Below are 144,179 nucleotides of genomic sequence, written 5' to 3' on the forward strand. Positions count from 1 at the left end.
ATTTTCCTAAAGCCCTGCAATTTTCTCCTTTTAGATATTTAACTAATTCCCTTTTGAAAGTTAATATTAATTCTTTTCCCCACTCTTTCACGTAGTATATTCCTGATCATAACTGCATCAATAAATTCGGCCCTTTTCACCTCAGGCTCCTTTTCCAATTTGCTTAAATCAGAAATCAAACATCAGGAAATATGTTTGTCCCTGGTACTAACTTCAACTGAGTTGCGTACCTGGATTCCGTGGATGACGCCATAATCCCTCGCATACATCAGAGCACAGTGATTGGCTGTTTCTTCGAAGGTGACTGCCGTATCCGTAGGAGTTGTTCACTGATTTCACGTTGATAGTATCAGAAGGAATGGCGCAGAGCAGGAAGACAGAATCCTCAGGGTGATGTTCAGTGAGTTCAGCGAGATGGTATCAAAGGGAATGAAGCAGAGCAGGGAGGCAGGATCCCTAGGAAGATGTTCAGTGAGTTCAGGGAGATGGTATCAGAAGGAATGGAGCAGAGCAGTGAGAACAAATCTGTGGGTGATGTTCAGTGAGTTAAGCGAGATGGTATCAGAGGGAATAGTGCAGAGCAGACAGAAAGGCAGTCCGGGGAAGAGGTGACAGCGGGTCGTGTTTAACGTGAGATCATGCACTTTGGCAGAAAAAAATCAAAGAGACAGTTATTATTTAAATGGAAAAAGATTGCAAAGTGCCGCAGTTCAGCGAGACCTGAGGGTACTTGTGCATGAAGCACAAAAGGATGATATGCAGGTACAGCGAATGATCAGGAAGGCCATTGGCATCTTGGCCATTATTGTGAAGAGAATGGAGTATAAAAGCAGGGAAGTCTTGCTACAGTTATACAGGATATTGGGGAGGCCACACCTGGAACTGTGTGCGGTTTTGGTTTACATATTTATGAAAGGATATACTTGCTTTGGAGGCAGTTCAGAGAAGGTTCACTCGGATGATTCCGGAGATGAGGGGGTTGACTTATGAGGAAAGGTTGAGTAGTTTGGGCCTCGACTCATTGGAATTCAGAAAAATGAGAAGTGATCTTATCGAAATGTATCAGATTATGAGGGGGCTTGACAAGGTGGATGCAGAGAGGATGTTTGCACTGATGGGGGAGATTAGAACTGGAGGGCATGATCTTAAAATATGGGGCCGCCCAATTAAAACAGAGATGAGGAGAAATTTCCTCTCTAAGAGCGTTGTAAATGTCTGGACTTCGCTGCCTCAGAGAGCCGTGGAAGCTGGGACATTGAATAACCTTAAGATAGAAATAGACAGTGTTTTAAACGATAAGGGGCTATGGGGAGCAGGCAGGAAAGTGGAGCTCAGTCCATTATCATAACCGCCATGAATGGCAGAGCAGGCTCGAGGTGCAGTATGGCCTACTCCTGTTCCAATTTCTTATATTCTTATGTTTTTATGTATGTTCCTCATAATGGAGAACGGTTGGCAGTGATAACCCTACGCATTTCTGTCCGTATGGACCATATGCATTCAGGTGACCTTTAAAGAGTTGAATCGTAAACGAAACTTACATTCTACGAATGCCCTCCCTGAGAGGAGGATGTCAATCATATATTTGGGTAGAACAAAACGACAATGATTTTACATCAGAAATTGATATTGCCCGTGCATCACACATTTTGTATGTAGGTGCCCAACGGGCACAAAGCTCCAAATGTACCTGCAGATGCCGCGTGAACCCTCATCTCCTCTCTGTCAAAGATAATCTCTCCACCTGTCGTCTCTTTCTTGGCTTTCTCTATGTGTATAACAGAAACATTGGAGCGCGTGTCTGTGTGTCAGTTAGGCCCCAGTTTTTGGGAATCATTCCAAGAGTTTGTGCTCTCTAGTGTGTCTGGAAGTGTTTGATGGGACAGTATAGAGTGAGCTTTAATCTGTATTTAACCCGTGCTGCTCCTGACCTGGTTGTGTTTGATGGGACGGTGTAGAGGGAGATTTATTCTATATTTAACCCGTGCTGTACCTGCCCTGGGAGGGTGTGGTGTGCAAGTGTAGATGGAGCTGTTCTCTGTATCTAACCCGTACTGCACCTGCCCTGGGAGTTTTTGATGGGACAGTGCAGAGGGAGCTTTACTCTTTATCTAACCTGTGTTGTACCTGCCCTGAGAGTGTTTGTTAGGACAGTGTAGAGGGAGATTTGCTCTGACACATACTATACTGTATCGGACTATGGTGCATCAGAGGCCTGCTCTTTAATATAACCTGGCACGTGAAAGGCCATAATATTAGAGGAGACCGCCTGGTCACTGTGCAGTCATTCCGCCTCTGGTGCATGATGCAACAAGGCAGGGGAAAATGTGCCGTCACTCTGATGGGACACTAGGTGGCGCAGTGGCTCCTTAACCGAAGGGACTTGGATTCAAACACATCAGGATAGGACGCGGGAAGAATAAATTTCATGGAAATAAAACAACGTGTGATAGGGAAATAGAACAGTGTGAAGGAGCCTTGGAGTAAAGAGTTTAGCAAAGTCCAAATTATTCCATTTGCCATTGCAGTTTTATTAACAATTTCACAGAGAGCAATTCACAGAGAAGGTTTTCAAAAGTTCACACAAATTGAATACAACAAATGAGCGTCACATTAATACCAGAACACAGTCGGTCTGAGCTGCCAGCTATTTGTACAACTCTAACAGACATCAGGGAGAGAAACAGATGTTCAACACCAAGGGAAGTGAATAATTGTGAATCATGAATGATAAAAGTGACTTATGTACACATGAGATATTCAAACAATTGTTTGACTCCGAGATACATTTACATTATAGCCACGGTTATCTCACACATTTCAAACAGAGAAATGAAAAAATTGAAGGCAATTTACTCCGGGAATCACCAAGAGGACATAATTTATTTTCAAGACACAGTTAACAACCAGAGGAGAAAAATCCACGGCGGCCGAAATTCAGTCAATCACTTGACCTGTAAAAGAGGGATAAAAGTTTGAAGCAGCGTTTTAGTGGTTTGGGGCATTAATTTCAGGGTTGTTATCAATGAAACATTTAGAGATTTGTCAAACCTCTTCAATCAACTCGAACTGAGTGCATTGAATCTTCTCACCTTCACCGGAGTGATGGCAGCGCTGTAGGAAATGTTCAGGAAGATCAAGATGATGAATGTGGAAGCGGTTGTCCAGAAGTTGCTGCTCTCGTCCTCATATTCTTCACTCCAGATGTGGTCTGAGGAATCTACGGGATGTAGGGGAGGAAATATATTCAGATCGTTTGTTAACCCAAGATCTCATCTTATTATTACGTATTCTATTTTCTTTTTTTAAGGTGTTAGATTATTCTCTATTTTAATGTTCAATGTATGTCCTGTGTTAAGTTAATCACGCTCAGTAATCTATCTGTGTTTCTAATTCCACAGTCGTTCTTTCTTTATGATCCTTCTATAGTCGGGTTTGGAAAATATGACAGTTTTCCTTCAATGTCACAGGCTAATTGATTTTGCATCAATTTCATAGGATTTACGATTCGGGAATAGTATGATGTAATATCGGGGGAACTATACTGAATATATCGATTAATTTAACAATAGCTTCAGATAGCTAATTATTCGGAGACTGTCAAAGGGACAGGGTAAGACATCAGATGTGAGTTATAATCTGGATTAATTTGTGGTAGTCAAGGTTCTGAACATAATTAATTTGCATGAGTTTCCAACTAAGAACTTTGATTCAGTTTGCGTTCAGGACCAGAATATAGGAATGTTAGATATTATGGTATCAGAAATGATTTATTTAATACAATCGTTGCAGACTGTCTGTTCAAAGAATTAATTTTAATTCTATATTCGTCTGTTACCTGACGTATTTTTTGCACTTTAGTGTTTGTGTTTGTGTGTATGACGATTTCTTCTTTTGGTGTTGTCTGTGTTTGTGTGTTGATGTATGTTGATATGTAAGTTTGAATGTTTTAATGTGTCATTCCATATATTTATAATTATGTGTAAGTGTTTGTGTATTTTTGTAAGTTTGTGTATGTTTACATGTAAGCCTTTATGTGTATATATGCAATTGTTTGTGGTTATGTTTAAATATGTCTATTCTTTGTAAGTACGTTCATGTGCGTGTTTTAATGTGTTTGTGTATGGTTATGTGTACGTGTTGTTTATGTTTATGGGTAACAATGTGTGCATTTATGTGTAACTGTGTGTGTTCGCATGTAAATGTGTGTGTGTGTTATGCGTTAGTTAATTTGTGTTGAATATGTGTTTATGCAAGTGAAAGTGTGTGTGTTTGTGTGTGTGTGTGTGTGTTAGTGCTTCTGTTTTATTTAAGGGTGTGTTTATTTTTGCTGTCATATTAATGGTGCTGTGGTTCTGACAATGACGGTGTGTATTATATTCTGGATATGCGTAATATCTTGTGTCAGTGTGTCAATGTGTGTGTTTATGTGTAAGTCGCTGTGTGTTTATGTGTAAATCCGTGTTGTGTTTATGTGTAAGTGTGAACTTCCACAAAAACATACACTACTAACGTTTCCACGCATTCTTCCTCGCTCTGTGTAAATGTGTTCAGTGTGAGACACAATGTGACATCAGCTGACGGAATGCAACAAATGAATCGATGGGCATCTCTCTCTGGTGACATTGAGGGGTACAATGATTTAACAATTGCCCTTTGCCCTCTCGCTTGTGCGGAAGTCGGATACATTGGGTTAACAATTGCAGATTCCCCTCACTATGCTGGGGTAGTGGGCGGGTCAGTTAGTTAACAATTGTCCTTTCCCCTCTCTCTGGTGGGGGAGAGGGTTTACATCATCAAAGGCAGTCCCTCGCAATCAAGGAAGACTTGCTTCCACTCTTAGCCTGATTTCTTACGTGGCTGTACAGTCCAATAGGGAACCACAGTCTCTGTCACAGGTGGGAAAGACCGTGGTTGCGGGAAGGGGAAGATTTTACACGTTTGCCGCACGTTCCTTCCACTGCCTGCGCTTGATGTCTGAATGCTCTCGGCGACGAGACACGAGGGGCTCAGCGCCCTCACGGATGTACTTCCTCCATTTAGGGCGGTCTTTGGCCAGGGACTCTCAAGTGTCAGTGGGGATGTCGCACTTTATCAGGGAGGCTTTGTGGTCCCTTATAACGTTTCCCCTGCCCACCTTTGGCTCATTTGCCATGGGCGAGTTCCGAGTCGAGCGCTTGCTTTGGGAGTCTCGTGTCTGGCATGCAGACACTGTGGCCTGCCCAGAGCAGCTGATCAAGTGTGGTCAGTGCTTCGATGCTGGGATGTTGGCCTGCACGAGGACGCTAATTTTGGCGCGTCTGTCCTGCCAGGGAACTTGTAGAATCTTGCAGAGACGGAGTGAAGTTACAGTGCATTAACAATTGCCGTTTCCCCTCACTCTGGTGGGGCAGTGGGAAGTACAGTGGGTTCAGAATTGCCATTTCACCACTCTTTGGTATGGCAATGGGCTTACAGTGGGTGAATAATTGCCCTTTCATCTCTCTCTGGTGGTGCAGTGGGAGGTACAGTAGGTTCAGAATTGCGCTTTCACCTCTCTGGTGGTGTAGTGGGAGGTACAGGGGGATAACAATTTCCATTTCACCTCTCTCTGGTGGGGCGATGGGAGATTCAGTTCGTGTTCGTGTGTGGACCTCATTTCAGATCCCAGAGTGTGCGATGCTGCCAAATAAATTGTCCCCAAATCTGAAGGGATGGACAACACGAGAAACAAGGGCACCGAAATATAAATGTACAGCATTTGTTTATCGGGAAATAGAACTATGCAGATTCTCCCAGTGGGACGAAAGTTGCTGAAATGACTTTGAGGTATCCTGTCATTAAAGAGCTTCTCTTTCTCTCCAACCTGTGGTGTATATGAGCTGAGAGCGCTGAATGTACCAGCTTTGACCACAAGTCCGACAAATATTCTGCTTCAGATTAACAGCCCGCCCCTTGGCTAAAATAGGAAACAAAATTAATTGAGCGGCTGTGTGTGTAACTCACGATTGGAAGAAAAGGCCTTTATTGTTTTTTACTTAAGAACTGAAAGGCAATCGAGAGATTCTCATTGATAAGAATTGATGTTGTCCATCAGAGCAAGGGAAATGTTCACAAAACAGGGTTTACCTCTGAATTTATTGATGGTTCTGTTGGTGATTTTCAAGGAAATCGCTTCATGTCCCACCACACAGGAGTAAGAGGCGCCGCGGGCCCACTCCTCGGCTGCAATGGATAGCAGGCTGTACATGAAGAAGGAGCTGCTGCCATTCTCCGCCATCACCTCGGTGTTCTGGTAGTTGTCGGAACCACCGGCTTGTCCTTGACGGTCCATTTGACGAAGATCTCTCGGGTGGAGAAACCTCTCACTAAGCAGGTGAGGCTGACCAACCTCTGAGTAGAGACTTCTTCTGCCGAGGGCAGGAGGACAGACAAGGCTGGTTCCCATGGATCTTTCGCTGTAGAACAGTTACAATAAAGGCCAATGAACTGGACAGTTCCAGAGACAATGGTGGGAGTTTTAATCTAATAAAGCAGGCGTATTGAGGGTGTGGGGGTGATTAAATTGGTAAAAATCGGCATCCCGACATCAACCCGACCACTCCTGGTTGTAATATTGTATGTGAATAATATATTTATAGGAGGCTGGAATCCTCTATTTTAACCTCCATTCGGTTTTTAACTGTAGCTGGTCCGGCTTGACACACTGTGTAAATCGCAGCAGTTACAGCGATGCGGGGACGGCTGCACCCAGGTGGTTATTGCCCTTACACCTCCCTCCTGGATCCTGGGTCCCTGCTTAACCCACCCCCCGCGATCCGAGAGCTCCTCACTCGGATTCCAATCCTCCTATTCTCCCGGGTGGCCTTTGAGACCACCATCAACTCGCCTTCTCTGTTTACATTCGCCAATGTCCCGTGGTTGTACGTCGAGAAATATGCTCTTCGTTGACATTTAACGCTTTATTATTTCCCCTCTGGGGCCTCTCTGGTTTACCATCCCGCAGCAGAGTGAACATAATCTTTCTCTCTGAAATCTTGAAGGGTTGGACTTGAATTTACTGCACAGATCAAGGAGATTTGGCCAACTGGTCTATGCTGGTGTGTATGTTCCACACATGCCTCCTCCTAGCTCACTTAATCTCATCCTAATAACATACCCTTCTATTCCTTTCTCGCTCATGGACTTATCCAGTTTCCCCTAAAATACATAACATCAGGTCCCAGAGTGCTGAGTTCGTGGAATTACCAAACTGAATGATCAGAGTAGCCAATTAAACACTTTAAATAATGAATTGGCCCTTGCACATGCAGCAGAAATAGTCACAGTATCTGACTTATTGCAACAATCTCCGCGCTATCCCTTTTCCTTGTGGATGGAATCTCTGATAGGAGTCGGTATATCCTGATGGCTCACCATCCAGTAGAACTTATCCCCACTCAGCCAGTCTTGTGTCGAGATGTTTAAGTTGCTGATTACGCTGCTGGGATCCTCTCCGTGTTAGACGGCAATCTCTGATTTCAAAGCCTCCTTTTCTCAGGTCCAGGACTCGGTGAGCCCATAAGGAGCATCAGACACGACGCAGTTTAAGGTCACCGTCGCTCCAGTAAGTCCTGTGCCAGTGACTGTGGGCGAAGAGTGATTTTTGAATCGCTGCATGGGACATCCACTGCAAAACAGGAATGAAAGTCAGGAAAAGCTGCATCTTCAGAATCCGGACACCAATTTTTAGCCTTAACTCGTTCAAGGGGGATAAATCACTTTTGAGATATCAACCTCACGCTGTTGCTTTAACACCGGCGTTATTGGAAGGACAATGTATTGGCAACGATTCCGGGAGATCTGTAACATTTCCTGTGTATTTGAAGCCAGAGCCACCTGTAATGGGCTGTGAAGCAAATAACCGGCGTAAAACGGGAATACATTGTGGTGCTATTGTGTTAGGCACTGAATAGCGCTCATCCTGAAACCCCTTGCTGCTTCAACATTCAGGAAGGATAGAATAAAAGGAAAAGGAGGTGGGGTAGCATTGCTGGTTAAGGAGGAGATTAAGGCAATAGTTAGGAAGGACATTAGCTTGGATGATGTGGAATCTATATGGGTAGAGCTGCAGAACAACAAAGGGCAAAAAACGTTAGTGGGAGTTGTGTACAGACCTCCAAACAGTAGTAGTGATGTTGGGGAGGGCATCAAACAGGAAATTAGGGGTGCGTGCAATAAAGGTGCAGCAGTTATAATGGGTGACTTTAATATGCACATAGATTGGGCTAACCAAACTGGAAGCAATACGGTGGAGGAGGATTTTCTGGAGTGCATAAGAGATGTTTTTTTTGACCAATAAGTCGAGGAACCAACTAGGGGGGAGGCCATCTTCGACTGGGTGTTATGTAATGAGAGAGGATTAATTAGCAATCTCGTTGTGCGAGGCCCCTTGGGGAAGAGTGACCATAATATGGTGGAATTCTGCATTGGGATGGAGAATGAAACAGTTAATTCAGAGACCATGGTCCAGAAGTTAAAGAAGGCTAACTTTGAAGGTATGAGGCGTGAATTGGCTGGGATGGATTGGCGAATGATACTTAAGGGGTTGACTGTGGATGGGCAATGGCAGACATTTAGAGATCGCATGGATGAACTACAACAATTGTACATTCCTGTCTGGCATAAAAGTAAAAAAGGGAAGCTGGCTCAACCGTGGCTATCAAGGGAAATCAGGGATAGTATTAAAGCCAAGGAAGTGGCATACAAATTGGCCAGAAATAGCAGCGAACCTGGGGACTGGGAGAAATTTAGAACTCAGCAGAGGAGGGCAAAGGGTTTGATTGGGGCAGGGAAAATGGAGTATGAGAAGAAGCTTGCAGGGAACATTAAGACGGATTGCAAAAGTTTCTATAGATATGTAAAGAGAAAAAGGTTAGTAAAGACAAACGTAGGTCCCCTGCAGTCAGAATCAGGGGAAGTCATAACGGGTAACAAAGAAATGGCGGACCAATTGAACAAGTACTTTGGTTCGGTATTCACGAAGGAGGACACGAACAACCTTCCGGTTATAAAAGTGGTCGGGGGGTCTAGTAAGGAGGAGGAACTGAGGGAAATCCTTATTAGCCGCGAAATTGTGTTGGGGAAATTGATGGGATTGAAGGCCGATAAATCCCCAGGACCTGATGGACAGCATCCAGAGTACTTAAGGAGGTGGCCTTGGAAATAGTGGATGCGTTGACAGTCATTTTCCAACATTCCATTGACTCTGGATCAGTTCCGATGGAGTGGAGGGTAGCCAATGTAACACCACTTTTTAAAAAAGGAGGGAGAGAGAAAACAGGGAATTATAGACCGGTCAGCCTGACATCGGTAGTGGGTAAAATGATGGAATCAATTATTAAGGATATCATAGCAGTGCATTTGGAAAGAGGTGACATGATAGGTCCAAGTCAGCATGGATTTGTGAAAGGGAAATCATGCTTGACAAATCTTTTGGAATTTTTTGAGGATGTTTCCAGTAGAGTGGATAAGGGAGAACCAGTTGATGTGGTATATTTGGACTTTCAGAAGACGTTCGAAAAGGTCCCACACAAGAGATTGATGTGCAAAGTTAGAGCACATGGGATTGGGGGTAGTGTACTGACATGGATTGAGAACTGGTTGTCAGACAGGAAGCAAAGAGTAGGAGTAAATGGGTACTTTTCAGAATGGCAGGCAGTGACTAGTGGGGTACCTCAAGGTTCTGTGCTGGGGCCCCAGCTGTTTACACTGTACATTAATGATTTAGATGAGGGGATTAAATGTAGTATCTCCAAATTTGCGGATGACACTAAGTTGGGTGCCAGTGTGAGCTGCGAGGAGGATGCTGTGAGGCTGCAGAGCGACTTGGATAGGTTAGGTGAGTGGGCAAATGCATGGCAGATGAAGTATAATGTGGATAAATGTGATGTTATCCACTTTTGTGGTAAAAACAGAGAGACAGACTATTATCTGAATGGTGACAGATTAGGAAAATGGGAGGTGCAAAGAGACCTGGGTGTCATGATACATCAGTCATTGAAGGTTGGCATGCAGGTTCAGCAGGCGGTTAAGAAAGCAAATGGAATGTTGGCCTTCATAGCAAGGGGATTTGTGTACAGGGGCAGGGAGGTGTTGCTACAGTTGTACAGGGCATTGGTGAGGCCACACCTGGAGTATTGTGTACAGTTTTGGTCTCCTAACCTGAGGAAGGGCATTCTTGCTATTGAGGGAGTGCAGCGAAGGTTCACCAGACTGATTCCCGGGAAGGCGGGACTGACCTATCAAGAAAGACTGGATCAACTGGGCTTGTATTCACTGGAGTTCAGAAGAATGAGAGGGGACCTCATAGAAACATTTTAAATTCTGACGGGGTTAGACAGTTTAGATGCAGGAAGAATGTTCCCAATGTTGGGGAAGTCCAGAACCAGAGGTCACAGTCTAAGGATAAGGGGTAAGCCATTTAGGACCGAGATGCGGACGAACCTCTTCACCCAGAGAGTGGTGAACCTGTGGAATTCTCTACCACAGAAATTAGTTGAGGCCAATTCACTAAATATATTCAAAAAGGAGTTAGATGAGGTCCTTACTACTAGGGGGATCAAGGGGTATGGCGAGAAAGCAGAAATGGGGTACTGAGGTTGAATGTTCAGCCATGAACTCATTGAATGGCGGTGCAGGCTAGAAGGGCTGAATGGCCTACTCCTGCACCTATTTTCTATGTTTCTATGTTTCTATGTTTACACCCATCTGTAGGTCCTTGCATCCAAACGCATCTCCGCTGGTTATAATAGTGTAACCCAAATAGCCCGAAGGTCTAGAGGTCTACACCAGCATTACTCTGGTTCAAAACAAGTGTCAAATTAATTTCAGGATTTATGGGACAGCAGGAAACAAAGTTCTGTTTCTGGTCACTTGCTGTGATCTTTATTGCGTTGAAAATGTGCAGGAACCAGTCACAGCCCCCGTCAGAGGAGAAGTTCAAGGTCGGGAGAATGTAGTTCCAAAGGGTCTTTTGTGGTGGGGCATCATTTGTAATGATGTGATGTAGTTTGTTAATTTCTGTCATTACTGAACATTTATCATGTCTGGTGAGAGAGAGTCAGAGTTAAATATGATCTCAGGGCATTAATAGCAACATAGGAACAGGAGGAGGCCATTCAGCCCTTCCATCCTGTCCCGCAATCCAGTTAGATCAGGGCTGATCTACAGTCAACACCATATTCACGCCTTAGTTCTGTAACACTTGATAATCTTGCCTAACAAAAATCTATCAATCGCAGTTTTCAATTGAAACCAAGCTTCAGCAGCTTTTGGGGAGGGAAATCCAGACTTCCTGTGAAGAAATCCTTCCTGACATCACTTCCGCACGATCTCGCTCTAATTTTAAGATTCTGCTATTTGTTCTGGACTTTTCCATCAAAGGAAATAATTGTTCTATATCTACTTGATCAATTGTATTTATCTACTTGAACACCTCAATTGTATCACCTCTTAATATTCTCTACTCGTCTCCTCATCATTTTATTTTATTAGCTCCGGTATCATTCGGATAAACCTGCACTTTACCGCCTCCATGACCAGTATATCCTTCCTGAGGTGCGGAGCCCAGAATTGGGCTCAGTGCTCTGAATAGGGTAGATGCCCATTCCAACAGTGGGTTCCTGGACAGTTAGCAGTGAAGGGTTCCAGACCCTGACTGCCGCTCCGTATATGATCAGCCAACTCAGGATAAACCTGAGAATAAGGGCACGTCACTCACTGCCTGAAATCAGAGCAGGGGGAAAGCTTCGTTGGCGAGTTTATTAAATCCTGAACAATGAGGAATCCTGAACCAGAAGATCGTGGGTTGAAGTCTCACTCCAGATACTTGATCACAAAATGTAAGCTGAGTTTCCCAGTACAGTACTGGGGGCGTGGTGCACTATCGGAGGTGCCGTCTTTCGGATCACGTGTTAAACCGAGGATCCATTTGGCCTCTTCGGTGGATGTAAATGATTCCCTGGAACTATTTCAATGAAAAGCCGAGGACTTTTCCTTAGTGGCCTGGGAATATTTATAGCTCAAAAAACACCACTAAGCAAAATATAATCTGGTCATTAACACACTGCTGTTTGTGGGAGATTGCTGTGCACTAAATGATTGCTGCACGTTGTACATTACAACTGTGACCACATTTCACAACTTAATTCATTGGCTGGCAAGCGATTTGATTCAGACTAAGGTAGCTGAAGGCGCTGTTTCAAGGCAAGTTTGTAATCACAAGAATATACAAACTGCATGATTGGAAATTAGGAATAGTTCGGTGCTTTTTACTAATTTCAATAAAAGTCCTGACTGAGATCAGCGCTCAGAATGGTCTGTAACCTCTCGGGATTGTGCTTCTTACCCTGAGATCTGGTGAAGTTACGGCTTTGCGTGACCACTTCATGAGTGACCTAGCAGGTGTAGACCGAGCCGGTGAACCATTCCTCGGCGGGGACTGTCAGCCGACTGACCGCCGAGAAGTTCTCGTTCACCTCAAATACGGGAGAGGTGACGGAGCCCGAATCCAGGAGTTGTCCACTCTCCAGCCAATTCACGGTCAGTGACTTTGGCCGGAAATCGATGATTGAACACACGGCGCTTGCATATCTGCTGCTGGTGATTTGTTCAGTAGAACTCAGCGTGAGGAGAACAGTTGGAGGAATGATGTCGCGTTCAGAATCTTCAAGAGAAGACAAATTATTGACATTGCTTGCAAAATCAATCATTAAGAAATGCAAAGTGTCCTTATATTTTAACAGGTTCCTCGCTGTCAGACTAACACTAACCTGGCATTTACAGAGAGCAGAACTGTGCACAGTCTTCTCAGTGTAATCTGCAGACCGGAACTGTGCATAATATTCTTAGTATGATCTGGAGACCAGAACGTTAAACAGTATTCCAAGAGTGATTAGGAGACCAGAACTGTAAACAATATTCTTGGTATGATATGGAGACCTGAACTGTGGACAGTATTCTAAATGTGATATGGAAACCAGAACTGTGCATAATATTCTAAGTATGATAGAGAGACCAGAATTATACACAGTATTTTAATTGTGATATAGGAGACCAGAACGGTGCACAGTATTTTAAGTGCGATAGGGAGACCAGAACTATACACAGTACACTAAATGTGATCTGGAGAACAGAACTGTACACAGCATTCTAAGTGTAATATGGAGACCAGAACTGTACACTGCACTCTAAGTGTCGTCTAACCAAATTCCTGTACAAGTTGAACATACCTTCTCATCTTATCACAGTTTGCCCTGTATCCCACATCACTAACCTGGCATTGTGATGGCCCAGACCGACACACCACGTCAAACCTCGCAGTAGATGGTGCTGCTGCACACCTCTGACTCGCTGATGGTTAACCGGCTCTTTATCTTTCTTCCAGGAAAGGCTGGTGATTTTATCTTTCTTCCAGGAAAAGCTGGTGATTTTGGGGGAGTAGTCCATCGCCAAACAGCGGAAGCAGTTTCCCCCTACTCAGCGCACTATGATCTGGGCTCTATTCCATGCTATTGAATGGACGTCTCTTGAGTTTCCTCCTTCCTCCCACTCAATAAATAATCCGAATTAAATACCATTCCAAAATCCGGTTAATTGGAAGTTTCTCCTTAAAACGGTCCATTTCAATTCCCATTGTTGTTCTTGTTATATAACAATGACCTGGACTTGGTTATAGGGATTCCATCTCGAAGTTCGAAGATGAAGCAAAACCTGGCAACGTAGCCAATAGTGAGCATGATAGTAACAGACTTGAAGAGGAATCAGAGAGACGAGTGAAATGGGCCGGGACATGGCAGTGCAATTTAATGCGGATAATTGAGAAGCGGTATACTTTGGGTCGAACATGGAGAGGCAGTATCATCTAAATAGTATTGTTTTGAGGGGATACAAAAACAAAAATATCTGGATATTGCCCCCGTGTCAATATTACTAAAAATGTTCGTAAATGCTCACTGAAAGCCGATGTGTATGTGTTTGTATGTGGGGTTGGGGTTGAAGCCCAGATTCTCACAGAGACAGAATCCAGGTTCTCACAGGACCAGGATAGCCGAGTGGTTGAGGCGTTGGCCTTAAAATTCAATGGTTTTCCCCGCGTGGGTTCGTATCCCACTCATGGTATCTCTTTAATTTAACACGGATTTGCTCCCATTCTGATCAACGAGTCCGGATTTTCATCGGTTGAATCAGCAATTTTCTGTAACAATGTGACACTCTGAACCGATAATGAAATGAAATTGTGAAATGTATCTGTGTCGTTCGGTCTCTGCCTCTCTCTCTCTCTTCAGAGAGTTTTGTATGTTTGTGTCTTTGTCTCTCTCAGTCTGACTCATTCTGTCTGTCCCTGTTTCCCTGTTTGTCTCTGTCTCTCAATCTGTCTCTTTCTCACGGTGCCACATCTGTTCCAATGGGATTCTCTCAGATTCTTTGTCTGACTGGCTCTCTCTTTCCCATCATTTCGGTCTGTCCATGTCTTTGCCTGTCTCTGTGAGTCCCTGCCTGTAAGCTGAGAAGTATTTCCTTCATTTTCTGTTTTAGTCTCTATCGCTCTCTCTCTATCTGTCTCTCTCCTTGTCACTGTGTTTATCACTGTCTTTCTCTCACTCTTTCCCTCTCTCTCTTAATAGATCACACACACACATCTCTGTATATGTATATGTTTGAGTCTTTTTCTCACTCAGTCTGCCTCTCCTTCTCAGTCTCACACTTTCTGTCTCTCGTTGTCTCTTTCTCGCTGTCTGTCACTCCATGTTGTCGGTTTGTCTCTGCCTCTCAATGTGTCTGTCGACTTATTTTCACAGCTCGACAACTGCTTCACCGCAACCCGTATTCTCATCCGCATAGTGGTGACTATCCCTGCCTGTTACGTGGGAGAACCGGGTTCAATTCCCCAATAAACAAGCAGCTTTTCCAAAATGTCGAATTTTACTTCTGTTTCATGGTATAGATTCATATTAAAAAGTTTCAGAGCAATATAGAACAGTAAAGATACAGCAAGAGGAGATTGACTCTTCCAGATTTTTTGCAAACGGAGACTTTTTCAGGATTCTGTGGCCGTCTGCTGCACAGATATGGATGACTGAGTTTTTTCTGAGCAACATTTAAAGTGCCAGAGACGCAGTAGTTGTTGCCGAGTGGTTTACGCGATGTTCTAGAAATCCTTTGGGTTTACCCCGCGCAGGGACGAATTCTGCCGGCTCTGATTCTCAGCATTTTTCATTCCATTTTACAATTTAACCAGGTTTTTGCAAAACTGATCCTGAGATCGGCGGAAGAACGTCCCACACATTTCAACACTGAAATCTATTTCTCATTTTTTGCAATATCTCAATATCTGCAATATTCACGATGCATACAGATAGAAAAACGCAAAAATCAGCCTAAGTAGCGAAAGTGATTCAGCCTGTCTATCCCTCTATATGTATAAGGCATCTGTGCATGTCCGTTGGTGCATGTATATTTTTGGTTATTGATGTGTGTGTGTCGCTGTGTCTGTCTATCTGTATCTATGTCCCTGTGTATGTGCAACTGTCTGTGAAAATCATCACCATGAATTTGGTATGTTCTGGAACTTTAAAAAAAGACTTGGGGAAAATAATACGGTTGTGAACTTTGGTATCGGCTTTGGTTCAGTGGCAGCATCCTCGACTGAAAAACGCAAAAGCCAGCCAAAGTAGCGACAGTGACCCTGCCTGCCTATCCATCTATTTATCTAAGGCAAACTATGTATATCTTGATCTGGGTGTCATGGTACATCAGTCATTGATTGTTGGTATGCAGGTGCAGAAGGCGGTAAAGAAGGCAAATGGCATGTTCGCCTTATTAGCGAGGGGATTTGAGTATAGGAGCAGGGAGGTTTTACTACAATTGTACAACTTGGTGAGGCCACACCTTAAATATTGTGTTCAGTTTTGGTCTCCAAATCTGAGGAAGGACGTTCTTGCTATTGAGGGAACACAGCGAAGGTTCACCAGCATGATTCCCGGAATGGCAGGACTGACATATGACGAGAGACTGGATCAACTGGGCTGGTATCCACTGGAGTTTAGAAGAATGAGAGGGGATCTCATAGAAACATATAAAATTCTGACGAGAGTGGACAGCTTCGAGGCTGGAAGAATGTTCTCGTTGCTGGGGTGTTCGAGACCAAGGATCACAGTCTAAGAATAAGGTGTAAGCAATTTAGGACCGAGATGAGGAGTAACTTCTTCATTCAGAGAGTGGTTAACCTGTGAAATTTGCTACCGCAGAATGACGTTGAGGCCAGTTCGTTAGATATTTTCAAACGGCCCTTATGGCTAAAGGGATCAAGGGGTATGGAGAGAAAGCAGGAATGGGGTGCTGAGGTTGAACGATGAGCCATGATCTTATTGAATGATGGTGCAGGCTCGAAGGGCCAAATGGCATATACCTGCACCTAATTTCTATATTTCTATGTTGATGCGTGCACATCTTTGGTTATTGTGTGTACATGCCTATCTGTATGTATGTCTCTGTGTACGTGCAACTCTTTGTGGAAATCATCACGATGAATTTGGTACGTCCTGGAACTTTTTAAAAAACTTGCGGAAAATAATATGGTTGTGATCTCTGATATCGGTTTTGGTTCAGTGGCTCCATTCTCGACTGAATCAGGAGGTTGTGTGTGTAAGTCCCACTTCTGAGACTTGAACACATCATCTTGGCTGACACTCAAATGCAGTACTTGGGGAATGTTGCATTGTTGACGCTGTTGACCATCGGCTGAAATTTTAAATTGAAGCTCCATCTGCCCCCTCGGGTGGATGTGAAAGTTCCCAGAGCCTTAGTCGAAAAAGAATAGGAGAGTTGCGCCCGTGTCAATATAACGAAAAATGTTCGTAAATGCTCCCTGAAATCCTATGTGTCTGTGTGTCGCTGTGGGCGTGGAGCTGAAGCTCAGATTCTCACAGGCAGAGTCCATGTTCTGACAGGATCAGGACCAGGATGGCCGAGTGCTAAATGCGTTGGACTTAAGATCTAATGGGTTTATACCCGCGTGGGTTTGAACCCCAGTCCTGGTAATTCCTTAATTAAAAGTAGATTTTTCCCATCCTGCTCAGTGATACACGATTCTCAAATGCTGCATCTCCAATTTTCTGCAACGATATGACACTCTGAGTCTATAATGAAATGAAATTGTGAAATGTATCTGTGTCGCTCGGTCTCTGCCGCTCTCTCTCTTTAGAGAGCTGTGTTTGTATTTGTGTGTTTGAGTCTTTGTCTCTCTCAGTCTGCCTCTCTCTGACACACTCTGTCTGTCCCTGTTTCTCTGTTTGTCTCTGTCTCTCAATCTGTCTCTTTCTCACGGTGTCTAGTTCTGTTGCAAAGGGATTCTCTCAGACTCTCTGTCTGACTGTCTCTCTCTGTCCCATTATCTCTGTCTGTCCATGTCTTTGCCTGTCTCTTTTAGCCCCTGACTCTAACCTGATAAGTATTTCCATTATTTTCTGTTTTTGTCTCTGATTATCTCTCTCTCTATCTGTCTTTCTCTCTATTTGTCTCCCTCTTTGTCTCTCTCTTTGTCCCTGTCCTTTTCTCTGTCATTCCATCGTTATTTGCCTCCCTCTCTTTAAGGAGCACGCAAATGCATCTCTGTGTATGTATGTGTTTGAGTCTTTTTTCATTCAGTCTGGTCCTCCCTTTCAGACTCAATGTTTATGTCTCTCTTTGTCTCTATCTCACTGTCTGTCTCTCCCTGTTTCCCTGTTTGTCTCTGGTTCTCAATGTGTCTGTCTCTTTCTCACCGTGTCCAGTTCTGTTCGAATGGGATTCTCTCAATCTCTCTGTCTGACTGTCTCACTCTTTCCCATCATCTCTGTCTCTCGATGTTTCTGCCTGTCTGTCTCTCTTTGCCTGTCGCTGATAGTTCCTGTCTCTAACCTGCTGAGTATTTCCATCATTTTCTGTTTATATCTTTGTCTCTCTCTCTATCTGTCGCTCTCTCTCTATCTGTCTCTCACCTTGTCACTGTCTTTATCACTGTCTTTCTCTCACTCTTTCCCTCTCTCTTTTTATAGATCACACACACGCATCTCTGTATATTTAGGTGTTTGAGTCTTTTTCTCGCTGACTCTGACTGACTTTTCAGTCTCACGCTTTCTGTCTCTCGTTGTCTCTCTCTCGCTGTCTGCCTATCCCTGTTTATCGGTTTGTCTCTATCGATCAATGTTTCTGTCGACTTCGGTTCACAGCGAGATTACTGCTCGGATGCAACCCGTTCCCTCGTCCGTGTCGTGCCGATTATGCCCCCCTTTTCCGCGGGAGAACCAGGTTCAATTCCCCGACGGAAAAGCAGCTTTTTCTAAATGTCGAATTTTACTTCTGTTTCTTGGTATAGATTTTATTAAAAAGTTCCACAGCAATATAGAACAGTAAAAATACAGCAAGAGGAGATTGCCTCTTACAGATCTTTTGCAAACGGAGACTTTTTCAGGATTCTGTGGCTGTCTGTTGCAGAGATGGATGACTGAGTTTTTTCTGAGTAACATTTAAAGGGCCAGAGAAGCAGTAGTTGTTGCCGAGTGGTTAAAGCGATGGTCCAGAAATCCTTTCGGTTTTCTGCGTGTAGTTTCGAATCCTGCCGACTACAATTCACAGCATTTTTCATTCCATTTTACAATTTAACCAGGTTTTTGCAAAACGGATCCTGAGATCGGCAGAATAACGTCCCACACATTTCAACACTGACATCTATTTCTCATTTTTATTCATCTGCAATATTCATGATTCATACGGATAGAAAAACGCAAAAATTAGCCAAAGTAGCGACAGTGATTTAGTCTGTCTATCCGTCTATATGTCAAAATCATGTCTGTTGGTGCATGTATATTTTTGGTTATGTGTGTGGGTGTGTGTGTCTCTGAGTCTTTCTATCTGTATATATGTCTCTGTGTATGTGCAACTGTCTGTGGAAATCATCACCATGAATTTGATATGTGCTGGAACATTTTTAAAAAGACTTGGGGAAAATAATACGGTTGTGAACTTTGGTATCGGCTTTGGTTCAGTGGCAGAATCCTCGACTGAAAAACGCAAAAGACAGCCAAATTTGCGACAGTGACCCTGCCTGTCTATCCATCTACTTGTCTATGGCAATCTTTGTATATCTTGATCTGGGTGCCATGGTACATCAGTCATTGATTGTTGGTATGCAGGTGCAGCAGATGGTGAAGAAGGCAAATGGCATGTTCCCCTTCATAGCTAGGGGATTTGAGTATAGGAGCAGGGAGATCTTACTGCATTTGTACAGGGCCTCCGTGAGGCCACAACTGGAATACTGTGTTCAGTTTTGGTCTCCGAATCTGAGGAAGGACGTTCTTGTTATTGAGGGAGTACAGCGTAAGTTCACCAGCATGATTCCCGGGATGGCAGGACTGACATATGAGGAGAGACTGGATGAACTGGGCTGGTATCCACTGGAGTTTAGCAGAATGAGAGGAGATCAGAAGAAACATGAAAAATTATGACGAGATTGGACAGCTTAGAGGCTGGAAGAATGTTCTCGCTGCTGGGGAGTTCGAGACCAAGGATCACAGTCTAAGAGTAAGGAGTAAGCCATTTAGAAACCGAGATGAAGAGAAACGTCTTCAGTGAGAGAGTGGATAACCTCTGAAATTTTCCACTGCAGAAAGTCGTTGAGGCCAGTTCATTAGATATATTCAAAAGGGAGTTAGGTATTGCCCTTACGGCTAAAGGGATGAAGGGGTATAGAGAGGAAGCAGGAAAGGGGTTCTGAGGTTGAATGATCAGCCATGATGTTATTGAATGGTAGTGCAGGCTCGAAGGGCCGAATGGCATATTCCTGCACCTAATTTCTATGTTTCTATGTTGAAGCGTGTATATTTTTGGTTATTGTGTGTGCGTGTGTCTGTGTATGTCTATCTGTATGTATGTCTCTGTGTATATGCAACTGTCTGTGGAAATAATCACCATGAATTTTGTACGATCTGGAACTTTTTAAAAAACTTGGGGAAAATAATACAGTTGTGAACGTTGGTATCGGTTTTGGTTCAGTGGTTCCACTCTCGACTGAATCAGGAGGTTGTGTGTGTAAGTCCCACTCCTGAGACTTGAACCCATAATCTTGGCTGACACTCAAATGCAATACTTGGGGAATGTTGCATTGTTGAAGCTGTTGACCATCGGCTGAAATTTTAAATTGAAGCTCCATCTGCACCCTCGGGTAGATGTGCAAGTTCCCAGAGCCTTAGTCGAAAAATAATAGGAGAGTTGCGCCCGTGTCAATGTAACTAAAAATGTTTGTAAATGCTCCCTGAAATCCGATATGTCTGGAGCTGAATCCCAGATTCTCACAGAGGCTGAGTCCAACCTCTGACAGAATCAGGACCAGTATGGCCGAGTGGTAAAGGCGTTAGACTTAAGATCTAATGGGTTTATACCCGCGTGGGTTCGAACCCCACTCCTGGTAATTCCTTAATTAAACAGATATTTTTCCCATCCTGCTCAGTGATACCCAATTTTCATCTGCTGAATCTCTCGTTTTCTGTAACTATGTGACACTCTGAGCAGATAATGAAATGAAATTGTGAAATGTCTCTGCCGCTCTCTCTCTTTCGAGAGCTGTGCATGTGTTTGTGTGTTTGAGTCTTTGTCTCTCTCTGACCCACTCTGTCTGTCGCTGTCTCTCAATCTGTCTCTTTCTCACGGTGTCTAGTACTGTTGCAATGGGATTCTCTCAGACTCTCTGTCTGACTGTCTCTCTGTGTCTCATTATCTCTGTCTGTCCATGTCTTTGCCTTTCTCTGTTAGTCCCTGTCTCTAACCTGATAAGTATTTCCATTATTTTCTGTGTTTGTCTCTATGTCTCTCTCTCTCTATCTGTCTTTCTCTCTATCTGTCGCCCTCTTTTTCACTCTCATTGTCCCTGTCATTTTCTCTGTCATTCCATCACTATTTGCCCTCCCTCTCTTTTTGGAGCACGCAAATACATCTCTGTGTATGTATGTGTTTGAGTCTTTTTCTCATTCAGTCTGATCCTCCCTTTCAGTCTCAAAATTTCTGTCTCTCTTTGTCTCTATCTCGCTGTCTGTCTCTCCCTGTTTCCCTGTTTGTCTCTGGTTCTGAATCTGTCTGTCTCTTTCTCACGGTGTCCAGTTCTGTTCGAAAGGGATTCACTCAGTCTCTCTGTCTGACTGTCTCACTCTTTCCCATCATCTCTGTCTGTCTATGTTTCTGCCTATCTGTCTCTCTTTGCCTGTCGCTGGTCGTTGCTACCTCTAACCTGCTGAGTATTTCCATCATTTTCTGTTTATATCTGTCTCTCTCTCTATCTGTCGCACTCTCTCTATCTGTCTCTCTCCTTGTCACTGTCTTTCTCTCACTCTTTCCCTCTCTCTCTTTATAGATCACACACACATCTCTGTATATGTAGGTGTTTGAGTCTTTTTCTCACTGAGTCTGCCTCACTTTTCAGTCTCACCCTTTCTGTCTCGCGTTGTCTCTCTCTCTCGCTGTCTGTCGATCTCTGTTTGCCGGTTTGTCTCTGTCGATCAATGTGTCTGTCGACTTCTGTTGACAGCTCGATTACTGCTCTAACGCAACCCATATCCTCGTCCGTATAGTGGTGATTTTCCCCACATGTTATGCGGGAGAACCGGGTTCCATTTCCCGACGGCGCAGCAGTTTTTTCAAAATGTCGAATTTTACTTCTGTTTCTTGGTATAGATTTTATTAAAAAGATCCAGAGCAATATAGAACAGTAAAAATACAGCAAGAGGAGATTGCCTCTTCAGATTTTTTGCAAACGGAGACTTTTTCAGGATTCTGTGGCCGTCTGCTGCACAGAGATGGACGACTGAGTTTTTTCTGAGTAACATTTAAAGTGCCAGAGACGCAGTAATTGTGGCCGAATGGTTAAAGCGATGGACTAGAAATACTTTGGGTTTTCTGCGCGTAGGTTAGAATCCTGCCGACTACGATTCTCAGCATTTTTCATTCCATTTTACAATTTAACCAGGTTTTGGCAAAAATGATCCGGAGATAGATGGAATAACGTCCCACACCTTTCAACACTGACATTTTTTTCACATTTCTATTAGTCTGCAATATTCACGATACATACGGATAGAAAAATGCAAATATCACCCAATGTAGTGACTCAGCCTGTCTATCCTTCGATATGTCTAAGGCATCTGTGCATGTCAGTTGGTGCATGTATATTTTTGGTTATGTGTGTGTGTGTTTGTGTCTGTGTCTGTCTATCTGTATATATGTCTCTGTGTATGTGCAACTGTCTGTGGGAATCATCACCATGAATTTGGTATGTCCTGAAACTTGTTCAAAAGACTTGGAGAAAATAATACGTTGTGAACTTTTGTATCGGCTCTGGTTCAGTGGCAGCATTCTCGACGGAAAAACGCAAAGGCCAGCCAAAGTAGCGACAGTGACCCTGCCTGTCTATCTGTCTACTTGTCTAAGGCACTCTGTGTATATCTTGATCTGGGTGTCATGCTACATCTGTCATTGAAAGTGGGCATGCAAGTGCAACAGGCGGTGAAGAAGGCAAATGGCATGTTCGCCTTCATAGCTAGGGGATTTGAATATAGGAGCAGGGAAGTCTTCCTGCAGTTGTACACGTTAAATATTTTGTTAGTTTTGGTCTCCAAATCTGAGGAAGGACGTCCTTGCTATTAATGGAGCGCAGCGAATGTTCACCAGCTTGATTCCAGGGATGGCAGGACTGACATATTAGGATAGACTGGATCAACTCTGCTGGTATCCACTGGAGTTTAGAAGAATGAGAGGGGATCTCATAGAAACATATAAAATTCTGACGAGATTGGACAAGTGAGAGGCAGGAAGAATGTTTCTGTTGCTGGGGAGTTCGAGAACCAGGGGTCACAGTCTAAGAATAAGCGGTAAGCCATTTAGAACCAAGGTGAGGAGAAACAGCTTCATTCAGAGAGTGGTTAACCTGTGGAATTCTCTACCACAGAAAGTTGTTGAATCCAGTTCGTTAGATATATTGAAGAGTGAGTCAGATATGGCCCTTACGGCTCAAGGGATCAAGGGATATGGAGAGAAAGGAGGATATAGGTACTGAGGTTGAAAGATCAGCCATGATCTTATTGAATGGTGGTGCAGGCTCGAAGGGCCAACGGCTTACTCCTGCAACTAATTTATATGTTTCTATGATTCTATGTTAATGCGTGTATATTTTTGGTTATTTTATGTGTGTGTGTGTCTGTGTATGTCTATCTGTATCTATGTCTCTGTGTATGTGCAACTCTCTATGGAAATCATCACCAAGAATTTGGTATGTCCTGGAACATTTTAAAAAACTTGGGGAAAATAATACGGTTGTGATCTTTGGTATCGGCTTTGTTTCAGTGGCTCCATTCAAAAGGTCGTGTGTATAAGTCCCTCTCCTGAGACTTGAGCGCATCATCTTGGCTGACACTCAAATGCAGTACTTAGGGAATTTTGCATTGTTGAGGCTGTTTACCATCGGATGAAATGTAAAATTGAAGCTCCGCCTGCACCCTCGGATGGCTGTGAAAGGTCCCAGAGCATTACTCGAAAAAGAATAGGAGAGTTGCCCCCGTGTCAATATCACGAAAAATGTTCGGAAATGCTCCCTTACACCCTCTGTGTATGTGTGTTTCTGTGGGGGTGGAGTTGAAGCCCAAATTCTGACAGAGACAAAGCCCGTTTCTGCCAGGACCAGGATGGCCGAGTGGTTAAGGTGTTGGACTTAAAATCCAATGGATTTCTAATTGCGCCGGTTCGAACCCCACAACTGGTAATTGTTTAATTAAACAGAGATTATTTCCCATGCTGCTCAGTGTTACCCGATTTACCTCTGTTGCATGTGCATGTTTCGGTGACACTCTGAGCAGATAATGAAATGTATCTGCGTCGCTCAGTCTCCACCTCTCTCTTTCGAAAGCTGTGTCTGTGTTTGAGTCTTCGTCGCTCGAAGTCTGCCTCTGTCTCGTTCTCACTGTGTCCAATTCTGTTCCAAAGGGATTCTCTCAGACTCGCTGTCTGACCGTCTCTCTCTTTACCTGTCTGTGTTGGTCCCTGTCTCTCACCTGATGAGTCATTCCATCATTTTCTGTTTTTATTTCTATGTCTCTCTCTCTCGCTCTCTCTCTCTCTCTCTCTATCTGTCTTTCTCTATATCTGTCTCCCTCTTTGTCTCTGTCTTTTTCTTGTGATTCCATCACTATTTGCCTCCCTCTCTTTATGGAGCACGCAAACACATCTCTGTGTATGTAAGTATTTGAGTCTTTGTCTCACTCAGTCTGACCCTCCCTCTCAGTCTAAAACTTTCTGTCTATCTCTGTCTCTATCTCGCTGTCTGTCTCTCCCTGTTTCCCTGTTTGTCTCTGTCTCTCAATATGTCTGTCTCTTTCTCACGGTGTCCAGTTCTGTTCGAATGGGATTCTCTCAATCTCTCTGTCTGACTGTCTCTCTCTTTCCCATCATCTCTGTCTGTCTATGCCTCTGCCTGTCTGTATCTCTTTGCCTGAGGCTGTTAGTTCCTGTCTCTAACCTGCTGAGTATTTCCATCATTGTCTGTTTATATCTTTGTCTCTCTCTCTACCTGTCGCTCTCTCTCTATCTGTCTCTGTCCTTGTCACTGTCATTAACACTGTCTTTGTCTCACTCTTTCCCTCTCTCTCTTTATAGAGCACACACATATCTCTGTATATGTATGTGTTTGAGATTTTTTCTCACTGCGTCTGCCTCTCCTTCTGAGTCTCACACTTTCTGTCTCTCGTTCTCTCTATCTGTCTCTCCCTGTTTGTCGGTTTGTCTCTGTCTCTCAATGTGTCTCGCTACTTCTCATGGAGTCCAGTTCTCTTCACAGTTCGATTCCTGCTTTGACTAAACCCACATTCGTTGGTACAGTGCTTAGTATCCCGGCCTATTATGCAGAAGACAGGGTTTCAATTCTCCAACGGACAGGAAGCTTTTTCAAAATGTAGGATTTTACTTCTGTTTCTTGGTATAGATTCATGTTAAAAAGTTCCAGTGCAATGCAGAATAGTAAAAATATAGGAAGAGGAGATTTTTTCAGAATTCTGTGTCATCTGCTGCAGAGAGGTGGATGATTGAGTTTTATCTGAGTAACATTTAAAGAACTAATGAGTCAGTAGTCGTGGCCAAGAGGTTACAGCGATAAACTAGAAAATCCATCGTATTTTTCCGCTGAAGGTCGAAACCTGCCGACTACGATTCTCAGCATTTTTCATTCCATTTCACAATTTAACCAGGTCTCTGCAAAACTCATCCTAAGATAGATGGAATAACGTCCCACACCTTTCAAAACTGTCATTTTTTAAATAATTTTATTAAACTGCAATATTCACGATACTTTCGTGTAGAAAAACGCAAAAATCAGCCAAAGTTGCGACAGTGATTCAGCCTGGCTATCCCTCTCGATGTCTAAGACATCTGTCCTTGTCCGTTGTTGCGAGTATATTTTTGCTTATGTGTGTGTTTGTCTGTGTCTGTCTATCTGTATATATATATATATCTGTGTATGTGCAACTGTCTGTATAAATCATCACCATTAATTTGGTATGTCATGGAACTTCTTAAAAAGATTTGATGAAAATAATAGGGTTGTGAACTTTGGTATCGGCTTTGGTTCAGTGGCGGTATTCTCGACTGAATCAGGAGTTTGTGTGTTTCAGTCCCACTCCTGAGACTTGAGCAGATAATCTTGGCAGACACTTAAGTGCAGTACTTGGGGAATTTTGCATTGTTGAAGCTGTTGACTTTCGGAAGATATTTTAAATTAAAGCTCCGTCTGCACCCTCGGGTGGATCACAGCATTACTCGAAAAAGAATAGGAGAGTTGCCCCCGTGTCAATATTACTAAAAATATTCCAAAATGCTCAATGAAACCCGGTGTGTTTGTGTGTCTGTGAGGTGGAGTTGAAGCCCAGATTCTCACAGAGACAGAATCGAAACACTGGAAGGACCAGGCTGGCCGAGTGGTTAAGGCGTTGGCCTTAAAATTCAATGGGATTTTCCCACGAGAGTTCGGTCCCCACTCCTCGAATCTCTTTAATGTATCACTGATTTTGCCCCATGCTGATCAGTGATACCTGAGTTTCATCTGCAGAATCAACAATTTTCTGTTGCTCTGTGACATTCTGAGCCGATCATGAAATGAAATTGTGAAATGTATCTGTGTATCTCAGTCTCTGCCTTTCTGTCTTTAGAGAACTGTGCATGTGTTTGTGTGCTTGAGTCTGAGTCTGCCTCTCCCTGACTCACTCTGTTTGTGCCTGTTTTTCTGTTTGTCTCTGTCTCTCAATCTGTCTCTTTCTCACGGTGCCCACGTCTGTTCCAATAGGATTCTCTCAGATTCTATGTCTGACTGTCTCTCTCTTTCCCATCATCTCTGCCCATGTCTTTGCCTGTCTCACTTTGTCCCTGTCTCTAACCTGATGAGTATTTTCATCATTTTCATTTTTAGAAACATAGAAACATAGAAAATAGCTGCAGGATTAGGCCATTAGGCCCCTCGAGCCTGCGCCGCCATTCAATATGTTCATGGCTGACCATTCCTTCAGGTCCGCTTTCCTGCTTTCTCACCATACCCCTTCACCCCCTTATCCGTAAGGGCCATATCTAACTCCCTCTTGAATATATCCAATGAACTGGCATCAACAACTCTCTGCGGCAGGGAATTCCACAGGTCAACAACTCTCTGAGTGAAGAAGTTTCTCCTCATCTCAGTGCTAAATGGCCTACCCCTTATCCTAAGACTATGTCCCCTAGTTCTGGACTTCCCGAACATCGAGAACTTTCTTCCCGCATCTAACCTGTACAGGCCCGTCAAAATCTTATATATTTCTATGAGATCCCCTCTCATCATTCTAAACGCCCAGTGAATAAAGGCACAGTTGATCGAATCTCTCCTCATATGACAGTCCTGCCATCCCTGGAATCAGTCTGTTGACAATATCGGACCGAGTCAGCATGAATTTATGAAAGGGAAATCATGCTTGATGAATCTTCTGGAATTTTTTGAGGATGTAACGAGTAGAGTGGACAAGGGAGAACCAGTGGATGTGGTGTATTTGGACTTTCAATAGGCTTTTGACAAGGTCCCGCACAAGATATTGGTGCACAAAGTCCAAGTGCATGGTATTGGGATTATTGTACTGACGTGAATAGAGAACTGTTTGGCAACTGGTTTGCTGCACTCCCTCAATAGCAAGAACGTCCTTCCTCAGACTATGAGACCAAAACTGAATACAATATACCAGGTCTGGCCTCACTAAGGCCTTGTACAACTGCAGTAAGGTCTCCCTGCTCCTTTATTCAAATCCCCTAGCTATGAAGGCCAGCTTTCCATTTGCATTCTTTACCGCCTTCTGTACCTGCGTGCCCACTTTCAGTGACTGATGAACCATGACACCCAGGTCTCGTTGCACCTCCCCTTTTTCTAGTCTGCCGCCATTCAGATAATATTCTGCCTTGATGTTTTTGCCCCCAAAATGGATAATCTCACATTTATCCACATTATACTGCATCTGCCATATATTTGCCCACTCACCTAACGTGTCCAAGTCACCCTGCAGCCTCTTACCATCCTCCTCACAGCTCGGACCACCACCCAGTTTAGTGTCATCCACAAACTTGGAGATATTACACTCTATTCCTTCAACCAAATCGTTAATGTATATTGTAAAGAGTTGGGGTCCCAGCACTGAGCCCTGCGGCACCTCACTAGTAACTGCCAGCATTTCTGAAAATGACCTGTTTATCCAGATTCTCTGCTTCCTGTCTGCCAACCAGTTCTCTGTCCAGGTCAGTACATTAATCCCAATATCATGCGCTTGGATTTTGTGCACCAATCTCTTGTGCGGGACCTTGTCAAAAGCCTATTGAAATCCCAATACACCACATCGACTGGTTCTCTCTTGTCCACTCTACTAGTTACGTCCTCAAAAAATTCCAGAAGATTCCTCAAGCATGATTTCCCTTTCATAAATCTATGCTGACTCGGTCCGATCCTGTCAGTGCTTTCCAAATGGGCTGCTATATCATCCTTAATGATTGATTCCAACATTTTCCCCACTACTGATGTCAGGCTAACTGGTCTATAATTACCCGCTTTCTCTCTCCCTCCTTTTAAAAAAAAAGTGCCATCACATTAGCTACCCTCCAGTCAATAGGAATTGATACAGAGTCGATAGATTGTTGGAAAATGATCAGCAATGCATCCACTATTTCTAGGGCCACTTCCTTAAGTACTCTGGGATGCAGACTATCAGGACCCAGGGATTTATCGGCCTTTATTCCCATCAATTTCCCGAACACAATTTCCCGCCAATAAGGATATCATTCAGTTCCTCATTCTCACTAGACTCACAGGCCCCTAGTACATTTTGAAGGTTTTTTGTATCTTCCTTTGTAAAGACAGAACCGAATTATTGTCTCTATCTCTCTCTATATCTGTCTTTCTCTCTATCTGTCTCCCCCTTTGAACATAAGAACATAAGAACATAAGAGTTAGGAACAGGAGTAGGCCATCTAGCCCCTCGAGCCTGCCCCGCCATTCAATAAGATCATGGCTGATCTGGTCGTGAACTCAGCTCCACTTACCCGCCCTCTCCCCGTAATCCTTAATTCCCTTATTGATTAAAAATCTATCTATCTTTGACTTGAAAACATTCAATGAGCTAGCCTCAACTGCTTCCTTGGCAGAGAATTTCACAGATACACAAACCTCTGGGAGTAGAAAATTTTTCTCAACTCGGTTTTAAATTGACTCCTCCGTATTTTGAGGCTGTGCCCCCTAGTTCTAGTCACCCCGACCAGTGGAAACAATCTCTCTGCCTCTATATTGTCTATCCCTTTCATGATTTTAAATGTTTCTATAAGATCACCCCTCATCCGTCTGTACTCCAAGGAGTAAGGACCCAGTCTACTCAATCTATCATCATAAGGTCACCCCCTCATTTCTGGAATCAGCCTAGTGAATCGTCTCTGTACCCCTTCCAAAGCTAGTATATCCTTCCTTAAGTAAGGTGACCAAAACTGCACGCAGTACTCAGGTGCGGCCTTACCAATACCTTATACAGTTGCAGCAAGACCTCCCTGCTTTTGTACTCCATCCCTTTCGCAATGAAGGCCAATATTCCATTCGCTTTTGGAATGCATGCACAAGGACCCCCAGGTCCCTTTGCACCACAGCATGTTGTAATTTCTCCCCATTCAAATAATATTCCCTTTTATTGTTTTTTTTTCCCAAAGTGGATGACCTCACACTTTCCGACATTGTATTCCATCTGCCAAACCTTAGCGCAATCGCTTAACCTATCCAAATCTCCTTGCAGTCTCTCTGAGTCCTCTACACACCCCGCTTTCCCACTAACCTTAGTGTCATCTGCAAATTTTGTTGCACTACACTCTGTCCCCTCCTCTAGGTCATCTATGTATATTGTAAACAGTTATGGTCCAGCACTGATCCCTGTGGCACAGCACTAACCACTGATTTCCAACCAGAAAAGGACCCATTTAGCCCGACACTCTGCTTTCTGTTCGCCAGCCAATTCTCTATCCATGCTAATATATTTCCTCTGACTCTGCGTACCTTTATCTTCTGTAGTAACCTTTTGTGAAGCACCTTATCGAATGCCATTTGGAAATCTAAATACACCACATCCATCGGTACACCTCTATCCACCATGCTCCTTATATCCTCAAAGAATTCCAGTAATTTAGTTAAACATGATTTCCCCTTCATGAATCCATGCTGCGTCTGCTTGATTGCACTATTCCTATCTAGATGTCCCGCTATTTCTTCCTTAATGATAGTTTCAAGCATTTTCCCCACTACAGATGTTAAACTAACCGGCCTTTATTTACCTGCCGTTTGCCTGTCCCATTTTTTAAACAGAGGCGTTGCATTAGCTGCTTTTCAATCCGCTGGTACCTCCCCAGAGTCCAGAGAATCTTGGTAGATTATAATGAATGCATCTGCTATAACTTCAGCCATCTCTTTTAATACACTGGGATGTATTTCATCAGTACCAGGGGACTTGTCTACCGTCAGTCCCATTAGCCTGTCCAGCACTACTCCCCTAGTGATAGTGATTGTCTCTAGATCCTCCCTTCCCACATTCCTGTGGCCTGCAAATTTTGGCTTTGTTTTTGTGTCTTCCACTGTGAAGGCGGAAACAAAATAATTGTTTAATGTCTCAGCCATTTCCACATTTCCCATTATTAAATCTCCCTTCTCATCTTCTGAGCGACCAACATTTACTTTAGTCACTCTCTTCCGTTTTATATATCGGTAAAAGCTTTTACTATCTGTTTTTATATTTTGCGCCAGTTACTTTCGTAATCTATCTTTCCTTTCTTTATTGCTTTCTTAGTCATTCTTTGCTGTCGTTTAAAATTTTCCCAATCTTGTAGTTTCCCACTAACCTTGGCCACCTTATACGCATTGGTTTTTAATTTGATACTCTCCTTTATTTCCTTGGTTATCCATGGCTGGTTATCACTTCTCTTGCCTCCCCTCTTTTTCACTGGAATATATTTTTTTTGCGCACTATGAAAGAGCTACTTAAATGTCCTCCACTGTTCCTCAATTGTGCCACTGTTTAGTCCTTGTTTCCAGTCTACTTTAGCCAACTCTGCCCTCATCCCACTGTGGTCCCCTTTGTTTAAGCATCGTACCCTCGTTTCTGATACAACTTCCTCATCCTTAATCTGTATTACAAATTCAACCATATCGTGATCACTCATTCCGAGAGGATCTTTTACGAGGAGATCGTTTATTTTTCCTGTCTCATTACACAGGACCAGATTCAAGATGGCTTGCTCCCTTTTAGGCTCTGTTACATACTGTTCTAAGAAACAGTCCCGTATGCATTCTATGAATTGTCTCTCTCTTTGTTCCTGTCTTTGTGCCTGCCATTCCATCACTATTTGCCTCCCTCTCTTTATGGAGCACACAAACACATCTCTGTACATGTATGTGTTTGAGTCTTTCTGTTATTCAGTCTGACCTTCCATCTCAGTCTCAAAGTCTCTGTTTCTCTTTGTCTCTTTCTCGCTGTCTGTCTCTCCCTGTTTCCCTGTCTCTCAACGTATCTGTCTCTTTCTCACGATGTCCAGTTCTCTTCCAATGGGATTCACTCAGTCTCTCTGTCTGACTGTCGCTCTCATTCCCATCATCTCTGTCTGTCCATGTCTCTACCTGTCTCTCTCTTTGCCTGTCTCTGTTAGTTACTGCCTCTAACCTGCTGAGTATTTCCATCATTTTCTGTTTCTATCTCTGTCTATCTCTCTATCTGTCGCTCACTCTTTCTCTGTCTCTCTCTTTGTCACTGTCTTTGTCACTGTCTTTCTCTCACTCTTTCCCTCTCTCTCTTTAAAGAGCACATACACACACATCTCTGTATATGTGTGTGTTTGAGCCTTTTTCTCACTTAGTCTGCCTCTCCTTCTCAGTCTCATACTTTCTGTCTCGCGTTGTCTCTATCTCGCTGTCTGTCTCTCCCTGTTTGTCGGAAGTCTCTGTCTCCCAAAGTGCCTGTCGACTTCTCATGGTGTCCAGTTCTGTTCACAGCTCGATTCCTGCTCTGACAAAACAAATGCCCGTCAGTTCCTCGTTAGTGTAGTAGTTAGTATCCCTTCCTGTCACGCGTGAGGTCGGGGTTCAATACCTTGACGAGGGTGGAACTTTTTCAAAATGTTGAATATTGCTTCAAAATGTCCTGGAACTTTAGAAAAAGACTTGTGGAAAGTAATACGGATGTGAGCTTTGGTTCAGTGGCAGCATTCTCGGCTGAATCAGGAGGTTGTGTGTGTCAGTCCTGCTCTTGAGACTTGAGCATATAATCTTGGCTGACGCTCAAATGCAGTACTTGGGCAATTTTGCATTGTTGAAGCTGTTGACTTTCGGATGAAATGTTAAATTGAAGCTCCGTCTGCACCCTCGGGTAGATGTGAAAGTTCCCAGAGCATTACTCGAAAAAGAATAGGAGAGTTGCCCCTGTGTCAATATTATTATAATTTTTGAAAATGCTCATTGAAAACCGATGTCTGTGAGAGTGGAGCTGCAGCCCAGATTCTCACAGAGACAAAATCCGAATACTGACAAAACCAGGATGGCCGAGTGGTTTAGGCGTGGGACGTAAAATCCAATGGGTGTATAGCTGCGTGGGTTCGAACCCCACTCCTGGTAAATCTTTAAATTAAATCCGATTTCCTCCCATCCTGCTCAGTAATACGCAAATGTATTCTGTTGAATCTGTTCATGTCGATAACTTTATAACATTCTCAACTGACAAAGAAATGGGATTATGCAATGTTTCTGTGCCTCTCACTCTCTGTGTTAAGAGAGCTCTTTATGTGTTTGTGTTTGAGTCTGACTCACTCTGTCTGAGGAATTACGAGCTGAATTTAGGGATCCTGGAGCTAAGTTAACAAATAGAACATCAAAGGTAGCAATTTCAGGATAGCTACCACTGACACCTGCTAGTCAGAGGAGGAATCGCAGGATAGCTCAGATGAATGTGTGGTGCAGAATGGAGGGATTCAATTTCCTGGGACATTGGAACCGGTTCAGGGGGAGCTGGGACCAGTGCAAACCAGACGCTCTGCACCTGGACAGAACCAATGTCCACGGGGGAGAGTTTGCTCGTGTTGTTAGGGAGGGGTTAAACTAATATGGCAGTGGGATGGGGACCTATGCAGGGAGACAGAGGGAAGTAAAATGGGGGCTGAAAAGTAAAGGTGGAGGGCAGAGAAACCCAAGGCAAAAATCAAAAAGGGCCACATTGCATCCAAATTATAAAGGGACAAGGTGTGCTAAGATAACAAGCCTGAAGGCACTGTGCCTCAATGCGAGGAGTATTCGTAATAAGGTGGACAAATTAACTGCACAGGCAGCAATTAATGAATATGATGTAATTGGCATCACAGAGAAATGGCTCCAGGGTGACGAAGGCTGGGAACGCAACATCCAGGGATATTCACCAATCAGGAAGGATAGACAGAAAGGAAAAGGAGGTGGGGTGGCATAGCTGGTTGAAGAGGAAATTAACCCAATAGTAAGGAAGGACATTCGCGTGGATTCTGTGTGGGTGGAGCTGCGGAATATCAAAGGGAAGAAAACGCTAGTGGGAGTTGTGTATCACCAAACAATAGTAGTGAGTTTGGGGACAGCATCAAACAAGAAAGCAGGGATGTGTGCAATATAGCTGCAGAAGTTATCATGGGCGACTTTAATCCAATATAGATTGGACTAACCAAACTGGTAGCAATACGGTGGAGGATTTGCTGGAGTGTATTCGGGATGGTTTACTTGACCATAATGTCGAGGAACCATCTAGAGGGCTGGCCATCCTCGACTGGTTGATGTGTAATGAGAAAGGACTAATTCGCAATCTTGTTGTGTGAGGCCCCTTGGGGAAGAGTAACCATAATAAGGTAGAAATATTTGTTAAGGTGGAGAGTGAAACAATTAATTCTGAGACTGGGGTCCTGAACTTAAGGAAAGGTAACTTCGATGGTATGAGACATGAATTGGCTAGAATAGACTGGGAAATGATACTTAAAGGGTTGATGGCAGATAGGCAATGGAAAACATTTAAAATCACATGGATGAACTTCAACAATTGGACATCCCTGTCTGGAGTAAAAAAATAAAACGGGAAAGGTTGCTCAACCGTCGTTAACAAGGGAAATTAAGGATAGTGTTAAATCCAAGGAAGAGGCATATAAATTGGTCAGAAAAAGCATCAACCTGAGGACGGGGAGAAATTTAGATTTCAGCAGAGGAGGACAAAGGGTTTAATTCGGAGGAGGAAAATAGAGTATGAGAGGAAGCTTGCTGGGAACATAAAAACTTCTATAGATATGTGAAGAGAAAAAGATTAGTGAAGGCAAACGTAGGTCCCTTGCAGTCAGATTCAGGTGAATTTATAATGGGGAACAAAGAAATGGTAGACCAGTTGAACAAATACATTGGCTCTGCATTCACGAAGGAAGACACGCATAACCATCTGGAAATAGTACATGACCGAGGGGCTAGTGAGAAGCAGGAACTGAAGGAAATCCTTATTTGTGGGAAATTTTGTTCGGAAAATTGATGGGACTAAAGGCCGATACATCCCCGGGGCCTGATGGTCTGCATCCCAGAATACTTAAGGAATTGGCCCTAGAAATAATGGATGCATTGGTGATCATTTTCTAACAGTCCATCAACTCTAGATCAGTTCGTATGGACTGGAGGGTAGCGAATGTAACACCACATTTTGAAAAGTGAGGGAGAGAGAAAACAGGTAATTACAGACCAGTTAGCCTGACATCAGTGGTGGGGAAAATGTTGTAATCAATTATTAAAGATGAAATAGCAGCACATTTGGAAAGCACTATCAGGATTGGTCCAAATCAGCATGAATTTATGAAAGGGAAATCATGCTTGACAAATCTTTTAGAATTTTGTGAGGATGTAACGAGTAGAGCGGACAAGGGAGAACCAGTGGATGTGGTGTAGTGGGACTTACAAAAGACTTTTGACAAGGTCCCACACAAGAGGTTGGTGTGCAAAATTAAAGCACATGGCATTGGAGGTAATGTATTGATGTGGATAGAGAACTGGCTGACAGAGTCGGGATAAACGGGTTCTTTTCGCAATGGCGGGCATTGATTAGTTGGGTGCCGCATGGCTTAGTGCTGGGTCCCCAGCAATTTACAATGTACATCAATGACTTAGATGAAGGAATTGTGTCTAATATCTCCAATTTTGCAGATGACATGATGTTGGATGGCGTTGTGATATGTGAGGAGGATGCTAAGAGGCTGCAGGGTGACTTGGACAGGTTAGGTGAGTGGGCAATTGCGTGGCAGATGTCGTGTAATAAAGATAAATGTGAGGTTATGCATTTTCGTGGCAAAAACACGAAGGCAGAATGTTATCTGTATGGCGGATGATTAGGCAAAGGGGAAGTGCAACGAGATCCGGGTGTCATGGTACATCAATCATTGAAGGTTGGCATGCAGGTGCAGCAGACAGAAAGAAGGCAAATAGCATGTTGGCCCCATATCTTGGGGATTTGAATATAGCAGCAGAGCGGTGTTGTTGCAGCTGTACAGGGCCTAGGTGAGGCCTCACCTGGAATAATGTATTCAGTTTTGTTCTAATCTGAGGAAGGACGTTCTTACTATTGAGGGAGTGCAGCGAAGGTTCACCAGACTGATTTCCGGGATGGCAGGACTGACATCAGAGGAGAGATAGGATCGACTGGGTCTGCATTCACTGGAGTTTAGACGATTGAGAGGGGACCTCAGAAACATATAAAATTCTGATGGGACTGGACAAGTTCGGTGCAGGAAGAATGTTCCCGATTTTGGGGGAGTTCAGATCCAGTGGTCACAGTCTAAGGACAAGAAATAAGCCATTTAGGACCGAGATGAGGAGAAACTTCTTCACTCAGAGAGTTGTTAACCTGTGGAATTCTCTTCTGCAGAACGTTGTTGATGCCAGTTCATCAGATATATTCAAGAGGGAGTTGGATATGGCCCTTAAGGTAAAGGGATCAAGGGATATGGAGCGAAAGCAGGAAAGGGGTACTGAGGTGAATGATCAGCCATGATCATATTGAATGTTGGTGCAGGCTCGAAGGGGCGAATGGTCTATTCATGCAACCGTTTTCTATGTTTCTATGTTTCAATGTTTCAGGGTGCATGCATCTAATGGCCCAGTGTGCTGTGCCATTTCTTTCAACTGGGTGCTATTTATTGTACCTGTAACTCGCCCGGTTTGTATCTGATCCATATCGTGTCTCACCTGACCAATCATCCATCTCCCATCAGCATGACATGTGTCTCTTTTCCTGTCCTCGGCATCATCCTCTCAATTCCTGCTTATTTTGCTCGTTAATTTTTCGTGCATGGCCTTCCAATACGGCTACACCCTCTAGCATTTTTTTTGGGATGTTTTAGATCCTAACTCTGAAGATTCTATCCCAATCCTGGCCTGTTTCCTGATTAGTAACTCCGTTGTTCCCCTCAAACTTTCTACACCTGCCTGGATCGCCTGTATATCTGGTGCAACTACTAGAGATGTCCCTTTAAAGTTAATACGTCATTCGCTCTATATCTCCTCTGTCTTCCTTCTTTGTGCCTCAGCTTCTTGCGTTACTCCCTTGCTCCTGATGTGTCGCTAGATATTCTCAGGATTGTGTCTAGCAATCGTATTTACAACGCTTTAGTCTTGTGGTTATTTTTTTCTGGCTGATTAATTTATGCTCACAGGTAACATTTCATGCTACACATTGTCAAATAACAACATTACTTCTGTTCCAGGTTTAACTACCACGCAATTTCCCAAGGTTAATTCCCCTGGTTTACAATATTCAGCTAACATTTTTTACTCACTTATCTTATGGCTTCAAGACAAACGCTCCCGACACTTAGATGCCGCACCCTAGATGCTGCTTTATGTAGTTGTTGTACCCTCCGCTGTGGTTAAATGCTTCTGGGCCCCCTCGGGGCGGCCTTGTAGCTTGTCCTTGTAGAATCGGAAGGACGGTGATGATCACGTTTATATTCTGTTGATAAAGCACATCCTGGATATTCCAGGTTTTAGTGAGAGTCTTACCATTTCCATTTTAACCGGATTTTCCTTTCACTCGCCACTGTATTGGTTCTGCAATTGCTGTGGTTATGCACAAAATTCCTACAATAGCTAAAGAACCCCAGTACCTTACAAACCCCTCAGACTGGTTTTGGTCGGGGCATAATCCTAATGCCCTCCTTCCCGTCATTGGACATGGTCCGATTTCCTTGGGATATTTCGTGTCCCAGGTACTGTACCACAAATTGTCCGATTTGTGCCTTTTTGGGATTTAGTTTACATCCTGCTTTCCATTATCTCAAATGTATTTTTCATTACTAGAACAGAGTCTAGCACGGAGGCTTTGATAACTGCTTTCTGTTGTCTCAAATGTTCCAGTTTCAAAGCCTTTACGTCTCAGTTTCTATGGTTCTTCAACCACCGTATCTGAAGTCACAAGTTCAACTTATATTTTCCTTTGTTCTAAACTGCTAAAGCCTGCCATTTTAATATTTAATTTTTTTCAAAATTCCTTTTGCAATTTCGCAGATAGCTCCCCACTTGCCCAGGAGTTTGGCCTGATCCCTGAAGGTATTTCTACATTGTTTCCAAACATTATAGTTTTATTTCTTTTTTTTAAGAGATCAGATTTAACTTTTTAATTTAAATGTATCTAATTTTGTTGCGTATTTTCTTAAATAGTTGTACTTGAAATCTTCACAACAAAATTAACTCTTCACTGCTTCCATCCTAATTTCTGCTCCCTTTTTGTAGTATTTGTATTTATTGTTGGATTATGAAATGTCAAATATGATAATACTGTTTTTTAATCGGACTTATCATTTATGCGTATAGTGATTCACAGATCACAGAATGCAAATTACTTTTTTTATAATTATGTGCCTCACTTCTGCTTTAGAAGCTGAACATCAAAAACTCGAATCTTTTGCGCTGTAACTGCAATTTTGTGATACAGTATCTCATAAATGTAATCATTTAAAGCTTCAGCTTCTGACGCAGTATGTTTACTTTTATTAAAAGTCTTCCAAACCCAAGATTTTCCAATACAACCAAAATGTTTATCAAGGAGAATCACCACAAATATCTCAAAATCCCAATTCAATTATGCCAATCTTTGATTTAAAAATATTTTTACTGAGCTCGAAGCTTTCGCATCAAGATTTTACACAAAGAAATATGGGGGCGTACTTCCCAAGCCCGCAGCCTTGAGACACCCACGCAGGATTCTTTTTTTAAGGCATTACAATTTCCCTTCTCCGTTCTTTATCTCATTCCTAGACTAAATGTATTGTCTTTCAAACAAATGTAATCAATGATTACATGTTTTCTTTTGACAAGTGAGCGTGTCGAAATGTTTTTTTTAAACCATCGGGACCACACATTGTTTTATCTTTTGCTCAACAAACCTATCCTTTGTGCATTTCCTAGCTCCATAACATATCACCTGAATAAATCGACACCTGGGTTTCTAAATTAAAATGTAATTCAAATCTAGGTTCACACTTTCTTAAAACTTCCTTCATACAGGACAACACTGCAAAGGGTTAAAACAAATTCACTCTGTCTGAAAAAGTGGGTGGAGCCATAACAACAGACAGCTCTACCACTTTCTGAAGCAGGCTTACAGACACATGAAAAATTCATTAATTCCCACCTCAAATATTTCGCAGCCAAAAATCACACAAGCACTTTCATTCAAAGACAGACATTCACAAAAGTCTCTCTTCATTCAACAAAGCTTATTGTTTGGCCGGCTCTATTTTTGGATCCATACTTCACTTAAGATAGTCACTAACATCTTGTGTTATGGACTTACGAAAAATATCTACTAAGCGAGCCTTCTGGCCCCCAATCAATCCTTTATTTTCCTCAGTCCTAATCATAACCCTGTTAGTGTGGGATACAAATTTGGGCCAAATTCCTCTGTCCATTCCCTTCTGTCATCTATATCTATTTTTATACTTACATCCTGTTGTCTTTTGTCACTTTCTCTGTCCATCTCACCTTCGGGTATCTTTCTATTCATCTTTCCGGCTGTTAAAATTATCTTTTTCCCTTCATCATATCCTGCCTTAACCATCTCCATGACCTTTTCAGATGTATCTCTCAGAAACTCTTCTGGTAGTTTATACCGAAGCCCTCCAAGGGCCTTGGCAGATTCCTTTGCCATTTCAGACATTGGGGCTTTTTCACCAGTTCCTGTTTTACCATCTTTACTTAAGCAGTACTTTTTACACCAATGCTTTTTAACTAGTGCTGTTTTTCCACCTTTAATTATGCGGAAATATTTACACTGAGGCGTTTTCCCCGATATCCCGTATGCGTACTTATTGCCCCAACACTTACAGTACTTATTTACATTGTCCTGACGCGCCCCTCAACTGGATTTACTGGCTGCATGGACTCTACCTCAGATTCGTTGGATATCTGGTTACTTTGCGAGGAGAATTTCTCAAGGTAATTCTCTACTCACTCGTTATTCGGTTGGTTTGGCTTTTTGAGTCTAATCTGCCCGTCGAGTCGATCCTATTGACTGCGCCACGTTGTTAGATTTAACTTCAAACCACCACTCGGAGATACAAGCTGGCAGGTGAGCTACCCTTGAAGGAATGCTCAGAGAAACTGCCAGAGACATCTTATTTTATAAAGTTTCAGATTATAGTCTTACTTAATTACGCAAGTTACAATTAATACGTGCTGATTGATTAATACATGATTATCTGGTAGGTTGCTTCCTCCAATCTGGCCTCTATATACTTTAATTAGTAATTCAGGATACGTGTTGCTATGATTCTTTTTATTTAACTTGTATCGTATTACAGAATTCAAATTCGATGTTTTCTGTGTCTGTGCCCAGCTCCCAAGGCCTTTGGTCTACGCATTGGAACATCTGACCCTCTGCGGAAGGCATCCCACACATGCTTCCCATTGATTGAAAAACAGGCTGTGGGATCCATTTTAAAAATCTGCTAACTCTCCAAACATCTCAATTATTATTATTAATTGTAATTACAATTTTTGTTCTGCCCTTTCAATCTATTATGGGGTATCTTATCGAAGGCTTTTGGAAATCTAGATAAATTACATCTACTACATTACGTTAGTTTACGCTATCTGTTACTTCTTCGAAAAATTCAAAGAATTTGGTCAATTCAAGACTTTCCCTTTTATAATCCATGCTGACTATTCATTTTTGGTTTCTAGTTGTTCTTCCACCTTCTCCTTTAGTAGGAAATCCATTATTTTTACTCCCAACGACGTTAAGTTGACTGTACTCTAGTTCCTCAGACACGTTCTACCTCACTACTTATAAATAGGTATTACATTCGTTATCTGCCAATCCTCCGGCACTGCACTTTATTCGAACGAAATATTGAATATGTTTATTAATGCCTCTGCTATCTCTTCCCTCGATGCAATTTGTCCGAAGCCGGCATTTTATCCAATTTCGGTTTGATTAGTTTATATAATATTTTCCCTCTTGTTATTTTAAATGCATTTATTTCATTTCTAATATCATCCAATGTCATGTCCACCTGTGTTGACTCCCTGATAAATACTGATGCAATGTAATTGTTTAATATTTCTTCCTATCTCTGCCTGTGGACAACCTTATGAGCGACGTACCTTGGTATGTATTGTGGATGTCCTCCACGCAATCTTTATCCTTATCGTTGGGCAGGAGCAGTATCTCATTCTCAGCCTCTCCTCAGTTATCGCTACACGGCACCCAATACACCACGGACTTTCCTGAACCTGCGTTTTTCTGTGGGATGTGACTGTTTTCTGGATTATATCACTTATCCTGTGTGTTTCAGAGTGTGTCGAACTCGCACCCCAGCCCAATTGCGCTGAGCCAGAGTGAATAAAGCAGAGACATTTCCTGCAGATGTGGGAAAGTGGGACAGATTTGATGTCCACAAACTCATACACACTACAGTCTCGACTCATTGCCTACCGTGCCATCTTTAGTTATTTTTTTATAAATTTATTTGCTTATTTACACACTGAATTAATTTAATTACTTAGTTTTTATTCAATGGTTATTTATAATGATATTAATTAATTAGTAATTATAGTTAAATTATTAATTTAATAAAGTATTGTTATTGCTCCCAGGTCTTAGTGTAGACCAAGCTTCGAGAAAAAAGGTAATACTCACCAAACGTTCATCGACCGGCTGTAATTTGGAGGCCAAAGCAGCACCTCCTTCAACCACTGTTCCCATTCAAACTCTCACCAAATTCCGTTTAATATCACTGTGCATAACACACTGAGAAGCACAAGTCAGTGTTTAGTTTTATATCTTTGGAGCCACACACAAATTACAAGTGCTGTCTCAGCTCCATGCCCATTGCTGGCAGTAATTAGCACATATTTCAGACTAACACTTACAGCTGACTGGTGGTTAACTACCACTAACAGGCAGTTTCTGCTAATTTCTGTATTTAAAGTTCTAAGTTCAATTCAAAACGTTAATCTAAATTTCCCTTCTTACAGCTAATATTCAGCTAGACTCACCACGGACTTACCACCGAATCTCACTTTCCCTCCGTTCCCATGTTGACTACTCTCTTTGTGCACTCCGTTTAAGATCAGGACGTGATGATGGAGTAAACTCTGGCATGGTCTGCTGGGCCGAAAGGGTCGGGGTGAGGAAGGTCGCTCTGTAAATTTGCAGTCCACAGGCAGACGGGCTGCTAACTTTTGTTTTGTTTGAGTATCTATCTCTCCTCTGTAGCAGGCAAGTATTATTGCATCGCCTTTCTTCATTTTATTTTTATTCTGACTATCCCACCATGTCCTCTGTCTGTCGGGTGAGTCTTCTTTCTTTTATTAAGAAATCCAAACTGATAAGGTCCAGTATAAATAAAACAGCTGTCAATGGAATGGGTTAATTCCACTACAGGTTTGTAAGAAGGTCTGACGTAATTACGTGACTTCGGGTATTCATCTGAAAATATTTCCCCAAGTCTTTGTGCTTTGAAAACTTGATAAGAAATTAGGAATCCGTTAAAATAGCAGAAATTATTAGTAAAGTTGTCATAATAAAACCTTTTCATCAGGAAAGGCAGCATTTTAGATTAAACTCCAATTTCTCTACACATCCAATTCAAATACTTGCCAACGAGTTTTTCATTGATTTAAAGCGAGACCACACATTTTTAATAGCTATTCTGTTTACAGAAATCCAATTTCCACGCAATCTATATACATTCCAGCAGTTTGGTTTTTTTACGATCCCGTTCACTGAGCAAATCTTGTGTTTTATTTCTCTCAGCACAAAATCTAAACTTCGGTGCCGGTCCATCTTTTTTAAGAATTCTGTAACTCCCAGTTTTTTCTTTCTGTGCTGAGTTCGCCTAGCTTACTACTTTTCCCCCTTTTGAATCGGAACTTAATCATTTTTTGATGACCTTACTCCAGTCCATCGTTAAACATCGTTGTTTCTCTTTCTCAGCACAAAGCTTTGTCGGGTTTAACTCGTAAGTTTTTATATTTAAACCAATATCTTTTTCACAGCCAATTTAAATCTCATTTCTTCAAATTCGTTTTTGTAATTTGATGATCTTCCTCCAGTCCATTTTCCTCAACATCTTTGTTTCTCTTTCAAGCTGCTGCAGCTTTCAAGTTCGCATTTGTATCTTTTGGTAAAAACTAACTGTCCTTTGTAAATTCAATTTGCTTTTCCAACATTTTTCTTTTCTTTTAATAATTTTCCATTTATTTTAGCTTGCATTTTATCCCACTGGCCAGTTTTCCTAGGATCCTGGGGTCCCACCCCACTTTTTAGCTTGAATTCCTTCTTGCTTACACTACACACGATCAATACCAGCTTCACTGTGTTATTACCATGTCACGCTTCAAGTCATACGCCGTATATTTCCTCTAACGATCGCTGGGGTACATTCTCCCTTTAGTTGTATTCCTTCTTTTTCAGGCAATACACCTATCCCACCCTTGGTTTTCAGCCTTCTGTGGTTCGTTATAACTTGTCCTGCAGCTTACCCCTTCGAATTCTTTATACAGATCACCTCCTTCCCCGTCAATGCTACAGCCATGTTGCTCCTTTCAGAGTACAACACTGCTTATCTGGTGCTATCCAAGTTCCTCCCTTCTGAATCAGATATCTTGGATATTCCTCACACTGTTTATGGATCGGACCTAACTCAGTCTTCCACCCTTGCAAATGATTCTACCCGATACACCGTCCAAGGTTTCGTTTCATTTCTATTTTTCCTCAGCAAAGGCAAGACCAATCCCACTGGTCTAATATCTTCACTTCTTTCTCCTTCCTTGGGGGACAAATCCCCATTCCTATTGGCTGCATCACATCAAAGCCTATGACTTGGTTCCCCGAAACCTTTTTCTCAGTTGTCCTTCATGAATAAACAAAGGAATTTGATTACTCTCTCTCTTGTCTAGTCCCTTCTGTACCACATTCATCATAAATGTCACAGAGGCTACACACAATACCACCAGTAAGCCACATCGTGTTCCCATTCACTTTCTGTATCTATTCTGTTTACTCCTGCTAACCTTGCTGTGGCTCCTATTCTGAGCTATCCTGTCAGCTGTCACTTTACTGTCGATTTAAACAGCTTCTCCTTGTTTTCCCCATCTTCCTCATCCCTTGGTTCCTGTGTTCTATTCTTTACTAACACATCCTTTACTAATTCTCTTCCAATTTTGTCTATTAACTGTGAATATCTCCCTTCACATAATCTAGTTGATAGATTCAAGCTCATGTTTAAATCTTTTGATTTCAATTCACAATTTAAAAACACACATTGTTATATAATACATTTCCTGATTCAGTTACTTCTAGTCCATAAAATGTGGGTTCTTTTACTGAATGGGACAGGTCGAGTCTTTTTGTGAGGTGGGATGTCATTTTATTTAAGTCCCACATATGATGATCACTATCAGCGTTTGTACTTGGCAAACCAATAGTTAACATTACTGATCAACATACGACATTTCTTACTTTAAAATAACCTGCTGTCATTACCTTTTAAGTTTGTATTGAAGTATGACATAATGTTCTTGAATTACTTATTGTCCTGGTGTGATACTAACTCTTTAAGTGAACACTATTAATTTAGTGTTTGGGGTCAGGATGTGTCCCAACCCACCTGGTTCAGGGGAGTCTTCCTGGTCTCCCAATCTTTCCAAGGAGCAGGCTTTAGGGTTCTTTCTCTATTACCACTAAAATTATGCTTTTGAGGGTCTATACCTCGGTTTATCACGATTCCAAAACTATCCCTTTTGAGGTCCTCTGCTTCCTGTTGGAGATGGCCTCTCACTTGGATTCATGTTTTGGTATGGAGCCTGTGAGTTCTGGCCTCTTTATCTCCCACCTTCAGCTTGTAGCTGATCTGTACACAGCCATGGCCACCTTGTCCAGACAAAGACAGGCTGGCTTTTTTTGTTTTTAGCCTCTCTACAAGCTTTCTTTGTACAGTACTTAGTGGAGGCCTTGAAACTGACGACCATTCTAGCTGTGAGGAAATCCTAATTTGATCAGCATTCTCGCCACTGTTAATTCTAATGCCTCTGACATGTAGCAGTGTGTTTAACTCCATCCTGATTATTTCAAAGTCGCTTTTTCTATGGAGAATGTGTCACGGCCTTGATGGTTTAAAAAGTTCTCTCACTCTCCTGAGCCACATTAGCCATTTCATGTTGTGCTGTTGTCGATAACGGAGCATGCCTGAGACTCGTTCACGCACACACGCAGCGGTATCACAGTATCATGCCCAATGGGACATCTGATCCAAGCCATTTGAGGTGTACTTATCAAAAGATCGTGGGGTGTCTGAAGATCTTTGCTCATCTCCCTCTGCACAGTCCCGATGTCTGGGGTAGTGGCCAGGCGATCAAATTCAGTTTTCTTATTGTTCAGTGTAGGCAATGACACAAACATCTGAGAGAGAAATCTTAGCAATTTCCTACACTTCCCTGACTTTAACAAGAATTTACATTAACACCAGATTGTACCCAGGTGATTTATGACAATGAGTTAAGAAACATTTCTATTTGGAGGTGTAACTTTCCTGTTTTCCTCGTATATCCTCACTCATTTCCTCTCATTACATTTTATACAGTGTTCACCATTTCATTCATGAGCCCGGAGGAACTTTACTGTCTAATACAATATTATCATACTGTCTTTAAACATCGATCAAATAATCCCACTTGGTTCAAGTTTTGACCCAGTTTCTTTGTTTAATTTTATTTAACCAAACCTCTTCTTGGACCTTTTATTCTCCAAAATATGCCAGAGAGCAATTCAGTCGACAAGAGGAAGGATGTTAGTTACCTTTAGCATAACAGTCACCCCCAAAAACTTATTTCTGAATACATAGTTTGGACAGAACCACAGAGACGGGACCTTTTCAAAAATAAAACTTAATGATCTCAATTTTCAGCTAAATTTTCCTTCCCATGTGTTTGACCAGCGACGCTTTGCAATACATATATATATATATATAAAATCAGTATTAATTTCACAAACAAATTATGCCCAGACATGGTCATTTTACCAAGAAACAAAAGTAACAATTGCGTTTGAATGCAAGTCATTTATCTTCCCCTTCGAGCAGTGTGACTTGGACAATAGGATTTCATCGGATATACGACACAGAAACTGGCCATTCGGCCCAACCAGTCCATGCCGGCGTTTATGCTCCACTCGAGCCTCCTCCCTTCTTTCCTCATCTAACTCTATCCACATAACCCTCGATTCCCTTCTCCCTCATATACTTGTCTAGCCTCCCCTTAAATGCATCGATACTATTCGCTTCAACCACTCCCTGTGGCAGCGAGTTCCACATTCTCACCACTCTCTGGGTAGAGGTTTCTTCTTAATTCCCTATTTGATTTCTTGGTGACTATCTTATGTTGATGGCCTCTAATTATGCTGGTCCCCACAAGTGGAAACACTGTATCTACTCTATCAAAACCTTTCATCATTTTAAAGACATTAGGTCACCCCTCAGCCTTTTTTTTTCAAGAGAAGATAGACCCGGCCTGTCCATCCTTTCCCGATAGGTATACGATCGCCTTTATGGTATCATCCTTGTAAATCTTCTCTGCACCCTCTCCAGTGCCTCCATATCATTTTTATAATATGGTGACCAGAATTGCACGCACAAAGTCTAACCAAGGTTCGATATAAGTTTAGCATAACTTCACCACTTTTCCATTCTACAACAATTCAATTCAATAACAATCAATCCCAATAATTTAACTCAATACTTTAAATTCTTGAGTCCAACTTTGTGACCATGCTGCGTAATTCGATGTCTGCAGATAACTGGAGATAATTTTGTTTTAACTGCTGGATCTTTTGCAATGCCATCAACCTCTTATCCAACTGGAACTGGCATTTCCTGATATGGTCGTCTTTGGCTACGGCATAGTCCAGAGACACAAGTCTGCATTTTCTTCAACATACATCAACAATGTTGGAAGCACTAGTCTTCCTGTGATAAGCACAAACCACTAGTCTTTGAACTCTTCTTATTCACGCATAATATTTCTAATCTAAACATTCTATGATGAAAATATCCACAGCCAGTTGGGTGCAAACACCAACTGTTGCTCAGTGAAATCTCTCTCTAATGATAACAACCACATTTTCCCCGATATGGAATGAACTAAACATGAACACCTTTCAGAAGCTGAATTAACCAAGTTCCCTATGCCAAGTCCCCTCTCATCTTCCATTCACTTCAACTGAAAGGAAAATGCCAGGTTTTATCAGTCAGGATTTGAAAGATATTTACAACAGATGGTAGATATTCTTAGAGTCAGCATCGTTCTCTATTCTGTCTACTCGAGGAGATTGATAACAGACTTTCTCCTGTGAATGTGGAGCTGGAATATTGGGCCGGGATGTATTTACTTGTTCATCTTGTTGACTCGAAACCGTTGGCAATTATTTGATGTGATCTGTATTCTCTTAAATACATTTCCTGAGTGGATTCAAATTTAAATTAAACCCAGGTTTGCAGGCGTGATGCTCCATTCACACATCGAAGGTGAGAGAGATGCTGTTGGACAGACACTAAGTCCAGTATCTGAAAGTGATTCACAGACTGGGTTTTGTGTTCAGTGATCCCAGGCATGTTACCGACACCTTTCCTCAATGCCAAGGCTAGGAGAGGCACACTGGAAGGGAAGGGGAACTGGCATTTTTCCACGAGAGTAACCGAAGGTATGAGAAGTGAAATAATTCAGAGTTAGAAAGGAGAAAAGGCGCCAAAATGGTGCAGTCAGTAACAGGACATCAATTAGTCTCCTCTTATCTTGGAACATTAAATATCGACACACTCTGTTACTGAAACATCAAAATATTATATACCAGCCCAATTATAGGGTTATTATCAGCAGAAACTAACTTCAACTGTCGTAATGGACACGATTCAGTCGGGATGTGATTAACAGCTGCAATGATAGCAGAATCCAACCCCTGCAGCCACTTGTGAACTTGCAGGTGTCTCAGCAGGTGGGATGACACAGTGAATCGCTTCCCACACTCCGAGCAGGTGAACGGCCTCTCCCCAGTGTGAACTCGCTGGTGTATCATCAGGCTGGATGAATGAGTAAATCGCTTCCCACACTCTGAGCAGGTGAAAGGCCTCTCCCCGGTGTGAACTCGCTGGTGTATCACCAGGCTGGATGACTGAGTGAATCGCTTCCCACACTCTGAGCAGGTGAACGGCATCTCGCCAGTGTGAACCCGCTGGTTTGTCAGCAGGTGGGATGACACACTGAATCCCTTCCCACACTCAGAGCAGGTGAATGGCCTCTCCCCAATGTGAACTCGCTAGTGTATCAGCAGGATGGATGACTGAGTGAATCCCTTCCCACATTCAAAGCAGGTGAAAGGCCTCTCCCCAGTGTGAACAAGCTGGTGTTTCACCAGGCTGGATGACTGAGTGAATGCCTTCCCCCACATTGGGCAGGTGAACGGCCTCTCCCCAGTGTGACTGTGTTGATGAACTTGCAGCGCAGACGGGCAGCTGAATCCCTTCCCACAGTCCCCACATTTCCACGGTTTCTCCGTGGTGCGGGTGTGCTTCCGTCTCTCCAGGTTGGACGATCAGTTGAAGCCTCCTCCACACACAACACGTTTACTGTTTCTCCCCGCTGTGAATGGTGCAATGGTTTTTCAGGCTGTGTAACTGGTTAAAGCTCTTTCCACAATCAGTGCACTGATACACTCTCACTCGGGTGTGTGGGTCTCTGCTTTTTTTGTCACATTGATGTTTGTAATCTTTACCCACAGACAAAACAAAAAAACATTTCTACTTCCACATTTAAAGGCTGATGATATTCAAGTCCTGATGAATCGAGTGACTCTATCTGATCTTGACGTGACGTTTAGTTTGAGTTTCCCTCCTTCAAATCCTCCCCTTCTAACACCCTGCAAAAGGAGTTTACAAAAGTAAGTACAGAATCGAAATTCAGAAGAGACAATTCTAGTTTCTATGGAACATTCTTTCCTTCGGCCGTGTGGTTTTAAGTATTGTCTTAATAAAAATAATAAAGAGGGAGAAGGTAGATTGAGAGTAAACTGGCAAGAAATATAAATACAGTCAAAGCTTCTACAGATATATAAAAAGGAAGAGACAGGCTGGCTTTTTTTGTTTTTAGCCTCTCTACAAGCTTTCTTTGTACAGTACTTAGTGGAGGCCTTGAAACTGACGACCATTCTAGCTGTGAGGAAATCCTAATTTGATCAGCATTCTCGCCACTGTTAATTCTAATGCCTCTGACATGTAGCAGTGTGTTTAACTCCATCCTGATTATTTCAAAGTCGCTTTTTCTATGGAGAATGTGTCACGGCCTTGATGGTTTAAAAAGTTCTCTCACTCTCCTGAGCCACATTAGCCATTTCATGTTGTGCTGTTGTCGATAACGGAGCATGCCTGAGACTCGTTCACGCACACACGCAGCGGTATCACAGTATCATGCCCAATGGGACATCTGATCCAAGCCATTTGAGGTGTACTTATCAAAAGATCGTGGGGTGTCTGAAGATCTTTGCTCATCTCCCTCTGCACAGTCCCGATGTCTGGGGTAGTGGCCAGGCGATCAAATTCAGTTTTCTTATTGTTCAGTGTAGGCAATGACACAAACATCTGAGAGAGAAATCTTAGCAATTTCCTACACTTCCCTGACTTTAACAAGAATTTACATTAACACCAGATTGTACCCAGGTGATTTATGACAATGAGTTAAGAAACATTTCTATTTGGAGGTGTAACTTTCCTGTTTTCCTCGTATATCCTCACTCATTTCCTCTCATTACATTTTATACAGTGTTCACCATTTCATTCATGAGCCCGGAGGAACTTTACTGTCTAATACAATATTATCATACGGTCTTTAAACATCGATCAAATAATCCCACTTGGTTCAAGTTTTGACCCAGTTTCTTTGTTTAATTTTATTTAACCAAACCTCTTCTTGGACCTTTTATTCTCCAAAATATGCCAGAGAGCAATTCAGTCTACAAGAGGAAGGATGTTAGTTACCTTTAGCATAACAGTCACCCCCAAAAACTTATTTCTGAATACATAGTTTGGACAGAACCACAGAGACGGGACCTTTTCAAAAATAAAACTTAATGATCTCAATTTTCAGCTAAATTTTCCTTCCCATGTGTTTGACCAGCGACGCTTTGCAATACATATATATATATATATAAAATCAGTATTAATTTCACAAACAAATTATGCCCAGACATGGTCATTTTACCAAGAAGACAAAAGTAACAATTGCGTTTGAATGCAAGTCATTTATCTTCCCCTTCGAGCAGTGTGACTTGGACAATAGGATTTCATCGGATGTACGACACAGAAACTGGCCATTCGGCCCAACCAGTCCATGCCGGCGTTTATGCTCCACTCGAGCCTCCTCCCTTCTTTCCTCATCTAACTATATCCACATAACCCTCGATTCCCTTCTCCCTCATATACTTGTCTAGCCTCCCCTTAAATGCATCGATACTATTCGCTTCAACCCCTCCCTGTGGCAGCGAGTTCCACATTCTCACCACTCTCTGGGTAGAGGTTTCTTCTTAATTCCCTATTTGATTTCTTGGTGACTATCTTATGTTGATGGCCTCTAATTATGCTGGTCCCCACAAGTGGAAACACTGTATCTACTCTATCAAAACCTTTCATCATTTTAAAGACATTAGGTCACCCCTCAGCCTTTTTTTTTCAAGAGAAGATAGACCCGGCCTGTCCATCCTTTCCCGATAGGTATACGATCGCCTTTATGGTATCATCCTTGTAAATCTTCTCTGCACCCTCTCCAGTGCCTCCATATCATTTTTATAATATGGTGACCAGAATTGCACGCACAAAGTCTAACCAAGGTTCGATATAAGTTTAGCATAACTTCACCACTTTTCCATTCTACAACAATTCAATTCAATAACAATCAATCCCAATAATTTAACTCAATACTTTAAATTCTTGAGTCCAACTTTGTGACCATGCTGCGTAATTCGATGTCTGCAGATAACTGGAGATAGTTTTGTTTTAACTGCTGGATCTTTTGCAATGCCATCAACCTCTTATCCAACTGGAACTGGCATTTCCTGATATGGTCGTCTTTGGCTACGGCATAGTCCAGAGACACAAGTCTGCATTTTCTTCAACATACATCAACAATGTTGGAAGCACTAGTCTTCCTGTGATAAGCACAAACCACTAGTCTTTGAACTCTTCTTATTCACGCATAATATTTCTAATCTAAACATTCTATGATGAAAATATCCACAGCCAGTTGGTTGCAAACACCAACTGTTGTTCAGTGACATCTCTCTCTAATGATAACAACCACATTTTCCCCGATATGGAATGAACTAAACATGAACACCTTTCAGAAGCTGAATTAACCAAGTTCCCTATGCCAAGTCCCCTCTCATCTTCCATTCACTTCAACTGAAAGGAAAATGCCAGGTTTTATCAGTCAGGATTTGAAAGATATTTACAACAGATGGTAGATATTCTTAGAGTCAGCATCGTTCTCTATTCTGTCTACTCGAGGAGATTGATAACAGACTTTCTCCTGTGAATGTGGAGCTGGAATATTGGGCCGGGATGTATTTACTTGTTCATCTTGTTGACTCGAAACCGTTGGCAATTATTTGATGTGATCTGTATTCTCTTAAATACATTTCCTGAGTGGATTCAAATTTAAATTAAACCCAGGTTTGCAGGCGTGATGCTCCATCCACACATCGAAGGTGAGAGAGATGCTGTTGGACAGACACTAAGTCCAGTATCTGAAAGTGATTCACAGACTGGGTTTTGTGTTCAGTGATCCCAGGCATGTAACCGACACCTTTCCTCAATGCCAAGGCTAGGAGAGGCACACTGGAAGGGAAGGGGAACTGGCATTTTTCCACGAGAGTAACCGAAGGTATGAGAAGTGAAATAATTCAGAGTTAGAAAGGAGAAAAGGCGCCAAAATGGTGCAGTCAGTAACAGGACATCAATTAGTCTCCTCTTATCTTGGAACATTAAATATCGACACACTCTGTTACTGAAACATCAAAATATTATATTCCAGCCCAATTATAGGGTTATTATCAGCAGAAACTAACTTCAACTGTCGTAATGGACACGATTCAGTCGGGATGTGATTAACAGCTGCAATGATAGCAGAATCCAACCCCTGCAGCCACTTGTGAACTTGCAGGTGTCTCAGCAGGTGGGATGACACAGTGAATCGCTTCCCACACTCCGAGCAGGTGAACGGCCTCTCCCCAGTGTGAACTCGCTGGTGTATCATCAGGCTGGATGAATGAGTAAATCGCTTCCCACACTCTGAGCAGGTGAAAAGCCTCTCCCCGGTGTGAACTCGCTGGTGTATCACCAGGCTGGATGACTGAGTGAATCGCTTCCCACACTCTGAGCAGGTGAACGGCATCTCGCCAGTGTGAACCCGCTGGTTTGTCAGCAGGTGGGATGACACACTGAATCCCTTCCCACCTTCAGAGCAGGTGAATGGCCTCTCCCCAATGTGAACTCGCTAGTGTATCAGCAGGATGGATGACTGAGTGAATCCCTTCCCACATTCAAAGCAGGTGAAAGGCCTCTCCCCAGTGTGAACAAGCTGGTGTTTCACCAGGCTGGATGACTGAGTGAATGGCTTCCCCCACATTGGGCAGGTGAACGGCCTCTCCCCAGTGTGACTGTGTTGATGAACTTGCAGCGCAGACGGGCAGCTGAATCCCTTCCCACAGTCCCCACATTTCCACGGTTTCTCCGTGGTGCGGGTGTGCTTCCGTCTCTCCAGGTTGGACGATCAGTTGAAGCCTCCTCCACACACAACACATTTACTGTTTCTCCCCGCTGTGAATGGTGCAATGGTTTTTCAGGCTGTGTAACTGGTTAAAGCTCTTTCCACAATCAGTGCACTGATACACTCTCCCTCGGGTGTGTGGGTCTCTGCTTTTTTAGTCACATTGATGTTTGTAATCTTTACCCACAGACAAAACAAAAAAACATTTCTACTTCCACATTTAAAGGCTGATGATATTCAAGTCCTGATGAATCGAGTGACTCTATCTGATCTTGACGTGACGTTTAGTTTGAGTTTCCCTCCTTCAAATCCTCCCCTTCTAACACCCTGCAAAAGGAGTTTACAAAAGTAAGTACAGAATCGAAATTCAGAAGAGACAATTCTAGTTTCTATGGAACATTCTTTCCTTCGGCCGTGTGGTTTTAAGTATTGTCTTAATAAAAATAATAAAGAGGGAGAAGGTAGATTGAGAGTAAACTGGCAAGAAATATAAAAACAGTCAAAGCTTCTACAGATATATAACAAGGAAGAGATAGGTAAAATAAACTTTAGTCCCTTAGAGGATGAGACGGGGAATTAATAATGAGAAACAGGGAAATGACGGAGACTTTAAACAAATATTTTGTATGGTGTTCACGGTGGAAGACACTAAAAGCATCCCAATAATAATAGATAATCAAGGGGTCACAGGGAGCGAGGAACTTAAAACAATCACTATCACAAGAGAAAAAGTACCAGACAAACTATTGTGACTAAAGTTGGACGTCCCCTGGACTTGATGGCCTGCATCCTGGGGTCTTAAAAGAAGTGGCTGCAGAGAAAGTGGATGGATTGGTTGTAATCGACCAAAATTCCCTGGATTCTGGCAAGGTCCCAGTGGATTGGAAAACCTCAAATGCAACACCCCAATTCAACAAGGGAGGGAGGGAGACAGAAAGCAGGAAACTATAGAGCAGTTAGACTAACATCTATCATTGGGAAAATGCTGGAGTCCATTATGAAGTAAATAGTAGCAGGACATTAAGAAAATCATAATAGTCAAGCAGAGACGGCATGGTTTTATGAAAGGGAAATCACGTTTGACAAACTTGCTCGAGTTCTTTGAGGATGTAACGAGCACGGTGGATGAAGAGGAACCAGTAGCAGTGGTGTATTTGCATTTCCAGAAGGCATTCGATAAGGTGCCAGATAAAAGGTTACTGCACAATATAAGAGCTCACGGGGTTGGGGGTAATATATTAGCATAAATTTTGGATTGGCTAACTAACAGAAAACAGAGAGTCGGAAAAATGTGTCATTTTCAGGTTGGCAAACTGTAACTAGTGGGGTGCCACAGGGATCAGTGTTGGGGCCTCAACTAATTACAACCTATATTAATGACTTGGATGAAGGGACGGAGTGCACTGCAGCCAAATATGCCTCTGATACAAAGATAGGTGGGAAAGCAAGTTGTGAGGAGGACACAAAGATTCAGCAAAGGATTATGGACAGGCTCAGTGAGTGGGCAAAAATTTGGCAGATGGAGTATAATGAGGGAAAATGTGAGGTTATGCACTTTGGTTGGAAGAATAAAAAAGCAAATTATTATTTAAATGGCGACTACAAAATGCTGCGGGACAGAGGGGATCTGGGGGTCCTTGTGCATGAAACACAAAAAGTTAGCATGCAGGTACAGCAAGTAATCAGGAAGGTAAATGCAATGTTGGCCTTTATTGAAGAGGAATGGAGTATAAAAGTAGAGAAGTCTTGCTACAACTGTACAGGGTGTTCGTGAGACCACACCTGGAGTACTGCGTACAGTTTTGGTTTCCTTATTTAAGGAGGATATACTTGCATTGGAGGAAGTTCAGAGAAGCTCACGAGGTTGATTCCTGAGATGAAGGGGTTGTCTTATGAAGTAAGATTGAGCATGTTGGGCTTGTACTCATTGCAGTTTCGAAGAATGAGAGGTGAACTTATTGAAACGTGAAAGATTCTGAGGGGGCTTGACAGGGTAGATGCAGAGAGGATGTTTCACCTCGTGGGGGAATCTAGAACTAGGGTGCATAGTTTTAGAATAAGGTGTCGCCCATTTAAAACGGAGATGCGGAGGAATTTCTTCCCTGAGGGTCGTGAATCTTTGGAATTCTCTCCCCCAGAGAGCTGTGGAGGCTGAGTCAGTCAATATATTTAAAGCGGAGATAGACAGATTTTTGCATAATAGGGGAGTCAAGAGTTATGGGGAGCAGGCAGGAAAGTGGAGTTGAGGTCAAGATCACATCAACCATGATTTTATTGAATGGCAGAGCAGGCTCGAGGGATACAATGGCCTACTTCTGCTCCTATTTCTTATTGTTAATCTGTGAACCTTGACCTGAACATTCCAAAATGTTACTGATTTTGAGGAATAGACAAAATATCTAAGCATTGATAAATGCATCATCTCACATCTCCAACTGAGCTAACCTGCTCTAACTATGTCAGTATTTGTGTCAGCTGTGACTTAGTGCGTAACACACTTGCCTCTGGGTCACAAGGTTGTGGGTTGATGTCGCACTCCAGAGACATGAACACAAAAATCTCGGCTGATGATCCAGTGCAGTGCTGAGGGACTGCTGTACTGTCGGAGGTGCTGTCCTTTGGATAAGATGTTGAACCGAGGCCCCGTCTGCTCCCTCAGGTGGACGTAAAAGGTCCCATTGCAATATTTCAAGCAGAACAGGGGAGTTATCCCCGATGTCCTGGCCAATATTTTCCCTTAGCATCAGTGAAGCAGATTATCTGGTCATTATCACATTGTAAATTGGTTGCTGCGTTTCCTACATTACGATAGTGACTACGCTTCAAAAATAACTTAATTGACTGTAAAGGGCTTTGGAGCATCTGGTGGTGGTGAAAGGTGCGAAATAAATGCAAGTGTTTTTATTTTCTATATGTCTTTTATTACTCTCCCTTCTCCTATTGTGCCTCCTTTTGTCTGCTGTCACTTCCCCACCTCCTCTTCCCCACCCAACTTTACAGTTCATTTCTTGTGTACATGGTCTCTCTCTCTCTCTCCTTTCGCTCACTCTATCGCTCCCTATAAGCTGTCCATCTGCCATATCTCCCAGTTCTGATCAAATGCTCTCCCTGACCCACCACCATTTATCCTTCCTTTATAAACAACAACAACTTTCATTTATATAGCACCTTTAAGAACATAAGAGTTATGAGCAGGAGTAGGCCATACGGCCCCTCGAGCCTGCTCCACCATTCAATAACATCATGACTGACCACCAACCTCAACTCCACTTTCCCGCCCGATCTCCATATCCCTCGATTCCCCAAACACCAAAAATGTATCTATCTCAGCCTTGAAATAACTCTGTAAAATGGCCCCTGATGCTTCACAGGAGCATTATCAGATAGAATTTGACACCGGGGGTCAAAGAGGCACATTTTAAAGAGTGTTAAAAAGGAAAAGAGTGGCTAAAGTAAATGTTGGTCCCCTGGAGGATGAGACTGCGGAATTAATAATGGAGAACAGGGAAATGGCAGAGACGTTGAACAAATATTTTGTATCGGTCTTCACGGTAGAAGACACTAAAAACATCCCAAAAGTGGATAATCAAGGGGCTATAGGTAGGGAGGAACTTAATACAATCACTGTCAGTAATGAAGTGGTACTAGGTAAAATAATGGGACTAAAGGCGGACAACTCCCCTGGACCTGATGCCTTACATCCCAGGGTCTTAAGAGAAATGGCTGCAGAGATAGTGGATGCATTGGTTTTAATCTCCCAAAATTCCCTGGATTCTGGGGCAGTCCCACCAGATTGGAAAACCGCAAATGTAACGCCCCTATTTAAAAAAGGAGAGGTTTTTAGTGTCTTCTACCGTGAAGCAAGGATCAGTGCTGGGTCCTCAGCTATTTACAATCTATATTAATGACCTAGATAAAGGGACCGAGTGTAATATTTGCTGACCATACAAAGCTATGTGAGACAGTAAGCTGTGAGTAGAACACAAGAGTGCAAAGATATATAGACAGACGATGTGAATGGGCAGTAAGGTGGCAGATTGAGCATAATGTCGGGAAATGTGAGGTTATTCACCTTGGTAGGAAGAATAGAAAAACAGAATATCTTTTAAATGGTGAGAAACTTTAAATCTTGGTGTTGAGAGAGATTTGGGTGTCCTTGTGCAAGAAACACAGAAAGCGAGCATGCAGGTACAGCAAGCAGTAAGGGGGTGGAGTATAAGAGTAAGGATCTATTGCTACAATTGTACAGGGCCTTGGTGAGACCACACCTGGAGTACTGAGCAGTTTCGGTCTCCTTATCTAAGGAAAGATACACTTGCCTTGAAGACGGTGCAATGGAGGTTCACAAGATTGATTCCTGGGATGAGAGAGCTGTCTTACGATGAGATATTGTGTAGAATGGACCTATACTCTCTGGAGTTTAGAAGAATGAGAGGGGATCCCATTGAAACATACAAGATTCTGAAGGGTATTGACAGGGTAGATGCTGAGAGCTCGACTCCCCCGGCCTGGAGTGACTAGAACTCGGGGGCTCAAGATAAGGGGGAGGCCATTTAAGACAGAGATGAGAAATGTCTTCACTCAGAGGTTTGTGAATCTATGGAATTCTTTGGAGGGCTGTGGATGCTCCGTCTATTCAAGGCTGAGATAGATAGATTTTTGGACTCTCGAGGAATCAAGGGATATGGAGATCAGGTGGGAAAGTGGAGTTGAGGGCAATGATCTTATTGAATATCGGAGCAGGCTCGAGAGGCCGTATGACCTACTCCTGCTCCTATCTCTGATATTCTAATATTGACATGTAAGGGGCTCTAGATTTATTAGTCCCACCCTTTATCTTAAGGGAACATACTAGCTCTGAATCCTCGCTATCTCCTCCTTGAATGCCTCCTACTGCTCTGACACTAATTTACCTTCAAGTAGCTGTTTCCAGTCCACTTTGGTTAAATCACATCTCTGCTTAGTAAAATTAGCTTTATGCCAATTGAGAACTTTTATTTCTGGTCCATCTTTGTCCTTTTCCATAACGACCCTGAATCTAACTGAATTGTGATCACCAGCACCAAAATTCTCTCCCACTGACACCCCTTCCACCTGCCCAAGCTTCATTCATTAAACCCAAGTCCAAAACCACCCCCTCTCTTGTTGGGCTTGCTACGTAATGGCTAAAAATGTTCTCCTGAATGCATTTTATGAATTCTGCTCCTTCTATATCATTCATACTAATTCTATCACAGTTAATATTTGGGTAGTTGAAATCCCCGACTATTACTGCCCTATTATTTTTGCACGTATCAGAAATGTGCCGACATATTTGCTCTTTTGTCTCCCTCTGACTGTTTGGGGGTCTATAGTACATCCCCAGCAGTGTGATCGCCCCTTTTTTGTTCTTCACTTCTCCCATGTGGCCTCATTTGATGATCCTTCAAACATATCATCCCTCCCCACAGCTGGAATTGTTTCTTTAATCAACACTGCGATGTGCCCGCCTTTTTTTTTTATCCCGTCTCTATCTTGTCTTAAAACCCTGTGACCAGGAATGTTGAGCTGCCATTCCTGCAGTTCTTTTAGCCGTGTTTCACGAATAGTTACAATATCATACCCCCATATGTCTGTCTGTGCCATCAGCTTATCTGCCTCAATCCCCAGACTCCTTGCACTGGCATTGAAGTATTTCTAGATTGATTCCTGTGATGAGAGGACTGTCTTATGATGAGAGTTTGTGTAGAATGGGCCTATACTCTTCCGGAGTTTAGACGAATGAGAGGTGATCTCATTGAAACACACTGGCACTGGCATTTAGCCCTGCAAAACTCCCTTATTGTCTATTTTCTAGCCTTTGTTTCCTCTGCCTTCCAAACATTAGCAAAAGCCCCAGTGAGGATATTGTCCGGTCCTGTTGAGGTGCAACCTGTCCGGCTTGTACTGGTCCCACCTCCCCCAGAAACGCTCTCAATGCCTCAGGATTCTAAAGCCCTCCCTCCTGCACCAAACTCCAGCCATACATTCATCTGCTCCATCCTCTTATTTCTGTACTCACCAGCACGTGGCACCGGGAGTAATCCGGACATTATTACCTTTGAGGTCCTGTTTTTTAATCTCTTTCCTAGCTCCCTAAAATTTGCCTGCAGGATCTCATCCCTCTTTCTACCGATGTCATTGGTCCCGATATGGACCACAACCTCTGGATGTTCATCCTCCCCCCTCAACAATGTCCTGCAGCTGCTCAGTGACATCCTTGACCCTGGCACCAGGGAGGCAACATACCATCCTGGAATCATGTCTGTGCCTGCAGAAGCGCTTTTTTGTTCCCCTAACTATCAAATGCACCAGCATTAATGCTCTTCCACTCTTCTTCCTCCCCGCCCTGTGCAGCTGAGCCACCCACGGTGTCGTGGACATGTTTCTGGCTGTACTCCCCAGAGAAATCATCGCCCTCATCAGTATCCAGAACTGGAAACCGGTTAGCGAGTGAGATGCACTCAGGGGACTCCTGTCCTACTCTTGCCCCATAACGCTGAAAATTTTTTCAAGTCATGTTTATCTCTTTCGAAAGTTACAAGTGAATCTGCTTCCACCACCCGAACAAGCAGTGCGTTCCAGGCCAGAACATCTCGCTGCTTCATTAGTCCCCTCATGTAGCATCTGGTTCATTTACCAATCACATTCAATCTGTGCCTCTGGTTACTGAACTTTCTGACACTGAAAATTGTTTCTCCTTATTAAGAGGATTGGCGGGCTGGAGGAGGTTACAGAGATAGGGAGGGGCGAGGCCTTGGAGGGATTTGAACAAGAGGATGAGAATTTTAAAGCCTGAAGCCACCACCCGACTCCCCCAGTGCAGAATGTGACTCACTGCTGAGCATCCCTGATTATAATCGCTCAACTATTGGTGGCTTTGTCTTCTGTTGCCGAGGCCCCAAGCTCTGGAACACTCTCACGAAACCTCTGTACCTCCTCCCTGAAAGTACTGACTCTGGCTTTGTTCAGTTCGACCCTCACTGGTTTCCCTCCCCTGAAAGCACTGACTCTGGCTGGGTTCAGTTCTGCACTCACTGATTCCCCTCCCCTGAAGGTACTGACTCTGGGTGTCTGTGCTCTCGTCACCTCTTTATACACTCTGACCCTCCCTATATATCTGTAATATCTCCCTGTTTTGGTGATGGGCTCTCCCTGACCACTCGCCCCCTGACTCTCACCATTTCAGGGAATCACACAGCACAGAATGAGACCATTCGGCCCATCGAGCCTGTCCAATTCACTGAAAGACCCACTCTCTGCACCTGCCCCAAAACACCAGAAAATGTTCCCTTTGAACATTGCTGGTTTTGAAAGTTATTATTGATGTCCCAGAATTGAGGCCAACCCTCAATATCTGAGTCGAACTCGTGAGTGATAAAGATTGACCAGAACTTGCTTGTTGTACTCTATACTGCTATTAATGCTGGAACAGATTGATCAGCGGACCCTGCCCTTCACAGCTTTGTGTTCACCTGCAAATTGCACCATTTGCTTTAGAATATCTCCCATTTTTCCTCTTTCCCAAATCCCAGCTGGCGGCCGGTGACCCCGCTGACCCCGGGCCTGTCACCGCGGGTCAAGCCCGGGGTCAGCCTCTGGGCTGTGATTGGCCCTGGGCCCGACACCAGGTGTTTATGACGCTCACCAGCTCCACACACGGCTCCACTTCCAGCCCCGCGCCGACAACCGACATCATCCGGGCTCCACCAACTGTCGCCGCCGCCGTCCGCACATGCTCAGTGCGGGAGATCCGGGCTCAGCCCTGCCTCTCGCACACTCCGATTGGTTGGAGGACCCTCCGCCCGCTCGGTCCTCCAGCCCCGCCCCGAGCACAGTCTGATTCGTTGGATGACCCATTGCCCACTCGGTCCTCCGGCCCCGCCCCCGCTCTTCCTATTAGCCCGGAGCTGCCGTCAATCACCCGGGCAGTGTGAGCTGAGCATGCGCGGTACGGCGGCTGTGTCTGACGCAGCGGCTGAGAGATGGGCGGAGGGAGGGAGCGGGTTAATAAACCCCAGGGGGCGCGGGCTTCACACACACCGAGTGCGGGCACAGGCCCCGCCTGCCCGAGAGACAACACTCCGCATTATCCGCTTCACACACACCCACTGTGGGCCTCAGGACCCGAACAACAACCTGCGGCTCCGGCCTTTCCCCGAGCGGGGCCCCCGAGGAGGTGGGCTCTGGGCCCGTGCAGGGCCCCCGGGGAGGTGGGCTCTGGGCCCGTGCGGGGCCCCCGGGAAGGTGGGCTCTGGGCCCGTGCGGGGCCCCTGGGGAGGTGGGCTCTGGGCCCGTGCGGGGCCCCCGGGGAGGTGGGCTCTGGGCCCATGCGGGGCCCCCGGGGAGGTAGGCACTGGGCCCGTGCGGGGCCTCCGGGGAGGTGGGCTCTGGGCCCGTGCAGGGAGGTGGGCTCTGGGCCCGTGCGGGGTTCCCGGGGAGGTGGGCTCTGGGCCCGTGCGGGGCCCCCGGGGAGCTGGGCTCTGGGGGAGATTAGATTGTTAAGCACCCCCTGTCCACACAATGGAAAAGTGTTTGAGGAACAAGTATTTCTGGAGAGACTTTTAATCCATTGAACATTTACAGATTTTTAAATGTGTTCCGGGCTGTGGCCGTCGCTGCCAAGGCCGGCATTTATTGGCCATTCCTAATTACACTGGAGAACGTGGTGGGGAGTCACCTACTTGAACCGCTGCAGTCCGTGTGGTGAAGGTGCTCCCACAGTGCTGTTAGGGAGCCAGTTCCAGGATTTTGACCCAGTGACGATGAAGGAACGGCGATATATGACCAATCCGGATGGTGTGTGACTTGGAGGGGAACTTGCAGATGATGGTGTTCCCATTCACCTGCTGCCCTTTTCCTTCTGGGTGGTAAAAGCCGTGGGACAGGTTGGGTGGCAGGTTCCCTTCCATCAGAACATAAGGATTAGGAGTAGGAGTCAGCCATATGGTCCTTCGAGCCTTCTGCACCAGTCAATACGACCATGGCTGATCTTCGATCTCAACTTGACTCTCCCGCCCGATCCCCATATCGCTGGAGGACATTAGTGTGCCAGTTGGGATTTTAGTGACAATCCGGCAGCTTTCATGGTGACTGTTTTTCTAGAGCCCGCACCACAAATTCCCCGATTTATTAAGCTCAATTTTACAATCAGCCTGTGTGTTTTTCTGGGTTCTCTCTCACTCCCTTTTATCTGTTTTATATTCAATGTATTTGAAGGGGAGGACTTGTACACGGGAGATTTAACTCCAATGTCACATCAAGATCGATCAGTCTATTCATCGGGACCTGAATATCATCAAACATAACATGGAAGCAAAAAGCAGAGTTGACAGCGGGGAGAAACCGTACACGTGTTGTGTGTGTGGACGAGGATTCAGCTGATCCTGTGGCCTGGCGAAACACAAACGCAGCCACACTGGGGAGATACCATGAAAATGCGGGGCCTGTGGGAAAAGATTCAATTACCCATCTGAGCTGGAAACTCATCAACACACCCACACTGGGGTGAGGCTGTTCAGCTGCTCCGTGTGTGGGAAGAGATTCACTCGGTCATGTGAGCTGCTAACACACCAGCGAGCTCACACTTGGGAGAGACCTTCACCTTCTCCGTGTGTGGGTCAGGATTCATTTCTTCAACCCACCGACTGAGACACCAACTTGTTCACACCAATGTGAGACCGTTTAAATGTTCTGCCTGTGAGAAGAGCTTTAATAGCAAAAAGGAACTGCTGACACACCAGCGCACTCACAATGGGATGTGGCCGTTCACCTGCTCCGTGTGTGGAAACACATTCAACAGTAATTACTGTCGTGTTTGCCAGCACTCGAGTAATGACTCCACGAGGTAAGGTATTGCACTTGCACTGTTGTGACCTTAGTCCTTTTATTGCAGCTCCTGAATGATGTGACAGTAAGGTGGGCTCCCTTTTATACCTGCGGTGTGCAGGTGACCTATAGGTCTCTACCTGTTGCACCCTCTGGTGGTACAGGCATATTTTATACAGTGTAAAGGTACATTCATAGATCTTATGTAACTGTACATTGAGTGTACAGGGTGTATACATGCACAACAATTAGCACCTTCCGAGACACCAGCGAGATCATACCGGGGAGAGGCCGTTCACTTGCTCCATGTGTGGGAAGGGGTTCACTCGATCATTCAGCCTGCTGAGACACCAGCGAGTTCACAAGTGACTGCAGGGTTTGGATTCTGCTGTTAGTTACATCCAGAACTGAACCATGTTCATTCCACCGCTGGAAGAGACACCGTGCAGCAGATTTAAAGGGACCGCTCACCAGCTCCCACCGCTGGAAGAGACACCGTGCAGCAGATTTAAAGGGACCACTCACCAGCACCCACCGCTAGAAGAGACACCGTGCAGCAGATTTAAAGGGACCGCGCACATTGGTGAGAACAAAGTGCTAAATTGGTAAATTTGAAACAGTCCCACTCTTGGGGCCAAAATTTGACCAGTAGAGGTTTCTGACGAACTCACCAGAGGTGCGACGCTTTTCTATACCGATTAGGGCACCAAAAGTCTTCAGGCCGAGTTTGGCCGCTCCCCAGCCTCGCCTCGATGGAGGCGCAGCCAGGTCCCGGGGCTGAAAACAGTGCCGGGACCTCTGCACATGCGCGCTAGAGTGTGCACGCATGTGCAGTAGCTCCTCGCCCCCAGAATCTCTGTGTGTGCTCTGCAGCCCAATGGGCTCCCTCATCGGCGGCCCGCTGAAGGTAGGACTTCTACTTTTTGTGTGTTTATTTATTTATTAATTGATTGTGGTCCATTTTTCATTTTGCTTTTTGGGTTGCAAGAGATCTCGAGACCCCAGTTTAAGTTGACTGAAGAGATTCTGAGCTTTCTCTGAGTTTTTACTGCACATACATGCAAGTTGAGTTGCAGTCAGTAGGAGGTTGAGGGTATATCACCAGGAGCAGATCTGCACAGTGAGAAAGAACCGATTCGCCGACCTTTTTATTTGTTATTGATTGATTATTACATAGAAACATAGAAAATAGATGCAGGAGTAGGCCATTCGGCCCTTCGAGCCTGCACCACCATTCAATAAGATCATGGCTGATCATTCACCTCAGTACCCCTTTCCTCGTTTCTCTCCATAACCTTTGATTCCTTTAGCCGTAAGGGCCATATCTAACTCCCTCTTGAATATATCCAATGAACTAGCATCAACAACTCTCTGAGGCAGGGAATTCCACAGCTTAACAACTCTGAATGAAGAAGTTTCTCCTCATCTCAGTCCTAACTGGCTTACCCCTTATCCTTAAACTATGTCCCCTATTTCTGGACTTCCCCAACATCGGGAACATTCTTCCTGCATCAAACCTGTCCAGACCCGTCAGAATTGTATATATGTTTCGATGAGATTCCCTCTCATCCTTCTTAACTTCAGTGAATACAGGCCCAGTCGATCCAGTCTCTCCTCATATGTCAGTCCTGCCATCCTGGGAATCAGTCTGGTGAACCTCCGCTGCACTCCCTAAATAACAAGAATGTCCTTCCTCAGATTAGGAGATAAAAACTGAACACAATATTCCAGGTGAGACCTCACTAAGGACCTCTACAACTTCAGTAAGACCTCCCTGCCCCTCTACTCAAATCCCCTTGCTGTGAAGGCCAACATACCATTTGCCTACTTCACCGCCTGCTGTACCTGAATGCTATCTTTCAATGACTGATGTACCATGACACCATCTCGTTGCACTTTCTCTTTTCCTTATCTGCTGCCATTCAGATAATATTCTGCATTTGTGTTTTTGCCACTAAAGTGAATAACCTCACATTTATCCACATTATGCTGCATCTGCCATGCGTTTGCCCAATCACCCAACCTGTCTAAGTCACCCTTCAGCCTCTTAGCGTCCTCCACACAGCTCACACCGCCACCCAGTCTAGTTTCATCTGCAGACTTGGAGATATTACAACAATTCCTCCATCTAAATCATTAATGTATAATGTAAATAGCTGGGGTCCCAGCACTGAGCTCTTCGGCACCCCACTAGTCACTGCTTGCCTTTCTGAAAAGGACTCGTTTATCCCGACTCACTGCTTCCTGTCTGCCAACCAGTTCTCTATCCACGTCAGTACATTAGCCCCAGTACCATGTGCTTTAATTTTGCACACGAATCTCTTGTGTGGGACCTTGTCAAAAGCCTTTTCAAAGTCCAAATACACCACATCCACTGGTTCTCCCTTGTCCACTCTACTAGTTACATCCTCAAAAAATTCTAGAAGATTTGTCAAGCATGATTTCCCTTTCATAAATCCATGTTGATTTGGTCCGATCCTGCCATTGCTCTCTCAACCTTAATGATTGATTCCAACATTTTCCTCACTACTGATGTCAGGCTAACTGGTCTATAATTACCCGTTTTCTCTCTCATTTTTTAAAAAGTGGTGCTACATTAGCTACCCTCCAGGCCATAGGAACTGATCAAGAGTCGATAGACTGTTGGAAAATGATCACCAATGCATCCACTCTTTCTAGGGCCACTTCCTTAAGTAATCTGGGATGCAGACTATCAGGCCCCGGGGGTTTATTGGCCTTCAATCCCATCAATTACTTTGGTCTTGGTGCTTTCGATGCAGGGTTCCTTTTTATTTTTTATTTGTTAATTAATTGCTTGTTACTTTTTGTGTTTTGTTTCGTGCTTTGTAAATCTTGGTGCTTGATGCAGGTTCTCTCAGCTTCCTTGTATTTTTTATTTGTTATTGAATTCTTATTTTTGTGCTTTGTTAAGTGCTTGGTGCTTTCCTGTCTTTCTGTGTGGCCAGATATGCTGGCCTAAGTTAGTTTGGAGTAACTATTAGCTATTCAAACTAGCTTAATGACATCACTGCAGTGCCCAGCAACCAACCTCCCTGAGCCCTGCTCATTATGGGCAAGGTTTAGCATTTGATGGGACAGTGCAGAGGGAGCTTTACTCTGTATCTAACCCTTGCTGTACTTGCCCTGGAAGTGTCTGATGAGGGAGTGGTAAACATAAGAACAAATAGACATAAGGAATAGGAGCAGGAGCAGCCATACTCGAGCCTACTTCACAACGCAACACGATCATGGCTGATCCGATCATGGACTCTGGACCACTTCCCTGTCTTCGCCCCATAACCCCTTATTGGTTAAAAACCTGCCTATCTCTGTCTTAAATTTATTCAATGACCCAGCTTCCACAGCTCTCTGAGGCAGCGAATTCCACAGATTTACTACAACCCTCCAAGACAAGAAACTGCCACCAAAGCAAGTATATCCTTTCGTAAATATGGAAACCAAAACTGTACACAGTATTCCAGGTGTGCCCTCACCAATACCCTGTATAACTGTAGCAAGACTTCCCTGCTTTTATACTCCATCCCCTTTGCAATAAAGGCCAAGATTTCATTGGCCTTCCTGATCACTTGCAGAACCTGCATACTAACCTCTGCAATTTTTCTCCATTTAATTAATAACTTGCTCTTTGAATTTTTCTGCCAAAGCACATGACCTCACACTTTCCAACATTATACTCCATCTACCAAATTTTTGCACACTCATTTAGCCTGTCTATGTCCTTTTGCAGATTTTTTGTGTCCTCCTCACACATTGATTTTCCTCCTATCTTTGCATCGTCAGCAAATGTGGCTACGTTACCCTCGGCCCTTTCTTCCACATCGTTAATATAGATTGTAAATAGTAGGGGTCCCAGCACTGATCCCTGCGACACCCCACTAGTTACTGATTGCCAACCCGAGAATGAACCATTTATCCTGACTCTGTTTTCTTTTACTAATCAATCCTTTATCCATGCTAATATATTACCCCCAACCCCATGATATTTTATCTTGTGCAGTAACCTTTTATGTGGCACCTTGTCAAATGCCTTCTGGAAGTCCAAATATACCACATCCAATGGTTCCCCTTTATCCACCCTGTCTGTTGCATCCTCAAAGAATTCCAACAAATTTGTCAAACATGACTTCCCCTTCATAAATCCGTGGTGACTCTGCCTGACACAAAAAGTGCTTTTCCAAATGTCCTGCTACTGCTTCTTTAATAATGGACTCCAACATTTTCCCAACCACCGATGTTAGGCTAATTGGTCTATAGTTTCCTGTTTTTTGTCTGCCTCCTTTTTTAAATAGAGGTGTTACATTTGCAGGTTTCCAATCTGAATCCAGGGAATTATGTTAAATTTACAATCAATGCATTCACTATCCCTGCCGTTACTTCTCTGAAGACCCTAGGATGCAAGCCACCAGGTCCAGGGGATTTATCTGCCTTTAGTCCCATTACCTTACTGAGTAACACCTTCTTAGTGATTGTGTTAGGTTCCTCCGCCCCCCCTCCCCCCCGTATCGCCCCTTGACTATCCACTGTTGGGATATTGTTTGTGTCCTCTACCGTAAAGACAGATACAAAATATTTGTAGAGTTTCTGCCATCTCCATGTTCCCCATTACTAATTCCCGGTCTCGTCCTCCAAGGGAGCAACATTTACTTTAGCCACTCTTTTTCTTTTAAGATACCTATAGAAACTCTTGCTATCTGTTTTTATATTTTGTGCTAGTTTACTTTCATAGTCTAACTTCCCTTTCTTCATTTTTTTAGTCTTTCTTTGCTGGCTTTTAAAAGATTCCCAATCTTCTGTCCTCCCACTAGTTTTGGCCACTTTGTCTCACCTCGTTTTTAAATTGGACACCGTCCTTTATTTCGTTAGTTAGCCATGGATGGCTATCTTTTCTTTTACACCCTTTTCTCCTCACTGGAATATATTCCTCTCGAGAGTTGTGCAATATCTCCTTAAATGTACACCACTGTTCAACAACCGTCCTACACTTTAATCTATTTTCCCAGTCCACTTGAGCCAACTCTGCCCTCATACCTACATAGTCTCCTTCATTTAAGCTTAGTACGCTGGTTAGAGAGCTAACTTTCTCACCCACCATCTGAATTTGAAATTCAACCATGCTATGATCACTCATTCCAAGGAGATCCTTTACTTGGAGATTGTTTTTTAATCCTATCTCATTACACAGGACACGATCTGAGATAGCCTGCCCCCTGGTTGGTTCCGTTACATACTGCTGAATGAACCCGCCCCTTATGTACTCTATGAACTCCTACTCAAGCCTACCCTGACCAATTTGATATGTCTAATCAATATGGAGGTTAAAATCACTAATGATTATTGCTGTTCCCTTTTTACAAGCCCCCACTATTTCCTGGTTTATGCTCCGACCAACACAGTTGCTACTGTTAGGTGGCCTGTAGACTATGTCCACCAGTGACTTTTTCCCTTTATTATTCCTTATCTCCACCCAAACTGGTTCAACATCCTGATCATTTGAGCCAATATTGTTTCTTCTTATTGCAGTGATTCCATCCTTTATCAATAGAGCTACCCCACCTCCTTTTCCTTTCTGTCTGTCCTTCTGGATTGTGAAATACCCCTGAATATTTCATTCCCAGACCTGGTCACCTTGCAACCATGTCTCTGTAATGCCTATCAGATCATACCCATTTGTATCTATTTGTGCCGTCAACTCATCTATTTTGTTACAAAATGATACGTGCATTTAGACAAAGTGGCTTTAAGTTTGTTTTTTTTACACTTTTTTCCTGCTTATTTCCTCTCTCCTTCAAACTCACTTTCTTTAATTTTATTTTGCTTTCTAATTCCAGCTTTACTCCCCTCCCTACTGAATCTATTTTCAGGTTCCCGTCGCCCTGCCAAGCGAGTTTAAACTCTCTCCAACAGCACTAGCAACCCCCCCGTGAGGATATTGGTCCCGGCTCTGTTGAGGTGCAATCTTTTCAGCTTGTACCGGTCCCACCTCCCCCAGAAACGGTCCCAATGCCTCCGTAAACTAAAGCCCTCCCGCCTGCACCATCTCTCCAGCCACGTATTCATCTGTTCTATCCTCCTATTTCTGTACTCACGAGCTCGTGGCATCGGGAGTCATCCGGAGATTACTAGCTTTGAGAGCCTGCTTTTTAATCTCTCTCCTAGCTCCTTAAATGCTGCCTGCAGGACCTCACCCCTCCTTCTACCTGTGTCATTGGTCCCGATGTGGACCACAACCTCCGGCTGTTCACCCTCTCCCCCCAGAATGCCCTGCAGCCGCTCAGTGACATCCTGGCACCAGGGAGGCAACATACCATCCTGGAGTCACGTCTGCGGCTGCAGAAACACCTGTCTGCTCCCCTGACTATTGAATCCCCTATCACTAGAGCTCTTCCATTCTTCTTCCTCCCCCCCGCACAGCTGAGACACCCAAGGTGCTGTGAATGTGGCTCTGGCTCACTCCCAGAGCCACCATCGCCCTCACCAGTACTCAGAACAGAGAACCGGTTGGAGAGCGAGATGGACTCAGGGGACTCCAGCACTACCTGTCTGGTCCTCCTCTTCTGTCCAGGGGTCACCCAATCCCCCTCTGCCTGCACATTCTTAAGCTGCGGGGTGACCACCTCTAGAAACGTGAGATCCCCGTAGCTCTCAGTCTCATGGATGCACCGCAGTGACTCCAGCCGCCGCTCAAGCTCCAAACCGCGGAGCTGGATTTGGTGCAGCTGGAGACACCTCTTGCACATGTGGTCGTCCCGGCTATGTGAAGCTTCCAGGATTGCTCACATGCCACAGGATGTGTAATCCACGGAACTGAGCTGTCCTGTCATCCCTCCAGTTACACTCGCAATTATCAAGTAGAACTAAACTCTAAATCTTAGAGAAATATACCCAGCAACGACTCAGCAATCCGCTGATTTAATTAACCTTTATTTAAAGACTAAATACTAACTTAACAGAAAAAAAAACTTCAGGGGAGGAGAGAGAGGGGAACCAGTGAGTGTGGAACTGAACCCAACAAGAATCAGCACCTTCAGGGGAGGGGAACCAGTGAGTGCGGATCTGAACCCAACCAGAATCAGCACCTTCAGGGGAGGGGAACCAGTGATTGTAGAACTGAACCCAGCCAGAGTCAGCACCTTCAGGGGAAGGGAACCAGTGAGTGCAGAACTGAACCGAACCAGAGTCAGTACCTTCAGGGGAGGGGAACCAGTGAGTGTAGAACTGAACCCAGTCAGAGTAAGCACCTTCAGGGGAGGGGAACCAGTGAGTGTAGAACACAACCCAACGAGAGTCAGCACCTTTAGGGGAAGGGAACCAGTGAGTGTAGAACTGAACCCAACCAGAGTCATAACCTCAGGGGAGGGGAACCAGTGAGTGTAGAACTGAACCCAGTCAGAGTCAGCACCTTCAGCGGAAGGGAACCAGTGAGTGCAGAACTGAACCCAGCCAGAGTCAGTACCTTCAGGGGAAGGGGACCAGTGAGTGTGGAACTGAACCCAGCCAGAGTCAGCACTTAAGGGGAGGGGAACCAGTGAGTATAGAACTGAACCCAGCCAGAGTCAGTACCTTCAGTGGAAGGGAAACAGTGAGTGTAGAACTGAACCCAGCCAGAGTCAGTACCTTCAGGGGAGGGGAACCAGTGAGTGTAGACCTGAACCCAGCCAGAGTCAGTACCTTCAGGGGAGGGGAACCAGTGAGTGTAGAACTGAACCCAGCCAGTGTCAGTACCTTCAGGGGAAGGGAACCAGTCAGTGTAGAACTGAACCCAGCCAGAGTCAGTACCTTCAGGGGAGGGGAACCAGTGTGTGTAGAACTGAACCCAGCCAGAGTCAGTACCTTCAGGGGAGGGGAACCAGTGAGTGTAGAACTGAACCCAGCCAGAGTCAGTACCTTCAGGGGAGGGGAACCAGTGAGTGTAGAACTGAATCCAGCCAGAGTCAGTACCTTCAAGGGAAGGGAACCAGTGAGTGTAGAACTGAACCCAGCCCGAGTCAGTAGCTTCAGGGGAGGGGAACCAGTGAGTGTAGAACTGAACCCAGCCAGAGTCAGTACCTTCAGGGGAGGGGAACCAGTGAGTGTAGAACTGAACCCAGCCAGAATCAGTACCTTCAGGGGAAGGGAACCAGTGAATGTAGAACTGAACCCAGCCAGAGTCAGTACTCTAAGGGGAGGGGAACCAGTGAGTATAGAACTGAACCCAGCCAGAGTCAGTACCTTAAGGGGAGGAGAACCAGTGAGTGTAGAACTGAACCCAGCCAGAGTCAGTACCTTAAGGGGAGGAGAACCAGTGAGTGTCGAACTGAACCCAACCAGAATTGGTGTTGAAAACTGGGAGTGGAGGAGCAACAGTTTAGAAATGTGTGTTGATTTGGATTTCAGCACAGCAGGAGGGACAATGTGTTGGACAGGGATTTAAAGCTTTGGAAGAACAAGAGAGGAAAGAATGTTCCATGGAAACTAGATGTGTCTATCCTGAATTTCTGTCTTGTACTGACAGTGATGAGTTTTGTTATCTCCTTTTACAGCGTATTAGAAGGGGAGATTTTCAGACAGGAAACACAAACCAAACATCATGTCAAGATCTGACGGACTCAATCGATTCATCAGGACCCGAATATCATCGTCCTTTGAAAGTGGAAGGAGAAATGTTTGTCTGTCCTGCCTGTGGGAAAAGATTTCAAACATCAGTGTGACTGGAAAAGCACAGAGACACACACACCCGAGTGATTGATCCAGTGCTCTGCCTGTGGAAAAAGCTTTAACCAATCACACAGCCTGAAGAAACATCGCACCATTCACAGCGGGGTGAAACTGTAAACGTGTTGTGAGTGTGGGCGAGGCTTCAACTGATCGTCCAACCATCCAGAGTCACAAGGATACCAGCACCATGGAGAAACTGTGGGGACTATGGGAAGGTATTCAGATCGCCGTCTGTGCTGGAAATTCATCGACGCATTCACACTGGGCAGAGGCCGTTCACCTGCCCCATGTGTGTGAAGGGATTCTCAGGGTCATCCCACCTGCTGAAACACCAGCAGTTCACAAGTGACTGCAGGTGTTGGAATCTGCTGTTAATCACATCCCGACTGAACCATGTTCATTCTGACAGTTGGGGTTTGTTTCTGCTGATAATAACCCTATAACTGGGCTGGACTTTAATACTCTGGATATATTGCTGATTGTGTTCTCGAGGCTGCAGTGTCCATTTAAGAAACGCTGTGTGTTATCTTCCCGCTTAATTCAGCGACTCTCAACAGAAATTTAGTTTGCAATAAAATTATGCATTTTTACTTGAATCCTACATTGATCTTTGGTACAAAATCTACAATAGTGTCAAACTTTCCACTGAATATAATCTCCAAAAAGAGCTTGCTGACAATGCTTACTGACTTGCACATTACACACAGTGGCCCCTCCATTATCCACCAGAAAGGAGGAGAATGGGAATTGGTGCGGAATCAGTGTCCCCATAGTTGCCCCTCCCGTCTGGTGTAACAATCCCCTCGGCACGGGAATGGAGACAAGTCCAGACCAAAACTGTGTGCAGTACTCCAGCTGTGGTCTTACCAATGGCCTGTACAGTTGTAGCAGGACTTCCCGACTTTTATACTCCACCCCCTTGCAATAAAGCCCAGCATTCCATTTGCTTTCCTGATTATTTGCTGTACCTGCATGTTAACCTATTGAGATTCTTGGACAAGAACCCCCAGATCCCTCTGTACTACAACATTTTGTAATCAACCCCATTTAAATAATAATTCACGTTTTTATTTTTCCTACCAAAGGGGATAACCTGACTTTTACCACATTATAGTCCATCTGCCAGATTTTTCCCCACTCACTGAGCCGGTCTATATCCCTTTGTAGATTTGTTGCCTCCTCCTCACAACTTGCTTTCCCACCTATCTTTGTATCATCAGCAAATGTGGCTGCATTACTGTCGGTCCCTTCATTCAAGTCATTAATATAAATTGTAAATAGTTGAGGCCCCAGCACTGATCCCTGTGTCACCCCATTAGTTACAGATTGGCAACCTAAAAATGACCCATTTATCCTGAGTCTCTGTTTTATGTTAGTTAGCCAATCCTCTATCCATGCTAATATATTACCCCCACCTCCATGAGCTCTCAGCTTCTGCAGTAACCTTTTGTGTGGCAACTTATCAAATGCTTTCTGGAAATCCACATATACGACATCAACTGGTTCTACTTCATCCACTCTGCTCGTTACATCCTCAATCAACTCCAGCAAATTTGTCAAACATGATTTCCCTTTCATAAAACCATGTTGAATCTGCTTGACTGCAATATGATTTTCAAAATGTCCTGCTACTTTTCCTTAATGATGGACTCCAGTATTATCCCACTGACAGATGGTAGACTAACTGGTCTATAGTTTCCTGCTTTCTGTCTCCCTTCTTTCTGAAATAGGGGTGTTACATTTGCTGTTTTCCAGTCCACTGGGACTTCTCCAGAGTTCAGGGAATATTGGTAGATAACAACCAGTGCATCCACTATCTCTGCAGCCACTTCTCTGAAGACCCTGGGATGCATGTCATCAGGTCCAGGGGACTTGTCCACCTCGTTGTCTCTCGTTGTCTCTATCTCGCTGTCTGTCTCTCCCTGTTTGTCGGCTTGTCTCTGTCTCTCAATGTGTCTGTCGACTTCTCATGGTGTCCAGTTCTGTTCACAGTGGCTCGATTACTGCTCTGGCAGAACTGGTGCACGTCAGTTCCTCGTTAGTATAGTGGGAAGTATCCCTGCCTGTCACGCGGGAGCCCGGGATTCAATTCCCCGACGGGGATGCAGGTGTTTCAAAATGTAGAATTTTACTTCTGTTTCTTGGAAGAGATTCATATTAAAAAGTTCCAGAGCAATATCGAATTGTAAAAATACAGACAGAGGAGATTGCCTCGTCCAGATTTTTAGCAAACGGAGAATTTTTCAGCCGTCTTTGGCCGTCTGCTGCACAGAGATGGATGACTGAGTTTTTTCTGAGTAACGTTTGAAAGGGCAGCGGCACAGTAGTCGTGGCCGAGTGGTTAAGGCGATGGACTAGAAATCCATTGGGTTATCCCGCGCATGTTCGAATCCTGCCGACTACGATTCTCAGCATTTTTCATTCCATCTCACAATTTAACCGGTTCTCTGCCAAACTGATCCTGAGATAGATGGAATAACGTCCCACACCTTTCAACACTGACATTTTTTTCTCATTTTTATTAATCTGCAATATTCACGATACATCCGTTTCAAAAATCGCAAACATCAGTCAAAGTTGCGACAGTGATTCAGCCTGTCTATCCTTCGAGATGACGAAGGCATCTGTGCATGCCCGTTGGTGCGTGCACATTTTTGGTTATGTGTGTGCGTGTCTTTGTGTCTGTCTATCTCTATATATGTCTCTGTGTATGTGCAACTGTCTGTGGAATTCATCACCATGAATTTAGTATGTCCTGGAACTTATAAAAAAGACTTGGGGGAAATAATAAGATTGTGAACATTTGTATCGGCTTTGGTTCAGTGGCAGCACTCTAGACTGAATCGGGAGTTTGTGTGTTCAAGTCGCACTTCTGAGACTTGAGCTTTATCATCTTGGCTAACACTCAACTGCAGCACTTGGGGAATTTTGCAATGTTGAAGCTGTTGACTTTCGGATGAAATGTTAAATTGAATCTCCGTCTGCACCCTCGGGTGGATATGAAAGTTCCCAGTGCATTACTCGAAAAAGAATAGGAGATTTGCCCCCGTCTCAATATTCCTAAAAATGTTCGTAAATGCTCACTGAAAGCCGATGTGTATGTGTTTGTATGTGGGGTTGGGGTTGAAGCCCAGATTCTCACAGAGACGGAATGCAGGTTCTCACAGGACGAGGATAGCCGAGTGGTTGAGGCGTTGGCCTTGAATTTTAATGGATTTTTCCCGCGTGGGTTCGCACACCACTCCTGGTATCTCTTTTATTTAACACGGATTTCCTCCCATTCTGATCAGTGAGACCGGATTTTCATCGGTTGAATCAGCAATTTTCTGTATCAATGTGACACTCTGAACCGATAATGAAATGAAATTGTGAAATGTATCTGCGTCGCTCGGTCTCTCCCTCTCTCTCTCTTCAGAGAGTTGTGTATGTGTTTGTATGTATGTGTCTTTGTCTCTCTCAGTCTGACTCACTCTGGCTGTCCCTGTTTCTCTGTTTGTCTCTGTCTCTCAATCTGTCTCTTTCTCACGGTGTCACGTCTGTTCCAATGGGATTCTCTCAGATTCTTTGTCTGACTGGCTCTCTCTTTCCCATCATTTCGGTCTGTCCATGTCTTTGCCTGTCTCTGTTAGTCCCTGCCTGTTAGCTGAGAAGTATGTCCATCATTTTCTGTTTCAGTCTCTATCGCTCTCTCTCCATCTGTCTCTTTCCTTGTAACTGTCTTTATCATTGTCTTTCTATCACTCTTTCCCTCTCTCTCTCTTAATAGATCAAACACACACACATCTCTGTATATGTATATGTTTGAGTCTTTTTCTCACTCAGTCTGCCTCTCCTTCTCAGTCTCACACATTCTGTCTCTCGTTGTCTCTATCTCGCTGTCTGTCTCTCCCTGTTTGTCGGTTTGTCTCTGTCTCTCAATGTGTCTGTCGACTTCTCATGGTGTCCAGTTCTGTTCACAGTGACTCGATTACTGCTCTGGCAGAACTGGTGCACGTCAGTTCCTTGTTAGTATAGTGGTGAGTATCCCCGCCTGTCATGCGGGAGACCGGGGTTCAATTTCCCGACGGGGAGGCAGGTGTTTCAAAATGTAGAATTTTACTTCTGTTTCTTGGAAGAGATTCATATTAAAAAGTTCCAGAGCAATATCGAACTGTAAAAATAGAGACAGAGGAGATTGCCTCGTCCAGATTTTTAGCAAATGGAGAATTTTTCAGCCGTCTTTGGCCGTCTGCTGCACAGAGATTGATGACTGAGTTTTTTCTGAGTAACGTTTGAAAAGGCAGCGGCACAGTAGTCGTGGCCGAGTAGTTAATGCGATGGCCTAGGAATCCATTGGGTTATCCCGCGCATTTTCGAATCCTACCCACTACGATTCTCAGCATTTTTCATTCCATGTCACAATTTGACCGGTTCTCTGCCAAACTGATCCTGAGACAGATGGAATAACGTCCCACACCTTTCAACACTGACATTTTTTTCTCATTTTTATTAATCTGCAATATTCACGATACATCCGTTTCAAAAATCGCAAACATCAGTCAAAGTTGCGACAGTGATTCAGCCTGTCTATCCCTCGAGATGACGAAGGCATCTGTGCATGCCCGTTGGTGCGTGCACATTTCTGGTTATGTTTGTGCGTGTCTTTGTGTCTGTCTATCTCTATATATGTCTCTATGCATGTGCAACTGTCTGTGGAAACCATCACCAAGAATTTGGTATGTCCTGGAACTTATAAAAAAGAATTGGGGGAAATAATAAGGTTGTGAACTTTTGTATCGGCTTTGGTTCAGTGGCAGCGCTCTCGACTGAATCGGGAGTTTGTGTGTTCAAGTCGCACTTCTGAGACTTGAGCATTATCATCCTGGCAAACACTCAAGTGCAGCACTTGGGTAATTTTGCAATGTTGAAGCTGTTGACTTTCGGATGAAATGTTAAATTGAATCTCCGTCTGCACCCTCGGGTGGATATGAAAGTTCCCAGAGCATTACTCGAAAAAGAATAGGAGAGTTGCCCCCGTCTCAATATTCCTAAAAATGTTCCTAAATGCTCACTGAAAGCCGATGTGTATGTGTTTGTATGTGGGGTCGGGGTTGAAGCCCAGATTATCACAGAGACGGAATGCAGGCTCTCACAGGACGAGGATCGCCGAGTGGTTGAGGCGTTGGCCTTGAATTTTAATGGATTTTTCCCGCGTGGGTTCGCACACCACTCCTGGTATCTCTTTAATTTAACACGGATTTCCTCCCATTCTGATCAGTGAGACCGGATTTTCATCGGTTGAATCAGCAATTTTCTGTAACAATGTGACACTCTGAACCGATAATGAAATGAAATTGTGAAATGTATCAGCGTCGCTCGGTCTCTCCCTCTCTCTCTCTTCAGAGAGTTGTGTATGTGTTTGTATGTTTGAGTCTTTGTCTCTCTCAGTCTGACTCATTCTGGCTGTCCCTGTTTCTCTGTTTGTCTCTGTCTCTCAATCTGTCTCTTTCTCACGGTGCCACGTCTGTTCCAATGGGATTCTCTCAGATTCTTTGTCTGACTGGCTCTCTCTTTCCCATCATTTCGGTCTGTCCATGTCTTTGCCTGTCTCTGTTAGTCCCTGCCTGTTAGCTGAGAAGTATGTCCATCATTTTCTATTTCAGTCTCTATCGCTCTCTCTCCATCTGCCTCTTTCCTTGTAACTCTCTTTATCATTGTCTTTCTATCACTCTTTCCCTCTCTCTCTCTTAAGAGATCAAACACACACACATCTCTGTATATGTATATGTTTGAGTCTTTTTCTCACTCAGTCTGCCTCTCCTTCTCAGTCTCACACTTTCTGTCTCTCGTTGTCTCTATCTCGCTGTCTGTCTCTCCCTGTTTGTCGGTTTGTCTCTGTCTCTCAATGTGTCTGTCGACTTCTCATGGTGTCCAGTTCTGTTCAAAGTGGCTCGATTACTGCTCTGGCAGAACTGGTGCACGTCAGTTCCTCGTTAGTATAGTGGGAAGTATCCCTGCCTGTCACGCGGGAGCCTGGGGTTCAATTCCCCGACGGGGAGGCAGGTGTTTCAAAATGTAGAATTTTACTTCTGTTTCTTGGAAGAGAAGAATATTAAAAAGTTCCAGAGCAATATCGAACTGTAAAAATACAGACAGAGGAGATTGCCTCGTCCAGATTTTTAGCAAACGGAGAATTTTTCAGCCGTCTTTGGCCGTCTGCTGCACAGAGATGGATGACTGAATTTTTTCTGAGTAACGTTAGAAAGGCAGCAGCACAGTAGTCGTGGCCGAGTGGTTAAGGCGATGGACTAGAAATCCATTGGGTTATCCCGCGCTTGTTCGAATCCTGCCGACTACGATTCGCAGCATTTTTCATTCCATTTCACAATTTAACCGGTTCTCTGCCAAACTGATCCTGAGATCGATGGAATAACGTCCCACACCTTTCAACACTGACATTTTTTTCTCATTTTTATTAATCTGTAATATTCACGATACATCCGTTTCAAAAATCGCAAACATCAGTCAAAGCTGCGACAATGATTCAGCCTGACTATCCCTCGAGATGACGAAGGCATCTGTGCATGCCCGTTGGTGCGTGCTAATTTTTGGTTATGTGTGTGTGTGTCTCTGTGTCTGCCTATCTCTATATATGTCTCTGTGTATGTGCACCTGTTTGTGGAAATCATCACCATGAATTTGGTATGTCGTGGAACTTATAAAACAGACTGGGGGAAATTATAAGGTTGTGAACTTTTGTATCGGCTTTGGTTCAGTGGCAGCACTCTCGACTGAATCGGGAGTTTGTGTGTTCAAGTCGCATTTCTGAGACTTGAGCATTATCATCTTGGCGAACACTCAAGTGCAGCACTTGGGGAATTTTGCAATGTTGAAGCTGTTGTCTTTCGGATGAAATGTTAAATTGAAGCTCCGTCTGTACCCTCGGGTGGAAATGAAAGTTCCCAGTGCATTACTCGAAAAAGAATAGGAGAGTTGCCCCCGTCTCAATATCACTAAAAATGTTCGAAAATGCTCACTGAAAGTCGATGTGTCTGTGTTTGTATGTGGGGTTGGGGTTGAAGCCCAGATTCTCACAGAGACAGAATGCAGGTTTTCACAGGACCAGGATAGCCGAGTGGTTGAGGCGTTGGCCTTGAATTTTAATGGTTGTTTACCGCGTGGGTTCGTACCCCACTCCTGGTACCTCTTTAATTTAACACGGATTTCCTCCAATTCTGATCAGTGAGACCGGATTTTCATCAGTTGAATCAGCAAATTTCTGTAACAATGTGACACTCTGAACCGATAATGAAATGAAATTGTGAAATGCATCTGCGTCGCTCGGTCTCTACCTCTCTCTCTCTCTCTTCAGAGATTTGTGCATGTGTTTGAGTCTTTGTCTCTCTCAGTCTGACTACTCTGTCTGTCTCTGTTTCTAAATCTGTCTCTTTCTCACGGTGCCACGTCTGTTCCAATGGGATTCTCTCAGACTCTTTGTCTGACTGTCTCTCTCTTTCCCATCATTTCGGTCTGTCCATGTCTTTGCCTGTCTCTGTGAGTCCCTGCCTGCAAGCTGAGAAGTATTTCCATCATTTTCTGTTTTAGTCTCTATCGCTCTCTCTCCATCTGTCTCTCTCCTTGTAACTGTCTTTATCATTGTCTCTCTATCACTCTTTCCCTCTCTCTCTCATAATAGATCACACACACACATCTCTGTATATGGAAATGTTTGAGTCTTTTTCTCACTCAGTCTGCCTCCCCTTCTCAGTCTCACACTTTCTGTCTCTCGTTGTCTCTATCTCGCTGTCTGTCTCTCCCTGTTTGTCGGTTTGTCTCTGTCTCTCAATGTGTCTGTCGACTTCTCATGGTGCCCAGTTCTGTTCACAGTGGCTCAATTACTGCTCTGACAGAATTGGTACACGTCAGTTCCTCGTTAGTATAGTGGTGAGTATCCCTGCCTCTCATGCGGGAGACTGGGGTTCAATTCCCCGACGGGGAGGCAGTTATTTCATATCGTAGAGTTTTACTTCTGTTTCTTGGAAGAGAAGAATATTAAAAAGTTCCAGAGCAATATCGAACTGTAAAAATACAGGTAGAGGAGATTGCCTCGTCCAGATTTTTAGCAAATGGAGAATTTTTCAGGAGTCTTTGGCCGTCTGCTGCACAGAGATGGATGACTGAGTTTTTTCTGAGTAACGTTAAAAAAGGAAGCAACATAGTAGTCGTGGCCGAGTGGTTAAGGCGATGGACTAGAAATGCATTGGGTTATCCTGCGCAGGTTCGAATCCTGCCGACTACGATTCTCAGCATTTTTCTTTCCATTTCACAATTTAACCGGTTCTCTGCCAAACTGATCCTGAGATAGATTGAATAACGTCCCACACCTTTCAACACTGACATTTTTTTCTCATTTTTATTAATCTGCAATATTCGCGATACATCCGTTTCAAAAATCGCAAACAGTCAAAGCTGCGACAGTGATTCAGCCTGTCTATCCCTCGAGATGACGAAGGCATTTGTGCATGCCCGTTGGTGAGTGCAAATTTTTGGTTATGTGTGTGTGTGTCTCTGTGTCTGTCTATCTCTATATATATCTCTGTGTATGTGCACCTGTCTGTGGAAATCATCACCATGAATTTGGTATGTCCTGGAACTTATAAAACAGACTTGGTGGAAATTATAAGGTTGTGAACTTTTGTATCGGCTTTGTTTCAGTGGCAGCATTCTCGACTGAATCGGGAGTTTGTGTGTTCAAGTCGCACTTCTGAGACTTGAGCATTATCATCTTGGCTAACACTCAAGTGCAGCACTTGGGGAATTTTGCAATGTTGAAGCTGTTGTCTTTCGGATGAAATGTTAAATTGAAGCTCCGTCTGCACCCTCGGGTGGATATGAAAGTTCCCAGTGCATTACTCGAAAAAGAATAGGAGAGTTGCCCCCGTCTCAATATTCCTAAAAATGTTCCTAAATGCTCACTGAAAGCCGATGTGTATGTGTTTGTATGTGGGGTCGGGGTTGAAGCCCAGATTCTCAAAGAGACGGAATGCCGGCTCTCACAGGACGAGGATCGCCGAGTGGTTGAGGCGTTGGCCTTGAATTTTAATGGATTTTTCCCGCGTGGGTTCGCACACCACTCCTGGTATCTCTTTAATTTAACACGGATTTCCTCCCATTCTGATCAGTGAGACCGGATTTTCATCGGTTGAATCAGCAATTTTCTGTAACAATGTGACACTCTGAACCGATAATGAAATGAAATTGTGAAATGTATCTGCGTCGCTCGGTCTCTCCCTCTCTCTCTCTTCTGAGAGTTGTGTATGTGTTTGTATGTTTGAGTCTTTGTCTCTCTCAGTCTGACTCACACTGGATGTCCCTGTTTCTCTGTTTGTCTCTGTCTCTCAATCTGTCTCTTTCTCACGGTGCCACGTCTGTTCCAATGGGATTCTCTCAGATTGTTTGTCTGACTGGCTCTCTCTTTCCCATCATTTCGGTCTGTCCATGTCTTTGCCTGTCTCTGTTAGTCCCTGCCTGTAAGCTGAGAAGTATGTCCATCATTTTCTGTTTCAGTCTCTATCGCTCTCTCTCCATCTGTCTCTTTCCTTGTAACTGTCTTTATCATTGTCTTTCTATCACTCTTTCCCTCTCTCTCTCTTGATAGATCAAACACACACATATCTCTGTATATGTATATGTTTGAGTCTTTTTCTCACTCAGTCTGCCTCTCCTTCTCAGTCTCACACTTTCTGTCTCTCGTTGTCTCTATCTCGCTGTCTGTCTCTCCCTGTTTGTCGGTTTGTCTCTGTCTCTCAATGTGTCTGTTGACTTCTCATGGTGTCCAGTTCTGTTCACAGAGGCTCGATTACTGCTCTGGCAGAACTAGTACACGTCAGTTCCTCGTTAGTATAGTGGTGAGTATCTCCGCCTGTCACGCGGGAGACCGGGGTTCAATTCCCCGACGGGGAGGCAGTTGTTTCAAAATGTAGAATTTTACTTCTATTTCTTGGAAGAGATTCAGATTAAAAAGTTCCAGAGCAATATCGAACTGTAAAAATACAGATAGAGGAGATTGCCTGGTCCAGATTTTTAGCAAACGGAGAATTTTTCAGGCGTCTTTGGCCGTCTGCTGCACAGAGATGGATGACTGAGTTTTTTCTGAGTAACGTTTGAAAAGGCAGCGACACAGTAGTCGTGGCCGAGTGGTTAAGGCGATGGCCTAGAAATCCATTGGGTTATCCCGTGCATGTTCGAATCCTGCCGACTACCATTCTCAGCATTTTTCATTCCATTTCACAATTTAACCGGTTCTCTGCCAAACTGATCCTAAGATCGATGGAATAACGTCCCACACCTTTCAACACTGACATTTTTTTCTCATTTTTATTAATCTGCAATATTCACGATACATCCGTTTCAAAAATCGCAAACATCAGTCAAAGTTGCGACAGTGATTCAGCCTGTCTATCCCTCGAGATGAAGAAGGCATCTGTGCATGCCCGTTGGTGCGTGCAAATTTTTGGTTATCTGTGTCTCTGTGTCTGTCTATCTCTATATATGTCTCTGTGTATGTTCACCGGTCTGTGGAAATCATCACCATGAATTTGGTATGTCCTGGAACTTATAAAACAGACTTGGGGGAAATTATAAGGTTGTGAACTTTTGTATCGGCTTTGTTTCAGTGGCAGCATTCTCGACAGAATCGGGAGTTTGTGTGTTCAAGTCGCACTTCTCAGACTTGAGCATTATCATCTTGGCAAACACTCAAGTGCAGCACTCCCTGTCCGTGTCTTTGCTGTCTCATTTTGTCCCTGTCTCTAATCTGATGAACATTTCCATCATTTTCTGTTTTTGAAACATAGAAACATAGAAAAAAGCTGCAGGAGTAGGCCATTAGGCCCTTCGACCCTGCACCGCCATTCAATATTATCATGGCTGATCATTCTTTCAGTTACCCTTTCCTGTTTTCCTCTCCATCCCACTTCATCCACTTAACCGTAAGGACCATATCTAACTCTCTCTTGAATATATCCAATAAACTGGCTTCAACAGCTCTCTGTGGCAGGGAATTCCACCGGTCAACAACTGTCTGAGTGAAGAAGTTTCTACTCATCTCACTGCTAAATGGCCTACATCTTATCCTAAGACTATGTCCCCTGGTTCTGGCTTCCCCAACATCGAGAACATTCTTCCCGAATCTAACCTGTGCATTCCCGTCAGAATCTTATATGATTCTATGAGATCCCCTCTCATCATTCTAAACGCCAGTGATTAAAGGCCTAGTTGATCCAATCTCTCCTCATATGACAGTCCTGCCATCCCTGGAATCAGTCTGGTGAACCTTCGCTGCACTCCCTCAACAGCAGGAACGTCCTTCCTCAGACTAGGAGACCAAAACTGAACACAATATTCCAGGTGTGTCCTCACTAAGGCCTTGTACAACTGCAGAAAGATCTCCTGGCTCCTATATTCAAATCCTCTAGCTACGAAGGCCAACATACCATTTGCCTTCTTTTCCGCCTGCTGTACCTGCATGCCCACTTTCAGTGACTGATGAACCATAACACCAAGGTCTCACTGCACCTCCCCTTTTTCTAGTTTTCCGCCATTCAGATAATATTCTGCCTTCGTGTTGTTGCCCCCAAAATGGATAACCTCACATTTATCCACATTATACAGCATCTGCCATGTATTTGCCCACTCACCTAATCTGTCCAATTCACCCTGCAGCCTCTTAGCATCCTCTTCACAGCTCGGACCGCCACCCAGTTTAGTGTCATCCGCAAACTTGGAGATATTACACGGTATTCCTTCAACCAAATCGTTCATGTATATTGTAAAGAGCTGGAGTCCCAGCACTGAGCCCTGCGGCACCCCACTAGTCACTTCCTGCCAGTTTGAAAAGGACCCGTTTATCCCGATTCTCTGCATCCTGTCTGCCAACCAGTTCTTTATCCATGTCAGTACATTAATCCCAATACCATGCGCTATGATTTTGTGCACCAATCTCTAGTGCGGGACCTTGTCAAAAGCCTATTGAAAGTCCAAATACACCACATCCACTGGTTCTTCCTTGTCCACTCTACTCATTACATCCTCAAAAAATTCCAGAAGATTCGTCAAGCGTGATTTCACTTTCATAAATCCATGCTGACTCGGTCCGATCCTGTCACTGCTTTCCAAATGGGTTGCTATTTCATCCTTAATGATTGATTCCAATATTTTCCCCACGACTGATGCCAGGCTAACTGGTCTATAATTAGCTGCTTTCTCTCTCCCTCCTTTTTTAAAAAGTGCCATCACCTTAGCTACCCTCCAGTCCATAGGAACTGATCCAGAGTCGATAGATTGTTGGAAAATGATCAACAATGCATCCACTATTTCTAGGGCCACTTCCTTAAGTTCTCTGGGATGTAGACTATCAGGAGCCGGGGATTTATCGGCTTTTAATCCCAACAATTTCTCCAACACAATTTCCCGCCAATAAGGATATCTTTCAGTTCCTCATTCTCACGAGATGCACAGACCCCTCGTACATTCGGAAGGTTTTTTGTATCTTCCTTTGTAAAGACAGAACCGAATTATTGTCTCTATCTGTCTTTCTCTCTATCTGTCTCCCTCTTTGTCTCTTTCATTGTCCCTGTCTTTGTCTCTGTCATTGCATCATATTTGCCTCCTTCTCTTTATGGAGCACACAAACACATCTCTCTGTATGTATGTGTTTGAGTCGTTTTCTCATTCAGACTGACCCTCCCTCTCAATCTCAAACATTCTGTCTCTCTTTGCCTCTATCTCGCTGTCTGTCTCTCCCTGTTTCCCTCTTTGTCTGTCTCTCAACGTGTCTGTCTCTTTCTCACGATGTCCAGTTCTGTTCCAGTGGGATTCTCTCAGTCTCTCTGTCTGACTGTCTCTCTCATTCCCATCATCTCTGTCTGTCTGTGTCTCGACCTGTCTGTCTCTATTTGCCTGTCTCTGTTAGTTCCTGTCTCTAACCTGCTGAGTATTTCCATCATTTTCTGTTTATATCTCTCTATATCTCTCTATCTGTCGCTCACTCTTCATCTGTCTCTCTCCTTGTTACTGTCTTTATCACTGTCTTTCTCTCACTGATTCCCTCTCTCTCTTTATATCTGTATGTGTGTGTGTTTGTGTCTTTTTCTCACTCAGTCTGCCTCTCCTTCTCAGTCTCACACTTTCTGTCTCACGTTGTCTCTATCTTGCTGTCTGTCTCTCCCTGTTTGTCGGTTTGTCTCTGTCTCTCAATGTGTCTGTCTACTTCTCATGGTGTCCATTTCTGTTCTCAGCTCGATTCCTGCACTGACAGAATCCACACCCGTCAGCTCCTCATTCGTGTCTTAGTTAATATCCCTCTCTTTCACGCGCGAGGTAGGCGTTCAATACCCCGACGACAATGAAGCTTTTTTAAAATGTTGAATATTACTTCTGTATGTCCTGAAACTTTATAAAAAGACTTGGGGAAAATAATACGGATGTGAACTTTGGTATCGGCTTTGGTTCAGTGGCAGCATTCTCGACTGAATAAGGAGGTTGTGTGTGTAAGTCCCACTCCTGAGACTTGAACATATAATCTTGGCTGACATTCAAATGCAGTACTTGGGGGATTTTGCATTGTTGAAGCTGTTGACTTTCGGATAAAATGTTAAATTGAAGCTCCGTCTGCACCCTCGGGTGGATGTGAAAGTTCCCAGAGCATTACTCGAAAAAGAACAGGAGAGTTGCCCCTGTGTCAATATTACTATAAATATTCGAAAATGCTCATTGAAAACCTGTGTCTGTGAGAGTGGAGCTGCAGCCCAGATTCTCACAAAGACAAAATCCGAATACTGACGAAACCAGGATGGCCGAGTTGTTAAGGCGTTGGACGGAAAATCCAAAGGGTTTATACCTACATGGGTTCGAACCCCACTCCTGGTAAATCTTTAAATTAAAACCGATTTCCTGCCATCCTGCTCAGTTATACCAAAATCTATTCTGTTGAATCTGCATTTGTCGTTAACTTTGTATCATTCAAACAAATGGAATTGTGCAATGTATCTGTGCCTCTCACTCTCTGTCTTTAGAGTGCTCTTTATGTGTTTGGGTCTGACTCTCTGTGTCTGAGGAATTAGAAGCTGAATTTAGGGAGCTGGGAGCTAAATTAAAAAATCGGACCTCAAAGGTAGCAATCTCAGGGAGAGCTACCACTTTTCAGAGTAGGAATCGCAGGATAGTTCAGATGACTGTGTTTTGCAGAAGGGAGGGATTCAATTTCTTGGGACATTGGAACCGTTCTGTGGGAGCTGGGACCTGTGCAAACCGGACGGTCTGCACCTCAGCAGAACCAATGTCCACGAGGGAGAGTTTGCTCATGTTGTTGGGGAGGGGTTAAACTGATATGGCAGCGGGATGGGAACCTTTGGGGGCAGAAATGTAAGGGTGGAGGGCAGATAAACCCAAAGGAAAAAATCAAAAAGGGCCATATTGCAGCAAACTTCTAAGGGACAAGGTGTGTTAAGATAACAAGCCTGAAGGCACTGTGCCTCAATGCGAGGAGTATTCGTAATAAGGTGGACAAATTAACTGCACAGGCAGCAAGTAATGAATATGATGCAATTGGCATCATGGAGAAATGACTCCAGGTTGACGAAGGCCGGGAACGCAACATCCAGGGGTATTCACCAGTCAGGAAGGATAGACACAAAGGAAAAGGAGGTGGGTGGCATTGCTGGTTGAAGAGGAAATTAATGCAATAGTCAGGAAGGACATTCGTGTGGATTCCACGTGGGTGGATCTGTGGAATATCAAAGGGAAAAAAACGCTAGTGGGCGTTGTGTACCACCAAACAATCGTAGTGAGTTTGCTGACAGCATCCAACAAGAAAGTAGGGATGTGTGCAATAAAGGTACATCAGTTATCATGGGCGACTTTAATCTACACATAGATTGGGCTAACCAAACTGGTAGTAATACGGTGGAGAAGGATTTTCTGGAGTGTATTAGGGATGGTTTTCTCGACCAATATGTCGAGGGACCATCTAGAGGGCTGGCCATCCTCGACTGCTTGATGTGTAATGAGAAAGGACTAATTAGCAATCTTGTTGTGCGAGGCCCGTTGGGGAAGAGTAACCACAATAAGGTAGAATTCTTTGTTAAGGTGGAGAGTGAAACAATTAATTCTGAGACTGGGGTCGTGAACTTAAGGGAAGGTAACTTCGATGGTATGAGACATGAATTGGCTAGCATAGACTGGGAAATGATACATAAAGGGTTGACGGCAGATAGGCAATGGAAAACATATAAAGATCACATGGATGAACTTCAACAATTGGACATCCCTGTCTGGAGTAAAAATAAAATGGGAAAGGTGGCTCAAAAGTGGCTAACAAGGTAAATTAAGGATAGCGTTAAATCCAAGGAAGAGGCATATAAATTGGTCAGAAAAAGCATCAATCCGAGGACGGGGAGAAATTTATAATTCAGCAGAGGAGGACAAAGTGTTTAATTAGGAGGGGGAAAATAGAGTATGAGAGGAAGCTTGCTGGGAACATAAACACTTCTATAAATATTTGAAGAGAAGAAGAGTAGTGAAGGCAAACGTAGGTCCCTTGCAGTCAGATTCAGGTGAATTTATAATAGGGAACAAAGAAATGGTAGACCAGTTGAACAAATACTTTGGTTCTGCCTTCACGAAGGAAGACGCGCATAATCTTTTGGAAATGGTACGTGACCGAGGGGCTAGTGAGAAGGAGGAACTGAAGAAAATCCTTATTTGTGGGAAATTGTGTTAGGGAAATTGATGGGACTAAAGGCCAATAAATCCCCGGGGCCTGATGGTCTGCATCCCAGAGTACTTAAGGAAGTGGCCCTAGAAATAGTGGATGCATTGGTGATTATTTTCCAACAGTCCATCGATTCTCGATCAGTTTGTATGGACTGGAGGGTAGCTAATCTAACAGCACATTTTGAAAAAGGAGGGAGAGAGAAAACGGGTAATTATAGACCAGTTAGCCTGACATCAGTGGTGGGGAAAATGTCGTAATTAATTTTTAAAGATGAAATAGCAGCCCATTTGGAAAGCAGTGACAGGATTGGTCCAAGTCAGCATGGATTTATGAATGGAAAATCAAGCTTGACAAATCTTCTAGAATTGTGTGAGGATGTAACTAGTAGAGTCGACAAACGAGAACCAGTGGATATGGTGTAGTGGGACTTGCAAAATACTTTTGACAAGGTCCCACACAAGAGGTTGGTGTGCAAAATTAAAGCACATGGTATTGGGGGTAATGTATTGACGTGGATAGAGAACTCATTGGCAGACAGGAAGCAGAGAGTCGGGATAAACGGGTAATTTTCATAATGGCAGGCAGTGACTAGTTGGGTGCCGCAGGGCTCAGTGCTGGGACGCCAGCAATTTACAATATACATCAATGATTTAGATGAAGAAATTTTGAATAATATCTCCAAGTTTGCAGATGACAATATGCTGGATGGCGGTGTGAAATGTGAGGAGGATGCTAAGAGGCTGCAGGGTGATTTGGACAGGTTAGGTGAGTGGGCAATTGCATGGCAGATGTAGTGTAATGTGGATAGATGTGAGCTTATGCACTTTGGTGGCAGAAACACGAAGGCAGAATATTATTTGAATGGTGGCAGATGAGGAAAAGGGGAAGTGCAACGAGATCCGGGTGTCATGGTACATCAGTCATTGAAGGTTGTCATGCAGGTGCAGGAGACAGAAAGAAGGCAAATAGCATGTTGGCCCCATATCTTGGGGATTTTAATAGAGCAGCTGTACTGGGCCATGGTGAGGCCTCACCTGGAATACTGTGTTCTGTTTTGTTCTAATCTGAGGAAGGACGTTCATGCTATTGAGGGAGTGCAGCAAAGGTTCACCAGACTGATTTCCGGGATGGGAGGACTGACATATGAGGAGAGATAGGATCGACTGGGTCTGTATTCACTGGTGTTTAGAAGAATGAGAGGGGACCTCAGAAACATTCTGACGGGACTGGGCAGGTTAGATGCACGAAGAATGTTCCCGATGTTGGGGAAGTCCAGAACCAGTGGTCACAGTCTGAGGACAAGGGATAAGCCATTTAGGACCGAGATGAGGAGAAACTTCTTCACTCAGAGAGTTGTTAACATGTGGAATTCTCTTCCGCTGAACGTTGTTGATGCCAGTTCATCAGATATATTCAAGAGGGAGTTGGATATGGCCCTTAAGTTAATGGGATCAAGTGGTGTGGTGCGAAAGCTGTCAAGGGGTACTGAGGTGAATGATCAGCCATGATCTTATTGAATGTTGGTGCAGGCTTGAAGGGGCGAATGGTCTATTCTTGCAAACTTTTTCGATGTTTCTATGTTTCTATGTTTCAGGGTGCATGCATCTAATGGCCCAGTGTGCTGTGCCATTTCTTTTAACTGGGTGCTATTTATTGAATCTGAAACTTGCCCGGTTTGTATCTGATCCACATTGTGTCTCACCTGACCAATCATCCACCTCCCATAGGCATGACATGTGTCTCTTTTCCTGTCCTCGGCATCGTCCTCTCAATTCCTGCTTATTTAGCTCGTTAATTGTTCGTGCATGGCCTTCCAATACGGATACACCCTGTAGCATTTTTTTGGATGTTTTGGATCCTAACTGTGAAGATTCTATCCCAATCCTGGTCTGTTTCCTGATTAGTAAATCCGTTGTTCCCCTCAAACTATCTACACTTGCCTGGATCACCTGTATATCTGGTGCACCTACTAGAGATGTCCCTGTACAGTTAATACGTCATTTGCTATAGATCTCCTCTTTCTTCCTTCTTTGTGTCTCAGCTGCTTGTGTTACTCCCTTGCTCCTGATGTGTCACTAGCTATTCTCAGGATTGTGTCTAGCAATCATGTTTACAATGCTTTCGTCTTGTGGCTAATTTTTTCTGGCTGTTCAATTTATGCTCACAGGTCACATTTCATGCTGGACATTGTCAAATAACAACATTACTTCTGTTCCAGGTTTAACTACCACGCAATTTCCCAAGGTTTATTCCCCTGGTTTACAATATTCAGGTAACATTTTTTACACAATTTATTTAAAAATATTTTTACTGAGCTAGAAGCTTTTTCATCAAGTGTTTACACAAAGGAATATGGGGCGTACTTCCCCAGTAATTTTCTTTTAAACCAACATGCATTTTTTATCTTTTGCTTGACAAATCTGTCCTTTGTGCATTTCCGAGCTCCAGAACATATCTTCCGAATAAATACACAACTGGGTTTCTAAATTAAAATGTAATTCAATTCTAGGTTCATACTTTCTTAAAACTTCCCTCATACAGGACAACACTGCAAAGGGTTAAAAAAAACTTTCACTCTGTCTGAAAAAGTGGGTGGTGCCAAAACAATAGACAGCTCCACCACTTTCTGAAGCAGGCTTTCAGACACATGAAAAATTCATTAATTCCCACCTCAAATATTCCGCAGTCAAAAATCACTCAATAACTTTCATTCAAAGACAGACATTCACAAAGTTCTCTCTTCATTCAACAAAGCTTATTGTTTGGCCGGCTCTAATTTCGGATCAATACTTCACTTAAGGTAGTCAGTAACAGTTTTTATTATGGTCTTCGGAAAAATTTCTACTAAGCTAGACTTCTGGCCCCAATGAATCCTTTATTTTCCTCTGCTCCTAATCATAACCCTGTTAGTGTGGGGATACAAATTTGGGGCAAATTCCTCTGTCCATTCCCTTCTGTCATCTATATCTATTTTTATACTTACATCCTCTTGTCTTTTGTCACTTTTTCTGTCCATCTCACCTTCGGGTATCTTTCTATTCATCTTTCCGGCTGTTAAACTGCTCTTTTTAGCTTAATCATATCCTGCCTTAACCATCTTCTTAAGCTTTTCAGATTTATCTCTCAGAAACTCTTCTGGTGATTTATACATCACCCCTCCAAATGCCTCAGCAGATTCCTTTGCCATTTCTTACACAGGGGCTTTTTCCCCAGTTCCTGTTTTAACATCTTTACTTAAGCGGAACCATTTACACCGAGGCTTTTACCCCGATATCCCGTATACGTACTTATTCTCCCGACACATGTATTTACTTATTTTGTCCTGACGCACCCCTCAACTGGATTTACTGGCTGCACAGACTCTGCTTCAGATTCGTTGGATCTGGTTACTTTGCGAGGAGAATTCCTCAAGGTAATTCTCTACTCATTCGTTGTTAGGTTGGTGGGCTTTTTGAGTCTAATCTGCCCGTCCAGTAGATCCTGCTGACTGCGTCAAGTTGTTAGGGTTAACTTCAAATCACCACTCGGAGTCCGTTAGCCTTAAAGTAAATGCAATTTTTATTAATAAAAGATACAAGCCAACAGGGGAGCTATCCTTGAAGGAATGCTCAGAGAAACTGCCAGAGACATCTTATTTTATACAGTTTCAGATTATAGCATTACATAATTATGCAAGTTACAATTAATACGTGCTGATTAATGAATACATGATTATCTGGTAGGTTGCTTCCTCCAATCTGGCCTCTATATGTTTAATTGGTAATTCAGGATACATGTTGTTATGATTCTTTTTATTTAACTTGTATTTTGTTATAGAATTCAAATCCTATGTTATCTGTGTCTGTGCCCAGCTCCCAAGGCCTTTGGTCTATGAATTGGAACATCTGACCCTGTGCGGAAGGCTTCCCACACATGCTTTTCACAGTCTGATAATCAGGCTGTGGAATCCATTTAAAAATCTGTTAACTCCATTTCAAAACATCCCAATTATTATTATTAATTGTAATTAAGATTTGTGATCTGCCCTTTCAGTCGATTATGGGGTATCCTATCGAAGGCCTTTGGAAAATCTAGATAAATTACATCTACTACATTACGTTAGTTTACGCTATCTGTTACTTCTTCGAAAAATTCAAAGAATTTGGTCAATTCAAGACTTTCCCTTTTATAATCCATGCTGACTATTCATTTTTGGTTTCTAGTTGTTCTTCCACTTTCTCCTTTAGTAGGGATTCCATTATTTTTCCTACCAAGGATGTTAAGTTGACTGGGCTATCGTTCCTCAGACACGTTCCATCTCCCTTCTTAAAAATAGGTATTACATTAGGTATCTGCCAATCCTCCGGCACTGCACCTTATTCTAACGAAATATTAAATATGTTTATTAATGCCTCTGCTATCTCTTCCCAAGATGTAATTCGTCCGAAGCAAGCATTTTATCCTTTTTCGGTTTGATTAGTTTAAATTATATTTTCCTTTTGTTCTTATTAAATGCAGTTATTTCATTTCTAATATCATCCGATGTCATGTCCACCTTTTTGTCTCCCCGATAAATACTGATGCAAAGTAATTGTTTAATATTTCTACCTATCTCTGCCTGTGGACAACCTTCTGAGCCACGTACCTTGGTATGTATTGTGGCTGTCCTCCACTCAATCTGTATCCTTCTCGTTAAAGGTAACGAGTATATCTTACCTGTTGAACAGGAGCAGTGTCTCATTCTCAGCCTCTCCTCAGTTCTCGCTACATGGCACCCATCCAGCCACGGACTTTCCTGAACCTGCGCTTTTCTGTGGGGTGTGAATGTTTTCTGGATTAAACTATCCAGAAATCACTTCTCCTGTGTGTTTCAGAATGTGTCGAACTCGCACTCCAGCCCAATTACCCTGAGCCAGAGAGAATAAAGCAGAGACATTTCCTGCAGATGTGGAAATGCGGGACAAATTTGCTGTCCACAAACTCTCACACACTGCAGTCTTGACTCATTGCCTACCCTGCCATCTTTAGTTATTTTTTAAAAATGTATTTGCTTATTTACACACTGAATTAATTTAAATAGTTAGTTTTTATTCAAACGGTTATTTATAATTCTATTAATTAATTAGGTTATATAGTTAAATTATTATTTTAATTAAGTGTTGTTATTGCTCCCAGGTCTTAGTTTAGACCAAGCTTCGAGAAAAAGGCAATACTCACCAAACATTCATCTACCTGCTGTATTTTGGAGACCAAAGCAGCACCTCCTTCCACCACTGTTCCCATTCCAATTCTCTCCAAATTCCGTTTAATATCACTGTGCTGAACACATTGTGCATCAGCAGTTAGTGTTTATTCTTACCTTTGGAGCCACACACAAGTTGTCTCAGCTCCATGCCCATTGCTCGCATTAATTAGCACATATTGAGGACTAACACTTACAGCTGACTGATATTTAACTACCACTAACAGGCAGTTTCTGCTAACTACATTTGTTAAAGTTCTAAGTTCAATTCAAAACCTTAAACTAAATTTCCCTTCTTACAGCTAATACTCAGCCAGACTCACCCAGGACTTACCATTGAATCCCACTCGCTCCCCATTCCCAAGTTTAACACGCTCTTTGTGCCCTCCGTTTAAGATCAGGATGTGGTGATACAGTAAACTCTGGCATGGTGTGCTGGGCCGAAAGGGGACGGGGTGGGAAGGTCGCTCTGTAAATTTGCAGTCTACAGGCAGTCGGGCTGCTGACTCCACGAGCCCCCAGGGAAACCACAAGAAACAGGCTCAGACCAACGTGCAGCGGTGGCCAACAAATGACCTCTTTCTATGTTGCAGAAGTTAAGTAACTCTATGTAAGGTGATGGGTGAAGGAGAAGGGATGTCTGAAATCCGATTGTGGGTCAACAACAGACCAGGGCTTGGTCAGAAGGGCAGGTCTGTGATGTCACAATGCTCAGGCACAGTGTCATGGGGGTTTCACCGCTGTATTACTTCACAGGTACAGTAATACCTAGCAACAAACTCGTTTCCACCCTCTTTGAACACTGTATATTATGGGCTATGTTTAGCAAGGAGAATTTACAGAGAGTGAGGAGGAGCTGAGTTCAATTTGCGGGCATCACTTCATCCTGCAGATCACTGCATTGTTCAGGCAGATTTACAAAGGAACGTTACAGTGGTGAATGTCACTGGGACATACTCCGTCCGCAGGAGACCCTTTAATCCCAAAGGTAGATTATCTGAAAGAAGGATTCGTCGCTATCAGCAGGCGCTGGGGCTGCTCAGGTTAAACCCCACTGGGAGAAAAACATAAGGAGCCTGTAAAAGGCTGAAAGCACTGAGCTTTGAGCCTTTGAAAGCCTCCCTCCCTGGCTGTTGTTTGGTCCCAGGCCATTTCCACCGTGGTTTCCCTGGGAGTGCTGGGACTGAGCGGCCCTTCCGCCCGTGGACGGTACAGTAACAGAGACACGTTCCCCACGCCTTTGGGTAACCACATCAGACCCGAGCCTGGCGGTCGGGAGCTTTATAAACCTGTTCCAGGCCGCACCAGAGGTCTTAGCGGGGTTAAAACCTGCAGGGGCCCAGCTGTACTGATCCCCGTGGACTTCCCCACCTCTATCATTTTTGTTAGTCGCTGAATCCGGGCGGTGAAAGATGAAAACAGGCCTCACTGTGTGTGTATCACAGAGATGAGCGGATTGAGCAGAACACCCGCCCAACACATTGTGTGATTCTTATTATTTAATACATTTAAAAATTACAGTAAAGGGATATTTCACCACATTCTTCAACTCCTCTCTGAATTTCACAGCATAAATACATGTGTTGATGCATCAACTCAGGAGCTGAAGCATAAATCCCAATTCCTGTATATAATCAGGTAGATATGCAGAAAGAAATTTTAACGAATACAATCGATTAACCACAGAAGAGCACAGAAACACTGCCCACAAGAGGATAAAATTGCCGGATATAACAAAGAGTAAAATGATGGATTTCCTTCGCATCTCCATCTCTGGGTCACTGGGACCCTCCCCACTAATGTGGGCCCGGAGTCGCCTACGAGCTCTGCTCGATACTAAAAGTGTTTGACAGCTAAAGCATTGAGCAGAAGAATCAGAACAATTGGAAAAACGGTGTAATAATATAATGAAGGAATTCAATTACTGCCCATGCTAGTGACGCATAGACATCCCATATAACAAAACAAAACCAGGGATTATTGGAAATCTGATACATACCTCCAAACATAAACTACCAGAAAGTGTTCTGTGCACAGAACAGCGCACTCACTGTTCCCACAACCCCAGTCACCGTTTTCTCGGTGCAATATTTGGGTTTGAGCTTCTGACAACAAATGGCTATACATCGATCAAAGGTAAAATCAACTGTGAACCAGACGGAACAGTCTGTGACTGCGTAAAGCAGGATGGCATGGATATTACACACTTTCATGGCCCACATGAACTCAAAAGCGGTTGAATAACGAATAGGAATCTGCCTGGATATCAGGTCGAGGATAACGACCAGTAGATCCACCGCTGCCATTGCCACCAGGTAACGGCTGACACACTTGGAGAGACCGCACCTTCGTCGAGACAGGATCATTATTGTCACTAAGTTCACTGCAGGGAAGAGAAAAACAGGGAATTTATATTTCAGATTGAGTGCAATAACAGCTGTCTCAAACAATTACGTGTGAAATGTGTCAGGATGAAATGAACTAGCCAATGGGACTTGTGGTGTGTTGGTCAGGACTGATGAAATCATCGGATGGGACGTGTGCTGTTTGGCACAGGTACAGAAAGAACCAATGTATGGGACGTGTGGATGGTGGGACAGGAACTGAATGTACCAGTGGAAGGGATGTTTGGGTGTTGTGACAGGGAGTGAGTGAAGCGGTGGATCTTATGTGAGGGTGCTGGGTCATGACCGAAATATTTAATGGATTGGACTTTTGCCGGGTGGGTAAAGCGCTGAATGAGACTCTAATATAACGCCATATCCAAGTCAGAGGAAGCAATATTTCAGCACAAGAAGACGTGGAAGTGAGCCTTGCCCACGTCCCACCATAGCCTCAAGAAGTCCCTCAACTTCTCCATCGCCGTCATGCTCTGCGGGGCACCGGAGCGGTCCCTCGCCTCGAGGGTGCAATTAAAATCTCCCCCGAGGACAATGCAGTCGCCGACGTCGACGGAGCCAAGAAGAGCGGACACCTCTTCAAAGAAGCGCATTTGCTGCAGTCCGGGCTGAGGGGCGTACACATTCACGAGATGGAGCTGCACGTCCCCCAGGCAAACCGTGACGTGCAGCAAGCGGCTGGCACGGGCTCCTCGACCCCCAAGATCTCCGGCTGAAAATGCGGGGCCAACAAGATGGCCACCCCATTAGAAGTGGCGGTGAGGTGGCTCATGCGGACCTCTCCTTGCCATTCCAGGAGCCACGTGGCTTCGTCTCCCGGAACGGTGTTGGTTTCTTGCAGGAAGCACACCGCATATTTCCCCTCCCACAGGAGCGAAAAATTGTTAAATCTACGGTGTGCTTCTCTGCCGCCGTTGATGTTGAGGCTGGCTATGGTTATCTTCATGACAAAAGCAGAGTGCAACCTCTACCTAACCTATTTTGGGCGGGGGAGTGGAGTCTTTTGTTGACCTCCACTCCTTCAGCAGCCCAGCGAGGAACCCTTTGAGCCGGCGCAGCTCAAGGCCTTGCGCTTTTGATAAGGGCACGCCTGCGGCCATGGTTTTAGTGGCGGCACGGATGGACGTGACGAGCAGCCCCGGCTCGGATCATCTTTCCCGGGACAGATGGGTTCGGTTGCGGCGACCCCGGCTCTGGACCAAAAAGTCCCGGAGTTCCTTTGCAGGAATGAGGAGGGTCTCAGCGGCGGGCACGAGGAGATCCACCGCCTCACTGGCGATGGACTCGAGATCTTCTCCCGAGTCCCCCATCGAGTCCCCGTCCCCCTCCGGAGGTCGCTGCCAGCAGCCGACCCGTCGACCGCACGAGGTACAGCAAACGGCCCGGCCGCTCCATCCGACCCTGGCTCTGCCCCGACCCCACCCCCAGGATCGTCGGCCGAGCAGTCCGCACTGGGCTCTTTTAAAAGTGGTGCTGGGTCAGGAAGCGACAGCAGAAGGGGTTCCTCCTCCGCCCCAGGAACCGGGCAACACGGAGAGACCTGGTCAAATAAATGTTCCAGGTCCTCCAAGTACCCCAGCTCCAAAGTAGGGGGCGAGGATTGTTGTTCTTCCCCCTCCCCGCCGCCACCCTCCGGTCAGCGTGTACAGATTGATTAAAATTGTCAATACTGTGTATTTCTGCTGAGTCGAGAAAATCCTGGGGAAGTTGGTTAATAGCTGGGCGGGCTCAGGTTCGGCCATTTCGGCCCCACCCGCCTCAGTCCCCGGGACGCTCGACCCGGCGGCATCGTATTCCTCCGCTGGCCCCACGCCCCCCACGACAGGCAGATCTTCCACGCCATCCACGGGAGGCAGAGGCTGGGCAGCCTCGACTGACCCTCCATCCCCGGGGACAGATTCCTCCCGTCTACGGCCTGTTTGGGGGCGCTGGTGGGGGACGCGGGACACGCGGCAGGCACCGACTCCTCCGCGGAGGGATGTTGTTCCCCCTCCGCCTCATTGGAGCGGCGCCTCCTTTTGTTCCTGGGGGTGCGCGGAGGCAGGGAGACCTCCATGTCTGCCGAGGCCTCCCGCTCCGCCCCACCCCTTTTTCTTTTCTTGCCCGCGCCCGAGCCCCTCTGCGGTATTGGTCAAGGGCTCATGCAAGGGCTCAGGGCACCCCGCGCTCGCCGGTGACGGGGTTGGGCTGAGCGCCGTGGTCAAACTTTCTGGCGCACCGAGGGGACCCGCCTCGAGATGTTTCGCCTTCTTCCGCGCCTTCTTTCCGGTCGGACGCTCTCCCTCCCCCCCGCCAGAGGCCGTGAAAACAAAGGCCTCCGACGATGCCCGCGCACCTATGGCTCCCTGCACGCGGACGCTACTAGGGGGAGGGGTGGCGGCGGCGCCAGCCTTGGCTGCCTTCGGTGGTTTGGTTGTCTTGGAGGCGGGGCAGTTCTTGCGAACGTGCCCCATCTCCCTACAGGCATGGCACCGCACGCCATCCGACGTCCAGAAGACGCGGTAGGCAGTCCCCTCTTGCACCACATTAAAATTGCCCTCTGTTGTCTCCTCCCGCGCCAGCCGGACAAAGAGCTGATGGCGGAAGGAGAACACATGGCGCAGACTGTTCTCCCTGAGGCCGAGCGGTATGGGGTTGAGCCCTGACCTTACCTCCCCCAGTTGGTGCAGGTGAGGGAGGAGGAGCTCAGCGGGAACAAAGGGCGGGACGTTTGAAATGATGACCCTCTGCGCGGTCGCCTCGAGAGGGTCCACCGGCAGGAATGTCCCGCCCATAGTGAGCCCCTTTTCAAGGGCCAGGGACACCGCCCACTCCGACCCCAGGAAGAATACGGCCTTCCCAGTCATCTTGGAGGCTGCGACAATGGCCGAGGGGCCGACTACCCCAGCCATCACACGCACGCACTCCTCAATGCTCATTGTGGGGCGAGTGTAGCTCTTGACCCCTTTTTTCTTAGAAATTAGTCTGAATGGTGACAGGGCAGCAGGTGGCGCAGGAGGCGCCGTGGATGTGGACGCCGCCTGCACATAAGTCTTAGCTAGCCCTGCCACCGGCGTGGATGGAGTCGCCATCACGGGGTCCCTTTAATGGCAACACCCACCCCAGAGTCACAGGCCTTAATGGTCTTAAATTGGCCTCGTTTGAATTTATGAGCAGAGGAGCTCTCAATGAGGTACACCTCTCCCCTAGTTGACAATTGGGGAGGGGCCTTGCTCCCTCTGCTCAGTTGTCTTAATTGTTTTTCCAATTAAGGAGGAAAGGAGCTCTCAGAGAGAGAGGGGAGAGACAGAGTGAGTGTGGGGGGTGGGAAAGAGGGAAGCTGTGAGGGCAGGTCTCCCCTCACAGTGATTGGTGGGTGTTTTTCTGGGGCGCACTCCCTAGATGATGGAAAACAAAGCAAGGCACAGTCTTATGGGATGGTCTTCGGGTGGGAGGAGAAGATGTCTTCATCTAGGACAGCTGGAGCCACCCAGGCACACACGCCCAACGATGTTTAATAGGGTGATTAGTAAAGCTTCAGCAAGGTTGCTCCAGCTATCCCAGGCTAGGCAATGGGGGAGGGGTGCTTCAGTGGTGTGTGGGGCCTAGCTGTGAGCAAGACCACCACACACTTCCACACACACACCCCCGCGATGTTCCGGGCCTCGAAGAAAATCCTCTTTTCTCCCCCCACCAATAAAACAATGTATTTCGGGGAATGCACCAACAACCACCTGTAGAATGTTGTAGAATCTCCCTCCTTCCACACAGGTTGTTGCTCTTTTCCCACTCTCTCCAACTCTCTGTAGAAGTAAATAAAGTTGTTGAAATTTTCAGCTCTCCTCCTCTCCCTCCGGACGTTGTATTGTAGCAAGCCAGCCCTTTCCTCCTACTCCTGGGCTGGTCTCACGGCTCACTATCGGCCTTCCAGACAGGAGCTTCAGCAGGGAGTTCCTTCTCTCTCAGCAGCACAGCTCCAACTGAATAGGCCACGCCTCCAAAGCTCCACCATTGGTCCACAGATCCCTGAAGGTAGCAGGTCAGGTGGATCAGGTGGTTAAGAAGGCATACAGAATGCTTGCCTTTACTGGCCGAAGCACAGAATACAAGAGCACACAGGTTATGCTTCAATTGTATAAAACTCTGGTTAGGCCACAGCTGGAGTTCTGGTTGAAGTATTATAGGAAGGATGTGATTGCACGAGAGAGGGTACAGAGATTTACTTGGATGCTGGCTGGAATGCAGCATCTTAGCTGTGAGGGCAGATTGGATAGGCTGGGTTTGCTCTCATTGGAACAGTGGATGCTGAGAGGAGACCTCATTGAGGTGACAACATTTTGAGAGGCATGGATATAGTGGATAGCAAGGGTCTATTTCCCTTGGTGGAAGGGTCAATTACGAGGGGGCATGGTTTTAAGGTGGTTGGTGGAAGGCTCAGAGGGGTTTTGAGGGGAGGCTTCTTCACGCAGATGGTTGTGGGGATCTGGAACTCACTGCCTGGAAGGATCGTGGATGCAGAAGCGCTCACCACATTTAAAAGGTGCTTGGATGGGCACTTGAAGTGCCGTAATCTGCAGGGTTACGGACCTAGAGCTGGTAATTAGAATTAGACTGGATAACCTCCTGTTGGCTGGCGCAGATACGATGGTAAGTACTGCAGCAAATCGAATATGGCCAGGGTGATCTCCTGGGCTCGTTTCGATCGCCTGGATGGGTCAGAGAGGAATTTTCACAGATTTTTTCCCCCAATTGGCCTGGGTTTTTATCTGGTTTTTGCCTCTCCCAGGAGATCACATGGCTCCGGTTGGGGTGGAGTGTAGAATGTTTCAGTGTAAGGGGTGTCGCAGTTGTGTGAGGCGGACTGGTTGGCTCGGTGCTCTTTACCTTTCCACCATTGTTCATTGCTCACATGTTTATATGTAACCTTCAGGGCTGCTGACCGAGGACCGTGCGGCTCTTTATCGGTCGCCGTGGACACGATGGGCCGAAATGGCCTCCTGCGCTGTAAATTTCTAAGTTTCTACCAATTACTTTAAATCTATGCCCCTAGTTATTGACCCCTCTGCTAAGAGGAATAGGTCCCTCCTAACTACTCCATCTCGGCCCCTCATAATTTTAGAAACCTCAATAAGTTCTCCCCTCAGCCTCCTCTGTTCCAAAGAAAATAACCGCAGCCGATCCAATCTTTCCTCATACCTAAAATTCTCCAGTCCCGGCATCACCCTGGTAAACTCTTCTATACCTTCTCTTTTCTGTAATGTGATGACCAGAATTCAACGCAGTATTCTAGCTGTAGCCTAACTAGTGTTTTATACAGTTCAAGCTCTTGTATTCTATGCCTCGGCTAATAAAGTCTAGTATCCCGTATGCCTTCTTAACCACCTTATCGACCTGTTCTGCTACCTTCAGGGATCAGTGGACAAACACTCCAAGGTCCCCCTGTTCCTCTACACTTCTCAGTGTCCGACTATTTATTGTGTATTCCTTTTCCTTGTTCGCCCTCACCAAATGCATTACCTCGCACTTCTGCAGATTGAAGTCCATTTGCCCCTGCTCTGCCCACCTGACAGGTCCATTAATACCTTCCTGCAGTCTACAGCTTTCTTCTTCATTATCAACCACACGGACAATTTTCGTCTCATCTGCAAACTTCGTAGTCATAACCCTGACATTCAAGTCTAAATCATTGATGTATACCAGAAACATCCTTCCAGTCACAAAAACACCCATTGACCATTAACCTTTGCTTCCGACCTCAGCCAATTTTGGATCCAAGTTGCCACTTTGCCTTGTATCACATGGGCTATTACTTTCATGACCAGTCTGCCATGTGGGATCTTATCAAAAGCCTTGTTAAAATCCATATACATAACGTCAAACACAACACCGTCATCGACCCTCCGTGTGACCTCCTCAAAAAATGCAATCAGGTTAGTCAGACACGACCTTCCATCAACAAATCCGTACTGAATGTCCCTGATTAATCCCGGTCTTCCTGAATGAAGATTTATCCTGTCCCTCAGAATTTTTTCCAATAATTGAAAGTCCAAACTGGGGTAACTGAATCTTATTTTGTCATGCTATCGAGATTGGGGCCAGAGGGACAATAAATAATAATAAATACATTATTTTAAAAATCGGTGATCAGACCTGCAGTATGATCAAAATCTCCAGCTGACGCCAAAAATGGGGAGCGTGGGGCTCTGTGAAGAGGACTGTAAGTGAGCTCAGTCTGAATGCACAGGTTTGTAAATGGGCTGGATGAATGGCAGATGAAATTTAGTGCAGAGAAATCTGATGCAAAACATTTTGGAAGAAAAATGGAGGAAATGTACATTAAATGGTAACATTTTAAAAGGAGTGGAGGGGTAGAGAGATTTGGGGATGTAAAAGTCCCTTTCCTTATTAATTAGCAAGTTCCAGAGTCCAGTGTCAGCAACTTTAATACCTTAATAAGAAACAAGGAAGGATAGAATAAAAGGAAAAGGAGGTGGGGTAGCATTGCTGGTTAAAGAGGAGATTAATGCAATAGTTAGGAAAGACATTAGCTTGGATGATGTGGAATCTATATGGGTAGAGCTGCAGAACACCAAAGGGCAAAAAACGTTAGTGGGAGTTGTGTACAGACCTCCAAACAGTAGTAGTGATGTTGGGGAGGGCTGAAAACAGGAAATTAATGGTGTATGCAATAAAGGTGCAGCAGTTATAATGGGTGACTTTAATATGCACATAGATTGGGCTTGCCAAACTGGAAGCAATACGGTGGAGGAGGATTTCCTGGAGTGCATAAGGGATGGTTTTCTAGACCAATATGTCGAGGAACCAACTAGGAGGGAGGCCCGCTTAGACTGGGTGTTGTGTAATGAGAGAGGATTAATTAGCAATCTCGTTGTGCGAGGCCCCTTCGGAAAGAGTGAACATAATATGGTGGAATTCTGCATTAGGATGGAGAATGAAACAGTTAATTCAGAGACCATGGTCCAGAACTTAAAGCAGGGTAACTTTGAAGGTATGAGGCGTGAATTGGCTAGGATAGATTGGCGAATGATACTTAAGGGGTTGACTGTGGATGGGCAATGGCAGACATTTAGAGACCGCATGGATGAACATTCCTGTCTGGCGTAAAAATAAAAAAAGGGAAGGTGGCTCAACCGTGGCTATCTAGGGAAATCAGGGATAGTATTAAAGCCAAGGAAGTGGCATACAAATTGGCCAGAAATAGCAGCGAACCCGGGGACTGGGAGAAATTTAGAACGCAGCAGAGGAGAACAAAGGGTTTGATTAGGGCAGGGAAAATGGAGTGGGAGAAGAAGCTTGCAAGGAACATTAAGGCGGATTGCAAAAGTTTCTATAGGTATGTAAAGAGAAAAAGGTTAGTAAAGACAAACGTAGGTTTCCTGCAGTCAGAATCAGGGGAAGTCATAACGGGGAACAAAGAAATGGCAGACCAATTAAACAAGTACTTTGGTTCGGTATTCACTAAGGAGGAGACAAACAACCTTCCGGATATAAAAGGGGTCAGAGGGTCCAGTAAGCAGGAGGAATTGAGGGAAATCTTTATTAGTCGGGAAATTGTGTTGGGGAAATTGATGGGATTGAAGGCCGATAATCCCCAGGGCCTGATGGACTGCATCCCAGAGTACTTAAGGAGGTGGCCTTGTTAATAGCGGATGCATTGACAGTCAATTTCCAACATTCCATTGACTCTGGATCAGTTCCTATTGTCACCCCAATATTTAAAAAAGGAGGGAGAGAGAAAACAGCGAATTATAGACCGGTCAGCCTGACCTCAGTAGTGGGTAAAATGATGGAATCAATTATTAAGCAAGTCATAGTAGCGCATTTGGAAAATGGTGACATGATAGGTCCAAGTCAGCATGGATTAGTGAAAGGGAAATCATGCTTGACAAATCTTCTGGAATTTTTTGAGGATGTTTCCAGTAAAGTGGACAAAGGAGAACCAGTTGATGTGGTATATTTGGACTTTCAGAAGGCTTTCGAGAAGGTCCCACACAAGAGATTAATGTGCAAAGTTAACGCACATGGGATTCGGGGTAGTGTGCTGACGTGGATTGAGAACTGGTTGTCAGACAGGAAGCAAAGAGTAGCAGTAAATGGGTGCTTTTCAGAATGGCAGGCAGTGACGAGTGGGGTACCGCAAGGTTCTCTGCTGGGGCCCCAGCTGTTTACATTGTACATTAATGATTTAGACGAGGTGATTAAATGTAGTATCTCCAAAATTGCGGATGACACTAAGTTAGGTGGCAGTGTGAGCTGCGAGGAGGATGTTATGAGGCTGCAGAGTGACTTGGATAGGTTAGGTGAGTGGGCAAATGCATGGCAGATGAAGTATAATGTGGATAAATGTGAGGTTATCCACTTTGGTGGTAAAAACAGAGAGACAGACTATTATCTGAATGGTGACAGATTAGGAAAAGGGGAGGTGCAACGAGACCAGGGTGTCATGGTACATCAGTCATTGAAGGTTGGCATGCAGGTACAGCGGCGGTTAAGAAATCAAATGGCATGTTGGCCTTCATAGCGAGGGAATTTGAGTACAGGGGCAGGGACGTGTTGCTACAGTTGTACAGGGCCTTGGTGACGCCACACCTGGAGTATTGTGTACAGTTTTGGTCTCCTAACTTGAGGAAGGACATTCTTGCTATTGAGGGAGTGCAGCGAAGATTCACCAGACTGATTCCCGGGATGATGGGACTGACCTATCAAGAAAGACTGGATCAACTGGGCTCGTATTCACTGGAGTTCAGAAGAATGAGAGGGGACCTCATAGAAACGTTCAAAATTCTGACGGGTTTAGACAGGTTAGATGGAGGAAGAATGTTCCCAATGTTGGGGAAGTCCAGAACCAGGGGTCACAGTCTAAGGAAAAGGGGTAAGCCATTTCGGACCGAGATGAGGAGAAACCTCTTCACCCAGAGAGTGGTGAACCTGTGGAATTCTCTACCACAGAAAGTAGTTGAGGCCAATTCACTAAATATATTCAAAATGGAGTTAGATGAAGTCCTTACTACTCGGGGGATCAAGGGGTATGGCGAGAAAGCAGGAAGAGGGTACTGAAGTTTCATGTTCAGCCATGAACTCATTGAATGGCGGTGCAGGCTAGAAGGGCTGAATGCTCTGCTCCTGCACCTATTTTCTATGTTTCTATAAGATGAGCAGTTTCTCCGTCATCCACCGTATCTTATACTGATCCACCAATCAGAGTAAAGATGCAAGTCCCGCGTGTCCACAGTAACTGACACCAGGTCAGCCCGCTGGATGGAACCTCGGGTGCCCTGAGCTTGATCTCCGGTGTCTCCAGTCCCCACAGCCCCCTTACATCAGTCTCCCCTCACTTTTATACCCGGCACTAATCCACCTCTGGCACCGGACTCTTCTTTGTCTTCTCTGCTGGGTTTGGGCAGGAAGTGAGGAAATGACAGCTGGAACTTCTCTAATCTGTGATATACAAGGACACTTTCCCTGGTTCCCAGCACTTACTTTTCTTCAGTAATTTTCTCATTATGCCTAAACTACCCTGCCTGCTGTTAGTTCTTATAGTTTCACAATTATAGGTCTAAACATCTCACATTATAATCTAATCTATTCTATTACTCACACTGGTTTAAGCTTGGAAGAAGCACTGAGGGGAGCAAGGGCACAGAATGTACTCTGGGTGGCGAACTTCAATGTCCATCACCAAGAGTGACTCGGTAGTACCACTACTGACTGAGCTGGTCGAGTCCTGAAGGACATATCTGCCAGACTGGGCCTGCAGCAGATGGTGAGAGAACCAACACGAGGAAAAAACCTACTTGACCTGATCCTCACCAATCTACCTGTCACAGATACGAACAATGACGGACAGGTAAAGACCATCGGGTACATCCAGCCTGTCCCGCATGGAGCTGCCTCTGTCTATGACAGCATTGGTAGCAGTGACCACCGCACACAGTCATTGTGGAGACAAAGTCACACCGAACACACTCTCAAATGTGTTGTGTGGCACCATCACCGTGCTAAACGGGATAGATGCAGAACAGATCTAGCAGCTGAAAACGGGGCATCCTCAGGGTGCTGTGGGCCATCAGCAGCAGCAGCATTGTATTCCACCACAATCTGTAACCTCATGGTCTGGCATATCCCTCACTCTAACATTACCATCAAGCCTGGTTCAATTAGAAGTGCAGAAGAGCATGCCAGGAGCAGCACTAGGCGTACTGAGAAATGAGGTGCCAGCCTGGGGAAGCTGCAACACAGGACTACATGTATACTAAGCAGCGAGAGCAGCATGGTATAAACAGGGCTAAGCAATCCCACAATCAATGAATCAGATCAAAGCTCTGCAGTCCTCCCACATCCAGTCGTGAATGAACACAAGAACACACATAACAAGTAGGAGCAGGAGTAGGTCATACGGCTCCTCGAGCCTGCTCCGCCATTCAATAAGATCACGGCTGATTTTCTACCACAACTCTACTTTCCAGCACTATCCCCATATCCCTTGATTCCCTTAATATCCTATGCTGGGTTTAGCTCCACACTCACTGGTTCCCCTCCTTCTCCTCCCCTGAAGGTGCTCACTCTGGCTGGGTTCAGTTCTACACTCACTGGTTCCCTTCCCTCTCCTCCCCTGAAGGTACTGACTCTGGCTGGGTTCAGTTCTACACTCACTGGTTCCCCTCCCCTGAAGGTGCTGACTCTGGCTGGGTTCAGTTCTACAGTCACCAGTTTCTCTCCAATACGTGACCCATGTGCCCAAACTCCATGTGTAAACCTCGACAGTGAGTGTCGACTGGCTATTCCACTGTTCTCACCTGAGGCCTCACACGTGCATTTTCCAGTAGGGCCACTGGACCCTCCTCCCAATGGCTCAGTGGATAAAGGCTTGTCGGATCTGTTCCCCACCCACCCTCACCCCAACTGTAAAATGGATTGTCGAATGGAATATAAAACCCACGGGCGGTGGGACGGGTTAATAAAAAACAAACCTAAGTACAAACACCCAAAGGGTGGGCTATACAGTAAGGGGTTCATTCATACATTGCAGCGAAATGATGATTCATTGAGAGACTGGAAGGACATCCTCAGAGACAATGATACAGGACACCTGCCATCGATCTAATCAATACAGACAATAGCACCAGACGCCGGCCATGCACACCTTCAATGGTCCCTGGTCCCTGTCAAGAAGGAAGAGGGACATTCATACATTCCTCAACTGTGGAGCCAGACCTGTTTCCAAGGAAGGTTTGCATTGTACTACACAGCAGGAGAGCTGATCGCGCCCCTGTCTGGGCCAGGGAGTGGAATACACTGATGATCAAGAGGTTATTAACCATCGGAAGAGTCGACAGGGGAACAGCAGGAAATATGTTTGATGCTGTGATTATGAAGCCCCATAAAAAGAGGACCACTTCGGAGCGAGGACAGTGCAGTGAAGGAGGATGCAGGGTGGTCACCTGGTCCCGGCCTACAATCCACACCACAACCACCAGCTGTGTGGGTGATTATAAGTTTCAGTCAAACCGTCGGGGAATTTGTCCGAGTCGTTTTATAATCGCAGTCGAATCGCGGAAGGGTGTTAAACTGTGATATTTCCTGTTAGGTTTCAGGTAACCTTGTGGAGGGGGTTTCTATTATGGGTTCGGTGTTATTCCGGTCAGAATCTCAGGGAGGTTGTGTGCTGGGGAATAACGCAAGTTCAATAAACATACAAGTTTAAGGTTGAGCCAAAACCCTGTGCCGAGTGTATTTTGTTCTTATAAATCCCGAAGTCAAGAACTGTTGTTGAGGGTTTAGCGAATCTCTCACAGGCACCACCCAGTGTGACTGAGTCATAGTTCCACCATTCAATTCGATCGTGACTGATCAGTATCTTAACTCCGTCTACCTGCCTTGGTTGCATTACTCTTAATACCCTTGCCCAAGAAGAATCTATCAAGCACAGTTTTGGAATTTTCAATTGGGCCCCAGCCTGAGTTTTATGGGGAACAGAGTTCCAGATTTCCACAACCTTTAAGAACATAAGAAACAGGAGCAGGAGTAGGCAATACGGCCCCTTGAGCCTGCTGCACCATTCAATAAGATTCAGGATGATCTTGTACTTCAGCTCCACTTTCCCGCACTATCCCCGTATCCCTCGATTCCTTTAGTGTCCAAACAGCTTTCTATCTCAGCTCTGAATATACTCAATGACTCAGCATTCACTGTCCTCTGGGGGAGAGAATTCTAAAGATTCACGACCCTCTGAGTGCAGAAATTTCTCATCAGCTCAGTCCTAAATGGCCGAGCCCGTATCCTGAGACAATAACCCTTCGTTCTCGACTCTCGAGCCAAGAGAAACAGATTCTCACCATTTGTGTGAGGAAGTGCTTCCTGACATCACCCCGGAACCTCAGTGGTGGGAAAATTATTGGAAACAAATCCTGAGGGACAGGATAAATCTTCATTTGGAAAGACATGGATTAATTAAGGACAGTCAGCATGGATTAGATAAGTGAAGGTCATGTCTGACTAAATTGATTGAATTTTGAGAGGAGGTAACCGTGAGGGTCGATGAGGGTAGTGTGTATGATGTAGTGTATATGGATTTTAGCAATGCTTTGGATAAAGTCCCACATGGCAGAATGGTCACAAAAGTAAAAGCCCATGGGATCCAGGGCTAAGTGGCAAGTTGGATCCAAAATTGGCTCAGGCTGGAAGCAAAAGGTAATGGTACATGGGTGTATTTGTGACTGGAAGGCTGTTTCATAACATTTGAATTAGGAACAGGAGTAGGCCATCTAGCCCTGCGAGCCTGATCTTCCATTCAAAAAGATCACGGCTGATCTGGCCGTGGACTCAGCTCCACTTACCCGCCCGCTCCCCATAACCCTTAATTCCCTTATTGGTTAAAAATCTATATATCTGTGATTTGAATACATTCAATGAGCTAGCCTCAACTGCTTCCTTGGGCAGAGAATTCCACAGATTCACCAATGTCTTGGAGAAGAAATTCCTTCTCAACTCGGTTTTAAATTGGCTCCCCCGTATTTTGACGCTGTGCCCTCTAGTTCTAGTCTCCCCGACCAGTGGAAACAACCTCTCTGCCTCTATCTTGTCTATTACTTTATTATTTTAAATGTTTCTATAAGATCACCCCTCATCCTTCTGAACTCCAACGAGTAAAGAACCAGTCTACTCAATCTATCATCATAAGGTAACCCCCTCATCTCGGGAATCAGCCTCGTGAATCGACTCTGTACCCCCTCCAAAGCCAATATATCCTTCCTTAAGTAAGATGACCAAAACTGCACGCAGTACTCCAGGTGCGGCCTCACCAATACCCTGTACAGTTGCAGCACGACCTCCCTGCTTTTGTACTCCATCCCTCTCGCAATGAAGGCCAACATTCCATTTGCCTTCCTGATTACCTGCTGCACCTGCAAACTAACTTTTTGGGACCGGTCAGTTCCTCGATTATATAGTGGTGAGTATCCCCGCCTGTCACGCGGGAGACCGGGGTTCAATTCCCCGACGGGGAGGCAGTTGTTTCAAAATTTAGTTCGAAAAGAGTTTCATGCACAAGGATCAATGGTGGAGCTTTGGAGGCGTGGCCTGTGCACTTGGAGCCTGGAGCAGTGAGAGAAGGAAGGCCTGTCTGGAAGGCCTGGAGTGAGCCCTGAGACCAGCCCAGGAAGAGGAGGAAAGGGCTGGCTTGCTACAATACAACATCCGGAGGGAGAGCAGGAGAGCTGAAAAATTTTACCACAACTACAGAGAGTTGGAGAGAGGGGGAAAATAACAACCTGAGGAAACACCATCCAGTGTGGAAGGAGGGAGAGTCATTTCCACATCTTTGACTGGTGGGTGTGTATTGGTGCATTCCCCAAAAGACTTTGTTGTATCGGTGGGGGGAGGAAAGAAGACAACTTGAGGGCCGGAACATCGTGGGGTGTGTGTGTGTGTGGAAGTGTGTGTGGGGGTCTTGCTTACAGCTGGGCCCCACACACCACTGAAGCACCCCTCCCCCATTGCCTAGTCTGGGATAGCTGGAGCTACCTGGCTGAAGCATCTTTATTCACCCTATTAAACATCGTTGAGAGTGTGTGTCTGGGTGGCTCCAGCTACCCCAGGTGAAGACATCTTCTCCACCCACCCGAAGACCACTCTACAAAGACTGTTTTTTGCCATCTGGGGAGTGCACCCCAAAAAACACCCAGCTACCGCTGTGAGGGGACACCTGCCCTCGCAGCTTCCCTCCTTCTCAACCCCTCCTTCTATCTCTCTCTCTCTGTCTCTCCCCTCTCTCTCTGAGAGCCCATTCTTCCTAATTTCTTAAAAAAAAACACAATCAAGACAACTGAGCAGAGGGAGCAAGGCCCCTCCCTAATTGCCAACTAGGGGAGAGGTGTGCATCTTTCAGAGCTCCTCTGCTCATACATTCAAACGAGGCCAATTTAAGACCATTAAGGCCTGTGACTTTGGGGTGGGTGTAGTCCTTAAAGGGACCCCGTGATGGCGTCCCCATCCACGCCGGTGGCAGGGCCAGCTAAGACATATGCGCAGGCGGCGTCAACATCCACGGCGCCTCCTGCTGCCCTGCCCACATTCAGACTAATTACCAAGAACACGGGGTCAAGAGCTACACTCACCCCACAATGAGAATTGAGGAGTGCGTGCGGGCGATGGCTGGGGTAGTCGGCCCCTCGGCCATTGTCACAGCCTCCAAGATGTCTGGGAAGGCCGTGTTCTTCCTGGGGTCGAAGCGAGCGGTGTCCCTGGCCATTGAAAAGGGGGCTCACGATGGGCGGGGCGTTCCTTCCGGTGGATCCTCTCGAGGCCACCGCGCACAGTGTCATTCTATCGAACGTCCCGCCCTTTGTTGCCGCTGAGCTCCTCCTCCCTCACCTATACCAACTGGGGGAGGTAAGGTCGGGGATCAACCCCATGCCGCTCGGCCTCAGGGAGAGCAGCCTGCGCCACGTGTTCTCCTTCCGCCGCCAGCTCTTTGTCCGGCTGGCGCGGGAGGAGACGACGGAGGGAAATTTTAATGTGGTGCACGAGGGGACTGCCTACCGCGACTTCTGGACGTCGGACGGCGTGCGGTGCCATGCCTGTAGGGAGGTGGGGCACGTTCGCAAGAACTGCCCCGCCTCCAAAGCCGCCAAACCACTGAAGGCGGCAAAGGCTGGTGCCGCCGCCACTCCTCCTCCTAGTAGCGTCCACGTGCCGGGAGCCGCAGGTGCGCGGGAATCGTCGGAGGCCATTGTTTTCACGGCCTCCGGCGGGGGGGAGGAAGAGCGTCCGACCGGAAGGAAAGCGCGGAAGAAGACGAGACATCTAGAGGCGGGTCCCCTCGGTGCGCCAGACAATCTGTTTACCGCGCTCGGCCCAACCCCGTCACCGGCGAGCACGGGGTGCCCTGAGCCCGTGCCCGAGCCCTTGACCAGTAGCACAGAGAGTCTCGGGCGCGGGCAGGAAATAAGGAGGGGGTGGAGCGGGAGGCCTCGGCAGACATTGAGGTCTCCCTGCCTCCGCACCCCCCCAGGAAAAAAAGGAGGCGCCGCTACAATGAGGCGGAGGGGGAACAACATCCCTCCGTGGAGGAGTCGGTGCCCGCCGCGTGTCCCGTGTCCCCCACCTGCGCCCCCAAACTGCGCCGTAGACGGGAGGAATCTATCCCCGGGGAGGGAGGGGCAGTCGAGGCTGCCCAGCCGCTGCCTCCCGGGGATGGCGTGGAAGATCTGCCTGTGGTGGGGGGCGTGGGGCCAGCGGAGGAATGCATTGCCGCCGGGCCGAGCGTCCCGGGGACTGAGGCGGCGGGGCCGAAAAGGCCGAACCTGAGCCCGCCCAGCTGTGAACCAACTTTCCCCGAGAGTCGCTCGACCTGGCAGAAACCGAAATTATGAATAATTTTAAAGATTCTGTACACGCTGGGCCCCGGGTTGGCAGCGGGGAGGGGGAAGAACAACAACCCTCGCCCCCTACTTTGGAGCTGAGGGACTTGGTGGACCTGTAACATTACTTTGACCAGGTCTCTCCGTGTTCCCCGGTTCCTGGGGCGGAGGAGGAACCCCTTCCGCTGTCGCTTCCCGTCCCAGCACCAATTTTAAAAGAGCCCAGTGGGGACTCCTCTGCCGATGATCCTGGGGGTGGGATTGGGGCAGAGCCAGTGCCAGATGGAGCGGCCGGGCCGTTTGCCATACCTCGTGCGGTCGACGGGCCGGCTGCTGACGGCGACCTCCCAGAGGAGGACGGGGACTCGGTGGAGGATGCGGGTGAAGATCTCGAGTCCATCGCCAGTGAGGCAGTGGATCTGCTCACGTCCGCCACTGAGACTCTCCTCATTCCTGCAAAGGAACTCTGGGACTTTTTAGTCCAGTGCCGGGGTCACCGCGACCAAGCCCGTCTGGCCCTGGAAAGATGGTCTGAGCCGGTGTTGCTCGTTGCGTCCGTCCGCGCCGCCGCTAATGCCATGGCCGCGGGCGGGCCCTTATCAAAGGCGCAAGGCCTTGAGCTGCGCCGGCTCAAAAAGTTCCTCGCTGGGCTGCTGAAGGAGTGGAGGTCAACAAACGACTCTACTCCCCGCCCCCCCCCCCACAATAGGTTAGGTAGAGGTTGCACTATGCTTTTGCCATGAAGATAACCATAGCCAGCCTCAACATCAACGGCGGCAGAGAGGCACGCCGTAGATTTAACAATTTTTTGCTCCTGCGGGAGGGGAAATATGTGGCGTGCTTCCTGCAAGAAACCCACACCGTTCCAGGAGACGAAACCACGTGGCTCCTGGAATGGCAAGGAGACGTCAGCATGAGCCACCTCACCACCACTTCTAGTGGGGTGGCCATCTTGCTGGCACCGCATTTTCAGCCGGAGATCTTGGGGGTCGAGGAGCCCGTGCCAGGCCGCTTGCTGCACATAACGGTTCGCCTTGGGGGACGTGCTGCTCCATCTCGTGAACGTGTACGTCCCTCATCCCGGCCCGCAGCAAACGCGCTTCTTTGAAGAGGTGTCCGCTCTTCTTGGCTCCGTCGAGGTCGGTGACTGCATTGTCCTCGGGGGGGATTTTAACTGCACCCTCGTGGCGTGGGACCGCTCCGGTGCCCCGCAGAGCATGACGGCGATGGAGAAGTTGAGGGACCTGGTCGGGTCCTTCGACTTGGTGGACGTCTGGCAAAATCTCCGTCCCGACTCCAGCGCCTTTACTTGGGTGAGGCCTGGAGTAGGATGGTCCAGAGTCGACCGCCTTTACGTGTTTCGGCCGTACGTTTCATGCGTCCCGGCGGCCTCCATGCGGCCGGTGCCGTGTTCGGACCACCACCTGGTGTGGGCGGACCTCGCTTCTCTCCGCACGAGGATGGGGTCCGCGTACTGGCACTTTAACAACCGGCTGCTGGAGGACGAGCGGTTCCAGGACTCGTTCCGTCGATTCTGGGCCGACTGGACAAGGAAGCAGGGGAGCTTCCCCTCCTTGAGGCTATGGTGGGACGTGGGCAAGGCAGAGTGTCCGTAAGCAGCTCTTGACGCTGCTGGCCAACGACGGCTCTCTCGTCTCAGATCCGGAGGGCGTCAGCAACACGGCCCGTGAATATTACGGGGCTCTGTTCTCTCCAGAGCCATCCAGCGAGGAAGCACGTAGAGTTTTGTGGGAGGACCTGCCGAAGGTCAGCCCGGAGAGCGCCGAAAATCTGGAAGCTCCGCTAAGCCTGGCGGCGCTGACCGGCGCCCTCGACCGACTCTCGAGGGGAAAAGCCCCGGGGTTGGACGGGCTGACCATGGAGTTCCACAGGGCGTTCTGGGACGTCCTGGGGGGCGACTACTCGAGGGTCCTGGGGGAAAGTCTGGTGACCGGGGAGATGCCCCTCTCTTGGCGCAGGGCAATCATCGTCCTGCTGCCTAAGAAGGGCGATCTCCGCCTCCTTAAGAACTGGCGCCCGGTCTCCCTCCTCAGCACGGACTACAAAATCTTCGCCAGGGCGATGTCTGCTTGCCTTGGTGCAGTGCTGGACCACATGATCCACCCCGACCAGTCCTACACGGTCCCGGGCCGGACTATCCACGATAACATCCATCTGGTCCGGGACCTCTTCCATTATTCCCAGGAGGCTGGTCTGTCGGTCGCCTTCCGATCCCTCGACCAAGAGAAGGCGTTCGACAGGGTGGATCACGACTATCTGCTCGGAACTCTGCGCGCTTTTGGGTTCGGGACGCATTTCGTCGCCCGGATCTGAATTTTGTACACCGCCGCGGAGTGTCTGATTAACGTTAACAGGTCCTTGATGGCGCCCCTTCGCTTTGGGAAAGGGGTGTGCCAGGGATGCCCCATGTCCGGCCAGTTATACACCGTTTGCGTGGAGCTTTTCCTGCGCATCTTGCGGACGAGGTTGACGGGACTGGCTCTGCAAGGGCCGGGCGTGGAGGTCGTCCTCTCGGCTTACGCCGATGACGTGCTCCTCGCGGTAGAGGATCCCACTGACCTGCGGAGGATGCGTGAGTGCCAGGAGATTTACTCGGCCGCATCCTCCGCCAGAATCAACTGGGAGAAATGTTCCGGACTCCTGGTGGGTCAGTGGCAGGTGGACTCCCTGCCGGAGGAGCTCAGGCCTTTTGCCTTGAGCACGACCCATCTCCTCTATCTGGGAGTCTACCTTAGGCCCGACGAGGAAGCCTGGCCGGCGAACTGGCAAGAGCTGGAGGCCAAGGTCGCCGCTCGCCTAGGGCGCTGGACAGGACTGCTCCGAGTGCTGTCCTATAGGCGTCGAGCGCTAGTCATAAACCAGCTGGTGGCCGCCATGTTGTGGTACCGGCTGGTCACTTTGACCCCTCCCCCTGCGTTTGTCGCCAAGGTACAGAAGAGACTGCTGGACTTCTTCTGGAACAACAGGAAGCACTGGGTCTCTGCTGCGGTCTTGAGACTCCCGCTTGGGGAGGGCGGTCAGTCGTTGGTGTGCGTCAGCACCCAGCTTGCGACTTTCCATCTTCAGACACTGCAGAGATACCTTTATGTCGAGCCCCCTCCTAGGTGGCGTGCTCTGGCGATGTATTTCTTCCGCCAGCAGCGCGACCTCAATTACGACATGCAGCTCCTGTTTATGAGTGTGGGGGGCGTCAGGGCCGCTATCCGGAAGCTGCCTCTCTTTTACAAGGAGCTCATCAGGGTCTGGAACAAAGTCTCCACCAAGCGCAGCTCTCCACCAGCTGGAATGGCGGCCGTCCTGCAGGAGCCGCTGCTCGGGAATCCTTACCTCCACGACCGAGGTTTTTTGTGGCGGTCGGACGAGAGGGCTGTGGCTGGTGAGGTGAGCAGGGTCAGGGACCTGCTCGATGGCGGAGGAGCGGGCTGCATGGAGCCAGACACGCTGGCGCGGCACCTAAATTCTGCCAACGGCCGCCACGTGGCCGATGCCATCGAGTCGCTATAAAGAGCTCTGGTCCCCGACTCCGTTAGGTGCATCGAGGAGGCTCAAGCACGTGGTTGATCCCGTCCGAACTGACTCCCGTCCGGACAGAATTCCTCATCGGCGCCAAACCCCGGAACCTCCCTCGGGAGCCAGCGCATCAAAACTTGAGCCGCCTCGAGGAAATCCCCTCTGTGCCTTTCAGTTCCGCGCAGAGGGTTTTTCTGTACGGGCTGCTCCTGCGCACCCTCAATTTTGCTATCCTCGCCTGCCGTCCGGACACGCCATAGCGTACCATCTTGCCTTCCGGAGGAGGTGGGGGTCCCCGATGGAGGGCACTCGACGCGGGAGTCCTCCCAGTATTTATTGGGGACTTGGCCTAGAGGGTTGGTGCACGGAGCACTGCTGTGCAATAAATTTTTAAGCCGGTGCATGGACTCGCAGGCTGCCTGCAATTTCTGCGGTCTGGAAGAGTCCGTGTTCCATGTTTTTATCGAATGCACAAGGTTGCAGCCCGTGTTTTATTATTTAAAGGGGCTGCTCCTGAAATTCTGTCTGCACTTCAGTCCCACACTCCTGATCTTTGGGCACCCTGTGCGGAGGGGAGCGGGTAGGTCCGAGGGCCTCCTCGTAGGAATGTTCCTGGGCACGGCCAAAGGTGCCATCAGCCGGTCCAGGCAGTGGGCGGTCGAGGGGGAAGTTCAACCTGACTGTCTGCCTCTCTTCCGTGCGTACATCCGCCCCAGGGTATCATTGGAGATGGAGCACGTGGTGTCCACTGGTACGCTCGCGGCCTTCCGCGAGAGGTGGGCACCGGAGGGACTGGAGTGCATCGTCACGCCGGCTACCAAATTTTAATTTGATTTTATGTTTTAAAGTTTAATTTCTTTTAATTGCCGATGTTTTTAGTGTCCCCCTCCCCTTTTATCGTAGGCACTTGGAGAACATATATGATTTTAGTGCACAAAAGAAAATACAATAAAAAACAAAAAAAAGAGCTTTGTAAATGTTTGGTGCGGCCCCCAGATCGGGGGGCCACGATTTAATGTTTTTGTTTCCTCCCAAAAGAGTTCTGTGGACCAATGGTGGAGCTTTGGAGGCGTGGCCTATTCAGTTGGAGCTGTGCTGTGGTGAAAGAAGGAGCTTGCTGCTTTGCTCCTGCCTGGAAGGCCTAGAGTGAACCCTGACACCAGCCCAGGAAGAGGAGGAGGGGGCTGGCTTACTACAATTCAACGTCCAGAGGGAGAGGAGGAGAGCAGAAAATGTATCACTTATTACTACTACAGAGAGTTGGAGAGAGGGGGAAAAGAACATCCTGAGAAAACACCAGCCAGTGTGGAAGGACTAAGAGCCATTTCTACAATCTTCGACAAGTGGGTTTGTTTTGGTGCCTTCCCTGAAAGACTTTGTTGTATCGGTGGGGGGAGGAGAGAAGACCATCTCGAGGGCCGGAACATCGCGGGGTGTGTGTGTGTGTGGAAGTGTGTGTGGAGGTCTTGCTTACAGGTAGGCCCCACACACCACTGAAGCACCCCTCCCCCATTGACTAGCCTGGGATAGCTGGAGCTACCTGGCTGAAGTATTACTAATCACCCTATTTAACATCGTTGGGAGTGTGTGCCTTGGTGGCTCCAGCTGCCCCAGTTGAAGACATCTTCTCCCCCAACCCGAAGACCATCTACAAGGACTGTATCTTGTTTTTTTTCCATCATCTGGGGAGTGCACCCCAGAAAAACGCGCACCCATCGCTGTGAGGGGAGACCTCCCCTCGCAGCTTCGCTCTTTCCCACCCCCCTTTCTCTCACTCTGTCACTCCATCTGTCTCTCCCCTCTATCTCTGAGAGCCCCTTTCCTCCTTAAATTAAAGTTAATTAAGACTACTGAGCAGAGGGAGCAAGGCCCCTCCCCATTCGTTAACTAAGGGAGAGGTGTGCCCCATTAAGAGCTCCCTCTGCTCAAAACACCAACGAGGCCAATTAAAGACGATTAAGGCCTCTGACTTTGGTGTGGGTGTAGCCCTTAAAGGGACCCCGTGATGGCGACCCCATCCACGCCGGTGGCAGGGCCAGCTAAGACGTACGCGCAGGCGGCATCCACATTCACGGCGCCTCCTGCGCTTCCTGCTGCCCTGCCACCATTTAGACTTATAACAAAAAAACACGGGGTCAAGAGCAACACTCACCCCACAATAAGCATCGAGGAGTGCGTGCGGGCGATGGCTGGGGTAGTCGGCCCCTCGGCCATTGTGGCGGACTCTAGGATGTCTGGGAAGGCTGTATTCTTCCTGGGGTCGGAGCAGGCGGTGTCCCTGGCCCTCGAAAAGTGGCTCACTATGGGCGGGACGTTCCTGCCGGTGAACCCTCTCGAGGCCACCACGCAGAGGGTCATCATTTCAAACGTTCCGCCCATTGTTCCCGCTGGACTCCTCCTCCCTCACCTACAACAACTGGGGGAGGTAAGGTCGGGGATCAACCCCATACCGCTCGGCCTCAGGGAGAACAGCCTGCGCCATGTGTTCTCCTTCCGCCGCCAGCTTTTTATCCGGCTGGCGCGGGAGGAGATGACAGAGGGCAATTTTACTGTGGTGCACGAGGGGACTGCCTACCACATCTTCGGCACGTCGGACGGCGTGCGGTGCCATGCATGTAGGGAGGTGGGGCATGTTCGTAAGAACTGCCCCGCCTCCAAGGCCGCCAAACCACCGAAGGCGGCCAAGGCTGGCGCCACCACCACCCCTCCCTGTTGTTGCGTCTGCGTGCCGGGAGCCGTAGGTGCGTGGGCATCGTCGGGGGCCTTTGTTTTCACGGCATCCGGCGGGGAGGAGGGAGAGCGTCCGATCGGAAGGAAGGCGCGGAAGGCGGCGAAACATCTCGAGGCGGGTCCCCTCGGTGCGCCAGACAATTTGTTTACCGCGCTCAGCCCAACCCCGTCACCAGCGAGCGCGGGGTGCCCTGAGCCCGTGCCCGAGCTCTTGAACAATACCGCAGAGGGGCTCGGGCGCGGGCAACATAAGAAAAAGGGGGGAGTAGAGCGGGAGGCCTCGGCAGACATGGAGGTCTCCCTGCCTCCGCGCCCCCCCAGGAACAAAAGGAGGCGCCGCTCCAATGAGGCGGAGGGGGAACAACATCCCTCTGCGGAGGAGTCGGTGCCCGCCGCGTGTCCCGCGTCCCCCACCGGCGCCCGCAAAACTGCGCCGTAGGCAGGAGGAATCTGTCCACGGGGAGGGTGAGGCAGTCGAGGCTGCCCAGCCTCTGCCTCCCAGGGGTGGCGTGGAAGATCTGCCTGTCGTGGGGGGCGTGGGGCCAGCGGAGGAATGCGTAGCCGCCGGGTCGAGCGTCCCGGGGACTGAGGCGGGCGGGGCCGAAAAGTCCGAACCTGAACCCACCCAGCCTTTATCCAACTGCCCCCGGGATTTGCTCGACTCGGCAGAAAATGAAAATGTTAATAATTTTACAGAACATCCACACGCTGGGCAAGGGGGTGGCGGCAGGGAGTGGGAAGACCACCAACCCTCGTCCACTACTTTGGAGCAGGGGTATTTGGAGGACCTGGAGAATTACTTTGGCCAGGTCTCTCCGTGTTCCCCGGTTCCTGGGGCGGAGGAGGAAGCCCTTCCGCTGTCGCTTCCTGACCCAGCACCAATTTTAAAAGAGCCCAGTGGGGACTCCTCTGCCGACGATCCTGGGGGTGGGATCGGGGCAGAGCCAGGGCCGGTTGGAGCGGCCGGGTCATTTGCCGTACCTTGTGCGGTCGACGGGCCGGCTGCTGGCAGTGACCTCCCGGAGGGGGATGTGGATTCGGTGGGGGACGAGGGAGAAGATCTTGAGTCCATCACCAGTGAGGTGGTTGATCTCCTCGTGCCCGCCGCTGAGTCCCCCCTCATTCCTGTAAAGGAACTCCGGGAAATTTTGGCCCAGAGCCAGGGTCGAAGCAACCGAGCCCATCTGGCCAGGGTAAATGGTCCGAGCCGGGGCTGCTCGTCACGTCCGTCCGCGCCAACTGCTAAAACCATGGCTGCGGGCGGGCCCTTATCAAAGGCGCAAGGCCTTGAGCTGCGCCGGCACAAAAAGTTCCTCGCTGGACTGCTGAAGGAGTGGAGGTCAACAAATGACTCCACTCCCCCCTCCCCCACAATAGGTTAGGTAGAGGTTGCACTATGCTTTTGTCATGAAGATAACCATAGCCAGCCTCAACATCAACGGCAGCAGAGAGGCACACCGTAGATTTAACAATTTTTCGCTACAGCGGGAGGGGAAATATGTGGCGTGCTTCCTGCAAGAAACCCACACCGTTCCGGGAGACGAAGCCACGTGGCTCCTGGAAAGGCAAGGAGAGGTCCGCATGAGCCACCTCACTGCCACTTCTTGTGCGGTGGCCATCATGCTGGCCCCGCATTTTCAGCCGGAGATTTTGGGGGTCGAGGAGCCCGTGCCAGGCCGCTTGCTGCACATCACGGTTCGTGTGGGGGACGTGCCGCTCCATCTCGTGAACGTGTACGCCCCTCAGCCCGGCCCGCAGCAAACGTGCTTCTTCGAAGAGGTATCCGCTCTTCTTGGTTCCGTCGACGTCGGTGACTGCATTGTCCTCGGGGGGGGTATTTTAACTGCACCCTCGAGGCGAGGGACCGCTCCGGTGCCCCGCAGTGCTTGACGGCGATGGAGAAGTTGAGGGACCTTTTCGGGTCCTTCGACTTGGTGGACGTCTGCCCAAATCTCCATCCCGACTCCAGCACCTTTACATGGGTGAGGGCTGGGGAGGGATGGTCCAGAATCGACCACCTTTACGTGTCTCGGGCGTACATTTCCTGTGTCCCGGCGGCCTCCATGCGTCCAGTGCCGTGTTCGGACCAACACCTGGTGTGGGCGGAGCTCGCCACGCTCCGCGCGAGGACGGGGTCCACGTACTGGCATTTTAACAACCGGCTGCTGGAGGACGAGCGGTTCCAGGACTCGTTCCGTCGTTTCTGGGCTGACTGGAGATGGAAGCAGGGGGGCTTCCCCTCCTTGAGGCTATGGTGGGACGTGGGCAAGGCTCACGTCCGCGTCTTCTGTCAAGAGTACGCGAGAGGGTCGACCAAGAGGCGGGCGACCAGCGTCGGGCGCCTAGAAAACGAGGTGCTCGACCTGGAGTCCCGTCTCGGTCAAGTCGTTGGGGACCCGGCACTGCGGACGGTGTACGAAGCGAAGAAGGCCGCGCTGAAGGACCTGCAGTTCGTCGGGTCCCGAGGCGTGTTCGTGAGGTCACGGATCCGGTTCCTGCGGGATCTGGACCGTGGCTCCCCCTTCTTCTACTTGCTGGAAAAAAGACAGAGTGTCCGTAAGCAGCTGTTGACGCTGCTGGCCGACGACGGCTCTCTCTCGGATCCAGAGGGCGTCAACAACAGTGCCCGTGAATATTACGGGGCTTTGTTCTCTCCGGATCCGTCCAGCGAGGAAGCGCGTAGCGTTTTGTGGGAGGACCTGCCGAAAGTCAGCCCGGAGGGCAACGAAAATCTGGAAGCTCCGCTAAGCCTGGCGGAGCTGACCGGCGCCCTCGACCGGCTCTCGAGGGGAAAATCCCCGGGGCTGGACGGGATGACCGTGGAGTTCCACAGGGCGTTCTGGGACGTTCCGGGGGGCGACTACTCGCGGGTCCTGGGGGAAAGTCTGGCGACCGGGGAGATGCCCCTCTCTTGGCGCAGGGCAGTCATCGTCCTGCTGCCTAAGAAGGGCGATCTCCGCCTTCTTAAGAACTGGCGCCCGGTCTCCCTCCTCAGCACGGACTACAAAACCATCGCCAGGGCGATGTCTGCTTGCCTTGGTGCCGTTCTGGACCACATGATCCACCCCGACCAGTCCTACACGGTCCCGGGCCGGACAATCCACGACAACATCCATCTGGTCCGGGACCTCATCCATCATTCCCAGGAGGCTGGTCTTTCGGTCGCCTTCCTATCCCTCGACCAAGAGAAGGCGTTCGACAGGGTGGATCACGACTATCTGCTCGGAACTCTGCGCGCTTTTGGGTTCGGGACGCATTTCGTCGTGCGGATCCGACTTTTGTACGCCGCTGCGGAGTGTCTGATTAACGTTAACAGGTCCTTGATGGCGCCCCTTCGTTTTGGGAGAGGGGTGCGCCAGGGATGCCCCATGTCCGGCCAGTTATATGCCGTCTGCGTGGAGCCTTTCCTGCGCCTCCTGCGGACGTGGTTGACGGGACTGGCTCTGCAAGGGCCGGGCGTGGAGGTCGTCCTCTCGGCTTACGCCGATGACGTGCTCCTCGCAGTTGAGGATCCCGCTGACCTGCGGAGGGTGCGTGAGTGCCAGGAGATTTACTCGGCCGCATCCTCCGCCAAAATCAACTGGGAGAAATGTTATGGATTCCTGGTGGGTCAGTGGCGGGTGGACTCCCTGCCCGAGGAGCTCAGGCCTTTTGATGGAGCACGACCCATCTCCTCTATCTGGGAGTCCACCTTAGCCCCGAAGAGGAAGCCTGGCCGGCGAACTGGCAGGAGCTGGAGGCCAAGGTCGCCGCTCGCCTAGGGCGCTGGACAGGACTGCTCCGAGTGCGGTCCTACAGGGGTCGAGCTCTAGTCATAAACCAGCTGGTGGCCGCCATGTTGTGGTACCGGCTGGTCACTTTGACCCCTCCCCCTGCGTTTGTCGCCAAGATACAGAAGAAGCTGGTGGACTTCTTCTGGAACAACAGGAAGCACTGGGTCTCTGCCGCGGTCTTGAGTCTCCCGCTTGGGGAGGGCGGTCAGTCGTTGGTGTGAGTCAGCGCCCAGCTCGCGACTTTCCGACTTCAGACACTGCAGAGATACCTTTACGTTGAGCCCCCTCCTCGGTGGTGTGCTCTGGCGATGTATTTCTTCCGCCAGCAGCATGGCCTCCACTACGACACGCAGCTTCTGTTTGTGAGTGTGGGTGGCGCCAGGACCGCCCTCCGGGAGCTGCCTGTCATTTACAAGGAACTCATCAAGTTCTGGAATAAAGTCTCCACCAAGCGCAGCTCTCCACCGGCTGGATTGGCGGCTGTCCTGCAGGAGCCGCTGCTCGGGAATCCGTACCTCCACGACCGAGGTTTGTTGTGGCGGTCGGACGAGAGGGCTGTGGCTGGTGAGGTGACCAGCCCGTGACCTGCTCGATGGCGGAGGAGCGGGCTGGATGGTGCCAGACACGCTGGCGCGGCGCCTAAATTCTGTCAACGTCCGCCACGCGGCCGATGCCATCGAGTCGCTGAAAAGAGCTCTGGGCCCCGCCTCCGTTAGGTGCATCGTGGAGGCTCAATCACGTGGGGAGATCCCGTCCGAACTGACCCCCGTCCGGACGGGATTCCTCATCGGCGCAAAACCCCGGAATCTCCATCGGGGGCCGGCGCCTCACAACTTGAGCCGCCTCGAGGAAATCCCCTCCGTGCCTTTCAGTTCCGCACGGAGGGGTTTCCTGTACGGGCTGCTCCTGCACACTCTCAACTTTGCCATCCTCGCCAGCCGTCCGGACACGCCATGGCATACCATCTTGCCGTCCGGAGGAGGCGAGGATCACCGATGGAGGGCGCTCTACGCAGGGGTCCTCCCACTATTTGTCGGGGACTTGGCCTAGAGGGTGGTGCACGGAGCAGTGCCGTGCAATAAATTTTTAAGCCGGTTCACGGACTCCCAGGCCGCCTGCTATTTCTGTGGTCTGGAGGAGTCCGTGTTCCATGTTTTTATTGAGTGCACAAGGTTGCAGCCCCTGTTCCATTATCTGAAGGGGCTGCTCCTGAAATTCTGGCTGCACTTCAGTCCCACTCTCCTGATCTTTGGGCACCCTGTGCGAAGGGGAGCGGGTAGGTCCGAGGGCCTCCTCGTAGGACTGTTCCTGGGCACGGCCAAGGGTGCCATCAGCCAGTCCAGGCAGCAGGCGGTTGAGGGGGTCGTTCAACCTGACTGCCTGCCTCTCTTCCGCTCTTACATCCGGTCCAGCGTGTCCTTGGAGATGGAGGACGCGGTGTCCGCAGGTATGCTCGCGGCCTTCCGCGATAGGTGGGCAACGGAGGGACTGGAGTGCATCATCACGCCCGGCAACCAAATTTTAATTTGATTTTACGTTTTACAGTTTAATTCGTTTTAACTGCTGGTGCTTTTATTGTCCCCCTCCCCTTTTATAGGGGGCACTGGAAAAAAAAAGTGATTTAGTGCCCAAAAAAAAAACAAAAAAAGAAAAAAAAGAGGGCCTTATAAATATCTGGTGTGTCATCCAGGTCGGGTGGCACGGTTTAATGTTTTTTGTTTTGCAGATAAACTCCAAAAAGAGTTTCATGCACAAGGACCAATCGTGGAGCTTTGGAGGCGTGTCCTGCTCAGTTGGCTGAGTGAGCAGTGAGGAGAGCAGCTCCTGTTGTAGCTCCTGGCTGGGCCTATGAATCAGCCCAGGAAGAGAAGGAAGGAAGGGGCGTCACCACCAACATTCACCCAAAGGGAGAGGAGGAAAGCAGAAAACTTGAACAACTTTACCATTTCTACAAAGAGTTGGAGAGAGGGGGAAAGACCAAAAACAACATCCAGTGTGGAAGGAGAGAGACACCAACAACAACATCCAGTGTGGAAGGAGGGAGACTCTACCATTCTACAGGTGGGTGTTGGTGCATTTCCCCGAAAGATATTGTTGTATCGGTGGGGGGAGGAAAGAAGATTTTTCGAGGGCCGGAACATCGCGGGGTGTGTGTGTGTGTGTGGAAGTGTGTGTGGGGGCCTTGCTTACAACTTGGCCCCACACACCATTGAAGCACCCCTCCCGCATTGCCTAGTATGGGATAGCTGGAGCTACCTGGCTGAAGAATATTTAATCACCCTATTGAACATCGTTGGGAGTGTGTGCCTGTGTGGCTCCAGCTGCACCAGGTGAAGACATCTTCTCTCCTCACCCGAAGACCAGCCCAAAGACTATTTTTGTTTGCCATCTGCGGTTTGCACCCACCCACAGCTGCGAGGGGAGACCTGCCCTCGCAGTTCCCCCCCTTCCCACACCCCCTCTCTATTTCTCTGTTACACTCTGTCTCTCCCCTCTCTCTCTGAGAGCCCTTTCCTCCTAATTTTAAAAAACAAAACAATTAAGACACTGAGCAGAGGGAACAAGGCCCCTCCCCAATCGTTAACTAGGGGAGAGGTGTGCCTCTTTCAGAGCTCCTTCTGCTCAAAACACAAACGAGGCCAATAAAGACCATTAAGGCCTGTGACTTTAGGGTGGGTGTAGCCCTTAAAGGGACCCCGTGATGGCGACTCCATCCACGCCGGTGGCGGGGTCAGCAAAGACATATGCGCAGGCGGCGTCGACATCCACGGCACCTCCTGCGCCACCTGCTGCCCTGCCACCATTCAGACTAATTTCTAAGAAAAACGGGGTCAAGAGCTACACTCACCCCACAATGAGCATTGAGGAGTGCGTGCGGGCGATGGCTGGGGTAGTCGGCAACTCGGCCATTGTCGCAGCCTCCAAGATGTCTGGGAAGGCCGTGTTCTTCCTGGGGTCGGAGCGGGCGGTGTCCCTGGCCCTTGAAAGGGGGCTCACGGTGGGCGGGACGTTCCTGCCTGTGGACCCTCTCGAGGGCACCGCACAGAGGGTCATCATATCTAACGTCCCGCCCTTTGTTCCGCTGAGCTCCTCCTCCCTCACCTACATCAACTGGGGGAGGTAAGGTCGGGGATCAACCCCATACTGCTCGGCCTCAGGGAGAACAGCCTGCGCCACGTGTTCTCCTTCCGCCGCCAGCTCTTTGCCCGGCTGGCACGGGAGGAGACGACGGAGGGCTATTTTAATGTGGTGAACGAGGGGACTGCCTACCGCGTCTTCTGGACGTCGGACGGCGTGCAGTGCCATGCCTGCAGAGAGGTGGGGCACATTCGCAAGAACTGTCCCACCTCCAGGGCCACCAAACCACCGAAGGCGGCCAAGGCTGGTGCCATCGCCAACCCTCCCCCTAGTTGCGTCCGCGCGCCGGGAGCCGTAGGTGCGCGGGCATCGTCGGAGGCCTTTGTTTTCAGGGCCTCCGGCGGGGGGGGAGGGAGAGTGTCCGACTGGAAAGAAGGCGCGGAAGAAGACGAGACATCTAGAGGCGGGTCCCCTCAGTGCGCCAGAAAGTTTGACCAATGCGCACAGCCCAACCCAGTCACCGGCGAGCGCGTGGTGCCCTGAGCCCGTGCCCGATCCCTCGATCAGTACCGCAGAGGGGTTGGGGCGTGGGGAAGATAAGAAAAAGAGGGGCGTAGAGCGGGAAGCCTCGGCAGACACGGGTGTCTCCCTGTCTCAGTGCCCCCCCAGGAAAAAAAGGAGGCGCTGCTCCAATGAGGCGGGGGGGGGAACAACTTCCCTCCGCGTAGGAGTCGGTGCCTGCTGCGTGTCCCGCGCCCCCCACCGGCGCCCCCGAACTGCGCCGTAGGCATGAGGAATCTGTGCCCGGGGAGGGTGAGGCAGTCGAGTCTGCCCAGCCGCTGCCTCTCGGGGATGGCGTGAATGATCTGCCTGTCGTGGGGGGCGTGGGGCCAGCGGAAGAATGCGTAGCCGCCGGGTCGAGGGTCCCGGGGACTGAGGCGGGCCGGGCCGAAAAGGCCGAACCTGAGGCCGCCCAGCCAATACACAACTTCCCCTGGGATTTGCTCGACTCGGCAGAAATTGACACTGCAGACAACTGTAATATACATCCACACGCTGGGCCGGGGGGTGGCGGCGGGGAGGGGGAAGAACAACAACCCTCGCCCCCTACTTTGGAGCTGGGATACTTGGTGGACCTGGAACATTACTTTGACCAGGTCTCTCCGTCTTCCCCGGTTCCTGGGGCGGAGGAGGAACCCCTTCCGCTGTCGCTTCCCGACCCAGCACAAATTTTAAAAGAGCCCAGTGGGGACTCCTCTGCTGACGATCCTGGGGGGTGGGATCGGGGCAGAGCCAGTGCCAGATGGAGCGGCCGGGCCGTTTGCCGTACCTCGTGTGGTCGACGGGCCGGCTGCTAGGCGACCTCCCGGAGGGGGACGGGGACTCGGTGGGGGACGCGGGTGAAGATCTCGAGTGCATCGCCAGTGAGGCGGTGGATCTGCTCACGTCCGCCGCTGAGACCTTCCTCATTCCTGCAAAGGAACTCCGGGACTTTTTGGTCCAGTGCCGGGGTCGCTGCGACCAAGCCCGTCTGGCCCTGGAAAGATGATCTGAGCCGGTGTTGCTCGTCGCTTCCATCCATGCCGCCGCTAAAACCATGGCCGTGGGCGGGCCCTTATCAAAGGAGCAAGGCCTTGAGCTGCGTCGGCTCAAAAAGTTCCTCGCTGGGCTGCTGAAGGAGTGGAGGTCAACAAGCGACTCCACTCCCCCCATCACAATAGGTTAGGTAGAGGTTGCACTATGCTCTAGTCATGAAGATAACCATAGCCAGCCTCAACATCAACGGCGGCAGAGGGGCACGCCGTAGATTTAACAATTTTTCGCTCCTGCGGGAGGGGAAATATGCGGTGTGCTTCCTGCAAGAAACCCACACCGTTCCGGGAGATGAAGCCACGTGGCGCCTGGAATGGCAAGGAGAGGTCCGCATGAGCCACTTCACCGCCACTTCTAGTGGGGTGGCCATCATGCTGGCCCCGCATTTTCAGCCGGAGATCTTGGGGGTCGAGGAGCCTGTGCCAGGCCGCTTGCTTCACGTAACGGTTCGCCTGGGGGACGTGCCGCTCCATCTCGTGAACGTGTATGCCCCTCAGCCCGGCCCGCAGCAAACGCGCTTCTTCGAAGAGGTGTCCGCTCTTCTTGGCTCCGTCGACGTCGGCGACTGCATTGTCCTCGGGGGGGATTTTAACTGCACCCTCGAGGCGAGGGACCGCTCCGGTGCCCCGCAGAGCATGACGGCGATGGAGAAGTTGAGGGACCTGGTCGGGTCCTTCGACTTGGTGGACGTCTGGTGAAATCTCCGTCCCGACTCCAGCGCCTTTACTTGGGTGAGGCCTGGAGTCGGATGGTCCAGAGTCGACCGCCTTTACGTGTCTCGGGCGTACGTTTCCTGCGTCCCGGCGGCCTCCATGCGACCGTTGCCGTGTTCGGACCACCACCTGGTGTGAGCGGAGCTCGCTTCGCTCCGCACGAGGACGGGGTCCACGTACTGGCATTTTAACAACCGGCTGCTGGAAGATGTACGGTTCCAGGACTCGTTCCGTCATTTCTGGGCCGACTGGAGAAGGAAGCAGGGGGGCTTCCCCTCCTTGAGGCTATGGTGGGATGTTGGCAAGGCTCACGTCCACGTCTTCTGTCAAGAGTACGTGAGGGGGTCGACCAAGAGGCGGGCGGCAAGGGTCGGGCGCCTAGAAAAAGAGGTGCTCGACCTGGAATCCCATCTCGGTGAAGTCATCGGGGACCCGGCCCTGCGGACGGTGTATGAAGCGAATAAGGCCACGCTGAAAGACCTACAGCTCGCCGGGTCCCGAGGCGCGTTCGTGAGGTCGCCGATCCGGTTCCTGCGGGATCTGGACCGCGGCTCCCCCTTCTTCTACTCGCTGGAAAAAAGACAGAGTGTCCATAAGCAGCTCTTGACACTGCTGGCCGACGACGGTTCTCTAGTCTCGGATCCGGAGGGCGTCAACAACAGGGCCCGTGAATATTACGGGGCCCTGTTCTCTCCGGAGTCGTCCAGCGAGGAAGCGCGTAGAGTTTTGTGGGAAGACTTGCCGAAGGTCAGCCCGGAGGGCGCCGATAATCTGGAAGCTCCGCTTAGCCTTGCGGACCTGACCGGCGCCCTCGACCGGCTCTCGAGGGGAAAAGCCCCAGGGCTGGACGGGCTGACCGTGGAGTTCCACAGGGCATTCTGGGAAGTCCTGGGGGGCGACTATGCGTGGATCCTGTGGAAAAGTCTGCTGACCGGGGAGAAGCCGCTCTGTTGGCGCAGGGCAGTCATTGTCCTGCTGCATAAGAAGGGCGATCTCCGCCTCCTTAAGAACTGGCGCCCGGTCTCCCTCCTCAGCACGGACTACAAAATCTTAGCCGGGGCGATGTCTGCTCGCCTTGGTGCCGTGCTGGACCACATGATCCACCCCGACCAGTCCTACACGGTCCCGGACCGGACAATCCACGATAACATCCATCTGGTCCGGGACCTCATCCATTATTCCCAGGAGGCTGGTCTTTCGGTCGCCTTCCTATCCCTCGACCAAGAGAAGGCGTTCGACAGGGTGGATCACGACTATCTGTTCGGAACTCTGCGCGCTTTCGGGTTTGGGACGCATTTCGTATCCGGGATCCGACGTTTGTACGCCACCGCGGAGTGTCAGATTAAGGTTAACGGGTCCTTGACAGCGCCCCTTCGCTTTGGGAGAGGGCTGCGCCAGGGATGCCCCATGTCCGGCCAGTTATATGCTGGTTGCGTGGAGCCCTTCCTGCGCCTCCTGCGGACGAGGTTGACGCGACTGGCTCTGCAAGGGCCGGGCGTGGAGGTCGTCCTCTCGACTTACACCTATGACGTGCTCCTCGCGGTAGAGGATCCCGCTGACATGCGGAGGATGCGTGAGTGCCAGGTGATTTACTCGGCCGCATCCTCCGCCAGGATCAACTGGGAGAAATGTTCCGGACTCCTGGTGGGTCAGTGGCGGGTGGAGTCCCTGCCGGAGGAGCTCAGGCCTTTTGCCTGGAGCACGACCCATCTCCTCTATCTGGGAGTCTACCTTAGCCCCGACGAGGAAGCCTGGCCGGCGAACTGGCAGGAGCTGGAGGCCAAGGTCGCCGCTCGCCTAGGGCGCTGGACAGGACTGCTCCGAATGCTGTCCTACAGGGGTCGAGCGCAAGTCATAAACCAGCTGGTGGCCGCAATGTTGTGGTACCGGCTGGTCACTTTGACCCCTCCCCCTGCGTTTTTAACCAAGATACAGAAGAAGCTGGTGGACTTCTTCTGGAACAACAGGAAGCACTGGATCTCTGCCGCGGTCTTGAGTCTCCCGCTTGGGGAGGGCGGTCAGTCGTTGGTGTGCGTCAGCACCCAGCTCGTGACTTTCCGTCTTCAGACCCTGCAGAGATACCTTTACGTCGAGCCCCCTCCTAGGTGGCGTGCTCTGGCGATGTACTTCTTCCGCCAGCAGCCCGACCTCAACTACGACACGCAGCTCCTGTTTGTGAGCTTGGGGGGCGTCAGGACCGCCTTTCAGGAGCTGCCTGTCTTTTACAAGGAACTCACCAGGGTCTGGAACAAAGTCTCCACCAAGCGCAGCTCTCCACCGACTGGGGTGGCGGCTGTCCTGCGGGAGCCGCTGCTCGGGAATCCGTACCTCCACGACCGAGGTTTTAGGTGGCGGTCGGACGAGAAGGCTGTGGCTGGTGAGGTGACCAGGGCCAGGGACCTGCTCGATGGCGGAGGAGCGGGCTGGATGGCGCCAGACACGCTGGCGCGGCGCTTAATTTCCGCCAACGTCCGCCTCGCGGCCGATGCCATCGAGTCGCTAAAAACAGCTCTGGGCCCCGACTCCATTAGGTGCATTGAGGAGGCTCAAGCACGCGGGGAGATCCCGTCGGGACGGAATTCCTCATCGGCGCCAAACCCCGGAACCTCCCTCGGGGGCCGGCGCCTCACAACTTGAGCTGACTCGGAGAAATCCCCTCCATGCCTTGCAGTTCTGCGTGGAGGGTTTTCCTATACGGGCTGCTCCTGCACACTCTCAACTTTGCCATCCTCGCCTGCAATCCGGACACGCCATGGCATACCATCTTGCCGTCCGGAGGAGGCGGGGGTCCTCGATGGAGGGCACTCTACGCAGGGGTCCTCCCACTATTTGTCGGGGACTTGGCCTGGAGGGTGGTGCACTGAGCATTGCCGTTGAATAAATTTTTAAGCCGGTTCACGGGCTCCCAGGCCGCCTGCAATTTCTGTGGTCTGGAAGAGTCCGTGTTCCATGTTTTTATTGAGTGCACGAGGTTGCAGCCCCTGTTTTGTTATTTAATGGGGCTGCTACTGAAATTCTGGCTGCACTTCAGTCCCACACTCCTGATCTTCGGACACCCTGTGCGGAGGGGAACGGGTAGGTCCGAGGGCCTCCTCGTAGGAGTGCTCCTGGGCGCAGCCAAGGGGGCAATCAGCCGGTCCAGGCAACGGGCGGTCGAGGGGGTCGTTCAGCCAGACTGCCTGCCTCTCTTCCGCGTATACTTCCGGTCCAGGGTATCCTTGGAGATGGAGCACGCGGTGTCCACCGGTACGCTCGCGGCCTTCCGCAAGAGGTGGGCACCGGAGGGACTGGAGTGCATCATCACGCCCGGCAACCAAATTTTAATTTGATTTTATGTTTTTAAGTTAATTTGTTTTAATTGCCGGTGCTTTTAGTGTCCCCCTCCCTTTTTATAGGGGGCACTTGGAGAAAAAATATGTTTTTGTGCCAAAAAAAAACCTTGTAAATGTTGGTGTTTCCCCCAGATCGGGGGGCACGGTTTAATGTTTTTTGTTTGCTCCTAAAAGAGTTTCATGCACAAGGACCCCCAGGTCCCTCTGCATCGCAGCATGTTATAATTTCTCCCCATTCAAATAATATTCCCTTTTACTGTTTTTTTTCCCTCAAGGTGGATGACCTCACACTTTCCGACATTGTATTCCATTTGCCAAATCTTAGCCCATTCTCTAACCTATCTAAATCTCTTTGCAGCCTCTCTGAGTTCTCTGCACAACCCGCTTTTCCACTAAACTTTGTGTCATCTGCAAATTTTGTTACACTACACTCTGTCCCCTCTTCCAGGTCATCTATATATATTGTAAACAGTTGTAGTCCCAGCACCGATCCCTGTGGCACACCACTAACCACCGATTTCCATCCCAAAAAGGACCCATTTATCGCGACTCTCTGCTTTCTGTTAGCCAGCCAATTCTATATCCATGCTAATACATTTCCTCTGACTGCGCGTACCTTTATCTTCTGCAGTAACCTTTTGTGTGGCACCTAATCGAATGCCTTTTGAAAATCTAAATATAGCACATCCATCGGTACACCTGTATCCACCATGCTCGTTATATCCTCAAAGAATTCCAGTAAATTAGTTAAACATGATTTCCCCTTCATGAATCCATGCTGCGTCTGCTTGATTGCACTATTCCAATCTAGATGTTCCGCTCTTTCTTCCTTAATGATAGTTTCAAGCATTTTCCCCACTACAGATGTTAAACTAACCGGCCTATAGTTACCTGCCTTTTATCTGCCCTCTTTTTTAAACAGAGGCCTTACATTAGCTGCTTTCCAATCCCCTGGTACCTCCCCAGAGTCCAGAGAGTTTTGGTGGATTATAACGAATGCATTTGCTATAACTTCCGCCATCTCTTTTAATACCCTGGGATGCATTTCATCAGGACCGGGGGACTTCTCTACCTTGAGTCCCATTAGCCTGTCCAGCACGACCCCCCAAGTGATAGTGATTGTCTCAAGGTCCTCCCTTCCCACATTCCTTTGACCAGCAATTTCTGGCATGGTTTTTGTGTCTTCCATTGTGAAGACCGAAGCAAAATAATTGTTTAAGCTCTCAGCAATTTCCACATTTCCCATTATTAAATCCCCCTTCTCATCTCTAAGGGACCAACATTTATTTTAGTCACTCTTATCCGTTTTACATATCTGTAAAAGCTTTTACTATCCTTTTTCATGTTTTGCGCAAGTTTACCTTTGAAATGTATCTTTCCTTTCTTTATAGCTTTCTTAGTCATTCTTGTCGATGAGAATGTCTCGATTGCATTTCAGTTCTTAAATAAAAAACAATAAAGGGCTTTTCTGCCATCGTGAGTTGAACACACAGCCACTCAATTAATTATGTTGCCTATTTTGACCAATGTGAGGGCTTTTTATCTGAAGTAGTGTGTTTGCGGATCTCGGTCCCAAGGCTTGTACAGCCAGCGCTCCCAGCTCAGATACAGCATGAGTTAGAAACTGGGTGGAGTTCTCTCATTACAGGATTCCTGAAGGTAACTTCAGCTGAGAGGGAGTAAAGGGTAATTTTAACTCACTGTACCTCTCACACGCACCCGCAGGGAGATGGGAAGTGAACAACCCTCTTTTAAATGCACTACGTTGCCATCGTACATTCTAACCCATGATCTAAAGATTTTAAACTTGCCATATGAGTATTATATTCTGAAATAACTATTTATTCCACGTAATATTTTTAAATAGGGTTGGGGGTGCAACAGTCCCTGTTAATTGTAAACTAACATGTTGAATTCTAATGGGCCATGTCTAAACTGGTGACTGAATCCTCTGCGGGTTTCTCACAGTTGTGTCCCTGATGTTGCTGAAGCCCATCGGTTGAATTGTTGCAATCGTTCGGCTGATGTCACATTGCGCCTCACACAGAACACATTTACACAGAGCGGAGGAGAATACATGTGAAAGTGAGTTTGTGTGTGTTCACATGTAAGTGTTTTGATGATTTTGTATAAGTTTGTGCTTTTGTGTAAGTGCACAATTACACATGAACACACAAAGACTTACATATAAAGACATACTAACAACCTGAAACATAATATTATACATAACTAGAATATAATGAAAACCATCATTGTCAAATCCAGTTATTGGTACTCTCTGAAACTTTGAACAAAACAATAATGCACGTCATTCGAAACGTACACTAACACAACGGAAACTTATACCCACTTACACAAACATAGACACACATATCAATCCAGACACACACTTACACAAAACACACTTACACACATTTACACACATATCAACACATACATCAATCCACACACACATTTACACAAAGCACACACACACTTACACACACATAAACACACACATCAATCCACACACACACACTTACACAAAACACACTTATACACACTTACACACACATAAACACACACATCTATCCACACACACACTTGCAAAAACACACTTACACACACATAAACACACACATCAATCCACACACACACTTACACAAAACACACAAACAGACTTTCACACAGGTAAATACACACGTCAATCCACACACAGACTTGCATAAAACACATACACACTCGTAAACAAACGCATCAATCCAAATACAGATTTACACAAAACACACACACGCTTATATGCAAACACACTATTGCACTTATACACACACATCAATCAAAACACACACTTACACGAAACATACACACACAAACACACACAGACTTACACCTAAACATGAACAACATTGAGATATAACCATACACTTACAGGAAAACACACACCTCAACACACTTACACAAGCATGAACATGCCTATAAATCCAAACGCAAACTAACACAAAACACACACACACACACTTACATGTGAACACAATGTTACACGAAAACTCACACACACTTACACCTCAACATAAACAAACATTTCGACATAACCATACATACACATTTACACACATGAACAAAGCATCATTTTAAAATTGAGTCATTATTATTTTATCCTTTTTTTAACTGCTGATAAAGCTTCATTTAGAAATAGAACGATCAAGGCCAAAATTATTAATCAATAACATAAAGGTATACATTGCGTACCAGTTCTTGTCATATTTTTGTAAAGCCAAGCTCAGTAATTAATTCTGTGCGACCATGGTCTGTATAATTGTTCTCAGAGAAGTGATTCCTGCCACAGAGAGAGGAGGGAGATAGAGATAACATAGAAAGTCAAAGGCAGTAGATAATATGATCTACTGTAAGGCTACAACAGCTGTAAATTTTCACAGTTTTTGAATGGGAGAAAAATGTTATAAAGTAACAGCTCTTCTACTCAGAAGGCAGTGCGAATCAAGCGAACAGGAGATAAGGAGTCGGCACCACGGTCAGCTCGAGAGGACGCTATCGAGAATTAGACTGTGACTATAATTTGTTAAGTATTACTTTTTGTAACAGAATGTAATTTACTTGATAAAACACTGTTTTTACTCACTATACCTGTATTAAAAGTATTTGGTATGATCTGAACAAGAGTCTCCCAGTTTCAATTAAGTATATACCCTGGAAATAGCTGAATTGCTATAGTTAGCAAAGCGGCAAAAAGCTGCTCATTGGTTAAAAACTACATCTGGCGACCACGAAGGAACAAAACAAAGAGATATTGAACAAAATGCAATATACTCAATAATCAAGTTAATTGGGAACTCTTGTAATTATTTCTGTCTATTTGAAAACAATTTGTTGTGTATCACCAGCAGATGCAAGGCAGATCATTTGATCACCGATCAAATCTTGTGTAAGGTTGATTTACGTCAACTGCTAGTGACTGTTATCTTCATTAAGGAAGCTTACTTAAAAATAATTAATTTTCAGATGCCGGAGGAGTGTCTCTTGGAAGAGTATCAGAAAAAGTTAGAAAAAAGATGTGACGAAACTCAAGTGCAGACACTGTTGCTAGATTGCCTAGGGAAGAATCCGAATGTATCCCTTAAGGATATGGTCACTTTTATTGATGAACAGATTAAAGCTAAGTAATGGAAGCTGGGTAAGGCGATGAGTCTAGTCACCTGTGCAGCTTCGTACTTCGCAGGACGTCAATCAAAGGTCAAGAAAGAATTAGAGGATAAAATATCAGAACTGGAAAAAAATTCGGCTAAGAATGAAGAATTGCAGAAAATAGATTCAGACATGAAACAGAAAATTGTGAATTTGCTGTCAATTTGCCTTAGCTACTGCAGTAATGCAACAGCAGAGTATCAATGCAATTCACGTAGGGGCTGCAATGTAAACAATTAGGAAATCTTGAGATTTAAAAAGAAGATCTAAGCAGAGAGAATAAACTTCTCACCAAACAATTAGAGGACTCATGGGGAACAATGATGGAGGCTTTGCATCGACCCCTTCAAGGGATAAATTATAAGGTTGCAAATAGGAGCTCAGAATTATGGTGAAGGTCTTGAACTTATAATTGCTACGTAGGTAACACTTGCTTATTTAGGTACAGCGCAAATGTAGAACGCATTGAACTGAATCCGTAACCTCTGTAATACTTAAACAGCCGGTCAGTAGTTTTTTTACGTCCCTGAGGAAGAGATAAATAAGCAAGTACAGCCACTCTAACCGTCGGATAGACTGGGGTAGAGGGAAAAATGGAACAAAACAATGATGAGAGATGGACTGTTGCAATTACCACTCAGAGCCCGTCGGATAAGAGTCGACAAATCAATGTAACTTCGCTGATATCAATAGACGTATCAATGATTTTGCAGGAGGATAGCTCCTCTCCAAAACCTGTATAAGTTATGCTTGGAAACTCTTGTATTTCGGAGCTTCCACGACTGAACCTTCCCTTGCAATTGCTCGTAATAAAAGCCAGGTGATCCTGGGATTTCGTGTGTTCACATCCGTGGTCGTTATACAGTGGGAGAAAGGTGAGGTGTCGATGAACTATATCAGTTAGTCCACGTCGAAGAAGAGAAGCCTCCTTTTTAACCCCAACATTTGGCGTCATGAACCGGATGCAGACCTTCCGACCTGGATCACGTGACAGCTAAATGGTAGTGACCATGTTTTTTTACCACATGCAGCTGTAGCATTGACGGGGAAGGAGCTAATTTGTATAAAGAATTTGAAGGGGTCAGCTGTAGGACAACTTATAACGAACCACAGATGGCTGAAAACCAAGGGTGGGATAGGTGTATACCTGAGAAAGAAGGAATGCAACCGCATGGGGAGTGGACCCCAGCGATCGTTATGGGAAATATAAGGCATATGTCCTGAAGCATGACGTGGTAATAACACAGTGAAGCTGGTATTGATCGTGTGCGGTGCAAACAAGAAGGGATACAACCTAAACTGTGGGATGGGACCCCAGGATCCTAGGAAAACTGGCCAGTGGGATAAAATGCTCGCTGAGATAAATGGAAAATTAATAAAAGAAAAGAAAAATGTTGTATATCAAATTGAATTTACAAAGGACAGTTTGTTTTTTTATCAAAAGGTAGAAATTTGACCTTGAAAGCTGCAGAGAAACAAAGATGTTGAGCAAAATGGACTGGAGGAAGATCATCAAAATACTAAACCTAATTTGAAGAAACGAGATTTAAATTGGCTGTGAAAAGGATATTGGTTGAAATATAAAAACTTATGAGTTAAACCCGACAACGCTTTGTGCCGAGGAAGAGAAACAAAGATGTTTAACTATGGACTGGAGTAAGGTCATCAAAAAATGATTAAGTTCAGATTCAAAAGGGGGAAAAGATCTAAGCTATGTGAACTCAGCACAGAAAGAAAAAACTGGGAATTACAGGATTCTTAAAAAGATGGACCGGCACCGAAGTTTAGATTTTGTGCCGAGAGAAAATAAAACACAAGATTTGCTCAGTGAACGGGACCATAAAAAAACAAAATACTGGAATGTATATAGCTTGCGTGGAAATTGGATTTCTGTAAACAAAATAGCTATTAAAATGTGTGGTCTCGCTTTAAATCAATGAAAAACTCGTTGGCACGTATTTGAATTGGGTGTGTAGAGAAATTGGAGTTTAATCTAAAATGCTGCCTTTCCCGCTGAGAAGGTTTTATTTTGACAACTTTACCAATAATTTCTGCTATTTGAACGGATTCCTAATTTCTTATCAAGTTTTGAAAGCACAAAGACTTGGGGAAATATTTTCAGATGGATACCCGAAGTCACGTAATGACGCCAGACCTTCTTACAAACCTGTAGTGGAGTTAACCCTTTCCATTGAAAGATGTTTTATACTGGACATTATTAGTTTGGATTTCTTAATAAAAGAAAAAAGACTCACCTGACAGACAGAAGAAATGTGGGGATATTCAGAATGAAAACAAAACGAAGAAAACCTATGTAATAAGGCATGTTGGCCTTCATAGCGAGGGGATTTGAGTACAGGGTCAGGGAGGTGTTGTTACAATTGTACAGGGCCTTGGTGAGGCCACACCTGGAGTATTGTGTACAATTTTTGTCTCCTAACCTGAGGAAGGACATTCTTGTTATTGAGGGAGTGCAGCGAATGTTCACCAGACTGATTCCTGGGAAGGCGGGACTGACCTATCAAGAAAGACTGGATCAACTGAGCTTGTATTCACTGGAGTTCAGAAGAATGAGAGGGGACCTCATAGAAACGTTTAAAATTCTGACGGGGTTAGACAGGTTAGATGCAGGAAGAATGTTCCCAATGTTGGGGAAGTCCAGAACCAGGGGACGCAGTCTAAGGATAAGGGGGAAGCCATTTAGGACCGAGATGAGGAGGAATTTCTTCACCCAGAGAGTGGTGAACCTGTGGAATTCTCTACCACAAAAAGTTGTTGAGGCCAATTCACTAAATATATTCAAAAAGGAGTTGGATGAAGTCCTTACTACTAGGGGAATCAAGGGGTATGGTGAGAAAGCAGGAATGGGGTACTGAAGTTGCACGTTCAGCCATGAACTCATTGAATGGCGGTGAAGGCTAGAAGGGCCGAATGGCCTACTCCTGCACCTATTTTCTATGTTTCTCTGTTTCTATATTTCTATGTTTACTCACCTCCTACAGAGGACAGATAGATACTTAAACACATCAAATTCAAGAGTTAGAAGCTAAGATAAATAAGCTGGCAGAGAAAAAGACAGGACCAGATGGATAGTCAGAGCACAGCCATAGCACCATCACCTACGGTAATAGAGATAATGTACCCCAAGGTGGGTAAGTGCAGTCCACAACCCCAACCTAACAGTCAACCAGAGAGGGATAATGAGTTTGGAGTAGAGGTGGCCCCAGCACCTGATAATGGCTATTTATCAGTGGCACTGATACGCACGATCACCATTCGCTCCAGCAGATGTAGAGCAGCCCACATTACCATGCAGGAGGTGCCCCTCAGCCCACAGGAGACAATTTGTATTGAATAAGTTACCACCCGCTAAAGCAAAATAGTAGAGATACAGAACTTTGACAAAAGACTGGAGTAGAATACTGTCACTCAAAAGGCAGGGAAAAGGGGTGGGGAGTACGGGGAACGAAAGTGGATTGAATACAAAAACCACTCTGGGGCTGATGACCGCAACAGAAATGATGCAGCATTCTTGAAAATGTTTAATGATGGACTAGGAAAGGCACATCAACAGATAATTACGTGAGTATTTAAGTTAGGAGATGATTATGATGAAACTTTGGAATGGGCAGAACATGAAGAGGGGTTAAAGTTAGAACAAGGGATAAAAGAGCAAAAATAGCAGCAACAGCGTTAGCAGCAGAGATGAAGGAGGAAGAGACAGACTCCCGCGCATCTCCACTGATATGTTTAAACTGCAATCAGGAAGGCAACTTCAGTAGGGATTGCCTGCAGAAAAGCAGACATTACGGCAATTCTAAAGGGAAATGTCATAATTGTGGTAAACTTGGACATTTGACCAAATATTGCTGGAGTTATGAGGAAGGCGCTGGATGGCGAGACCACAAACAGGCAAAGAAGGGAATACCATTAATCAGGGAAGATCTGATGGACATGCTCAGACAGGCATCAGTACCACGGCCACCACCGCCCCAACCAGAGAACACCCAATAGCCAACTTAGATTTGCCCCTGACCCATAGGACCATCAACATACAAGGAGAGAGTGGGGGATATCAGAAAGCAACCCGAAGTGAGATGGTGTTGTCGAAGTACAGGGGTTATGCTACCTGCTCAGTTTTGGTGCTGTCAGAATACAGAAGACAACATAAAGAAGGCATACAGAAGGCAGCGATACATTAAGGGAGATAGGGGTTCTGATAGCTCTTCAGCGTAATCGGATAATTTTGGGGGATAAGCACGAAAACCGAATTAAGTTCGAAAACCCGGGACACCAGCAGCAACGAGTGATAGGAACAACCATAATCCAACCCGAGTGGGAAACAAAGGGTGTATGGGGTAGCGTGTGCCAATTATACCCGACTCTGTGGGCACAATGCAAACAAGATTATGGATTAGCAGAGATATCACCCATCACAATTCCTGGACCCTAACACAAAGCTCACCGACAGTTCCAATTAACACCCGAAGCTGAGGTAGCGGTCTGTCAGATAGTGCATGAATTAGAGGAGCAAAGTATATTTAAACATTTAATAGCGTCCATTAATTCACCTGTGTGGCTGATGAAGAAACCCGACAGGTCTTACCGATTGACTATCGATTATACCACCCTGAATAAGGTGACTTCCGGAGAACACCCAATAGTGGCAAGTCCAGCCACAATTTTTAATGGCCTGGATCCAGATCATAAGATATTCACCATGCTGGATATAGTGAATGGAACTTGGACCATTCCCTTAGCCAAAGAGTCTCAAGGAAAATTTGTCTTCACGGTAAATGGATAACAAAACACATGGGCGAAGGTACCACTGGGATTCAATAACAGCTGGAGCATATTTCATCGAATATTGTCAGGGAGTTTGGAACCAGTAGACTTAGGAGAAAGAAGGAGCGAAGTAACATATCTGGGATACATAATATCGTAAGGGAAGAGACAGATGCCCGAGGACAGTAAGGAAGCAATTCAATCAATCCCCAGACCAGGAACCGTGAAAGGGGTCAGGCAGGTACTAGGGCTATTCAACTACTGCAGAAATGTTATTCCCGAATATGCCAAGGTGGACTAACCTATACAGAAACAGGTCAAAGGGTGGGAACCCTCCTAAGAGCCAGTAAACTGGGGCCTAGATCAAGAAACTGCATGTGTGCGGTTAAAACAAACTCTCACAAGTGCTCCAGCCCTGGGACTACAAGACCAGAATAGGCCCTTTCACGTCTATACCTACTACATTAACCATCATTATAACGCGGTGGTGATTCAATACATGGAGACAGGCATAGACCGTGGCATATTACTCAGACAACCCGCAACCTGTAGCTGCAGGACTGTCCAGGTGCGTTGCTGCCCTCGACTGTGCGGCTTGGGCCATCAGATTTAACGAACCAATAATAATGTCAGGGTGCATTATTCTACAAACCCAGCGTACCTTAGTAGAATTACTTAACACTGGAAGGCTAAAAATGTATTCGATGCACAAATGGCGAGGAGGTAAATAATGTTCTCCCCCCTCCTCCCCCCCCACCACCCCACCCCGCCCCCCGCCCCATTCAACCTGCAGGGTGGATCATTACAAAGGGAGAGGAGCATCAATGTAGCACAACAGAAGATGAGGGAAGTAGTCAGGCAAGTGAAACCCTGCTTGAGGAGGCAGACATGGATCTATATGTAGATGAGTTTCGGCGCTATATCAATGGGACACCACAGACGGGATGGGCCGTGGTAGATAGCAGCGGTCAGGTCAAAGGGGAAGGACGGTTAGAAGAGAATCTATCAGCTCAAGTGGTTGAATTTGTGGTTCTCACTGAGGCTCTGAGGCTTGCGAAGGGAAAATGAGTAAATATCTATACAGACAGTCGATATGCTTTCGGAGTAGAGCATGATTATATGATAGCCTGGAGCAGACGGTGATACACGACCTCAGGAGGAGGACCGATTAAACATGAGGAGATTGGGAAACATCTAGTGGAAGCCTCCTTCCTACCCCAGGAGTGTGCGATAATAAAGATCAAAGCACACGTAAAAAATAATGATCAGTATGAACAACGGAATGCATGGACAGATGAAGCAGCCAAGCGAGTGGCAGGTACACTGACTGGGGAAGCCCAAGGCAGAGCATGTACAATTGGGCCTGAGGAAGTAAATATGCTTGAGGTACAGGGAGAGGCCACTCCGCAGGAACAGGAGGAGTGGAAGCAGAGATGGGCCAAACAAGGGACCAACGGGATATGGAGAAAAGATGGGAATGTTGTGGCCCCGGAATGCATCCAGGGGAGCCTATTAAATTTATACCACGGGTATGTGCATACAGGTCGAACCAACATGATAAGCTTGATGTCCAGATGCTGGTGGTGGAAGGGAATATCTAGAGATATAGAGGACCTCTGCAGAAGGTGAGTGATATGCGCAAAATACAACCCAGGGGGGAAAGTAAAGGTCAGAATGGGACATCAGCCCCGACCGAAGGGACTCTGGGAAAATTTGCAGGTAGATTTTATTGGACCTTTATCCAGCAACAAGGGGAAAACATACTGCTTAGTTATAATAGACACGTTAATGAAGTGGGTAGAAGCTTTCGCCACTAGGAATTGTTCAGTAGAAACCATGGCCAGGATCCTAGCAAACAAAATAATGGCACTGCAGCTGAACTCATATCAAGGTACACACTTCACAGGGAAGATAATGAAACAGGCGTGCGCTTAGGGATTAGGCAAAAACTATCCCACATCAACGAGACTGGAAAGTTATGGGTAGACAGGATACCCCGAGTATAAATAAAGCTCAAGGCAACCCCTAGTCGAACGACAGGAATGATACCTTTGAACTAAAAAAATATGGAAATCTGTAATGGAACTCTGTAAGCAGTTACATGATTTAGAGTCAAAGGTTCGAGATCAGCAAATCAAGGATTTAGAGAACGACACTAAGAAACAGAAGTTCCAAACACCACAAATAGGCAGTCAAGAGATTACCCCAGAGAGGTTCGGGATCGCATCCAAATGGATCGGTCTCTATCAGGTAATCATGGTAAGTTATGGTACTTATAAGGAGTATCGGCAAGTGGAAACACTGGATCCAGTTAAAAAAGCATGGTCACTAACTAACCAGTGACGACCGGAAAATATTGCTTTTTGCAGGACTCGAGAGCTCGTGGAAATAACGTGGAGTAAGGCAGCCTCATATCAGGGACAACAGACTGAGGGATGGCAAGGCCAGTATTACAGGGACTTGGGAGACATTAGTTTAATAAAACATCAAAAACACTGATGGTGACGGACGGAACAATAGTCGAGTTAAATAACGGGCATAAAACAACGTTACAAGGAAACAAAACAACATTGGGGATGAGCCAATGATATAGAACCATAATTAGTGGGAATAAGACCGTGGTGTGTTTTTAATCAGGAGGGACAAACATACTGCACCCGGGGAAGGGGGTGAAGATTTCACTAACATCTATGAATGGTGGTGGAGGGATATCTCCAGAGATAGACCCACCAACACGGCCCCATCCAGTCGTTTAGCAACAGTGAGCATGACCAGGGCCTCGACCATCACACCCCCAGCGCCACAAACCTGTCCAACTGTGAACACTGGGGCAAAAGAGAAATTGATAAGGCAGACCAAGGATAAGATACACTTCAGGGTACGTCAGCGAATAATTACTGTATTCCTAAATTTAAAAAATAAAGTTACCCCAACATCTGCGGGTTAAACAGTATAAGCCTGTATAGAAACATAATCCTTCGAGCACTTAAAGGCGCTGAATCCAAAACCATGAAGTTTAATGTGTAAAGAGGGTCAGGTAAAAAAAAAACGGGTCAGGGGAAAAAGAGGGATACTAGAAATGGTACGAGGCAGGATACACGGCAGGATACGTGGCAGGATACACTGCAGAATACACGGCGGGATACGTGTATGTGGCGGGAGTTGCGAAACTATAGACCTGCACACGATAGATGATTGAGTTAACGCCTTCGCATGAACCTGACAGGGATTGCTGTAAAGAGATAAGGATAATGAAAAGATACAGGCACAGCTGGGTAATGGCGCAGAAAGCGAATTATTACAGTGGCCCACACATTGCGAGACCACACCAGAACTATAAATGAATAGAGCATAACGCAACTTAAGTAAAACCATACAGACAGAACTAGTACGTGCAGGATATGGAGCATGGTTGCTCAATGGAATACAACATAACATAGAGTAGCTTCAGAATAGAAAGGTGCCGGATTGGATAACACTCGATATATTTACCAACTGGACCTTAGACAAAAACATGACTCATGCCTGTGAGGTGTAGAGAAACAGTCATGCTTGGGTTTCAAAGGCCAGCTGTGTTACCGGACATTTAAATAGATTTTGTATTATCTCTACCACAGTATGATGTGACAACAGGAGATCCTCTATACTAAACAATGCAGGAGAAATAAGGAATCAAACTCGCGTGTGGTATGATGACAAACCAGAAATGTAACTGAGGAGAACAACAGTACTAAGAATCTCAGCATATGTAGATTGTTATAAAAATAACCAAGTTGCTTTATGTCGAGATCCACTACGAATGATCAAAGATGACTGTAGATATAACCAAGTGGACGCGTTAACCTTGAGCATCACCTCCACTAACACAGGACTACAAAATTATCGCTGTTTCACGAGGATATGGAGATTGATGTGTGACCACCATGGCAACTGAAATGAAGAAAGCAACACCTCATGCACCATTATGGATATTGACTTCTGCTTTACTCCACTTGATGAGACAGATATAAATGGGTTTATTATAACCCCTGAGCTAAAGGAGGAATGATCGATGGGACAATGATGGACATTGCCTGAGGAGGTTATGCGAAGACCAGCGGGCCAAAATGAAAAATGATACTCGAATTGAAAGAGAAACAAACTCGACTGAATTGGACACCATTCGACAACATATAGGATACTCCAGGCGGGGCAGAAATTCGGCAGAACAGTGAAGACCCCAAGTGGAGGGAAGATAGATGAAACAGCAGATACTCCAGGCTTGGCATAATTCAAACACCGAGAAAATGTTGGCTACAAAGGACTTATACATGAACTAAGCTAGACTCAATGTACTGGTTGTAGTGCAAGGATGCTCACCTTGCTAGTATTATCCTTTAGAAAGCTGTAACCGACGTAAGAGGCAAGCCCTAGCCCGTACTATAGTTAAAACATTGAAGAAAGGGAAATCAGACAGTCCGGCAGAAAGGACATACATAGTATAAGCTTGATGGGAAAGCCAACAGATAGCTCCAGGAGCTCGGGAAGTAGCACTACCCAAGTGAAAGGACAACCCTGGAATCTCACCCATGTGGAATTAATTGTGAAATGGCCTATCTTGGGCATATAGTCAAGGGCCATTAGTGGGTAATTGTAAGGGATAAATAGTAAGGTTCTAGATAGGGGGTCAGAATTATGCCGAAGGTAGTGAACTTATCAATTGTCGATGTATGTAACACTTGCTTATATAGGTATGACACACTTATACGCATTATATCATAGCTTAACCTGAGTAACACTTAAACAGCCAAAGTCAGCAGTTTTGTTTAAAAGTCGCTGATCAAGAGATAAAGAAGCCAGGACAACCACACCAGGCGTCGGATAGACTGGGGTAGAGGGCAAAATGGAATAAAACAATGATGAGAGATGGACAGTTTCATGTACCACTCGGAGCCCGTCTGATAAGAGTCGACAAATCACTGTAACTTCGGTGATAGCAATAGACCTATCGATGATTTTGTAGGAGGATAGCTCCTCTCCAACACCTGTATAAATTATGCTTCAAAACTCTTCTATTTCGGAGGTTCCAATACTGAACCTTCCCGTGCATTGCTCGTAAAAAACCCGATAAACCTGAGGTTTCGTTTGTTTACTTCCGTGTTCGTCATACAGTGGGAAGCTGGACGAGGTGTCGATTAACTATATCAGTTAGTACACCCCGAGGGAGAGAAGCCTAGTTTTATCCAAACGGAAGGGCAGGTGTCGATTAACTACATCAGTTAGTCCACCTTGAAGGAGAGAAGCCTCCTTTTTACCACAACACCTTCCCTCCTCACCCCTCCTCTCCTCACCTCTCTCCAATGCTCATCTCCTCTCCTCTCCCCTACCTTCTACCCTCCTCTACTCTATTCTCCTCTCCCACCCTCGCCTCTACCCTCTCCTCTCCCCAGTCCTCTCCTCTAATCCCCTCCCCTCTTCACTCCGCTTTCCTCTCCTCTCCTCTCAACACATCCACTCTCCGTTCCACTACTCTCCCCTGCTCTGCTTTCTTCTCCCCTCTCCTCCCCTACACACTCGTCCCCTCCCTGCTCATCTCTACCCTCCTCTCTCCCCTCGTCTCTCTTTTCCTCGCCTCTCCACTACTCTCCTCCTTTCACCTCTCCTCTCCTTCACACTCCTCTCCTCTCCCCTCTGCTCACCTCCTTATCCTTTCATCATCTCTCCTCTCCCCTCTCCTCCCCCATCCTCTCCACTCGGCTCATCCCTTCTCCCATCTCGTCCTCTCTCCTCTCCACTTCTCTTCTCACCTGTCTTCCCGTTCTCTCCTGTCTCCTCTCCTCTCTCCTCTCCCCTCTCCTCAACTCTCCTCCCCTTTTAGCTGTTCTCCTCAACTCTGTTGTGCCTCATTTTCTCCCGTCTTGCCTACCTTTTCCACGCCTATACTCCATTCTCTCCTCTCCCCTACACTATTCTCCTCCCTTTCCCTCTCCTCCATTCTCCTCTCATCTCCTCTGCTGTCTCATCTCCACTCATCTCCCGTCTTCCCCGATCCACCCCTATCCTCTCCTCTCTCCTGTTTTCAGGTCGCTTCTCACTCCACTCTCCTCTCTCCTCTCCACTCGTCTCCACTCCAATCATCTCGACTCCTCTCCCATAAATTCTCCCCTCCTCTCCTCACCCCTCTCCTCTCCACCTCACCTCTTCTCCCTTTTCATTTTAACTCCTCTCCTCACTTGTGTCGTCTGATGTTCTCCCCTCTCCTCTCCTCCCCGCTCCTCTCCTTCCCTCTGCTCTCCTGTACCCTCTCCAGTCCTCTTTTCTCCACTCCTCTCCTCCCCCTCCTACCCTCTCCTCCCCTCTGCTCTCCTTTCCTCTACCCTCTTTTCACCTCCACCTCTCATGCACTGTCTTCTATCTCCTCTTCTCTCCCCTAACTTCCCCCCCTCTTCTCCACTCACCTCTACTCCTCTCTCCGTTACCCACTCTTCTATCCTCTCCTACACTCTCTTCTAATCTCCTCCCTTGTCCCCTCTCTTGTCCTCTCCTCTCCTCTAATCTACTACCTCCTCTCTCTACTCTGCTTTCATCTTTTCTCTGCTATCCTCTCATCTCTTCTATTCTCCTCTCCATTGCTCGAAACTCCATAGCTCTTCTCTTCTCCACTCTCCTCTCCACTTCCACTCTCTTCTCCCCTCTCCTCCCCTCCCTTCTCATCTCTTCTCGCCCCTGCTCT

At 46.6% G+C, this 144,179-nt stretch overlaps 5 non-coding genes and 1 pseudogene across 5 annotated transcripts; 5 read left to right on the forward strand and 1 right to left on the reverse strand.

Annotated features, from left to right (window-relative positions):
* Window positions 1–18,439: 18,439 nt before the first annotated feature.
* LOC139235564 (zinc finger protein 835-like) lies at window positions 18,440–115,660 on the reverse strand (annotated as a pseudogene).
* Window positions 20,385–20,467, forward strand: trnal-uaa (transfer RNA leucine (anticodon UAA)). The gene has a single exon. It is a non-coding gene; the product is annotated as a tRNA-Leu (tRNA).
* Window positions 32,142–32,224, forward strand: trnal-uaa (transfer RNA leucine (anticodon UAA)). Its single transcript has one exon. It is a non-coding gene; the product is annotated as a tRNA-Leu (tRNA).
* Window positions 72,840–72,920, forward strand: trnas-aga (transfer RNA serine (anticodon AGA)). Its single transcript has one exon. It is a non-coding gene; the product is annotated as a tRNA-Ser (tRNA).
* trnad-guc (transfer RNA aspartic acid (anticodon GUC)) lies at window positions 80,387–80,458 on the forward strand. The gene has a single exon. It is a non-coding gene; the product is annotated as a tRNA-Asp (tRNA).
* On the forward strand, window positions 84,342–84,424 carry trnaf-gaa (transfer RNA phenylalanine (anticodon GAA)). The gene has a single exon. It is a non-coding gene; the product is annotated as a tRNA-Phe (tRNA).
* Window positions 115,661–144,179: the final 28,519 nt, after the last annotated feature.

This window comes from Pristiophorus japonicus, chromosome 23 (assembly GCF_044704955.1).
Source record: "Pristiophorus japonicus isolate sPriJap1 chromosome 23, sPriJap1.hap1, whole genome shotgun sequence".
Taxonomy (NCBI): Eukaryota; Metazoa; Chordata; class Chondrichthyes; family Pristiophoridae; genus Pristiophorus; species Pristiophorus japonicus.